This window comes from Coregonus clupeaformis, chromosome 27 (assembly GCF_020615455.1).
Source record: "Coregonus clupeaformis isolate EN_2021a chromosome 27, ASM2061545v1, whole genome shotgun sequence".
Taxonomy (NCBI): domain Eukaryota; kingdom Metazoa; phylum Chordata; class Actinopteri; order Salmoniformes; family Salmonidae; genus Coregonus; species Coregonus clupeaformis.
Genome location: NC_059218.1, coordinates 32,299,993 through 32,425,944, shown reverse-complemented (window position 1 = coordinate 32,425,944; position 125,952 = coordinate 32,299,993). Strand labels below are relative to the sequence as shown.

At 42.4% G+C, this 125,952-nt stretch overlaps 8 protein-coding genes and 10 non-coding genes across 23 annotated transcripts; 7 read left to right on the top strand and 11 right to left on the bottom strand.

The window, feature by feature from the left end:
* Nucleotides 1-5,536: 5,536 nt before the first annotated feature.
* LOC121541204 (V-set and immunoglobulin domain-containing protein 1-like) lies at nucleotides 5,537-10,307 on the top strand. Its single transcript, XM_041850176.2, has 7 exons — nucleotides 5,537-5,768; nucleotides 5,990-6,153; nucleotides 7,846-8,053; nucleotides 9,037-9,195; nucleotides 9,296-9,412; nucleotides 9,524-9,659; nucleotides 9,760-10,307. Exons 1-7 carry the CDS (start codon nucleotides 5,726-5,728, stop codon nucleotides 9,908-9,910), a joined length of 978 nt encoding a protein of 325 aa, XP_041706110.1. The 5' UTR covers nucleotides 5,537-5,725; the 3' UTR covers nucleotides 9,911-10,307.
* Nucleotides 10,308-13,925: 3,618 nt separating this feature from the next.
* LOC121541203 (probable G-protein coupled receptor 34) lies at nucleotides 13,926-16,126 on the bottom strand. Its single transcript, XM_041850175.2, has 2 exons — nucleotides 16,087-16,126; nucleotides 13,926-15,830 (listed from the first exon to the last, which is right to left on the bottom strand). Exon 2 carries the CDS (start codon nucleotides 15,741-15,743, stop codon nucleotides 14,745-14,747), a length of 999 nt encoding a protein of 332 aa, XP_041706109.1. The 5' UTR covers nucleotides 15,744-15,830; nucleotides 16,087-16,126; the 3' UTR covers nucleotides 13,926-14,744.
* A 16,322-nt stretch (nucleotides 16,127-32,448) lies between these two features.
* LOC121541807 (55 kDa erythrocyte membrane protein-like) lies at nucleotides 32,449-49,723 on the top strand. Of its 2 annotated transcripts, none has more exons than XM_041851113.2 (12): nucleotides 32,449-33,269; nucleotides 43,948-44,076; nucleotides 44,250-44,328; nucleotides 44,530-44,615; nucleotides 44,762-44,830; nucleotides 46,261-46,457; nucleotides 47,589-47,692; nucleotides 47,831-47,911; nucleotides 48,037-48,117; nucleotides 48,215-48,417; nucleotides 48,541-48,615; nucleotides 48,795-49,723. In XM_041851113.2, the coding sequence occupies exons 1-12, from the start codon at nucleotides 33,147-33,149 to the stop codon at nucleotides 48,969-48,971; spliced, it is 1,404 nt and encodes a 467-aa protein (XP_041707047.2). In that variant the 5' UTR covers nucleotides 32,449-33,146; the 3' UTR covers nucleotides 48,972-49,723. The 2 variants fall into 2 exon arrangements, with proteins under 2 accessions (XP_041707047.2, XP_041707048.2); XM_041851114.2 differs by lacking the exon at nucleotides 32,449-33,269 and adding an exon at nucleotides 36,378-36,727.
* Nucleotides 49,724-52,518: 2,795 nt separating this feature from the next.
* LOC121541806 (H/ACA ribonucleoprotein complex subunit DKC1) lies at nucleotides 52,519-58,690 on the bottom strand. Its single transcript, XM_041851111.2, has 15 exons — nucleotides 58,588-58,690; nucleotides 57,423-57,484; nucleotides 57,256-57,342; nucleotides 56,805-56,896; nucleotides 56,408-56,592; nucleotides 56,230-56,294; nucleotides 55,686-55,812; nucleotides 55,409-55,539; nucleotides 54,988-55,131; nucleotides 54,752-54,872; nucleotides 54,434-54,552; nucleotides 54,118-54,221; nucleotides 53,723-53,768; nucleotides 53,428-53,577; nucleotides 52,519-52,996 (listed from the first exon to the last, which is right to left on the bottom strand). Exons 1-15 carry the CDS (start codon nucleotides 58,601-58,603, stop codon nucleotides 52,931-52,933), a joined length of 1,515 nt encoding a protein of 504 aa, XP_041707045.2. The 5' UTR covers nucleotides 58,604-58,690; the 3' UTR covers nucleotides 52,519-52,930.
* On the bottom strand, nucleotides 54,625-54,702 carry LOC121542244. The gene has a single exon (XR_005995853.1). It is a non-coding gene; the product is annotated as a small nucleolar RNA SNORD83 (small nucleolar RNA).
* Nucleotides 55,219-55,351, bottom strand: LOC121542256. The gene has a single exon (XR_005995863.1). It is a non-coding gene; the product is annotated as a small nucleolar RNA SNORA36 family (small nucleolar RNA).
* Nucleotides 55,893-56,103, bottom strand: LOC121542260. The gene has a single exon (XR_005995867.1). It is a non-coding gene; the product is annotated as a small nucleolar RNA SNORD17 (small nucleolar RNA).
* Nucleotides 56,680-56,759, bottom strand: LOC121542245. The gene has a single exon (XR_005995854.1). It is a non-coding gene; the product is annotated as a small nucleolar RNA SNORD83 (small nucleolar RNA).
* On the bottom strand, nucleotides 56,989-57,201 carry LOC121542259. Its single transcript, XR_005995866.1, has one exon. It is a non-coding gene; the product is annotated as a small nucleolar RNA SNORD17 (small nucleolar RNA).
* A 532-nt stretch (nucleotides 58,691-59,222) lies between the features above and the next one.
* On the bottom strand, nucleotides 59,223-76,199 carry LOC121541803 (trimethyllysine dioxygenase, mitochondrial). 2 transcript variants are annotated; one of them, XM_041851107.1, is made up of 10 exons: nucleotides 76,110-76,199; nucleotides 68,299-68,467; nucleotides 68,097-68,195; nucleotides 67,737-67,911; nucleotides 63,729-63,905; nucleotides 62,753-63,032; nucleotides 61,845-61,964; nucleotides 60,726-60,962; nucleotides 60,188-60,326; nucleotides 59,223-59,988 (listed from the first exon to the last, which is right to left on the bottom strand). In XM_041851107.1, exons 4-10 carry the CDS (start codon nucleotides 67,906-67,908, stop codon nucleotides 59,857-59,859), a joined length of 1,257 nt encoding a protein of 418 aa, XP_041707041.1. In that variant the 5' UTR covers nucleotides 67,909-67,911; nucleotides 68,097-68,195; nucleotides 68,299-68,467; nucleotides 76,110-76,199; the 3' UTR covers nucleotides 59,223-59,856. The 2 variants fall into 2 exon arrangements, with proteins under 2 accessions (XP_041707041.1, XP_045064078.1); XM_045208143.1 differs by lacking the exon at nucleotides 76,110-76,199 and having other exon boundaries at nucleotides 68,299-68,470.
* Nucleotides 70,163-86,782, top strand: LOC121541804 (proline-rich receptor-like protein kinase PERK9). 3 transcript variants are annotated; one of them, XM_041851108.2, is made up of 5 exons: nucleotides 70,163-70,310; nucleotides 84,105-84,162; nucleotides 84,415-84,447; nucleotides 85,416-85,567; nucleotides 85,763-86,782. In XM_041851108.2, exons 1-5 carry the CDS (start codon nucleotides 70,242-70,244, stop codon nucleotides 86,504-86,506), a joined length of 1,056 nt encoding a protein of 351 aa, XP_041707042.1. In that variant the 5' UTR covers nucleotides 70,163-70,241; the 3' UTR covers nucleotides 86,507-86,782. The 3 variants fall into 3 exon arrangements, with proteins under 3 accessions (XP_041707042.1, XP_041707044.1, XP_041707043.1); XM_041851110.2 differs by lacking the exon at nucleotides 70,163-70,310 and adding an exon at nucleotides 70,363-70,510; XM_041851109.2 differs by lacking the exon at nucleotides 70,163-70,310 and adding an exon at nucleotides 83,486-83,537.
* Nucleotides 86,783-87,117: 335 nt separating this feature from the next.
* Nucleotides 87,118-87,199, top strand: trnal-uag. The gene has a single exon. It is a non-coding gene; the product is annotated as a tRNA-Leu (tRNA).
* Nucleotides 87,200-87,508: 309 nt separating this feature from the next.
* Nucleotides 87,509-87,582, bottom strand: trnat-agu. The gene has a single exon. It is a non-coding gene; the product is annotated as a tRNA-Thr (tRNA).
* A 416-nt stretch (nucleotides 87,583-87,998) lies between these two features.
* On the bottom strand, nucleotides 87,999-88,080 carry trnas-gcu. The gene has a single exon. It is a non-coding gene; the product is annotated as a tRNA-Ser (tRNA).
* A 388-nt stretch (nucleotides 88,081-88,468) lies between these two features.
* Nucleotides 88,469-88,602, bottom strand: LOC121542243. The gene has a single exon (XR_005995852.2). It is a non-coding gene; the product is annotated as a U8 small nucleolar RNA (small nucleolar RNA).
* Nucleotides 88,603-101,915: 13,313 nt separating this feature from the next.
* Nucleotides 101,916-101,997, top strand: trnal-aag. Its single transcript has one exon. It is a non-coding gene; the product is annotated as a tRNA-Leu (tRNA).
* Nucleotides 101,998-102,566: 569 nt separating this feature from the next.
* LOC121541802 (vesicle-associated membrane protein 2) lies at nucleotides 102,567-110,180 on the top strand. Its single transcript, XM_041851106.2, has 5 exons — nucleotides 102,567-102,884; nucleotides 108,143-108,248; nucleotides 108,494-108,652; nucleotides 108,802-108,853; nucleotides 109,018-110,180. Coding segments are annotated over exons 1-5 (336 nt in total). The 5' UTR covers nucleotides 102,567-102,882; the 3' UTR covers nucleotides 109,035-110,180.
* A 5,743-nt stretch (nucleotides 110,181-115,923) lies between these two features.
* On the top strand, nucleotides 115,924-124,225 carry LOC121541801 (period circadian protein homolog 1). Of its 2 annotated transcripts, none has more exons than XM_041851105.2 (17): nucleotides 115,924-116,074; nucleotides 117,176-117,817; nucleotides 117,960-118,213; nucleotides 118,336-118,457; nucleotides 118,602-118,803; nucleotides 118,928-119,308; nucleotides 119,433-119,586; nucleotides 119,740-119,983; nucleotides 120,157-120,271; nucleotides 120,422-120,691; nucleotides 120,806-120,955; nucleotides 121,047-121,367; nucleotides 121,502-122,553; nucleotides 122,662-122,833; nucleotides 122,950-123,127; nucleotides 123,432-123,582; nucleotides 123,731-124,225. In XM_041851105.2, exons 2-17 carry the CDS (start codon nucleotides 117,489-117,491, stop codon nucleotides 124,052-124,054), a joined length of 4,419 nt encoding a protein of 1,472 aa, XP_041707039.2. In that variant the 5' UTR covers nucleotides 115,924-116,074; nucleotides 117,176-117,488; the 3' UTR covers nucleotides 124,055-124,225. The 2 variants fall into 2 exon arrangements, with proteins under 2 accessions (XP_041707039.2, XP_041707038.2); XM_041851104.2 differs by having other exon boundaries at nucleotides 117,173-117,817.
* The last annotated feature ends 1,727 nt before the right edge of the window (nucleotides 124,226-125,952 follow it).

Below are 125,952 nucleotides of genomic sequence, written 5' to 3'. Positions count from 1 at the left end.
CAAAGGACATTCAGTCAACTTGAAACTACTGTGGGAAGCATTGGAGTCAACATGCGCCAGCATCCCTGTGGAACGCTTTCAACACCTTATAAAGTCCATGCCCCGACGAATGCAACTCAATATTAGGAAGGTGTTCCTAATGTTTGGTATACTCAGTGTATAGTTGTATACATGATGATGATATTATGACAATGGATTAAAAACTGTGGTCATCATTGGCCTGACAGTATCATGCCATCATATGTGATGAATGGAGCTGTTTACTTAAAATGCCAGATGGGCTGGTCCATTTTTAGCCAAGTGGGCCTGTAAAACATAGTTTTATTCCCGCAAAATGATCATTATCTGGCTAATGATGTGGGCTTTGAGGAGTGGGGGCCTCAAGAAAAATAAATAGGTCGGTGTCAGGGCCTGTGTGTTAGAAATGCCAGTGCCGAGTTTTGGTCCCAGTCCACCCCTGATGTTAAGCACACCTGCATTGTTGTAAAGCATGAAGCACAAGGCAAGTAGTCCTCACAATTGTGCTTGAGAAAAGCCACCAAGCATAATCTATTCAAATATCTCATGGAGACAGATCTTTGGTGTCCTTTTGAGTTGACTTATAAATAGACTTGGAAAACTGCTCCAGGGAATGACATGTCTTGTTAGAGGCCAGAAATATTCAAGACTTCCAAAGGACTAATCATGCTTCTCTGGAATGTGCTTTAGTAGTGGGAGATAAATGTACAACTTCATATCTACAGTCGTATCCCCAACTCCCATTTATTGATAACACACGTTGGTAACTATGGTCTTTTAAATAACTTTGGTATCAAATTAGAGATCAAAATGTTCTCAGTAAAAACCTTTTTTCTAACTTGTGACTTTATGAATACATGTCCTTGTTGCTTTTTCCTTTAGAGAATCCATGTTTTGATTTTGGCCATGGTGTATCTTGTCTCTGAGGGAGAGGTCACTTCACTCTGGGATGTCCATCCATTTTGAGATGTTTTGCCTTTGGAGTTCCTGTTTTGGGGTTGAGCAGAGAGAGTGGAGAGATGAGGGGGAGTGGAGACAGAATGCGTCTAATAAAATATTAAGACACAGCTCTTTTATCCAATACAATGTGACCATCGCTGCACTGCTGGATCTACGTCTTTCTCTCCACCATGTCCCTAGCTCTCTCTCTTCCTCTCTCTCTCTCTCTCTCTTTCTCTCTCTCTCTCTCTTTCTCTCTCTGAATGTTTATTTTTAACAATCTAGTGAGAGTTTGTACATGGTTGTGTGTGGTTGTGTGTTGTCACGAATGTGTCGATGGTATTTTCAGTGGCTGTGGGGACAGTGTGAAGTCATGCTAAATGTCTGGCCTGTTTTCCCCAGGCTGCTGGGAAGATGGGAGGAGGGGCAACGAGTGAGCCATGTTGAGGACAGAGAAGCGCTCTTGTCTCTGTTGTCATCGCTCGCCTCAAGCTCCCCGCACCTCCATCTCCCAAATGGCCTTCCCTCCCGCTCATCATTCAGCAGCTAACACTGCTCTCTGCTGGCAGATGATCTAACTACACCGCTGCTAAATCAAATCTCTTATGAGCCGCTCTGGTTGAACAACAACAGCAGCCAAAACCAACGTCTTTGTTACCTAATCAAATCTAATATGAGATGATTGTAAGTAATTACGGGCAGACCTGCACACTGTGTCCTCCAGGCTACTATTCTCATCAAAGCACAGTAAGAGTGAGGCCCTTCTGCTCTCTGCGTTTCAGGGATCCAGCATAATTTATCATATCACTAAACATTGACACTTAGTTGATTGGGATAATTTTAAGACAGCAGAAAAATGATTGAGTGCAAGAGAGCGGTTTAAAATATGAACAAGGGCCACGTTGGAATTTAAGACCATTTCACGACTCCTGAAAGAGTTAACGGCCTATTTTTATGGCGTGATGAATGGACAGAGAAAGAGAGGAGAGGTCATAAGCAGAGTTTTAATAGATAGCTTTATTAAACTAGGTAAATATGCTGCACCAGCCAGACAGGGCCTCTCTCCAACGTTTCTTGGGGGGCAGGACCAGTGTGCAGTCTTCCTCTGGATCCACATTGGCTGGTACCACTGGTAAGGACATCTTCACAACCAGGCTCAGCACGACAGTAGGACTGCCGCTGTAACCACTCAGATTGGTTACCAAGTCATAAATATTACCACAGTCTTTCTCCGCTTCCATCACTGATTGGGCAAGGCCACGGGCTCTCTTCAGGATTCGGTGACTGCTTGGTACTAATCTTGGCGTCTTTTGATTGATGACCTGTCAATCACCTTACATTTACATTTAAGTCATTTAGCAGACGCTCTTATCCAGAGCCACTTACAGATTGGTGCATTCAACTTAGGATAGCCAGTGGGACAACCACATCTTGATCACAGTAAGTACACTTCTTCAAACAAGCAGCTGTGAGCAAAGTCAGTGCAATCAGGGACAACTACATCTCGATCACAATAAGTACATTTCTTTAAACAAGTCAGTGCTAGCAGGTGAAATAAGTCAGGTGTTAGTTTAGACAAAAGACAGTGGTAGTAAAGGGGGGGTAGAACGATTACTATTATACTATTCCAGGTATTCCTTAAAGAGGTAGGGTTTCAAGTGTCTCCGGAAGGTGGTCAGTGACTCCGCTGTCCTGGCGTCGTGGGGGAGCTTGTTCCACCATTGGGGTGCCAGAGCAGCGAATAGCTTTGACTGGGCTGAGCGGGAACTGCGCTTCCGTAGAGGTATGGGGGCTAGCAGGCCAGAGGTGGATGAACGTAGTGCCCTCGTTTGGGTGTAGGGTCTGATCAGAGCCTGAAGGTAAGGAGGTGCCGTTCCCCTCACAGCTCCATAGGCAAGCACCATGGTTTTGTAGTAGATGCGAGCTTCAACCGGAAGCCAGTGGAGTGTGCGGAGGAGCGGGGTGACGTGAGAGAACTTGGGAAGGTTGAACACCAGACGGGCTGCAGCGTTCTGGATAAGTTGCAGGGGTTTAATGGCACAGGCAGGGAGCCCAGCCAACAGCGAGTTTCAGTAATCCAGATGGGAGATGACAAGTGCCTGGATTAGGACCTGTGCCGCTTTCAGCACCTTATACCCAGGCACGAAGGCATAGGAGAGGTTCTGGATTCGCTGGATGGGCTGGGAGGCCTCTGGCTGGGAGGGCCCTGCAGTCTCTAGCTGGGAGGGCCCAGCAGTCTCTGGCTGGTAAGCGCCAGAAGTTTCTGGCTGGGAGGGCCCAGCAGTTTCTGGCTGGGAGGCCCCAGCAGTCTCTGGCTGGGAGGGCCCTGCAGTCTCTAGCTGGGAAGGCCCTGTAACCTCTGTGGAGAAATTGTGAATACCATCTCGGAGTATGAGAATTACTTGCATTCTAGAATTTGGGATTCTCACAGGTTCCATTAGATTCCTGACTATGGTCTAAAAAGAAAAAGAAAGATGATAAGAATAGAGAAGTCAGACAACAGATGGGGCGATAATGTTTGGAAGGATGAAGTTCCGAGTTCTTTGATTTAATTGGTGACAAAATGTTATTGTAATCCTAACAGGGATCCATTTTTTGTTGGGCATTAAAATGTAACTTCCTGGCCTCCCGAATGGCGCAACGATCTAAGGCACTGCATCGCAGTGCTTGAGGCGTCACTACAGACCCGGGTTCGATCACAGGCTGTGTCACAGCCGGCCGTGACCGGGAGACCAATGAGGCGGCGCACAATTGGCACAGCATCATCAGGGTTAGGGGAGGGTTTGGCCGGCCATGATGTCCTTGTCCCATCGCGCTCTAGCGACTCCTTGTGGCGGGCCGGGCGCCTGCAAGCTGACTTCGGTCGCCAGTTGTACAGTGTTTTCTCCGACACATTGGTGCGGCTGGTTTCCAGGTTAAGCAAGCAGTGCGGCTTGGCAGGGTCATGTTTCGGAGGACGCATGGCTCTCGACCTTCGGCTCTCCCGAGTCCGTATGGGAGTTGTGGTGATGGGACAAGACCATAACTACCAATTAGATATCATGAAATTGGGGCGAAAAAGGGGTACAAGTGTTTACACAAACAAAACAAAAAATGTAAAATTATTTTACCTCCAACAAGAACATAAAAACAACATTGTCTTCATTCCTCACTCTCTCCATGCCTTTGCAGGTAATCATACTGTATGGCACATTCAGTGCAAAACACCGTGTATGCATACTCCTGAGTTTCGGTTTGCATAGACTAGAGGAGGAGCTAGCAGGGCCACACCAGTAAGGCTCTTGAGATGTCAATGATTAACCTTTTTGTTTTCTTTTCGTTCAGCGTACCTACTGTGTGTGTGTACCTACTGTGTGTAAGGGTTTATTCACGATGGTCACATTCCGTTTTCATACAATCCAGCAGAACTGTAACATGGTAACATGGTAGCATGGTAACTGTAACATGGTAACATGGTAACTGTAACATGGTAACATGGTAACTGTAACATGGTAACATGGTAACTGTAACATGGACACCCTTTGCTCTGACATTTCTGGTGCTTTTTCTGATTATCCTTTTCATACATCCTGATGATGGTCATGGTATGACACCTTGGCAGACGTATATGAGCTCTGTGCCTAATGAGATGATTCCCTCCCACTCCCTCCACCTCGCCTCAACACCACCTCCATCCTCCACATCTCCCTCTACATCCTCCTTCCCCTTTTTCACTGCTGATCAACATTTTCCACATTGTTAATTTCTTATGTCACTTTATTGTAATTATGCACAATTAATCATACATGATTCATTGTCCCCCCTACACTCATAGAAAAAGGGGTTCCAAAAGGGTTCATCTGCTGTCCCCATAGGAGAACCCTTTGGGGTTCCATGTTGAACCCTCTGTAGAAAGGGTTCTTCATGGATCCAAATAACCCTTTTAGGTTCTAGATAGCACCTTTTTTTCTAAGAGTGTACCGCCGTGTCGAGCTCTTAGCATGAGCAGAGTGACGGGCGAAACTGCCATTAATAACTCAGCGCCAGTGGCAGGGAGTAAACTCCCCAGAGATAAGCAGAGTATTGTAGTGCTCTGGCTCACTCCTCCTCAGGGCAGGAGATAAAGGCCAGGTGGAGATTACATTACATTAATTACTTTGTCAGAAGCCCTGACCCAGAATGACTTACAAGGTACATTTAGAGCATATAAGAGGGAGAGATGAGCATCAGCCCAAGTACTGAATAATGAAATACTGGAACAGTCACTCACTGTCAATACCTAGTGGGCCACTGCAATAAGGTTAACAGACTGAAAGGAGAAAAATGAAAAAATGATATACTGTACTGTACTGTGTAGAGTACAACTGATAGTGTAAAGTGCAAAAACATACATTTAAGTGTGTCCTATATTCTTTAGCACAGACATCATGGTTTCCCCGTAAGTCTAAAGATTGAAGTAGGAACAAATGGTGCTAATTTGGAAATGCAAATCAACATTTTGAAAAATAACAGTCTGAGATTATTCCCGCCCAGTCTAGGTGATATGGCAAACAAGGCTGTGCACACAACTTGAACACCCCCATGATATGTACAGGCACAAAATCAGCCTGTACACTACCACAGAGTCCCCACAGGCTTATACAGTATGCTCTACCTAGGCGTTGCCCATTACAACTTAGTTGATAGGTAAGAACTGAGAAAGGTGAGGGATTTTGAGGTGGTGCGAGCAATACCACTCTTGACTGGCTTATTGAAGGAGACAGAAATAAGCTGCAACATTTCCTTTAAAATGTCCTCTACACTGAGAATGGTGCTGCTGTTCGGCATGATGGGTGAGTTACATGTTCATGTATTATGAAATAAATAATAATAATGATATTTCAGTAATGTGAAAGGATTTGGTACCCATATCTCTTGCTCTTACAAATGGGACTCTGGGCAAGTTTTAGAACGTTTGGGGTCTGATATTAAAGAATAATATTCAATCCGAATGAAATAAACATAAAAGTACACAAGTACAGTATATTTATTAACCCTGCCTTTTTTTTTTTAGGTTGTGGGCATTTCATCACAGTGACGGTTCCCCAGAAGTTTTTGAACGTGACAAATGGTGAAAGTGCTCTTCTCCAGTGCACGTTTGTTACCACTGAGCAGAAAACCAGTGACCTCATCATCCAGTGGAATTTTGTTGCCAAATATTCCATGGTGCCACAGCAGGTATGTAGACCAACGTTACTCTGTGGCTTTCTTCACTCTGTCTCATGTTGCCACATTGTCACACTCCCTGTGTGTCCTCAAAGTCACCTGGACCATTCTCAACACCCAGAGTGCTCCAAAAGATATGTCTCTGTTCAAGGACAAAAGTACTAAATGCCTTGTTACTGTAGTTACAGAGATTTACAAAGATGTCTGAATTTGAAAATCTCTGATCAAACTGCTTTCAGGTTTACATGGAAATTCAGGAGAGTTATTGCAGTTGTACATGCTATTGTATTATATGAGGTCTCACAACCCTCTTAGTATTAAGGGTTCCAAAAGGGTTCTTCGGCTGTCCCCATAGGAGAACCCTTTTTGGTTCCAGGTAGAACCCTTTTTGGTTCCAGGTAGAATCCCCAAAGGGTTCTACATGGAATCCAAAGGGTTCTACCTGGATACAAAAAGGGTTCTTCAAAGGGTTATCCTATCGGGACAGCCAAATAACCCTTTAAGGTTCTAGATAGCCCCTTTTCTTCTAAGAGTGAAGGATTGGTGCGTCTGTATTTTAATAAAAGCAGAGGCAGGTAGGCTACTAGTTCAATATGGTGGTTGCTCTTGAGTGCCCATTTTGTGACACACCCTGGCAAGACAACAAAGAGCCCAGTCACCAGAGCACCAGTGGCTCCCTGCCCTCCAAACACACACTAAAAACAAATTATTTGATGTAGTGCCAAATAAGGGTTCTTTGGCTTGTAACCATAGCGGAACCCTTTTTGGTGCTATATGGAACCTTTTTTAGAAGGTTCTATAAAGAACCATGCTCATAAGGTTCTAAATGGAACCTGTATGGTAATATAAATAACTATTTCCTAAGGGTTCCACTATGGTTACAACCCTTTTTGGGGCTATATAGAACCCTTTTTATGGTTCATTATAGAACCTTTATGGAGAATGGTCCTATAAAGAACCTTTCTCAATCTCAAAAGTTATTTGTAGAACCACACAGGGTTTTTTATTCTGGTTTAATAGCCATATTATATTGTATAAATGTCATAGGTTTTATTATTGTGTTTATTGACTAGTTGAATCAGTTGTGCTAGTTCTGGAACAGCCGGGTGGTCCCTGAGGAGAGAATTTAGAACTACTGTCTTAATCAACCATTCTCTATTGACACAAGGCCATACATGAGTCTTTCAAAGGATACTGACACTGGCCATAGTCATATTTAATATGTAATAGTGTAACACTGCAGATTAGATCAACTAGAATGACACCCTCAGTCACAGTTGCACAAAAAGAGATGTGCACAAACCACGTCCCAAAATATTCTAATGAATTCCGCCCCTACATTTTAATTATCACTAAAAGAGGAAATAACCATTTTTGGAACTGCAAAGAACCATTGAAGGGCTCAAATGATGGTCAGTATGGTTCCACATAGAACCATCACCCTTCCCAAAGAACCATTGAGGAACCGTCATTTGTTTGTGTGCAGAAGCAGTGTTACAGTAGAGCAGAACGTCAGAAGTCTCACTAACATGGGTTTTCTCCATATTTTCTGGCAAATTGGAACCTTCTTTTGTAGAATGAGCAATCACTGAAATATCAACACGAAATCTGTCAGTCAGTGCATAAATTGTTGTGTTTTTGGTAAGAAATGGTTTTCCAGTGGTTTTATGTAGGCTCGAAGACATTCTTGCTGTTACTTTCTAGGTGTATTACTCTCAGTCAGGAGAGGACGTGATTTCCAAACCATATGAAGGCAGGTTGAAGCCTTCCAGCTCTCCAGCTACTACCAACAATGCCTCAATAACAATAAGCAACATGAAAGTGTCCGATGCAGGGGCTTACACATGTGAAGTCCGCAACTTCCCTGATGTCAATGGGAAGACTGAGGCCACCATCATTGTCAACATTCTTGGTAAATTCTGTTTTTACATTTGGTCAAATGCTTTGAAATAAGTCATGGTTTACTTCACCAATGAATATAGGGAAGTCACATATAATAATAAATAGTAACGTACAGTATATCCTTCTTCCTATGCTAGTGTCAACAAAACACACAACCAGATCTTTGAAGTTTTTTCCCTAATCTGAGTTTTGTGATCATTGAATTACATGCCGTCTGTGATTCCATTCATTCACAGAGTTACCAGGACAACCTTGCTGGCCTCAGTATCCACAGTAGTTTCCATGGGAACTGGAGCAGACTAGTATCTTCATTGTCAGTGTCAGAAATTAGAACAGGAACACAGGAGTACAAGACCGCCTCCCGACATGTCTCGTACTCTTTAGGAATAGAATGGAGAAACACATGACTCTATTTTAGATTGAATTAATGATTCCCAGTTCGATAGAGCAGAGAGGTTGTATTGAAGCATTATGGTGAAGGCAATACACTGTATTCAGTCCTAACATGGACATGCTGTTGGTCTTTTATTTTTTATCCTGTTTATACATTTGATTGTACCAATCCACAATGGCTGCTCATCTTACAAATAATATACTTGCGTATGATTGGTCATGTCTGTTGTATAAATGTGTCATTTTAGTCACCGTAAACACTGCAAGTACCATGATGTACAACGTCACCATTGTCACCATAGCAACGCATAAGAGACACTCAGGGGGATGACATCATCTTTGCTAGACTGCTCATGTTTGATTGAATATATCACTGTAATGACTGGTATCAAGCACTGGCATTCAGTGTTCTGCATTCCAACTGTCAAACGTACCTACTACTAGACAAAATAGCTAGCTACTGGTCCAGGGCAAGTGTTGACTTTCATGTCTAACTTTGGACATTTTCTCTGATTACCAGTAGTTTGATCAACTGGGTCCAGATTGCAGCATATTACGTAAAGTTAACACATGCTCTCTCTCTATCACATGGTCTGTAAGAGAGGCCCTCTGTGCCATTCTGTGCTGTCCATGGTGATGTGGAGTCTGGTCACCTGGTTACCCTCACCTGCCACAGTGAGCAGGGAAGCCCCACCCCCTCCTATACCTGGACACGACTGGACCAGGACAAGACCAAGAAACCTGTGCTTGGGAACACCGGTGGGTTGCCATACTGTTCCTCCGTCCCCCATCACTCTGTTGTGCTCTGATTCATTAGAATGCTTTTTGCTAGACTTTTATTCTCTCTTGTTCTTTTCAGATCCGAAAACAGGATCGTTGTACATCAGAAACATATCCCAGTTTGAGTTTGGAGAGTACCAGTGCAGTGCCTCTAACGTTGTGGGATCTGCCACTTGCACTGTGGAGCTCAACCATGGTATGGGTAACATATATGATGTTGTTTTGATTGAATGTGGCTATGTAATCTGCACACTGCTATAGACACACTGCTGTAACTAATCTTACCAATAACCCGCCTATTTAACAGAGCTAGGTGACGGGGCCATTGCTGGTGCAGTCATTGGAGCACTTCTTGGAGCTGTCCTAATCATTCTTATCGTCTTGTACATGACACACTCCATGAAGAAGCAGAAATACAAGGATACCAAGGAAACAGAGATGCAGTGAGTGGTTATGATTTGTGCTGCACTATGAAGTCATTGACATTAATACAATTTAAATGTGAGGTGCTGTGTTTCACCTACAGTTCCTCTCCCCCTCCAGGGCCAAACCTAAGAGTTCGGCCACGGTGGCGTATGAAGGCGTCCCTACCATGGGGAGTGGCCACCAGGCCTCTGTGACCTCCGGAGGGGTTCCCATGGCAACACACAGCCACATCTATGCTGACGCTGATGGAGAGGAGGCCGAGGCTTAGGAGAGGCCTGACACACACGTCTGGGGTGACATCACTGTCTGGGATGATATCACTGTCTGGGGTGATATCACTGCTCTGAAAAACAATGCTCCACTGGAGGTTACCAATGCCCGTGTGACATGTTTGGAGAGAGTATCCATAGCATTTTTACTTTTGTTTCTGAGTTTGTGTTTTTGTATAGTGTGTGTTTTATTGACAATTTAAATAATGCTTCATATTTGTTTTGTCATTTAAGAAACGTAAAGTTATTGTATTCCGAATATCTTTATTTCACGCGCAAAAAAATATGAATCACTCTACAGCCTGATTAATTCTAATATGTGGTAATCCATCCATTCCCTGACTAGATATCATGATATAATGCCAATTGCATATTCATTGTGACATTCTAACCAATGATGACTCATCCATGTTTTCTGGAAAAAATAAAGAAACATTTAATTTTGCATAAACTGTTTCAATACTAATGTGGATATACACATGCTTTGGAATGACATGGGGTAAATCCTGAGCCTGAGGAGAGCTCAATACTGTATGTTTGGGATGTAAGGAATGTGATGACTCCCTGAGTCCCAATGGACTTTCCAGGCCCCCCGAGGAGAGCGACATGAGATAAGCACAGCCAATCAGAGGTGGACTCGGCCATTTTACCTTAACGCCTCGCTGCTGTCTCCAATAAATACATTTCTAAGAAATAGAAGGGAATAAAATACTAGAATAGTGCTCTTTGTTAATGTTGGGTTAACCCCTCGTCTTTTTCCATTATAGGGAGACGGAGAGAGCTGTGTGAGTGCAGAGTCCATCTGATCCCGAAGTCACGATTCAGATAAGCATGAAAACAGAAAATGAGCGTGGACCTATGTCTCTTGTGTGGACAGATGGATACTCCAGACAATTGGCCCAAACAGTAATGAAAAAAATGGTGGTAAAATATTATGCCACATGCTGATTCAAAGACAATATGAATGACCAGTAGGGGGAGCTGAAAGTCCAGAACTGGTGTTACTGTTAACAAAAACACAGGAAACAACTGAGATCAGTGCTCTGTAGGATTAAATAAAAGATAAGAATAGGTTTGAAATGTAAGAAAAATTATAATTATAATTTACAGGTTGTATGATATACAAATGACAGAAAATAAGGTTGTCAACAGGTATTTTACTGCAAGATCAACTCATACGAAATGCAAATATCCTAAATATGCACCAATCAGTATTTATCCAAGATAAGGACTTGAAATGGCTTTGTTCTCTGTAATGAAAAGCTGCTGATCATCTGCTAGAGATATCATCAATGTGAACGTCTGGCTTTGAACAGCGGGTATATCACTCTTTCCTCTGCTCCTCCATTTCAACTGATAATTCTCTGTGATCAATCTATGCTGTCAGTCGAAGCCGAGCCTGTTTTTGAGCAGTAGGTGATAAAACAAACTAATTCAACCCATAATTCACCTGACAAATCAGAGAAAAACTGAGTGAATCCTAACAGTGATTGGATTAGACTATTTAAAAAGTAGATAATGTATTGCCTCTACTATACAGACTACTCACCTACAGTTGAAGTCGGAAGTTTACATACACTTAGGTTGGAGTCATTAAAACTTGTTTTTCAACCACTCCACACATTTCTTGTTAACAAACTATAGTTTTGGCAAGTCGGTTAGGACATCTACTTTGTGCATGACACAAGTAATTTTTCCAACAATTGTTTACAGATTATTTCACTTATAATTCACTGTATCGGGGTGGCAGATAGCTTAGTGGTTAAGAGCGTTGTGCCAGTAACCGAAAGGACGCTGGTTCTAATCCCCGAGCCGACTAGGTGAAAAATCTGTCAATGTGCCCTTGAGCAAGGCACTTAACCCTAATTGCTCCTGTAAGTCGCTCTGGATAAGAACGTCCGCTAAATGAATAAAATGTAAATGTAATGTATCACAATTCCAGTGGGTCAGAAGTTTACATATACTAAGTTGACTGTGCCTTTAAACAGCTTGGAAAATTCAGGAAAATTATGTCATGGCTTTAGAAGCTTCTGATAGGCTAATTGACATCATTTGAGTCAATTGGAGGTATACCTGTGGATGTATTTCGAGGCCTGCCTTCAAACTCAGTGCCTCTTTGCTTGACATCATGGAAAAATCAAAAGAAATCAGCCAAGACCTCAGAAAAAAATTGTAGACCTCCACAAGTCTGGTTCATCCTTGGGAGCAATTTCCAAACGCCTGAAGGTACCACGTTCATCTGTACAAACAATAGTACGCAAGTATAAACACCATGGGACCACGCAGCCGTCATACCGCTCAGGAAGGAGACGCTTTCTGTCTCCTAGAGATGAACGTACTTTGGTGCGAAAAGTGCAAATCAATCCCAGAACAACAGCAAAGGACCTTGTGAAGATGCTGGAGGAAACAGGTACAAAAGTATCTATATCCACAGTAAAATGAGTCCTATATCGACATAACCTGAAAGGCCGCTCAGCAAGGAAGAAGCCACTGCTCCAAAACCGCCATAAAAAAGCCAGACCATGGTTTGCAACTGCACATGGGGACAAAGATCTTACTTTTTGGAGAAATGTCCTCTGGTCTGATGAAACAAAAATAGAACTGTTTGGCCATAATGACCATCATTATGTTTGGAGGAAAAAGGGGTCACTTGCAAGCCGAAGAACACCATCCCAACCGTGAAGCACAGGGGGTGGCAGCATCATGCTGTGGGGGTGCTTTGCTGCAGGAGGGACTGGTGCACTTCACAAAATAGATGGCATCATGAGGAAGGAAAATTATGTGGATATATTGAAGCAACATCTCAAGACATCAGTCAGGAAGTTAAAGCTTGGTCGCAAATGGGTCTTCCAAATGGACAATGACCCCAAGCATACTTCCAAAGTTGTGGCAAAATTGCTTAAGAACAACAAAGTCAAAGTATTGGAGTGGCCATCACAAAGACCTCACCTCAATCCTACAGAAAATGTGTGGGCAGAACTGAAAAAGCGTGTGCGAGCAAGAAGGCCTATAAACCTGAATCAGTTACACCAGCTCTGTCAGGAGGAATGGGCCAAAATTCACCCAACTTATTGTGGGAAGCTTGTGGAAGGCTACCCAAAATGTTTGACCCAACAATTTAAACAATTTAAAGGCAATGCTACCAAATACTAATTGAGTGTATGCAAACTTCTGACCCACTGGGAATGTGATGAAAGAAATAAAAGCTGAAAGAAATAATTCTCTCTACTATTATTCTGACATTTCACATTCTTAAAATAAAGTGGTGATCCTAACTGACCTATAACAGGGAATATTTACTAGGATTAAATGTCAGGAATTGTGGAAAACTGAGTTTAAATGTATTTGGCTAAGGTGTATGCAAACTTCAGACTTCAACTGTACTTACTTAAATTGATCAGTACTCTGTTATCGTTTAATATCAATGTACTTTAATATAAATATTTTGAAAGCAAGTAAACAATGATTCCATAATAATTAGAGAATCTCAAAGTGTTTTCTGAGGAGATAATCCATTATGAACATCACATTTAATTGAATTCCAAAACACTATATATCCATTTTCAGGATTGTTGGTAAATAAGCTTTTATTGTTTAAAGAAATTATGAAAGCGATTAGATAGTGAAAAACACACCAATCATTGCATGGGGTTGTTCAATGACAGATATGTATTTGTTTTAATTCTGTCACTTGATGGTTCCATTTTCAGAAAGACAAATAATCATAATAGCAAAATGCTATATGTCCAGCTAACTGTCAGATAAATAAGTAGTACTGCTAGGTTTTACTAAGTAAATGTAACAAATAACTACATTCTTAATAAAGAAATATACAAATAATACATTTGTGACATCAACATTAAAATGATTAAAAACAGTAATATGAGATCTCTTTTCCCACTAGCACTGACTTTGCTGATAAATACTTTGTTGAGGGAAAATGTACTTGATACGATTGTGATGTGTTGTTGTCTCACCAAGCTATCTTAAGATGAATGCACTAATTGTGTCGCTCTGGATAAGAGCATCTGCTAAATGACTAAAATGTAAATGTCATTTTAGTCATTTAGCAGATGATCTCATCCAGAGTGACACAAATGTGAAAATTGGTGGATATAGCATTTTGGAAATAAACTCTTCAAATGAAAGTAACTTTGATGAACTTAACTAATGCAATTGTAAAAGGCAAATACCTCCACAAATAAACGTAATGGTTCTCTATTGTGTGAAAATATAAATGTATTGATCCCATGGCAGAAAAAACATTATTTTTAAAAGTGCACAAGACTGTCACAACATGGTCATAGCAGCCTTTGTCAGTGTACTTAATTTAATGAATACATTTTCTGCCAACATAGACGTTTTGCGACTACACGTATCTTGTGGCCTTCAGGTGAGTATGTAGGTCATTGAAATGAAATGAAACAGCATACTCATCTTGGGGAATTCCTTGTGTGTAAGACATTTAAAGGGTAATGTTGTATATTGCCCTTTTACCCATGAGAACCTAAGGCCACCCTCCATAAGTGTGAGTAACATACTCAAACAAAAAAGAATGCACAAATTCTAATAAATAAATAAAAAACATTCTTACTGGACCAACAATTATACAAAGTCCAGTAAGAAATTGATAACAAGAGTTCATATTTATATATATCTTTCGTAAAGGACATTCAATAATATCCTATACTTTATTTTATAGAGTCAATAGTATCAACAGTATTAACACATATTATACATTATCTTTTTCAGTTAATCCAACTTTGTTTAATGTCCATTATCCAAATTAATTTGTGCAAAATGTTAAAATTGCCTGCCTTAGATACTGTAGCTCTATATCTCTGTAATAGATCGGTTAATACTGATGCGTCTGCTGTTAACAGCGTACATGGTCTTGAACTGCCCCTGCAGGGCACACAGGATGGTCCTCCTATAGGTGCAAGACAGGAAGTAGTAGATGATGGGGTCCAGACAGCTGTTGAGGGCAGACAGCATCAGAGTGAGCTCATTGAGGATGTGGAGAATCTGCTTACTGCCCAGGGCCTGGATCACATCCATCTGGGCCAGCACGTATGGCACTCGCACCAGGTGGTACGGCAGGAAGCAGAGCGTGAAGATCACCGGCACCACAAAAGTCTTCAGGATCACCCTGCTCTTCCTCCGCTGGGCCTTGGGGTCCTGGTTGCCTAAGGACATGTTCCTCAGCTTGGTGGTTATCCTGGCGTAGAAGCAGATGAAGAGGAGGAAGATAGAATAGAAGAAGGTCACCACGGTGAGGTTGGCCACGCCCCCCAGAAGACCTTTGTGGTGGAAGTGGAAGCAGATCCTGTCACAGGGGTGCTGCCTGTTGTTGCTGAGGAAAAAAAGAGGCATGACCAGGACCAGACCTGCCCACACAGAGAAGGACGCCCGGTGGCTCCACCTCACCCTGTGGATTCTCAGGACCCACACAGGCTTGATGATCTTCAGGTAGCGATCCAGGCTGATCAGGCTGAGGAACAGGATGCTGGCGTACATGTTAATGTAGAAGAAGACGCCCAGTACCTTGCAGAGGTAGAAGGGGCCCGGGCTGTTGTGGTAGTAGACCCGCAGGGGAAGACACAACACCAGCAGGAAGTCAGACATAGCCAGGTGGTTCATGTACACAGCCATGGACGAGTCGGAGTGCTTCCTCAGGAAGAACACAAATATGGTCATGGTGTTGCTGACCAGGCCGAAGAAGCAGATTATTGAGTAGAGAATTTGTAAGGCAGGAGAGAGGATGCTGTCATGGATCTCACAGGAGGTGCCGTTCACATCAAGCCCACTGGAGTTGTCTCCTAGTTGCCTCATCGTCCCACTAACAGGGTGGTATTCAATCTAGTCCCACTGGCCGATACACAAGCTGAATCACAAGGACGACGCACTCTGATCAATCACCTAAAGAAAGGCAAAAGTGTAATTAAAACCCATTCATTTCAAGGACAGCATTTTATAAACACCATGCATACATGGATTTTCTTTCAATGGAAGGAAACAAATGTTGATCAAATAATTCGATCAAATCAAATAAACAAAATTGATAAAAGTGATGAAAATTGCAATCTTTTTTTAATATATGCTGTGTTGATTGAAGTCTGAAATAAACTATTATCAAGCCATGCTATTACAAAAGGAAACATAAGCGAGAACTTACCTGGGTAGCTGCTCTGCCCTCCGCTCCACTCCACTCTCAGTCTCAGACTGAAATGAATGAGTTCCTGTTCATGAGTAGTGCTTTTGACAGAACCAAGTCCCATCAAGGAAATACTGAAGTGTGACGTGAGTCAGCCATCAAATATCCCGTAACGGCACCTTCTGTGGCTTCCTCTATCCCACAGCTTTCAGCAAAGGGAAAATGACACTGAGACGTTTCAGAGCGCCCTGTCATGACGTTGACATAGCTAGATGTGGAGGAGTAATACTTGAAGAAAACACAACATTGTCTTGACTTCATTGTTTTGGGGACTATAAGAGGTTATGATATACTGCTTCTGGGTCTATGGAGAACAAGCATTTTGAAGCAGATTCCTTTGCTTGTCATATGTGAATATGATTATTAAATAATATGACACTTGCTAACACATTATTGGAATGCAGGTTATGTTTCTCCAAGGGAAATACTACATTTACAGAAGTATGACCAGGTACAGCGATTTACCATAATCACTATCCCTCTGCTGAGAACAGCAAGGTTCATATTCAATCACCAAAACGACCTCTTCTTATGTAAGAAGTAACTCATTAATAAAGATCAATGGTTTTGTATGTTGTTGAGGAACACAAGAAGGGCACACTGGAAGTTCTCACTTCTGCTCAAGAAATGAATGGACTATCATCTGTCAGATTTAAATATCCACAGGACTGGCCACCCCTCAGAGCCTGTTTCCTCTCTAGGTTTCTTCCTAGTTTCCTGCCTTCTAAAACAGTCTCAATAGTAAATCTGATAATGTAAGGGGAAGTTGGAGATTTGTGTGGATATTTGGATGCTTCAAGTAACTTCCTACGTCATGAACATTTTATCAAGATATCATGAGAGACTAAACTATGACTCTTCAGTGTCTTGTTACAGGATATAGCAGCATGTTGTGTTCTAGATACAGTTTCACTTCCCGTCAAGACAAAACCTCAGACCCTTCACCACACTAACCTGATAGAAGATATATCTGGTCAGGAAGAACTCCTGGACCTACAGTGACCATCCCCTATAGCAGGCTTTTGTCAAATTAACGTCAAAATCTGATTATGTTTTTGCATTTTAGCTAACCCTAACCCTTTTCCTAACCTTAACATAATTATCCTAACCTGCTATGTTAATTATCCTAACCTGCTGCGTAAGTTCTCCTAACCTGATGTGAAAAGTCAAATCTGACAAAAGCTGTATCCCATCTAGTCAAAACCTTTGGCAGTGTTTCCCAACTCTGATCCTTGAGTACCCCCAACAGTACATATTTTTATTGTGGCCTTGAACAAGCACACCTGATTCTACTTGTTGACAACTAATCATCAAGCCCTTGACATGTTGAATCAGGTGTTGTTGTCCGGGGCTACAACAAAAATGTGTGCTGTTGGGTGTACTGAAGGACTGGAGTTGGGAAATACTGCCTTATAGGATCCAAGGTGATGTCCACATGCTGTCATGGAATCCCTCCAGTGTAGTCTGATTAATCAGGCTGTAATACACAATTAATTGGTATATACAGCCTGAAACTAATGCCTGCAAAATCGTGTAAATGTTCCTTAAAAGCCAGAATGTTGAATAAAATGACATTTAAACTTACTCTACCGCTTGTCTGTGCGGTTTGACCTTCAGCTTATTAGTCAGACTACCTCCAGTGTAACTACTGACACAAGGCAGAGAGCCAACAACCTTTGTGGTAGGCTTGATTCTGCTGATGGTGCATCACTTTATGAGCTGGTTAATGACATACAGATTTCCTGTTCAAGAGGATGTTAAATGGAGGTCTTCAGGGTTTTTGCTTTTGTGGTATCGCAGCTTGAACCTTATACTGGATTAGCAAACCACATATTGAAAAGAAAAACATGTAGAACAGGAAAGTACATGCCCTAGCAGTCTGCAAAAGCACAGAAAAGTAATACATTCACAACAGAGTCTGGTTTCAACAACCTCACCACCCACATGCTAAAACTCCCCAAGTCACCTACCGCCAAATTAAGTCATCAGATAAGTCTATGTTATCTATGGTGCTTGCAACTTTCTTTCTCAGTGCATTCAAGGTGAAGCTACCTCATACACCAGTATGTTTTAAGGAGTGTTTCTCTTCTCATTGGTCTTCTGGAATTCCGGAAGCATTCTTTAAGCATCTGGAAGCATTTATAATTTGTCATCTGATACAATGGACTGTGGCCATGGCCGTAGCTACATATTATGAGGACGCAGAGGTCAGGGGAAAAAAATGGGGAGGGTGTGGGCCTCAGTTGGGGACGCAACAACTGTTGAGAGCTAGAATAGTAGAATACACAAGGTGCAATTTTCGAACTTGGTTGTGCATCAGCAGTTTTCCTCTTGTTATATGTCACTCACTGACAGTCATTCAATTAGCCCTTCAGTTAAAGGTAGAGTCAGCGATATTACGTAGATGCAGAAAGTAAACAGTATAGTGGGTAAAGCGTGAGGATCAACTTCTCCACTGTTTTGGTCCCATGGCTACCAAGCTGTGAACAGCGTGACGCGAACCGCTGCTCATGCACAGATACTGTGTGTGACTGTGTGAGAGTGAAGTCTTGCATCTCGCTCATCCCAATATCTGCTGTGCTGCTCGTTGCAATGTCCTTTCTCTGAGTCTACATTTAAACATTTTTAGATTGGTAAATTAGCCTAGTTAGTCTAGCCAGCTATCTAAACTTGTAGTAATCATGGTCGAACTACTAACTGGACACGCAGGGCACGTGCCCAGCGGGCCCCCATTGATTTTGTTAGTCACTCTCAGATATCATATTAACATGGCATATGTGATGGCAAAATACGTAGAATTGCAGGGAATTAGCTGTAAAACAGCAACAAAAAAACGCATGCAAAGGAAACGTACCTCACTAAAACTCAGACCCTGGCTACAGCCCTATGACTGTGGCTGGGGATTCAACCTGACACACCCACAGCGGATGGCATTGGGATTGTTAGAGTGATACCAAATAAATACACCACCCCTCTATCATTATTACCATTCTCCCCTGTGTCACTCTGTGGTACCTGTAGTGTTTTTTTCTGGTCAGGTCATTCCCCCTCCTTCATAGTTCTTTCCATAGTATAAAACAGACATGCGTCAGAATCATCTGCAACACTTTTGAGTTTCACATACATAAAAAGGAACAGTAAATGTCTAAGCTGGGTCTGGTTTCATGTAGCAGTGCATGCCACTGTGCAAAACAAAAACATCCTGAGACAACACAGAACTTCATAAGGTTATTGCTGTGGCCACAGAGTGAGCACAGCTGCATCAGTCAGGCTGAGTCACACAGGTAGCCCAATTCTGATATTTATGGTCTTTTGACCAATCACATCAGATCTTTTCAAATCAGATATTTTTCAGAGCTGATCTGATTGGTCAAAAGACCAATTATTGAAAAAAAAAGATCAGAATTGGGCTGCCTGTGTAAATGCAGCCACAGTATCGCTTTATCTCATTTGGTTGACAAAGGTTGTCAAACTGCTTCCTCAAACATGAAGCAGAATACATCCACTGAAGTTAATGCATAAAGAAGTGCTGGACATGTTTGAACTGGTAATCAGAGCAGACGTTTTAGGAAAAGGGAAGAAACTAGAGCTATATACCACTAAAAGAGAACTTAAGAAAACAAATGGTTAAAATCAAATCAACTCGCATTTTATTTGTCACATGCGCCGAATACAACAGGTCTAGACCGTACCGTGAAATGCTTACTACTGTTTTAGATACACCTACCCGAGGTAGAACAAAACACAACCATGTTTTCTTCACATCTCTAATGTCTCCCATTAATGAAATAGATGGTTGTGTAAAAATATTTTACTGCAAAAGTGGTTAAATTGATAGATATTGTGACACACCCGCTAAACTCAAAAAATTCGGAATAATGCAAACAGCATTAGGATATCTTAATGCATCTTGGAATTACAGATATAGAATAGGCGGACATTTCAACCATTAATATTTATGATGAATGTAAGCTTTACTTTTTGGTAGCTGATTAATAGGCAAGTCAAATTTGCTATCTTTCAGTGCTGTTTGGTCCTGCCTGACAAAAATACACTGTATTTTGATGTTGTGGCTATTGTAATCGGCTCTCAGGAAAACAACTGGGCTCAGACATCGAAATTACCTTTTTGGGGTTCCAAGGTTCCTTGAAGGATTTTCTATCTTTAGCCCTTACTCCTGTAATTTAGTCAGGGGGCCAGCAAAGATTATCTTTGGGGCCACCCTGCCTCAAATCCAATATGCCATCCAAAATTCAATATGGCTGCCATAATACCATTTGATGGAGGTCAAATCACATGTAAATATGAATTTTATAGATGAATTGTGTACAACACTCATGCCCATAAAGACTGTTTTGGTGTAAATCAATTTGATTATGAAACAATGTGGCCAACATCATTACGCTCAGACACCTTCGCCTGCATATAAATTGCCCTGGTTTATTTCGTATTGTGTTATTCTGTCTTTAAAAGGGTTTCCTACGGCTCTTGGTATAACAAGAACTATGAGTGGCACTGCCATGCCTCTGTTTTGTTTGAATAGCTGAAGCCAACTGGCTGTTCAATGTGTGTTCATGTTTTTTACAACACAGGCACATAGTAGTGTAACTAAGTTACAGGAAAGCAACCTGTAATACAACAGTCAGCTACTCTAGTAGAGTATATGTACAGCTCTAACATTTCCCCTCTTTTCCTCACTGAAAGTGTGCAAGGTTGATTCAGTCTTGACCAGGTGACCAGGACATGAGTGTGTCCTAACAGGGTGAGGAGACAAAGTAGCCAGTAATGGTTGTAGTTCTGGGGCCTGACCAACTTGCACAGCTAACTGGTCATTCTGGGCAAGCTGCAACGACAAGGCTAGTATCCTTCCTGTATGACTGGAAGGGTATGCAGGGCTTTGTGATCAGTTTCCATTTCCACAACAGTTGGGTGCAGGCACTCAGATGCAGCTTGTATGCCAACGAGACCCACTAACTAACTGGAATGTTATCTCAGCCTGAATGATGCAGGGGATACTCCAGTAGTGGAATGGTTAGTTGTCTGGTTGTGAAGGATAGTCTGTAAAAGGGTTGTCACAAACAGACCGGCCCTTAGATCCTTCCAACACCTAATTGACCTGTGGTTGGAGTTTTTAATGTTGAATGTGGCAAAAAGTCCTGCCCGTCATTCACGTCCTACATATTCCTTTATATTCCTTTGGAAGTCGGGTAGAATGATTATATGGCCGATATTTACTGCCGACCTTGTGTAGGTCTACAATCTTGTCCCTGACATCCTTGGAGAGCTCTTTGGTCTTGGCCATGGTGTTGCTGTAGGTGGGTGTGGTGGTGGAATCAGGCGCAGGACGCAGAAAGTAAGTCCAAAAGACTTTAGTGGATGCACAAACACAAGCACGAATAAATGCCCTGAGGCGAGAACTCCGCACGCAGGCGAAAACAAAATGGGCGCACAAAACAGGTGCGACAAAACACTCCAACACAATGGAGAACAGCTCAACCGAGCAAACATGTATACGTACTAGCAAAAGCATACGACAGTGAAAACAATCACACACAACACTTGACAAACACAACGAGAACTTATAGGACACTAATGACACTAAACGATAACAGGTGTACAATACCAGACCAGACCAAACGAACATAGAAACATACAACGGTGGCAGCTAGTATTCCGGAGACGACGAACGCCGAAGCCTGCCCGAGCAAGGAAGAGAGGCAGCCTCGGCCGAAACCGTGACAGTACCCCCCTTGACGCGCGGCTCCAGACGTGCGCCGACTCGGCCTCGGGGACGAACCAGGAGGACGCGGAGCAGGGTGCGTCGGGTGACCACGATGGAATTCCGTCAGGAGAGCGGGTCCAAAATGTCTCTCCTCGGCACCCAGCACCGTTCCTCCGGGCCGCACCCTCCCACTCCACTAGATATTGGAGACCCCCCATCCGACGTCTCGAATCCAAGATGGACCGCACGGAGTACGCCGGTGCCCCTCGATGTCCAATGGGGGCGGAGGAGTCTCCCTGATCTCATTTTCTTGGAGTGGGCCAGCTACCACCGGCCTGAGAAGAGACACATGGAACGAGGGGTTAATACTTTTATACTCAACAGGTAGTTGTAATCTGTAACACACCTCGTTCAATCTTCTCAGGACTTTAAATGGCCCTACAAACCGCCGACCCAGTTTCCGACAGGGCAGGCGGAGGGGCAGGTTTCTGTAGAGAGCCAGACTCGATCACCAGGTGCGTGCACGGTCCCTCACTGCGGTGGAGATCGGCGCTCGCCTTTGACGACGGGAGGGCCCGCTGCAGGTGGACGTGTGCAGCGTTCCATGTCTCCTCCGAGCGCCGCACCCACTCATCCACCGCAGGAGCCTCGATCTGGCTCTGCTGCCAAGGTGCCAGAACCGGCTGGTAACCTAACACACATTGGAAAGGGGTTAGGTTAGTGGAGGAATGGCGTGAGGGAATTCTGGGCCATTTCGGCCCAGGGAACGTGACTCTGCCCACTCCTCCGGCCGGTCCTGGCAGTATGTTCTAAGAAACCTACCCACATCCTGGTTCACACGTTCCACCTGCCCATTACTCTCCGGGTGGTAACCCGAGGTGAGGCTCACCGAGACCCCCAACCGCTCCATAAAAGCTCTCCAGACTCTGGAGGTAAATTGGGGACCTCGATCAGACACAATATCCTCGGGTACCCCGTAGTGCCGGAACACATGGGTGAATAGCGCTCGGCGGTCTGCAGGGCAGTAGGAAGGCCCGGCATAGGGAGCAAACGACAGGCCTTAGAGAACCGGTCCACAACGACCAGTATAGTGGTATTCCCCTGTGAAGGAGGAAGGTCAGTGATGAAATCCACCGAGAGGTGAGACCATGGTCGTTGTGGAACGGGCAGGGGTAGTAACCACCCCTAGGCAGATGTCTAGGCGCCTTACACTGGGCGCACACCGAGCAGGAGGAAACATAAACCCTCACATCCCTCGCCAACGTGGCCACCAGTACTTAGCACTAAGACAGTGCACTGTCCGGCCGATACCAGGGTGTCCAGAGGAGGGTGACGTGTGAGCCCAATAGATCAATCGATCCCGAACCTCGAACGGAACGTACTTCCGACCCTCCGGGCATTGAGGTGGACTAGGGTCGGTGCGTAACGCCCGCTCGAGTTCAGCATCGACCTCCCACACTACCGGTAGTAATTCGCAAACCCCAAAAACTGCTGCACCTCCTTCACAGTGGTTGGCGTTTGCCAATTACGCACGGCTGACACCCGGTCTACCTCCATCTTCACCCCTGACGCAGACAACTGATAACCCAAAAAGGAGACCGACTCCTGGAAAAACAGACACTTCTCTGCCTTGACATACAGGTCGTGCTCCAACAGCCTCCGCAACACTCGGCGCACCAGGGCCACATGCTCGACTCGGGTAGACGAGTACACGAGAATGTCATCTATGTACACGACCACCCCCTGCCCCTGCATGTCCCTGAAGATCTCATCCACGAATGATTGGAAAACTGAAGGAGCGTTCATCAACCCGTATGGCATGACAAGATACTCGTAATGGCCCGAGGTGGTACTAAAGGCTGTCTTACATTCATCGCCCCCCTAATGCGCACCAAGTTGTACAGCGCTCCTGAGATCTAATTTAGTGAAGAAACGCGCCCCGTGCAATGACTCCGTCATGGTCGCAATCAGCGGGAGTGGATAACTGTACTTCACCGTGATCTGATTGAGACCACGGTAATCAATGCACGGGCGTAACCCACCATCCTTTTTCTTCACAAAAAAGAAACTCGAGGACGCAGGGGAAGTGGAGGGCCGTAGGTATCCTTGTCTCAGAGATTCGTCTATGTAAGTCTCCATAGCTCTCTTCTCCTCCTGAGACAGAGGATACACATGGCTCCGTGGGAGCGCAGCTCCTGCCTGGAGGTCTATCGCACAATCTCCCTGCCTATGGGGAGGCAACTGCGTCGCCCTCGACTTACTGAACACAATAGCCAAATCCCCATACTCAGGGGGAACGTGCAATGCGGGCACCTGGTTTGGACTCTCCACCGAGGTAGCCCCTACGGAAACGCCTAAACATCGACCCACACACTGAGCAGACCACTCCATCAGAGCCCTCTCCTGCCACGAAATAGACGGGTTATGGGTACTCAACCAGGGCATGCCCAGCACCACCGGATACGCAGGCGAGTCGATCAGAAATAGCTGGATCATTTCCTGATGAACCCCCTGCGCACACATCCTAAGTGGCGCCGTGACCTCCCTGATCAAGCCCGCACCCAACGGACGGCTATCTAGGGCATGAACGGGGAAGGGGACGTCAACAGGGAGAAGGGGAATCCCTAAGGCTAAACAAAATCTCTTATCAACAACATTCCCAGCCGCGCCTGAATCTACCAGCGCCTTATGCTGGGAATGAGGTGCGGCCTGTGGAAAACGCACAGGTATACAGAAGTGCGCAACAGAGAGCTCTGGGTGAGTGGGGCGCCTACTCACCTGGAAGGGCTCCCCAGTGCGGGGCCTGTCGTCTTCTCCCCTAGGAGGCCATCCCCAGCACCTAGCCGCGGTGTGTCCTCCCCGACCACAGTTGGTGCAGGAGATGGACCCCCTCGTACTCCGACCCCTCCTCTCTCTAGCGCCAGCGCCCCGAGCTCCATGGGGCACGGCTCGGAGGCGCTGGAGGGTGAAATGGACGGACCCCCTCGGGACGTCCGCGGGTAGCTAGCAGGGTATCCAGCCTGATGGACATGTCGACTAACTGGTCGAACGAGAGGCTGGTGTCCCGACAGGCCAGCTCCCTACGGACGTCCTCACGGAGACTACAGCGGTAGTGATCAATGAGGGCCCGCTCATTCCACCCTGCATCCGCCCGCTAGAGTCCGGAATTCCAACGCGAACTCCTGGGCACTCCTCTTCCCCTGCCGGAGGGCAGAACAGACGCTCCCCCGCCGCTTTCCCTCCGGGATGGTCAAACACCGCCCTGAAGCGGCGGGAGAACTCCGGCGTACGTGATGGTGGTAGCGTCTATTCTCCTCCACTCGGCGTTGGCCCATTCTAACGCTTTGCCGGAAAGGCAGGAGATCAGGGCGGACACGCTCTCGTGTCCCGAGGGCGCCAGGTGCACGGTGGCCAGGTAAAGCTCCACCTGGAGAAGGAAGCCCTGACACCCGGCAGCGGTCCCATCGTAGGCCCTCGGGAGCGAGAGTCAAACTCCTCTGGGTTCCGGAGCGGGAATGGGCTGACCTGCCGATGGTGAGGGCAGGGAAGATGGCGTTGGGGGGTGTCCCCTCGGGTCTCCCAGCGTTGGAGGGTGGTGATCACCTCCTGCAGGGCGGACCCCATCCGCAGGATCTGGTCATTCTGCTCCCGGACCCTGTCCTCCAACGTCTCCTGTGCTGCTGCGGCTCCTGCTGATTCCATTCGAGCAGGTGTGTGATTCTGTCAGTGTTGCTGTAGGTGGGTGTGGTGGTGGAATCAGGCGCAGGGACGTAGAAAGTAAGTCCAAAAGACTTTAGTGGATGCACAAACACAAGCACGAATAAATGCCCTGAGGCGAGAACTCCGCACGCAGGCGAAAACAAAACGGGCGCACAAAACAGGTGCGACAAAACACTCCAACACAATGGAGAACAGCTCAACCGAGCAAACATGTATACGTACTAGCAAAACGCACGACAGTGAAAACAATCACACACAACACTTGACAAACACAACGAGAACTTATAGGACACTAATGACACTAAACGATAACAGGTGTACAATACCAGACCAGACCAAACGAACATAGAAACATACAACGGTGGCAGCTAGTATTCCGGAGACGACGAACGCCGAAGCCTGCCCGAGCAAGGAAGAGAGGCAGCCTCGGCCGAAACCGTGACAATGGTGGAGAGTTTGGAATCTGATTGATTGATTGGTTCTGTGGACAGGTGTCTTTTATACAGGTAACAACCTGAGATTAGGAGCACTCCCTTTAAGAGTGTGCTCCTAATCACAGCTCGTTACTTGTATAAAAGACACCTGGGAGCCAGAAATCTTTCTGATTGAGAGGGAGTCAAATACTTATTTCCCTCATTAAAATGGAAATCAATTTATAACATTTTTTACATGTGTTTTTCTGGATTTTTTTGTTGTTATTCTGTCTCTCACTGTTCAAATAGACCTACCATTAAAATTATAGACGGATCATGTCTTTGTCAGTGGGCAAACGTACAAAATCAGCAGGGGATCAAATACTTTTTTCCCTCACTGTACATGATGACATACAGCATCTTTGTTTAAGTTTGACCATCCTAAGGGGCCTCTTGCTTGCCATATGTCCTTAAAGGGATGTGGTGATTCCTGAACAGTTTCCCAGACCAATGCATGAGTCACCACAGCCATGTGAATCCAGTTCAGGTGTCACATGGGCTGGCCAGCCATGGGTGGTAGCATATAAGGGCAATACACATTCCAGACTGCATTTTGGTCAGTTGAATGGCCTCCTGATGGTCCAGTTCCATGGTGTCTCTTTCTGTATTAACTGCCAGAGGGGAGGACTGATGGTGGAGTGGGGCTTTCGATGACAGTTCTGGGAGATTCAGGATGGCATTGACATTGGAGAGGTGTGTTGGTTCACTATGATGAACACCGGCCTTATGAGCTTGTCATCAAGTGGTTGCATTCTCCCCATACACCATAACGTCACCAAGTCAACATGTACGGCAATGCCAAGGCAGACTGGGAGATTCAGGTTGGCATTGACATTGGAGAGGCGCAATTCCTATGACATGTGAAGGCCCAGTAAGTTGATGGCATTTCTTGTCAATGAGTGTCAGATTGTGTTGGTTCATTGTAGTGAACACCTACCTGCCTTTTGCGCTTGTAATCATGTATGGTTGCATCCTACCCATACGCCATAATACCACCAAGTCAACATATCCAGGCTCTGTCATAGCCGGCCGCGACCGGGAGACCCACGGGGCGGCGCACAATTGGCCCAGCGTCGTCCAGGGTAGGGGAGGGAATGGCCGGCAGGGATGTAGCTCTGTTGGTAGAGCATGGCGTTTGCAACGCCAGGGTTGTGGGTTTGATTCCCACGGGGGGCCAGTATGAAAAATAAAAAAAGAATGTATGCACTCACTAACTGTAAGTCGCTCTGGATAAGAGTGTCTGCTAAATGACTAAAATGTAAATGTAACTCCAGGACAGACAGCCAGGATGGTGGACATTATTTTTTGAAAAAATAAATGTGCCTGCTCAACCCAAACAGCAGTAGAGTGCACAAATGCAGTGAGCCAGCGGAAGGTCATGTTGGATTCAGGAAGCCATTTTGGACTAGCAATGAGTCAAAGCTTAAGGATGTGACTTAAGAGCCTAATCCTGGAGGCACAAGTTATACCACAGTTGGTATACCGCAAGTTGTAGAGCTAGGGAGAGGGTGTCCAGAGTTCTATTTCCTTTTGTTGGAGCCTCCGATTTGCCTCACTGATCCTCAAAGAGGCTTGTGACTTTGAATATTTGGTGTTTAAATGCCAAGCAGTCTGCTGCATTTTCTATATGCAGACAATCTCAGCTAACAACAAATGTTCCCGCAACTTTAAAGAACGTTCCCTTAAGAATGTTCCTGTGATGTACAAGGAATGTTTCCAAGAGACCATTCCCTTAATGTCAAATAGAACTTACCCAGAACGGGGTAACCATGTTCTCAGAATTTAAGATATTTATGTTCTAGACACATTTCATGGGAACATTGCAAGAACATTCATGTGTCCAGTTTTCTGTGGGTTAGAATACTCCATCAACTTCGCACCAAACATACACAGAAAATGGTTGCATTCCCTTAATGTCAAATAGAACTTACCCAGAACGGGGTAACCATGTTCTCAGAATGTAAGATATTAATGTTCTAGACACATTTCATGGGAACATTGCAAGAACATTCATGTGTCCAGTTTTCTGTGGGTTAGAATAATATTCCATCAACGTCACACCAAACATACACGGAACATAGTTGCCATGTTCTCAGAATATAAGATATTCTAGACATGTTTTATGGGAACATTTCTGTCTATCAGTTGTCAGCACATTGGCTAATGGTCCCAAAGAAACAGCCCCCCAAGTAACCTCGTTACTGAGCCAATGAAGGCCCTGATTGGTGAACCACTGGTCCAGTCATAGCTCTTTGTCTGCTGGCAAGGTCAAACACATTGCTTTTAACATTCATTGTTTTCAACATGTTTGACAGTTACATTGTACATGTTCATTTATACAGTAATTATTATTCAACATGTCCTCACATGGGATTTGAACTCACAACCTCTTAGTTCACAGCACTCAATCTTCCCATAACGCCACCATGTCTATGTGAGGTATCAGTTAATCGGACAATTCTCAACACTGAATTAATATACTTTTTCCAGCAATTTAAGGGCTTTCTGTATGTTGTCTAATGTTGGTGGGGCATGTTAACCTGTTTTAATGACAGTCCTGAATCACTATGATCAATAAAATAGTTTTTCTTGAGTGTACTCTTAACAGAGCTGAGATTTACTTAAAAGTGCATTCACCCTTTTGGTTCAAGACCCAATAGGGTAGTCACCCTACTCTCACATTGTTAGCAATATATAGTAATGTCATTATTTGGCAACAGTTACAACTTTAAAAACAACAGCAAATCAGCTCCAAGTGATTTTAATTTGAGAAATCTGTTCCAAAGTATTGTGTTTTGCTCTAACTCGCGTAGGGGTATTTCAAAAACAAAAGGCCTTTTTTAGGATTGGCAACTAGCCTATTTTATGTGGTGGTGACCGTGGCAAGAGCTGGCCGTGGGTGCAGTAACGTAATTAAACCACCGGATGACAGACAAGCGTTAATTACCAAGAGCACTCGGATATGAAATATTGTGTTTGACAGGGCTTTTCTCAAATCAAAATGAAATCCAATTTTATTTGTCATTCGTAAACAACGGGTGTAGACTAACAGTGAAATGCTTACTTACGGGCCCTTCCCAACAATGCAGAGAGAAAAAATGAGAAATAATATTATTATAATAACACTAGGAATGAGTAACAATGAGTAACGATAACTTGGCTATATACACGCGGTACCAGTACCGAGTCGATGTGCAGGGGTATGAGGTAATTGAGGTAGATATGTACATATAGGTAGGGATAAAGTGACGGCAACAGGAAAGATAATTAGCAGTAGCATATGTGATGAGTCAAAAGAGTTAATGCAAAAAGGGTCCGTGCAGATAGTCCAGGTAGCTATTGGTTAACTATTTAACTATTTAGTAGTGTTATGGCTTGGAGGTAGAAAGTGTTCAGGGTTCTGTTTGTTCCAGACATGGTGCATCGGTACCGCTCGACGTGTGGTAACAGAGAGAACAGTCTATTACTTAGGTGGCTGGAGTCTGGTACAGCTGTAGAACATTTTGAGGTTCTGAGGCCCCATGATAATTCCTTAGTGACGTGGACACTGAGGAGCTTGAAGCTCTCGACCCGCTGCACTACAGCCCCGTCAATGTGGATGGGGGCGTGCTCGGCCCTCTGTTTCCTGTATTCCATGATCAGATCCTTTGTCTTGCTGAAATTGAGGGTGAGGTTGTTGTTCTGGCATCACACTGCCAGGTCACTGACCTCCTCCCTATAGGTTCTCAAATAGGCTTACTTTGGTAAACTCGTGAAAATCCTGCGTAATGTTTCATTACACACTTACTGAGTTATTTATCATAGGATCTATTTATCACACTATTTATTAGCATAGGCAGCCGATAGTGGGCGCTAGATCTACACTATCGTCTTCGATTGATGTGCCAAGCCAGTAATACACTCATGTACCCCGTGGACCGGCTCGTACATAAAGCTTCCTCCATTCAGGCTGCAAAGGCATCATTTCCCTCCCTAACTAGTTTTAATGGCGGGCCGTTGGTATAAAAATAGAAAAAATATGTGTACCATCTTAATAAACCACATAAAACACCATGTTCAGCCAAGGGTGTGCAACATTCTAAGTTGTCCGAAAATCCGAAAATGGTGGTGGAAATGTGTGTTTTATTAAGATGGCCCGCCATTTAAACTAGTTAAGAAGGAAAAATATGCCTTTGCATTCTAAATGGAGGATGCTGTACGAGCCGTCCACTGGGGACATGAGTGTGTTACAGGCTGGGCACATCAATCATAGAGGATAGTGCAGATCTAGCGCCAACTATCGGCTACCCCTAACTATTTATTCGTGTGGGGCACATTTGTATTGGCTAACCTACTCTTTTTCATATCCTAGGCCTATTTATTATTTTCTAAACTCAAATAACATAACCAGCTGCTTCAAGTTGGCTGTTTGCACCAGTAGCATATACCATGGTTATTAGGCCAAGGCTATATGATGTACGTTTTTTTTAAAGTTCCCGAACAGTCATTCTGAATCCCATGTAAAATACTATTTAGAGTGACTAAAATGTCACTCATAATATTTTTGGGGGATAGAAATGCACAACATCATTGAAAAAGTACTCTTTCATTGCTAACTACCAGGAAGTTTGAAAAGACTGTCTGAGTGGGGTGCTTAAATTCATGAGCTTGCCTTGACTGACAGTTCTTTGAAACGCCTACAGTACCTTCAGAAAGTATTCATACACCTTGACTTATTCCACATTTTGTTGTGTTACAGCCTGAATTCAAAATGGATTAAATTGATTTTTTTCTTACCCATCTACACACAATACCCCATAATGACAAAGTGAAAACATGTTTTTAGACATTTTAGCAAATGTATTGAAAATGAAATATCTTTACATAATAATTCACACATCACTTTGCAGTATCACCTTTGGCTGTGTTTACAGCTGTGAGTCTTTCTGGGTAAGTCTCTAATAGCGTTCCCCACCTGGATTGTGCAACTTTTGTCCATTATTCTTTTCAAAATTCTTCAAGATCTGTCAAATTGGTTGTTGATCATTGCTAGACAACCATTTTCAGGTCTTGCCATAGATTTTCAAGTAGATTTAAGTCAAAACTTTAACTTGGGCACTCAGGAACATTCAATGTCTTCTTGGTAAGCAACTCCAGTGTAGATTTGGCCTTGTGTTTTATGTTATTGTCCTGCTGAAAGATGAATTCATTTCCTAGTGTCTTGTGGAAAGCAGACTGAAGCAGGTTTTCCTCTAGGATTTTGCCTGTGCTTAGCTCCATTCTGTTTCCTTTTTATCCTGAAAAACTCCCCAGTCCATAACGATTACAAGCATACCCATAACATGATGCAGTCACCACTATGCTTAAAAATATGAAGAGTGGTACTCAGTAATGTGTTGTATTGGATTTGCCCCAACCATAACACTTTGTACTCTAGACAAAAAAGTTAATTGCTTTGCCACATTTTTTGCAGTATTACTTTAGTGCCTTGTTGCAAACAGGATACATGTTTTGGAATGTTTGTATTCTGTACAAGCTTCCTTCTTTTCACTCTGTCAATTAGGTTAGTATTGTGGAGTGACTACAATGTTGTTGATCCATCCTCAGTTTTCTCTTATCACAGCCATTAAACTCTGTTTAACTGTTTTAAAGGCACCATTGGCCTCATGGTGAAATCCCTGAGCGGTTTCCTTCCTCTCCGGCAACTGAGTTAGGAAGGACGCCTGTATCTTTGTAGTGACTGGGTTTATTGATACACCATCCAAAGTGTAATTAATAACTTCACCATGCTCAAAGGGATATTCAATGTCTGCTTTTTTTACCCATCTACCAATAGGTGCCCTACTTTGCGAGGCATTGGCAAACCTCCCTGGTCTTTGTAGTTGAATCTGTGTTTGACTGAGGGACCTTACAGATAATTGTATGTGTTGGGTACAGAGATGAGGTAGTCATAAAAAAAATATGCTTGCCATAAGAAAGATGTTGAATAATTTCGATAAACATAATTCCACTTTCAAATTATGGGGTATTGTGTGTAGGCCAGTGACAAAAATTACAAAAACATTCAATTTAAGCCATTTAAAATTCAGGCTGTAACACAATAAAATGAGGAAAAAGTCAAGGGTTGTGAATACTTTCTGAAGGCATTGTATCAAGAAATGTGGATGCAGTGAGCAGTGTTGCAGTAAAATCACCTCAAGCAAATTTGGTGATACACAAAGCAACTCAAACAACATTGAAATTGCATCAATTATGTATATTTTTTTTTTACAATGATGTCACCCTATTCCCTTAATAATCCCGCCTCCTGAATCCAAGTGTTTGGCATTTGGGAGGGGACCAGTAACTTTATGATCAAACTTTATCAATGTAGCAGCAACAGTCATTTTATCCTACTTTGGTCATCATACTTTGATCTGGTTTAATCAAAATATCATCTAATTTCATGAAAAACATGATTTTGACTGTTCATTACCTTCAACTTTCTTTCATGAGCATAATTGGTTTCAGTCTTTTGCCTTGGAATGCAATATTTCTACAACATTGGCGCATTTATACAGTTTTTCAGTGTAAATCGCTTCATAGATATGTGTCTGGCTGTATGCTATGGTGTCTGTAGACACTGCGTCGAGATTAGAGGAAAACACCATTTCTGAGGGGTATCCTCTCGGCTGTAGTGCTCTTTAATGGTGTGCGGATTTTCCCAGGTGTTTCATATAGCAGTCAGATGTAAAAAACCAGTGATGCTGTAATACCGCCTTAATTCATGAGGGTAGCCTCTCGTAGCGTATTTCTCCGGCGCGCGGTCCCCACTTTTGGTATGTCCCCCCTCTGCCCTCAGCAGCACGTAAGAGCTCTACCGTTGAGGAAACTGCATTGAGCCAGCCTCGTTTAGCACTGGAATGTTTTCTTGCTTTGTCAGCTGTGTCCTTGCAGCCTATCATACAATATAGCTACCTCCGAATTGATCAGAACCTCGGACTTTAACCTAGAACAGCAATTTATTAGACCGCCAGGGTTCCTTATCACTCCTTTTCCCTTCCCCTGCTACACCTAGGACCAGCCTATTGCGGACCTTGAACAAGGGCACATCACGTTCACTTTTCATTTTTTGCTAACCAGTAAAGATGACATTAAAATCCAATAAAAACGAACCCGCTGTCATACTTGAGCGGGTCAACAGCGCTCGAACAGCCCTCTCCGACCTGTACCTGGAGCAGCTGCTCCAAAATAAACCAAAGGCGGAAAAGGTAAGAGGTTTACACTACAATACATTCATACGATTGCCATAATAGTATAATTATAGAAAATATGTCTTAATCAGATAAGCAGTAGGCCTATACGCCTGGAAGGCTGTAGCCTACTTACATTCCTTGGTGATGTTGTAAAACAATACAGATGTGTCCATCAACTTCATTGCATCAGTTCAGGACGCAGGGCTGATACAACCCGGTTTAAGATTATCATCTTGGTGTTCATGTGCTTTTTGTATTTTTCATATACATTATTAAATGTACGTTTTTCCTATTAGTAAATATTTTAATATGACGTCCACACAGGCCTATGTTATATATCAAGGGGGGGGGATACTATGATTTTAATTTTTTTACATTTTAAAACACATTTCCTGCAATTCTACACAGTTTGATATGATTTATTATGCCTCTCTTGAGGGGTAAATTGTGGGGTATATGGAGGGTATAAGTGGAAGGGAAAACATATTTTTCTATAGGAAAACAGCTAACTTCCTGCATTTCAACACATTTTGCCATGGGGCAGAGAGAAAAATGTGCTGTTTTAAGCTAATCTCATGCTAGTCTTCACATTTTGCCATGAGGATGAGAGAACATTTAGCAGTTTGTATCGCAAGCAGACCATTTAAGAAATGCTTGTTCTTTCCTCATAGAGGATGATGTCATCCTCCTGAGGAGCTTGAGCTGGCCAATCAGCGGTCTACTCGCATGAATATTTTTAATGACCGGTATAAGCCCACACCATTCTGTTGTTGGAGTACGCCCACACCATTCCATAACAGAAAATCTGCTTTTTAACATACTTAATTACCATTTTTTGGAAGGAAAACTTTTTCACTCATATTGTAATTAATTATAGCCATATTTCGTAGAAATCTGGAAACACTGGACAATTACTTTAAAGGTCGACTTTGGGCAAAAATGCACGAGTAATGGCTTTAAACTATATAACTGACCAATGCACCATCATACCAGGTCATTTAATGAAAAAACAAAACAAGATGAATAAGATATTTGGCTACAGAAGTGCCATTTCTTACCGATCTCTACAGCTTCAATCCAAAAACAAATACTGTGAAATTACGTCAACACATACTGGAGCAGTTACTGGCTAGCTACAAGTGGCTAGCTTAGCTAACAAACTCTTGTTCTGGGGGGGGGGGTGGCATGTGGTAATTTCACCTATGTCATGCACATGTGTAGAGTTTCAGTCTAGGTCTCTCCCAAGCCATTACTGCATCATGAAAAGTTCAGTGCTTGTCAAATCCCGTCTTAATTTGTTCCAGACAAGTCATAATAAGCAAGATTCAGTTCTGCTATTTCTCTAACAAGGAACAGAAACCACATACCAGGCACATAGAGGAATCAGGTTAACTGTTTCACAGCAATAGGGAAAATACATGTGATGTCCACATAATGGATAGTTGTATTCTTTAGAAGAGGGGACTGACATTGGTACTCATAGCCAGTATAGGCCTACTACTGTTTTTAACACTACTTTCAACTTGTTTAGATATGTACATATGTTGACCATGTACAGCATCTCAATTCTACAATGTGTTACGCTCCTATAATAAGCTTCAATTACATCAAGGGATGTTTTCCAAACTGAGACACCTGCGCTGGATCTTTTAATATGGATTTTCATCTGTCTTCTTAATTATTTGTGAAATAATTCGACTTGTCTAGTAAGGGTCTTACAGCAGTAGTATGATCCCATTCCAACCACACAATTCATGGACCTTTGACCCCAAAGGTGAGGACTTAATGTTATCAGCCTCTTGATGAGGCACTACTGTAGTAGATTAGCCTAGGCCGGGCAGATCGTTAATCCCCTCAATCCCCTAGATCAGGTTGACATTCTCAGGTCCTTGTCTTTGTTTGCTTGCATGGGGAAATGCAGAGCCAGGTGTACCTAATAGACACAGGCAGGAGGTTAAGAACAAGCCCCTATTCTCCTTTGTCTGTCTCAAGGGGGGATTTCTTGGCATGTGATGATTGGACAATAGGCCCGGCCAGGGTCAGAGGATTAGGGCTAGGGTGCACAGTAAGGCCCCTACTGCCTGGTCAGGGTCAGAGGATTAGGGTTAGGGTGCACAGTAGGGCCCCTACTGCCTGGTCAGAGGATTAGGGTTAGGGTGCACAGTAGGGCCCCTACTGCCTGGTCAGGGTCAGAGGATTAGGGGTAGGGTGCCTTAGTAGGGCCCCTACTGCCATGTCATGGTCAGAGGATTAGGGTTAGGTTGCATAGTAGAGCTGGACTATAGGGACAAAAATCAAAATCGCGATAAATTGACTGAATTGATGCGATACCGATCAATATAAGGATACGTTTATTACATTAATGTGCACCCCAGTTTTTTTTTTTTTAAGTATCCTTTAAACTGCTACTACTAGTTTGATGGTTGTAGCCATCAACTGTCCTATTAACAATCACCCATATTCGCAAACTAATTTCATTTCGAATTTCACATTTCTCGAGTAGAGGCTACTTATCATAATGAACGATATCAGCAAAATGCCTGCGATAAGTGATCGGTATGGTCGGTGTCGATCATTTTCAGTTGATCGTCCCAGCTCTAGTGCCCAGTAGGGCCCCCTTTTTTAATTATTATTATTTCACCTTGATGGGATTTACTTGAGGGTTCTATTGACGTTTATTGGCCGCGTGTACAGTTTAGCAGGTGTTTTAGCGGGTGCAGCGAAATGCTTATGTTACTAGCTCCTAACAATGCAGTAACATGTCAAACAATGAAAATGTAAGGGACAGAAAAAAAAAAAAAATCAAGAACGGCGGGATGAATCTGATTAACAACCCAAATAGCACTGTAGGAGTAATAAAAAAAATTATATACGTATGTATACCAGGAGAATTGACACAAGATCAACTAATAATTATATGTACAGCAGTATATATATTAGAGTAAGCAATTTCAAGAATACAGTGTATAAATAAATATGCGGTGTGTATAAACAGTGTAACTAAAATACATTGTACAGTAGTAGAAATATTATGATGAGCTACGTCGGGGATACAGTATTTAAATACGCAGTGTGAAACGGGAAGTGACCCGTGGTTCAATGTCTGTATAGCATGGGTTCCAGTGATTCACTCTGCTTGATCAGTGAAGGAGGCGCTAATGAGTGAGGGAGCAAGTCAGGCAATCAAGTTCGAAAGAAGTCATGATACTTCCAACAAGGAAAACATGTCCCCTGATTGATACGTAAAACAAAGTATGTCTGAAAGTGACATTGAAGTAGCAACTTTGACATGGTTAAACGTTGAGTGCTGAGAAGGGAAGCCTTGCATGGAGACTTTCCCTGACATTATGTGTAATAACCTTGTGCAGAGGCTCATGTTAAAGTGTACCTCATCGAGAAGCTGAAATGTGAAATCTGCATCTATTGTGAAATCTGGACCGTCGCCAAGTCAGGATCACATCTGCTTTGAGGAGGTAAACAAATATCTTATTTTAGGAATATCGTAGAGATGAGTGCTGGTGTCTCGTTGTTTGCGTGTGTGTGTGTCCAACATTGACTTTACTTTTCCATCTTTGTGATGCTTGCCTCGGACTGCAAGTGTATATTTTGCGTCTGTAGCTGAACTGAAAAACGACTCTAGCCAGATCGATTAGAGTGCAGTATGTTTTTTTATTTGCTTGTGTGTGAATAAGGCTTCCTGTGTGTGCTAGCCACCTGACGTGTGCAGACTCAGCCTGCTCCTGCCTGCCACACACTGAGTCATGTTTCACTGGAGACTAGCCTAATCATCCAGGCTAAAGAACTGCAGCTTTCTATAAATAGACACACAGCCATGTCTGCCTAATGCACAATGTCTCCCATCCTAAACCACTGTGTCATTGGTGTAGTTTAACCTTATCAGTCCCGAGACCCCAGCAGAAATCGTTTTTTCATTTATCTGCATGTCCAGCCCTTATATTTAATAATAATTTTGGAGGTGCTTATATTTGTCCTGTTACACACAAGTGTGTAATGGAAATGTTTTTTCCCCCCCATATCCCCGGGACCACCCATACGTAAAAATGTATGCATACATGGCTGTAAGTCGCTTTGGATAAAAGCGTCTGCTAAATGGCATATTATTATTTATTATTATATCCTAACTCCCCCTGAGGCACCCGCAGGGAGTGGGGTCATGGTCAGGTTCGCCATTGTACAGCGCCCATGGAGCAATTAGGATTAAGTGCCTTGCTCAAGGGCACAGCAACAGATTTTTCACCTTGTTGGCTCCGGTATTCAAATCAGCAACCTTTCAGTTACTAGCCCAATGCTCTAACCTCGAGGCTACATGCCAATTAAGTCATTTTCAGGACAACCAGGGTTGCAAGTAGAACACAAAACAATTTGGCATAAACAGTTGCATTCATGAGTTTTATTGACAAATGTAAATAAATAAAAAATAGGTTAGCCAAAGCAAAAACCTGATAAAAATGAATGTATATGAATGCTGTAAGTACATAAATTGTTTGCTCACTGGGAAATGAATATCCAACTAGTTGGTGACAACTGTTTGTGGAGTTTGTGACAGCAACTATGTGAGCTTATTGCAAAATTAGAGACACTATTTCCTGGGATTTCCTATGATCTTCTATAGAAGAACCCCTTACCTTCTAATGAATCTTGAGTAGCTTGTGAGCATCCTAGAGCAAAACATGTGCGTGTTCGTGAGACTCAGCTTTTCATAGTTAGCTTTTAATAGTTTGTAGCTCAAACCATTTGGGACTCTACAGACTTTTTGTACAAAGACCGGGCCCCGGGATCCGTCCTTGTCTCACAAACACCGCTCTAGCTCAGCCCCCGTAATCACACTCACTAATGGTTGGTATGTACGGATACAGAAGAAATTGACAAATCCAATGGTACAACCCAGTTAGAAGTCCAAAACTTGCAGGCGTTACAGTGGGACTCATTGGGTTAAACAGGGACAGACTGACACTAGAACATTGCGGATGTGCTTGTGTTACATTCCATGCTCCCATCCCCTCATTGAACCAAAAAAACATGACCTCATGAACAATGTTGCTCTCTGATTTCATATCAAATTTAGCTGGTCTTGACATCCCTCAAATATTGCATTTGAATTATTAAGGTATTATAAGCATTACATTGGTTAAAGGCCCTGTGCAGTCAAAATTAAATGTTTCCTGTGTTTTGTATAATATTGTAGAACAGCTGATGAAACTAACACTGTAAAAGTGTGAAGACATTTTATCAGTGTTATTCCTGATAGTTGCTCGTTAAATATACAATTTACACAGGACCTTCTAATCAGCAGGTTTGCATGGGCGGGAGTTTCAGCATTCCATGGTGACATCACCATGTGGTAAATTGGTTAATAGACCAATGACAAAGAGAGTTCCAAACTCTCATGGCCCTGTTGTTTTTTACACCCCTCCCCCACTTAAATAACCAAGCTTCCGTCAGAGATGGAAGAGGAAGCGAGAAACCCCACTCACTGTTTTATTTTCTCAGTTTTTTTTCTGGTTCAATTAAAGTCAATGAACTAAGTAGACCAGACCCAGCTGCTATTGCATGTGTGTCTATGGGAGACACACCCAGTTAAGTAGACCGGAACTGACCATTTTCTTCTATGGTAAATGGCCTGAGTGACCTATGTTTACTTATCCCCATCATAGCTTCGGTCACTGGTGCATGACTACAACTCCCAGAGGCCTGCTGTTCACACAATGAGGTCAGGGGTCAGCACCAATGACTCACATGTACAAAAGACCCCAAGGATTCAAGACAGCTTGTTTTTCTTTGACTCTGAGATCACGTGACCCCCCCACCCCCCTCCCCTCTGACACTGCTCAGTGGAAGTAGGAAGCCACAGAAGAACAGAGTGTTTTGCTTCTGGGAGACTGGGAGTGCCAAGGAACTCCACAGTTGAATCTACCGTGGCACGTTGAAGCCTGTAGCTGTTTTTTCAGATAGCGTATCATACTATGTTGCATTCCTGACAACTGAGTTGACTAGTTCAGCATTATGAGATAAAGAGGGTTATTGACAAAACTTAGACTCCGACATTGAGAGGGATTATACAATGAGTAGCTGTAATCTTTTAATAATGCTATATTTAAACTGTGATACCTGTTGAGGAAGACTACACAATTTGTTTACTGTTAAACTGATAATACCTACAGGGGGTGCCTGCCTAATTTCACTGTAACAGCATAACGAATTCCATATTTCACATGACATAGTAACAGGACTCTTTCGGCATAAGGCACTGTTTGGCATTGTCGCCGGGATATGGTGCCAGTAATTTGTTATGTTAAAATAAAATAAGATACTTTAGCTCTAACTGGAATGATTTGATAGCTCACTTGATAAACTCGTTTTCAAACTTTATTGGGTATTGAAAGGCTGTAAGCTCTCTTTTTATGTCTCACTTTAGACACACACCTCTTTGATTCTGGTTTGTAACTATGGAAATGGGATATTGTAAAAATAAACTTCAGAAGTTCCAAAAAAAGCTTAAGAAAAACTGGAGCTCATCAATTATACAAAGGTGACCTTAAAATGACAGCCCAGTCGACAGACAGTTCATCAAGGACGGGTGGTAAAAGTGGGAACCAAGTGTGCCCTGGTCATCATTAACACAAAAATTGAAAGTTAACGTTTTTGCAACTTTGTAAGTTCAGCTTATTCAATAAATGCCAGTGCTGTGTGTTCTTCAGCTGACCTCAGCTGTTTTCTGCTATTACATATATTAATTATCCAGATGATACCAGTTGACCTTTAGACCAGTCTGACGGTTTCCTTTGGACATGTGACTTCCCTCTCAGTCCAACCAGTGTCAGCACTTCGCAGGAGGATTTATTGAAGGCTGAGTGATCCCTCCCTGTCTCTTTATGACTCAGTTCTGTGTGCTGAACAATATGAGTAATGAACGTTCAAGGCTTCAGCCTGTTTGTACAGTGAGGGAAAAAAGTATTTGATCCCCTGTTGATTTTGTACGTTTGCCCACTGACAAAGAAATGATCAGTCTATAATTTTTTATGGTAGGTTTATTTGAACAGTGAGAGACAGAATAACAACAAAAAAATCCTGAAAAACGCATGTCAAAAATGTTATAAATTGATTTGCATTTTAATGAGGGAAATAAGTATTTGACCCCCTTCTCAATCAGTAAGATTTCTTGCTCCCAGGTGTCTTTTATACAGGTAACGAGCTGAGATTAGGAGCACACTCTTAAAGGGAGTGCTCCTAATCTCAGCTTGTTACCTGTATAAAAGACACCTGTCCACAGAAGCAATCAATCAATCAGATTCCAAACTCTCCACCATGGCCAAGACCAAAGAGCTCTCCAAGGATGTCAGGGACAAGATTGTAGACCTACACAAGGCTGGAATGGGCTACAAGACCATCGCCAAGCAGCTTGGTGAGAAGGTGACAACAGTTGGTGCGATTATTCGTAAATGGAAGAAACACAAAATAACTGTCAAGCTCCATGCAAGATCTCACCTCGTGGAGTTGCAATAATCATGAGAACGGTGAGGAATCTGCCCAGAACTACACGGGAGGATCTTGTCAATGATCTCAAGGCAGCTGGGACCATAGTCACCAAGAAAACAATTGGTAACACACTACGCCGTGAAGGACTGAAATCCTGCAGCGCCCGCAAGGTCCCCCTGCTCAAGAAAGCACATATACATGCCCGTCTGAAGTTTGCCAATTAATATCTTAATGATTCAGAGGAGAACTGGGTGAAAGTGTTGTGGTCAGATGAGACCAAAATGGAGCTCTTTGGCATCAACTCAACTCGGCATGTTTGGAGGAGGAGGAATGCTCCCTATGACCCCAAGAACACCATCCCCACCGTCAAACATGGAGGTGGAAACATTATGCTTTGGGGGTGTTTTTCTGCTAAGTGGACAGGACAACTTCACCACATCAAAGGGACGATGGACGGGGCCATGTACCGTCAAATCTTGGGTGAGAACCTACTTCCCTCAGCCAGGGCATTGAAAATGGGTCGTGGATGGGTATTCCAGCATGACAATGACCCAAAACACACGGCCAAGGCAACAAAGGAGTGGCTCAAGAAGAAGCACATTAAGGTCCTGGAGTGGCCTAGCCAGTCTCCAGACCTTAATCCCATAGAACATCTGTGGAGGGAACTGAAGGTTTGAGTTGCCAAATGTCAGCCTCAAAACCTTAATGACTTGGAGAAGATCTGCAAAGAGGAGTGGGACAAAATCCCTCCTGAGATGTGTGCAAACCTGGTGGCCAACTACAAGAAACGTCTGACCTCTGTGATTGCCAACAAGGGTTTTGCCACCAAGGACTAAGTCATGTTTTGCAGAGGGGTCAAATACTAATTTCCCTCATTAAAACGCAAATCAATTTATAACATTTTTGACATGCGTTTTTCTGGATTTATTTGTTATAGACTGATCATTTCTTTGTCAGTGGGCAAACGTACAAAATCAGCAGGGGATCAAATACTTTTTTCCCTCACTGTATGATGGTGAAACTGTTAAGCACCAGGTGTCTCCTACAGGTTTCTTTTTAAAAAAAGGCCAGGACTGGTCCATCTTAGTGGACAAGCAGCATACTGCACTCTATGTGTTCTTTACTGCATTCTATGCCCCTGTGTGGGATGTCATTTCATCAGTGTTTACCGTGGGATCCAGTCTAAAGACTGCTCTACTACATTGATGTGTTATGACAGGGACTATTTCTACTCTCCTAGTACTGGTATCCTGTAAATATCTGTATTATGTTGCAAAGTAAACAACATGTTTACTTACATTGACCATAAGACACCTCTAGGCTTTCCTAGAACACTGCAGGATAGTCCATATGGTGTTAAAGTGTAGTGTGTGTGTGTGTGTGTGTGACCTTGTTCTGTTCCGTCTCAGACACACAGGAGGGGGAATCCTGCACTCTGCATGATTAGGTTTCCCCAGACTGGGCCTGCTACATATCCATTCTACCTCTAACCCATAGAAATGGGCAGGATAGACCTACAGTTGTCGTAAAACTTCCACTCGATTTTTCTATAATATAATTTGCCATTGTTGCACATAGATCACACACTCTAACGATAATCCACTCAGTTACAAGGAACAAGGAGAGACTAAAACCTATAAGATAAAGGAAATAGCTTTGTGAAAATATGATGATGGAAGGACCAGCTCATTGCCATTGGAGTTGTTAATCATTTTTATGGCCTTGTTGTTTTCTCTCAAAGACATCACTGCCACCTCCTGTTACTTTAGCCAGTGGATCTGACTAGACTAGACAAGACTACTGGCATATTGATTTCCATTCATATAAAGAACTATGACAGATTACCCCCTTCTTATAGGCCTAATTACTTTTCTGTGAGCGGATAACTGTGAAAACAAAGCTGTCAGTGTCATTGCGAATTAATGTGTGTCAGCATGGTGTGGTCATACACATTGAACACATTCTTAACTTATCTAAAAATAAAAGTTGTTTCTGTTTGCGTGGTTGACAAAGTCACCTTGTGATTTCTCTGAACTAATGTTATCACTTTCCATGTCCCTATACAGCCTGAGATCGCTAACAGTAAAGGGACACTTGCAGTTATCTGTTAAAAGATAATAAAACGTATCTATGTTAGATAACAAACATTTGCCGCTGTAGCTGGCAGCATGTTCCATCAGGGAGTACAGGAGGCTTCATTCCATTATTGCACAATAAGGGTGGTAAGTAACCTTTGTCACCCTGGGGTCCATGTACAGAACAGTCAAGGGCTAGATTAGTATGATGGCCATCCACGTGAGTGGTTTTACTAATCCCTGGCAGGGCTAGCAATGTGATAATGCCCATGGGGCCGGGGGCAGTAAAAGTGATTTAGTTAATGTGATAAAAGCGTGTGTAATGGAGGGACATCCACACAGCAGAGCAGGCCAAATCCCACAGGAGGACCCACTTCTATTATCCGCTCTCTGTGTGGAATTAAGGAAAGGAAAGGCACCAGTGTCTCCAATCTGTTTAAAAGAATCTCATGGTGTACATTTGGATCCATGATTTGAATTTGCTGCTTTGGTATTTCAAGTTCATAAAAAGGTCATTAACATAGTGTACTTTTGGTGTACTTAAGCATTTTGCATTTGTACTTGTATTCAATCAAACCTGGTTTGCACATTGCTGAAATGAAACGGATGGAGTGGAGGGATCACCATTAAAGGCCACATTCCTTTGAGTGACATTACACACAGTTCAGTTCTCACAGCCAGACAGTGGTCAAGTAGTCAGGGTTGATATTTGTTGATGTAATGGATGTCTTAATCTTTACGAGGGATTTGTTTGTTCATATCAATACTTTTCTTCTAAACGCGATCTCACTCAGGCGTAGCCATGACAACCTTTTGTGTACCAGAGCAGCGTACATGGGTTGTCCCTGCCTAATGAGCTGGTGAAAATGTGGAGTTAATTTTCAACCCCAAACAGATGCTGAAACTGCAAATTAAACATGGCTGTTGGGACGCAGCCGAAAAAAGCTTTTAATAACGCCACTGGAAATACCAGTGTTCCAATAATCAGATGGTCAGGATGTTTAGCTCATTGTAACAATCTATTTATTTATTTTCACCCCAGTATCCTGTTGTACCTAGCCATGTCAATGAATCCATCTCCTGTGCCTATTGATGTTAAGTGTTGACATGTTTTTCCATAGGGGCTTATGCCAGCCTATGAGACAAAGGGAGCAGAAGTATACACCAACGGCAGTGCTGGTCACATGAACGGAACTGAGCTAACCAGGATGCGTGAGGTGGCGTTTGAAAAAAATCCCTCAGAGCCCATGGTAAACCTTTCAGATGCCAATTCCTCTTTTTTTCTGTCTCTCTCAGTCCCTTTCTGTCTTTCTCACTCCTTTCCTTTCCCCGTCCCTCCTCTCTATCTCTCAGTGACTCGCTCTGTCATTTTGAGGAAAGATTGTCGTGTGCTGTTTTCATGCCTCATGTTCTTTGCCTTTAGGGGGTGACTCTGAAATTGAATGGAAAACAGAAGTGCACTGTGGCCAGAATATTACATGGGGGCATGATACACAGACAAGGTACAAAACTCAACCACACCGACTAACATACTGAAGTGATTGTAATGCATTTGTATTAGAACAGCAACAGTATTCCCATACTTGTATGGCAAATAGACATTAGTTTATTATTATATATATATATTATATTATTTGCCTGATAACACTCTTTGGTCATACTGATCCTCAGTACTGTGCTGATAATTTGTTGTCCGTCTCCAGGTTCCCTAAATGAAGGGGATGAAATAGCAGAGATCAATGGAACGAGTGTGGCCAACCAATCTGTCGACCAGCTACAAAAGATCCTGGCAAGTCCCTACCATCTCTGTTTTAACAAAGAAAATATACTGAAGAGCATTCTGCCCCTGAGAGAATGGGTGATATGTTGCAATCTCACAATCATAGTTTTGATAGTGTGGAGTGTAAGTAAAATGGTTGTCATCCTCCATTACAGAAAGATACCAACGGAGTAGTCACAATGAAAATCATCCCCAACCAACCAAGGTGCTCTCCTGTGTGTGAGGTAAGCCAATAAATGACCCATTGGATTTGCACATTTTCCCCTTTATGAATGGACTTGGCTATGATCACTATCTGGACTGATTTTGTATTTATTTTTTCGCACCCTGAAATCAAATTTCAACCGCATGCATGATCAAATGAATGGTTACTATTCAAGCGGGGTTACGCTCTTTGTTGTACTAGTTCTGCCATGATATCCCAAATGATTTAATCAGAAAAATACAGCAGGTAGATGATATTGTGTAATAGTACACCCTTCAGTTAACAAGGGGTTGACAGTCATTACAGAGGGCATCAGTCACTATATTTAGTCATCTAGTGGTGCCATTTTGACTCATAACCTACTCTAGTCACGTGCTATATCGTCATCTAAATACTGTTCCTATTATATTTTGACCATATCAGCAAATTGGTGGATTATTCACTACCACTATTGTAATAAGACAAATAAACAAGGTTCCACAGTGTTAAGGTTATTTTTCTATGATACCGTGCTAGAAGCGTAACCACGTCTTTGATACGGTACCGTCCTGTACCTCCAATCATGTCTTCTCCCAAATCCTCTTTATTAAATTGAGTTTGTTCTTTGTCAGGCGAATCCTACCCTTAAGCCAATTAAAGACACAGGTGACTATACAACCATTAGATTCCACTACTATACAGATCATCACTCATGTTAGACTGGCGAACTGAACTGAAACACATTGGTAGTGCTCAGCGTTTCACTCTGACATCTGCTGGTCACATTATGCAATCAAATCTCCCCCAACGTGCGGCAGTTGATAGTGATTGTTCTGCCTCTCAATCTAGAATAATTCAACATTTCGAGATATGAGTTTCATTTTTAAATGTGAACTAATTGGAAAACAGTGTTATACAACGTAATGACAAACACTTCAACCAAAGTCATGTTTGTCAATACCAGAATAGTAGAAGCATGTCCATTGTCCAGGCATTATGATAACTGCACGAATTGTGTGGTCAGTGATGACAGTCTAATTTTTCTGCCAATTGATCGATTAGTAGCATATCCTAAACTATACGGTAATTATATACAAAACAATAACCTTTTAGAGACCAAATCCCTCCTGTGGATGCTGCTAGGTCCTCTGTGTGTTGCGTCAGAGAGCATATTACCACAGGAAGGATCTGTGACCCATTAACTGATAGATTACTAACTAACACTAACATCTAGGATGCTGTTTAGACAGGTAAATGTAATCTGAGCCACAGCACTATCTCCTGATTTAATTCAAAATAACATACGATTTCGCACCATATGCTGGAAACTGCAGTGCTACACGTCATTGCAACAACCATATCAACCACAATACACATATGGCGAACGTTATTGCCCAGTTCCCGGAAAGGGGATCATGTCCTCTCAGCCATCTCTGTGTGTGCAGCAGTTCTGTGTTACTTCCTCCACAGATGTACATGAGGGCTCAGGTTGACTACGACCCTGCCAAAGATGATCTCATCCCATGCAAAGAGGCAGGGCTGAAGTTCAAAACGGGCGACATCATTCAGATCATTAACAAGCAGGATCCAAACTGGTGGCAAGGCAGGGTAGACAACTCTACCGCCGACTTCGCTGGACTCATCCCATCCCCAGAACTTCAAGAATGGTAATAGTACACAAAGTAGAAGACCCACTTCTGATTACCTGTAAAAAACCTTTTGCCTCAAAGTTGCTTGAAGCACTGAGATTGACATGCATATTATTAATGTTAGCTCTCTGTGTACATCCTAGGGCCAGCCGTGCTGCCCTGTTCTGAGCCAATTGCAATTTTCCTAAGTCCCTCTTTGTGGCATGTAACTACACGACTGAACAGTAGTCCAGGTGCGACAAAACTAGGGCCTGTAGGACCTGCCTTGTTGATAGTGCTGTTAAGAAGGGAGAGCAGTGCTTTATTATGGACAGACTTCTCCCCATTTTAGCTACTGTTGTATCAATATGTTTAAGCACTGAAATCCCTAGGATCAGCTGGCCTTTTCCTAATCCTAACAAAAACATTAAATGCTGAAAAACACACTTTACTGTAAACCAGGGATGGGCAACTTTGATGGGGCTGGGGGCTACAAAAATCTGAACTCATCATGAGGAGCCGCGGCTGCATATACACATCCATACCCACACATGCAGTCAGAGCCGGCCCTAGCCTTTTAGGGGCCCTAAGTGACATTTAGTTGCGGGGACCCCCCACCTTGCGAGCAAAATATTTTAGCGGACCCCCTCTTGACAGCTGAATTTTTGAGTTAATTGCCTGCAATTCTACACATTTTGCCATGGGGTGTAGATAAAATGTTGCCATATTAAAGCAAGTTTGCGGCAATTCTACACATTTTGCCATGGGGCAGAGAGAAAAATTAGCAGCTTTAAAGCTATTTTTCTGCAATTCTTCTAATTTTGCCATAGGGTGTAGAGAGATGTTTGCAGTTTTTTATATATCTGAGTGAAAGTGTCTAACAAAATCAATGCCCCCCCCGCTCCCGGTCGGTAGTTTGACCATGATTACAACAAGTTTAGATAGCTGGTAAGACTAACTTACCAATCTTAAAAATGTTAGCTGACATGGGCTAATTGAGTGACAGTCAGTGACTGACATAACAAGAGAAAAACTGCTGATGCACAACCAAATTTCAAAAATGCACCTTGTGTATTCTACTATTCTAACTCTCAACATTAAGTTGAGACCCGCTCTAAAATATAGGTTTTCAGTGTGTGAATAACCCCCAGTCTCTCCTCTCTGCTCCAGGCGTGTGGCAAGTAAAAGCAAGGCCACAGAGGGCACCCAATCCTGCAGCCCCTTTGGAAAGAAGAAAAAGTGCAAAGACAAGTATCTGGCCAAGCACAGCTCTAGTAAGACTTGCCATTTGTTTATACCCAATACAATCTTGAGAACTACCTATACTAACTAGATGTATAATGTATTTTACATTGCATGGCATTGTTTTAGATCCCTAAACCACCCATGTATATTCTCTTCTCCCTTGTTAGTCTTTGACCAATTGGACGTGATTTCCTATGAAGAGGTTGTTCGGCTCCCTGCCTTCAGCAGAAAAACCTTGGTGCTTATTGGTAAGCTCCCTATATGATCGTCATAAGCGAGACCTGCCTGCCTTAAACCTAATTTAAACCCGATATTTGAGATTGCGACACTAAAAGTGAGTAGATGAACCTCTCTTTGCCTTCTATATGTGTAGGTGCACCGGGTGTAGGAAGGAGCCATATCAAAAGCTCGCTGCTGACCAAATACCCCGAGAGGTTTGCCTACCCTGCACCACGTAAGTAGGGCTTTTACTTCTAATGGTCTTCTATCTGGTTTGAGAGCAATTAGTTTTCCCAAACCCACCATTAACTGGGGCTCGATCCAAACAACAGACACCACCAGACCCCCACGTAAGGACGAGGAGAACGGGCAGGAGTACTACTTCATCTCCAACGACGCCATGACCAAGTGCATCACTGGGAATGAGCTGCTGGAGTATGGCAGCTTCCAGGGATTCATGTTTGGAACCAAAATAGAGACTATCCAGAAGATCCATGAGCAAGGCAAAATCGCCCTGCTGGATGTTGAACCACAGGTAGGCATAGAACTTGATAAAAAATTAACTATTTAAAAACACACACACTCAAGGTTAGCAGAACAAGATATTTGTTTCAGATGAATAACAAGATGATTTGGCTTACTTTTTCTTGTTATGCAGACATTGAAACTCTTGCGGACGGCAGACTTTGCGCCTCTCGTGGTGTTCATTGCACCCACCAACTCAGCTACCCAGGTACGCTACTGCTCATTCCTTATATCCAGGAATTAAGGTTATTTCAGTTGAGGACCATTCAAAGTATGGCTCTCTCCAACCATTTACACTACGATATCGTTTCCAGTCTGTAATGAGATGCTGAACCCCTCAGGAGTTTGACTTCGTAGTCTGATAACTTGTTGTACCTTCCCTTCTAGTCAGAAGCGGTGCAGTTGATCCAGAAGGAGTCGGATGCCATCCTCTCCAGCTACAGCCACTTCTTTGATGTGCAGCTAGTTAACAATGATGTTGATGAGAGTGTGAAAGGAGTGGAGGAAGCCATGGAGCAAGCCACCTCCACCCCACAATGGGTACCTGTTTCCTGGGTCTACTGACCTGTGTACCCCTGAAAAACCATTGTATGTTTAACAAAAACTGGTGCAATATCACACCCCCACAAGACCTGGGCCGATATCCACAAAGCGTCTCAGAGTGAGTGTGCTGATCTAGGATAAGTTTAGCCTTTTAGATCATAATGCAAAAGATTATTGTCAGATCCTAGATCAGCACTCCTACTCCGAGGGGCTTTGTGAATACAGGCCCTGGCCACGCGTTACTTATACGCCATTCTTTGTGTAGCAGCTAATCACTATGGTTATTGTAATTTTCATTCAGTTTCACACAGGAGCATTAAAAAAAAGAGCAATAGATGAAGATATTTTATTTCAGAGAAAGTATAATGAACCCAACCAAAGGGATAATTTACGTTTGTAAAACCTTTGTGAATCAGGCTTTTTAGGTGCAGAGTGATTGGTACCGTCCGGCTGCAGATAGGATTGTTGGTATGTTAACAATTAAAGTGGACCACTACTGTGAACGCAACGCCACTACCTGACAGGGTTTCATCAGTATCCTTAACTCGGGTTTAATTTTTAAAGTGTCATGAAATTTTGCATAGCTATATTATCAATATACGTGGTAATGTGTTAAAATACAGGGAAACGTGTCCTACATGAAATTGTCAAGTCTGTCATCTTAAGTGAATCATTTTGTTGACAACCTCAGTACTGGTCTCAACTCATCAGAAATGTATACCTCATGTTATGATGTAAGGCACTTTCAAACAATTAAACCCCCCCACTCCATATTGCTGATTGAGTTTCATACTCATTTGGTGTGAAAGGTAGGTCTGAATAAGAAAATCAATTATTCTCACTCCGTCCTTCAAGTCATTACACTGTAGACCAGGCCTTTTGGCTCAAGGGCCACATTGAGTTTTGGAAACCAAGTGAAGGGCCACATACTATATGCGTGACAAAACATGTGAAGCCTTTATTCATTTTCACATTGACACGCAACTACTAGTGTACTGTAGGTGTACATATGCTTGCAGAACAATTCTACCCTTGTACCATCTCTACCCTTCTTTTTTGTGAACAAAATTTTCACAAAATTGATATAATTTATAACATCACAGACACAGTCAAACACACACACAGATCCTGCATCTCTACCCTTGTAAAGTACAATCAAACTTAGTCACAATATGCAAACTTAAAAAAATATATATATATATTATATGACTGGAGACATGCAAAATGTAACAGCAGATTTGTAAAAAAAAAAAAAAAAAAATTCAAAAATTTGAGTGAAACATATGGGAAGAGCATCAGTTTCATTTGGAATGGTCTGTTTCTGAAAGCATATTAATGAACAATTCTCATTTCCATTGTGAGACATATTTACAATTATCCAATCACCTCAGGCCAAATCTGACTGATTAGTTATAGTTATTACCTGTATCCAAGTGCATTGCTGGTCAATTCTCACTGCATAACCATCACCATGACAAAGCATAATCCTTGCCTACCCCAGTCAAGGTTATTAGTCTTAATGTGAACAATGGGTCTGGTCACCTCTCTTGGCAAGGGCATCAAAGTCTGGTGTCATCTTTGATGTAGAGATTCTCAGAACAGCTGACAAGTAGTCATTTGTTAAATTTGACCTGTGACGGTATTTGTTGTAATTCATGACAGAACGTTTGTTCACACACGTGGATCCGAATAAAACAAACATCCTTTGGGCGTGCTTTTTAATGTTTGTAAACTTTGTTTCATTCAGTGAGCCATAGAACTGGTCTATCGCTGCTGTTTTGTACTTCTCCTTCAAAGCACTGTCACATTGGATGTCGATGAGCTCCAATTGTGTGTCTGGTGGTGCTTTCTCACTGTCGAAAGACAGGGGGCATGATACAAGCTCCAGCTCAGTCTTGGTGAAGTCTGAGAAGCGGCGGGAAAACTCAGCATGCAGGTCGATCAAAGAGCTACTGTATGTCTCAGTGCGGCACTGCGATGTGAGTGCGGCCAGTGTCCCTCCACTGATTTTCTATGGGATTAAGGTCTGGAGACTGGTTAGGCCACTCCAGGACCTTAATGTGCTTCTTCTTGAGCCACTCCTTTGTTGCCTTGGCCGTGTGTTTTGGGTCATTGTCATGCTGGAATACCCATCCACTACCCATTTTCAATGCCCTGGCTGAGGGAAGGAGGTTCTCACCCAAGATTTGACGGTACATGGCCCCGTCCATCGTCCCTTTGATGCAGTGAAGTTGTCCTGTCCCCTTAGCAGAAAAACACCCCCAAAGCATAATGTTTCCACCTCCATGTTTGACGGTAGGGATGGTGTTCTTGGGGTCATAGGCAGCATTCCTCCTCCTCCAAACACGGCAAGTTGAGTTGATGCCAAAGAGCTCGATTATGGTCTCATCTGACCACAACACTTTCACCCAGTTCTCCTCTGAATCATTCAGATGTTCATTGGCAAACTTCAGACGGGCCTGTATATGTGCTTTCTTGAGCAGGGGGACCTTGCGGGCGCTGCAGGATTTCAGTCCTTCACGGCGTAGTGTGTTACCAATTGTTTTCTTGGTTACTATGGTCCCAGCTGCCTTGAGATCATGGACAAGATCCTCCCGTGTAGTTCTGGGCTGATTCTTCACCGTTCTCATGATCATTGCAACTCCACGAGGTGAGATCTTGCATGGAGCCCCAGGCCGAGGGAGATTGACAGTTATTTTGTGTTTCTTCCATTTGCGAATAATCGCACCAACTGTTGTCACCTTCTCACCAAGCTGCTTGGCGATGGTCTTGTAGCCCATTCCAGCCTTATGTAGGTCTACAATCTTGTCCCTGACATCCTTGGAGAGCTCTTTGGTCTTGGTGGAGAGTTTGGAATCTGATTGATTGATTGCTTCTGTGGACAGGTGTCTTTTATACAGGTAACACACTGAGATTAGGAGCACTCCCTTTAAGAGTGTGCTCCTAATCTCAGTTTGTTACCTGTATAAAAGACACCTGGGAGCCAGAAATCTTTCTGATTGAGAGGGGGTCAAATACTTATTTCCCTCATTAAAATGCAAATCAATTTATAACATTTGACATGCATTTTTTTGTTATTGTCTCTCACTGTTCAAATAAACCTACCATTAAAATTATAGACTGATCTTTTCTTTGTCAGTGGGCAAAAGTACAAAATCAGCAGGGGATCAAATACTTTTTTCCTTCACTGTATAAGTCAGAGCCCCTGGTTGTTCCCATCATTGATTCCATCGCAAGTTCCTCTTATTTCAAAGCTCTCATTTATTCCTCTGACAAAAAGTAGAGCAGCATTCAGAGTCCACTTCTCTTTTTCACGTCAAAAGTCATCAAGCAATGAAGTGGCGATGACTGGGCGCATTCTGAACCTGACTGTAGGCCCAAATACAGAGTGTGCTGCCAGGCTACAGCGCCATCTATTGGAGGTTGTTTGTATATCATGGAATGAGTAATTTTAAGCCAAAAATCGTAACTCAAATATAATATTTAAATACATTTTTTAAAATGTCCCGCTTGCTGTAGACAGCCTCAGATCCTAGCAACTAGGCAGAAAAAAGACACCAAGGCAGAGTTAGAAAAAAACATTCATTTCAAATTACAATTTATGGTTTCTGTATTTACAGTACAATATAAAAGAAAAACTCTGATCACATTTCACATAGAGGTACACCCAGAGAAAACTGATGTCAACACAGGGAGAGTACATAAAACATGTAAAAACTAAATGTCACTGTCATGAGTAGAAAAACAAGGTCATACCGTGGTGGTTGAGATGGCAACCATTAACCGCATGATCACAAGCCTAACCTAGTCCAAGCCCCTTATGATTATCCATGTGCGGCCATTCTGGACAAAGACTTGATTAACAAAAAAGGATTAAAACTCTGGGTTCTGCCTACTCAGCGCCCGTTGCATCTGTAAGGTAAATAGCGGCAGGCACTCGTTCTATGGTCCTTTCATTGTCCATGTTTTTCATAAGCTTATCACTCTGCTTCTGCCTCCGCTTCCTTCTTCTTCTTCTTCTTCTTCTTCTTGGCACTCTCGCCCACCTGTGCATAAGGAGATTTGTTATTCCTTTGGCAAATGTTTAAAGCAATTCAAAGTCCTAAGTGAAAATGCCCTCTGCAGTTTAAAAGGCATGTTAGGTGTAGCTGTAGTGACTTTGCTAACAAAATAGGTGTAGAAGATGTAAGGAACCAACATGACCAAATGCTCATGCTTGAAAGACACCCACAATAATGTAGCAGACTGACTCCCTCTGCAGCCACAGGCAGGTTGGAAAGGGATAACTTTCTGCACGGGATAAATGCAAATTATATTGCACCAGTGATAGGCATGGCACTTCATTAACTGGCTGTATATTTACAGAGAAACTACTGCTGAAAACCATAACTTCAACATGTCCCTCCCTGTGACCAGAGCATATTCTAGAGCCACAAGGTCATACTGCTGTCCATTCAGAACAGAAGCAGAAACCCACCTCTCCGTCTGTCTCTGCTGCTGGCTCCACCTCCTCTAGTTTCTGCTTCTTTTCCTTCTTCTTTTTCTTCTTCTCCTTCTTCTCTTCTGCCGACGGAGTGGAAGGTGCAGAGGGTGCTGCTGCATCACTGTCACTGTCTTCACGCTTCCTCTGAAAGACGGAGACATTGTTTAGTCCATCTCATTATGCACATAACTTCATACATGGAATGAACTACAGCTTCTTTGGCATGCGTGCCAAATACTGATCCAATTCAAATCAATCAATACCAGAGTATCAACTTATGTACACATACCTTTGCTTCACCATTGCCGTTTCCTTCAGCCTTGGGCTTGGACGCACTGAAAATGAGAAGGCCACATGTCAGCCTTTGTATCAGACTCATTCCTTAAGAACGATTAACAAATGCACCTACAGATCAACTGTTGACTGAAAAGGTTTGGGTTGCAAGTTACCCCACATGGGTGGGAAATAGTAGCTATGAATGTTCACACAGCTCAGCTGCCAGCCAGGCAGAATGCACTACCAGATCTCTGCTGAGCTACGAGAGTTGATGTTGCAGACTGACTCCCTCAGAGACCACGGGGCAGACCAGAAAGGGATAACTGTCTGCTGACTAGAATCATAAGATGCATGTAGGTTGCTATACCAAACTGCTCCATCTAGCCCCCTCCCAGACTGGTTTCACACCTGTAATCTACGTAGCCCTCCTTCCAGTCTGATGGAGTGCTGCCGTTGGCTTTGCCATGTTTGTCCAACAGGCCCTTCTGGATCATCATCTTCTTCTGGCTGGCCTGTTCATTAGAAATCATAGTTAGAATCTTCCTAATACAGCACTAAAAGCATAAACTGTTGTAGTCCAGTGTGCCTCACACACGCCAGGGATGCGAGATTCCCACGGGGGACCAGTATAAAAAACGTATGCACTCACTACTGTAAGTCGCTATGGATAAGAATGACTAAAATGTAAATGGAGACTACCAATAGCTTGCACAAGAGGCGTTACCTTTGGGCCCAGGCCCCACTTGCGGGGGTAGGTGTCTCGTTCCATGATGACCCTCTTGATCTTGGCCACCACCCCGTGGTCACATGTGGAGATCACTGCAGTCGTCATGAGGGCAGTAGCTGGAAAATTGTAAGAAAACAAAGTTGAGATAAGAGCATAAACATTTATATGGAGAAAATCTAGTTTTTCAAAGCCATCAGTCAAGGGTGATAGATAATAGGTCATCTTTGCACAAAGTGCTAATGCAGTCTATGAGATCATCATGTGGCCTTTTGAAAAACCAATCGCTTTGCAGAACAGCATATTTCTATTGCGCACCTATACAAATGGCCTCTCCTTTGGTTGTTATAACCACAATATCTTGGTTGATCTCGATGCCATCCTCATATCGTAGTACACCAGGCAGCATGATCTTTGCTCCATAGCAGATTGCATTCACCTGGGGAGAACATAAATCAGAATTAATTCAAAGACTTGTTTAGTCCTCTAAACAAGGGCACATTTGGAAAACAACACCCAGACTATCAATTTAGAGTCAGAAAACAAGAACTCACTGCACTGTCTTTCATGACCAGACGTTTGTGAGATATTAGAAGCTTCTCCAGTGGGTAGATGACTCTGCGAAGGTATGTCTCATCCTTGTTGTGGTCATACTGCCACTGAGCATCCAGCACATCGTGCATGGTCACCAAATTGTCCTGCAGAGAACATGTTCCAACATTGAATGAGTCCTAAATACATTACACATTAAACAGACCATAGGCCTAAGTATCAACATTCGCATAACATGTTGGCTAGAGTGGAATCAAGTGGCTGGCATGTCCACTTTCTATTCAGAGCCACTCTATGCCATTTCTGTGCCAAAGAATAATTACCAGGACTGGGGAGAGGCCCAGAACCGAACTCAACACTTTGGACCTCAAAGTAACCAGACAAAACACAGTCAAAGGATTATGAAAGAGGTAAGAGACTCACCCTCTCTCCCAGAACACCAGAGCGAACTCTCCTCAGCTCCTGCATCTGACCACCAACACCCAGGAGGAGCCCCAGGTGGACACACAGGGTTCTGATGTAGGTCCCAGCCTCGCAGCTCACCCAGAAAATACCTGCAACAAACAATACGGTTAGATTATCATCTCTAAAATAGCATCAACAACTTCCAGTTTATAAAGAGTATCGTAATTTCATGTATTCAAGTACTGACAAACATTTCTAACCGGAGCATAAGGAAATAAAGCATTCGATTCCTTACCCAATCTCCTCTCTGGGTCGTACTCAATGAGTTTGCTTTCATAAATGGTCCTAACTCTCAATTGGCGCTTAACGGCTGCGATGAGAGGTGGTCGCTGGAACAAAGCTCCTGTAAGGGTTTCAATACCCTAAAAAAAAAAAAAGAGACAAGTGTTGGATTAACCATGACGTCCCACAACACCGGTATAACACCCATGTCCTTACTAGTGTGATCAGGCGTGTCAACTCGTCTTTGTTATCGCAGGGCCCTACAGTCCTGCCCCTGTCTCCACCACAAGCTGCCCCAGTAGAACACTGAAGTGGCAGAGTGGCGCCAGGGGCACAGCAGACACTCATGGCTAAAACAGACATGAGCACCACAGAGAAAGCAGGACCCTAGCAAGCACTCAGAGAATGGATAAACACAATCATCATCTCACATACATGTCAAGAGGCAGTAACTTAATATTACAAAAGCAGACAAATTTATTGGCATACTTTTAAAGTTAAATTACAAACTCTGAACCATGCTAAGAGTAAAAAACTGCATTAACAAGATAACTTACCCTAGCAAGCGTGTGCTCATTCTCAATAGCATTGTGCAGCCGAACAATTCCCACATACTCTTTGCCTGAAACAGACGGCAGAAGAGTAGTAAGGAGAGGCTAATCTTAATGTGTTTACATAACCATCAGGAGGTAAACATTCAGAGCAGGAAGGAGTTGGGTTTACAAGGTGACTCACCTGCACTCTGCTGGGACTTGACCAGTCGTGTGGCTCTGTCCACACACACAATGAGGCAGCCTGTCACCTTGGGGTCCAGGGTGCCACTGTGGCCAGTCTTCTCCACTCGCAGGATACGTCTGATCCAGGCCACCACCTCGTGAGAGGAGGGATTGGCAGGCTTGTCCAAGTTGATGAAGCCTGTCCTGCACATCACATGGATTGAGTTAGAGGAGTGGAGCAAAATGAAAATCACAGACAACACTTCAATATTTTAAAAGGCATCCGTGTAGAGCCATCAGACAAGGGTGATAGATAAGGAGTCATCTTTGCACATAGTGCTAGTGCAATCTATTTACATTCATCATGTGGCTTCATAAAAAATTCACGCGACTGAGCAAAAAGGACCAAAAGTTACCTGACATAGTCCTGAATGTTCCTCTTCAGAGGGTTTGAGCCATTTGGCAAGGGTGTGTAGTGAGCTGTCCTGATGTTGAGTTTGTCAAAATTCTGCATGACAAAATGAGTCAACAGGGGAGAAGTTAGAATTAAGAATTTCCCTTACAAATAACCAAATGTAATTGCATGGAAGGGATGTGCATGTGATCAGGAGTTTACGCTCGTCTTAGTTGTAGCCGGGCCCTTAACCATAGCACCAGCACACCTGCCCCCAACACAGTTTACCCCAGTAGAACACTGGGGCAAAAGCATAGAGTCAAGCCGCTGATCCCCCTGAGTCAAGAACAGACACAGGGGGCTGCAGGGCCAGGGCCCAGCAGCACTCAGCGAATGGATAAACAAGTTCATCATTTCAGATACAGCATCCTGCTTCTACAGATGGATGACAGGACAAGAGTAGCCAAACTCACTTTCAGCAGCAAAGGCCATTGAGATGTGTCCAGACTAGCAACTTTGGACTCCGGTTTGATGAGGAAATCTCCACTCTCCTGAATATCCTGTACCAAAAAATGAGGAATATAGGGAAAATGTTCGTACCATTTGAATCTAACAGTGAAAAAAGCTTGTAATGACTTACCCCAACGTCATCAACAGCAACTGTCTTTTCCTTCTTCTTCTTCTGCTTTTTAGCAGAGTTCACTTGAAAGGAAAAATAAAGGGATCATGTTACTAGCTAGCAACAAACATGTGTTCCATGACGTTTCCCTACTGGAGGATTGTCGAGAAGAAACCTGTAGGTACTGTAAGCACTTAGTTGGAAGATGTATACCATGCATATCCCGTACATACGACTAATAAAAATTTTAACTTAAATGGTGGTGGTCCATCGTAAATCGTTTAATCAGCTAATTGAGAGATAGCTAATAGTTATTGCTCATCAGCATACCACATTCGATTTGGCAAAGCGCTCCCACGTGGCCGACACGACTGGCACGTGGTACTTTTGGTGGCATAAGAAAATTAGCCTTTACGGGCAATTTTACCCAACTATGTACGGTGTCCGCAGTCACAGAAACGTGCATAACGACACATATACAACTCAGATATTGCAAGTAAGCTAGTTAACTGAAAATAGTTCATATTCATGAATTCGCAGTACCGTTTCACAGACAGCGTGACCACCACCGGAACGTGGCAACCATTCTGTGTCTGGATGAAACCCCTCTAGTTGAGTGTGATTATTAACAAAATGGCGTAACGTTAGCTAGCTAAGATAAAGTTCTGAGGCTGCCATTGGGCACTACTGTTACCCAAAAGTATGTACTTTGTTAGCTAGCGCTAAGTACATAGTTACAGTTAGACAACTACGTCGTTAGTTACTTGCTATCTAGTTATGTAACGTTACAGTAGCCATCTAACGTTACCTAGCTACGTAAGTTAACTACGTGACCTATGACGACTTAGTTGTTAAAGTTAGCTAGCCATCTTACCAACAAAAGTCAGCACGATTGCAATACCATGATCTGGGAGTATACGCAAGTAACTATATAAATCAATGAATATACTGCTATAGGTGTAGCTAGTTGGATACCCACATGGTTTACGCTGGGTCATGCAAAGTTATTGGGAACGTGGCCGCTTGTTTGATCATGCCTCAATGTTGGGTGCAGTGCTGCTAGTAATATTTCACAATTTCCTAGTAAATAAACATACACAACAACAAACACCTAAAATGTCACAGCAGTTGTAGCTAGCTACTTTGAAATAAGATAGTTCTGTTAGACTGTGCAAGGACTACTTACTTTCTACATCCGCCATCTTCGGTCTGCTGCGCGACTGACCTGACGACAACACGTGTGTGCTCAATGGGATCCCGGATAGCACGAAGCGTGCTCAGTGTGCATGAATTTTCAAGAAAAAACACTACCTCCTCACTAAGCCACGCGATGGTTCATTTCAAGCTCAACCAAACGAGAAAAAGTAGTCCGAACAGAAGGTGTCGCTCGAGCAGAGTTTTAACAAAGATGGTTTAGTATGTGTAATTATATGCGCTCGAGAGACAACATAAAACAAATGTTCTGTTAACATGCTACCTTTATATATACGGTCTATGCATGACACCCAGACCAAATACCTCAAATCTGGGTCGCGTTCAGCAGGATTTAACGTTTTAGAACGTTCAACTTCAGATATAATTAGGCTATGTAGATCAAACATGCCTCTCTGACATGTAGACTAAGGAATCACATCGGCTCTATTCATGGCATTAATATCTGCAACATTCGAGAACATTTTGCCACCTTAACATGGCCCTGTACTTTCCTTTTCATGCTGGATATGGTTTCATCAAATATATTTATAACTAACTCCTTCTTCTGTCTGTGGTTTCATGTCAGTCTTTCTGGGCATGACAAAAAACACAGCCACCCAATAGAAATCAGGAAAAAAGGTGTTGAGAAATCACCCAATTTATTTCATAATGTAAACAAGGCAACATTTTCTAATACATTCATAAACAATTAAATGACTAGTAAAAGTGCTATTTAGTACTTATGACATACTAGAAACGAATCCCTAAAACAAAGCCAAAAATATGTAGTTAAACACCTCAATATGTTAAGTTCCAGTTCAAAAGATGATTGTTGTTGTGACAAGAGCATAGTGCATACATAATGTATGTCTACAGATCTTCTATCCCAAACAACTCAGTCCATTTTCTGGACTTCAACAAATCTAATAATATTATCTTCTCATGTAAAATATTTCTGGGTAGAGAATATTTCTGAAGTACAGTACAATTATTTTATGCCCATATTAGGAATGGCATTTAGTTCTGCATTAACAATATATAACTGCATTCATGCAGTGGAAATACTTGATTTCACTCAGTAAATGCTCATAATACAAAAACGATTTGATTCTATAAGACTTTTCGGTCTCCTTAAACATTTATTTATGACTGACTGGGTGATGGTGCTTTTCTGATGGTACCGGGCTGAAGTCCTGCTTTATCTCTAAAGGACTTTGGTGTTGGCTGGAAGGGTTGGAGACTCAGGGTGGCTCTTCTTCACTCAGGCCTGCAGACCCAAGGAGCGGGCAGTGTTCAGGACGTCGTCTCTGGTCAGGTAGCAGCCACACAGTTGCCGCAGGCCTGTGAAGGACTCCCGGCCATGCATGACACGCCAGTTATCGATGAAGAGAACCTTACAGAAAAAGAGGGAACATATTTTTTGTGTAAGATTTTGTAAGACTTCACCCGTCACCTGCAGTTCAATCCTGGTTTTCAGTTAAGTGGGGGATGTTTCCCCCCCCCCCCTTTTATATCAATATCTAGCTCAACTGGTCATGTAGTGCTAAATCCTTTCGGGCTAGATCAATGAAAAGGCAACTATTTTTCCTTACCTTTCCAGGCTTCAGTTTGACCCACAACTCATTCTCCGGCTTCCTCAGCTCTGTGGTCAACTCTCTGTGAGCCACATACCATCGCTTGACAATGTCATGGGGGATAGTGTTTATGACTGCACGGTCATAGTTATTGTATCTGTAAGACAGGCAACCAAACAGAAGGTGATACCATATTAATACTCAATATCAGATCATATATTCATTACATTGATCTCAAAGGAGCTGGAATAACAAACGTTTTGCTGCATATGAGCACCAGATCCTGAGCCTTCTACTAAGAACCTTCCAAAGTGAGTTAATTTGTATCGATGGGTGTCAAATTTTTCAAATGCATACAACATTGTGAGTTAATAGGTAACCAAGACTGGTTAATGTAAGGTTGTATGGCCAATGACGTTGGAAGATACGTTTAAAGCAAGACATTCAGGGAGACATACACATCTCAAATTAGAACAGACTGGTCATACCGGATCATCTCAAATTACAACAGACTGGTCATACCGGATCATCTCAAATTACAACAGACTGGTCATACCGGATCATGTACACCTCATTGTTCCAGGGATACACGTTGAGCACAGGGCCAATGCCGATCATGTGGTTGTGGTGGTCGCTGACATTTTCAATGTACTCATGCTTGATAGGAACCCGTGCTAGCAGCTCAAAGTTTTCAGGCGTCTTCTGGAGCACTTTGTCTGCAGAATAGAATCCATCTACAAGTAGTGTTCTTCCTCCCGTTCCCTCATGTCTAAGGCAATGGAACACTTGGATCCTGCAAGTCACAGTCAATGGCATCAAAGTAAGTCACGTTATTATGAAATGCCCAGTAGATGGCGTATTGCCCTGTAATTTCATGGGAGGCCAAGGTAGAGCTTAGTTTCATGTTGTACTATATCTTATTTTATCAAGATTCAAGAAGTCTGTGGCATAGCAATGTGCATCTGGCTTGTGTCTTATCAGTTAAAGAGATTCTCCGGTACTTTTGTATACTTTTTAGCCAGTAGTTCAGAAAGTAGCGCTCACAAGCCAAAAGTGTTCCCCGAAAATTGCATTCTATATCACATATGTGCACCACGTCATTGCTCTCTCTCACTCGCTCTGCTGTGTGTGCGTCTTGCTAGCTGTCACTCAAATGGCGAAAGGCTAAAGCTCATTGGCTAGAACTCAAATCGCCAGGAGCTGGCCCACGTGGGGGAAATTGTAGGGAAAATGGCGCTGCACAACCTCCAGAAAACGGTCGCTTCAAACTAGGGATTTTGTGGCTAATTGAGGTAAGACAGTAATTCTGCATGTATGAACTACACATTCAGTCCACAGCAGGAGGTTTAAAAAGTACTTACTAGTTGCCAAAGTTCCGGAGCATGTCTTTAAAAGGCCATAAGCAGGTGATTAAACAGTGTCCAACTGCAGCTTGCAAAAGGAATGGCCTGTTTCACAATGCTGGATCTGTTGTTACAACTGTTACAGTTTTTGTAACATCACTGTAATAGCCTAACACAATAACCTAAGATGTCTAAAGTGTGTCTTCATCTGAGGAATCTCAACCTAACCAAGATACAGATCAACAGGTGTGCTGCCTTGATACTTTGACCTGACATGATCACTCCAATACAGTTCAAATAATCCATGTGTGAACATCGATCTAAATACATACCCACATGGCTCCTGGAAGTATGAGGTGTCTGTATGACGGTCCAGTGCCAGTTTGGTGTAGGCAGTGTCTCCTCGGGAGAAATCGGATGTGAAGTTCCACATCTTGCCATACATAGTCTCCCTAGTAAGAAACAAGAATGAAAACACAAAGTAGAGTCAACTGTTTCAAAAGTGATACCTAAAACATTATATAGTACAAGAACAATTCAAAAAAGTTTATAATGGCAACTGTGATCCAAATAGTGAGTGATATTTTGTTTCTTTGGGGTGTCAGGAGGAGGGCAATTACTTCTGATGACCAAATATCCTCACTGGACTACAATACGAAAATGTCCTTATCTGGCAACCATGTGCAATGAATTTCTAATACACGCTGCTTCCTCCCTCCCTCCCTCCCTTCCCTCCTCTTCACCCCAAAGTAGAGTCCAGTACAAAGAGGGATTAGTGCGCTTGCTCAGGCGTTTGAAACTTCAAAACCACACCACCTGCAGAGTCATTAATGAACAGACCTGGTGGATTAATGAGAACAAAGTACCTCTCCTCTCTCAGTACACTGGCAGAGGAGACACAATGCCCATTCTTTTGACAAATCCACCCTCCATTCCAAGTGCCGAGTTTGACAAAAGTATCAAACTTGTTGTTAAAGAAACCAAAACCTTCTCTGTAGCACTGTTACTTTGCAATACAAAGAGTGTAAACAAGCCAACCCTGATAAATATCAAGCTTATTTAATGGCCCCCAAAAATAGATATCTGGGGTGTTTGTTCTCATTCCTTATTAAATAATCCCTACTCTAAAACCATGCATGTTTCGTATGCATTGTGGTGGGTGGTATGCCGTTACTTTTAAGCCCCCTCAACCCCCCTTCTCATTCCCTACCCCAGGCAATCACAGAGGGGCTTACTATACCTGATGAGGCTGACCCTCTGGGTAAGAGTCTCTGTGGCCTCAACAGTCGGCGGGACGCCCTCCACAAAAGCAATGCCATACAGCAGAAAGCTCCTAAGGAACTTTTTCAGTTCATCATCACAGCTCATAAACTTGTCCCAGTTGGCAGAGGGCACCTTGGCACTGGTATAGATGTCTGAGTTCCAGATGATGCGTGGCTGCATGGCACTCTGCTTCTGTCCCTCATAGCTGTTCTGAGCCAGCCAACTCAGGTTGTACCTTGTCACGTGACCATCAGGCCCTGGGGTAGACAAATCAAAGACAATTCCTTCTAATATACATTCAATAACTGTTAAAAAGAATGATGAGTAACAATAGGCGCATAGATCACAGTTCTGCCATAGAGAAAATGGGATTGCGGTTCTCCATTGAAAATTATCAAATGATAGGCTTAACTACTGGCATGGATTTAGAGTTCTTGACGACATCAAACTGACCTAGATACAGTACCTCACTGAAATGTTCAACCGATTGCACCCTGAGTAAGTGAACGGTTACAGTTTAACCAATGCCTTGTGAAAAGATGTACCATTGTACAAACATGTAATTCAAATAAAGCATATGGCAGCAATATCTGCAGTACATTACAAGCTTTTTCAAGAGTCAAAGATCTCCCCAAAAGATGCTTGTTTTTAAGAAGATATAACTATCTCAGGTTTGGCAGTGGAGAAGATAATTTTAGGCTAGGCTCCTCCATAATATGGGCTTCCAATAGAGTCCAAAGGAAAGAAACAAAATCAATTTTTCACTTTGGTTCCAAAGAAAACTGTGTTTCATGCCAAAACCAACTGTAGCTATTCATAAGGAGAAAAAATTAAAATCTACAACAAATCAAAACAAAGAAAGCCACCTACTGTATGTGATGTGCGACGAACTGGGTAGAGAATATTTTCCCTCCCTCTTAGTTGGGAAAATCAATCTTCAAACCAAGACTTACATGTGAGGAAGATATTCTCATCATCCACCCTGGTGTTGGTGGGACGTATGTTTAGCTCCACATTTGCTGTATCCAGGTTCCTCTGGTTGGTCTTGCTGTTGAAGCAGGAGGCAGAGCGGCAATGATCCCGTAGCCACACATAGGCAAAGTGCATCACAAGCCCTCCATAGCTGAGCTCTGCCGATTCAAATGTCAGATTTACAAGTACATATTAGTCTATCATGTGGAAACTGGCCTATTCAAGTGTGAAGTGCCAGGTCCAGACTAGGGTTTAATATGTAAAATATATATACACAAACACACAATAAATCAAATCAAATCAATTTGATACATTATGATGTCATCGCCTATAGGAGGGTATATTAAAAACAAGAAAAGGAACATTCCTTATTGAGACCTGCTGGGGCAAGAGTTTGGTCTTTCTTACCCACATAATAAAATTCAAAGGAACACTTAAGGAGATATACAACATATTTTGCTTTACAGGTTATTCTACCAAATCTTTATCCTCTCACCCGTGTGGGGATGGATAAGAGAGTTCCCGCTGATCATGGCATAACAGTGAATGCAGTTGTGACAAGGGAAATTGCCATTAGGAATGATAGACAAGAAATGCAATGCTTTTTTCTTAGGCCAATCATTCTGACCTTATCTTCATCATTGTAATGACATTAATAATATAGGACTAGAATAAGATGCAGATGGCTTTTTCTTCTCTTCACGAAGATTGAATGGTTATGGGTCTGTAAATAACTGCTATAGTCTATCGCCATCGCGCACTCTCTCCCCACTGGGCAAAAACTGGTTGAATCAACATTGTTTCCATGTAATTTCAATCAAAAAAATCTATGGGATGACATTGAATCAACATGGAAAACTGATTGGATTTGCAAAAAGTAATCAACGTAACAGCATAATTTTTTTTTTTACCCAACTTTTAACCAGAATCCAATGTCATGGTGACATTTTTTGTTGATTTCACGTTAGTTGACTACTCAACCAAATGTAAATCAAAACTAGACGTTGAACTGACGTCTGTGCCCAGTGGGTCTCTTCTTTCAAACTCTGTGAGTTCCTTTGGCTGCTGTATTTAACATTCAGCAAACAAGAGCAAGCTTGCATCCGTCTTCGAATGGTCTATTACAGGGTTCCCCAACTGGCGCGGACCAAGTGGTTTTATTTGGCCTCCAAGTTCTGAGATTTTTTTTTAATATATAAAAAACATTTGGGACATAAAAGACTGTAAAAACACATGGAAATCAGCTATAGGTTATTTTAATTTTGGAAATCTGTTCCCAAGTATTCCCACGCATAATAGAGAGACGTGATCGTATACAAATGTAAGCAAGGTTTGAGAAATGATTATGTTTTAGTAAAATATTATATCTGTTTGGCCTTCTTGCGGTCAATTTATAGTCTACAAATTATTTGTAATTATGTTCCGGCCCCCGACCATCCCGCTCAAGAAATTAAAAAAAATCGGCCCAAGGCTGAATCCAGTTGCTAATCCCTGGTCTATTAGTATAAGAAATGCAACAACAAAAAAATCCAGCAATCTATTCTAGTCTAGCTTTTCCTGGGACTCCACAAGCGCTAAGGAGAGAGGCCAGCGGAGAGCCAGTGTGTAATGCGCAAAAGTGAAGACAGACGCTAAATTAGAAGCTTAACATTTATATTTTAATCATTTAGCAGACGCTCTTACCCAGAGCAATTTACAGGAGCAATTAGGGTTAAGTGCCTTGCTCAAGGGCACATCAACAGATTGTTCACCTAGGGGATTCGAACCAGCAACCTTTTGGTTACTGGCTCAATGCTCTTAACCACTTGGCTACCTGCCGCCCATCATTCATAGTCTAATACTGCATTGAATGTATTACTTAAAAAAGGGGTAGTCTAGGACATATGCAATTACTATTTGTGCCTTGTAGAAATATTCAGACCCATCAGATTTTTCCACATTTTATTGTTACAAAATGGGATTAAAACAGATTTAAATTTACAAAATACTCTAATGTCAAAGTGGAAGAACAATTATATATACAGTGAGGGAAAAAAGTATTTGATCCCCTGCTGATTTTGTACGTTTGCCCACTGACAAAGACATGATCAGTCTATACTTTTAATGGTAGGTTTATTTGAACAGTAAGAGACAGAATAACAACAAAATAATCCAGAAAAACACATGTCAAAAATGTTATAAATTGATTTACATTTTAATGAGGGAAATAAGTATTTGACCCCTCTGCAAAACATGACTTAGTACTTGGTGGCAAAACCCTTGTTAGCAATCACAGAGGTCAGACGTTTCTTGTAGTTGGCCACCAGGTTTGCACACATCTCAGGAGGGATTTTGTCCCACTCCTCTTTGCAGATCTTCTCCAAGTCATTAAGGTTTCAAGGCTGACGTTTGGCAACTCGAACCTTCAGCTCCCTCCACAGATTTTTTATGGGATTAAGGTCTGGAGACTGGCTAGGCCACTCCAGGACCTTAATGTGCTTCTTCTTGAGCCACTCCTTTGTTGCCTTGGCCGTGTGTTTTGGGTCATTGTCATGCTGGAATACCCATCCACGACCCATTTTCAATGCCCTGGCTGAGGGAAGGAGGTTCTCACCCAAGATTTGACGGTACATGGCCCCGTCCATCGTCCCTTTGATGCGGTGAAGTTGTCCTGTCCCCTTAGCAGAAAAACACCCCCAAAGCATAATGTTTCCACCTCCATGTTTGACGGTAGGGATGGTGTTCTTGGGGTCATAGGCAGCATTCCTCCTCCTCCAAACACGGCAAGTTGAGTTGATGCCAAAGAGCTCGATTTTGGTCTCATCTGACCACAACACTTTCACCCAGTTCTCCTCTGAATCATTCAGATGTTCATTGGCAAACTTCAGACGGGCCTGTATATGTGCTTTCTTGCGCAGGGGGACCTTGCGGGCGCTGCAGGATTTCAGTCCTTCACGGCGTAGTGTGTTACCAATTGTTTTCTTGGTGACTATGGTCCCAGCTGCCTTGAGATCATTGACAAGATCCTCCCGTGTAGTTCTGGGCTGATTCCTCACCATTCTCATGATCATTGCAACTCCACGAGGTGAGATCTTGCATGGAGCCCCAGGCTGAGGGAGATTGACAGTTATTTTGTGTTTCTTCCATTTGCGAATAATTGCGCCAACTGTTGTCACCTTCTCACCAAGCTGCTTGGCGATGGTCTTGTAGCCCATTCCAGCCTTGTGTAGGTATACAATCTTGTCCCAGAGCTCTTTGGTCTTGGCCATGGTGGAGAGTTTGGAATATGATTGATTGATTGCTTCTGTGGACAGTTGTCTTTTATACAGTTAACAAGCTAAGATTAGGAGCACTCCATTTGAGAGTGTGCTCCTAATCTCAGCTCGTTAGCTGTATAAAAGACACCTGGGAGCCAGAAATCTTTCTGATTGAGAGGGGGTCAAATACTTATTTCCCTCATTAAAATGCAAATCAATTTATAACATTTTTGACATGCGTTTTTCTGGATTTTTTTGTTGTTATTCTGTCTCTCACTGTTCAAATAAACCTACCATTAAAATTATAGACTGATCATTTCTTTGTCAGTGGGCAAACGTACAAAATCAGCAGGGGATCAAATACTTTTTTCCCTCACTGTATAACTAAAATAGTAATTGCATAAGTATTCAGTCCCTTTGTTTAGGCAAGCCTAAATTAATTCAGCAGTAAAATGTGGCTTAACAAATCACCTAAGTTACATGGACTCACTCCGTGTGAAATAATAGGGGTTGACTTTTTTTTTTTTAAATGACTACCCCTTCCTCTGTCCCCCATACATACAACATATGTAAGGTCCCTCAGTCAAGTATTGAACTTCAAGTACAGATTCAACTACAAAGAGCAGGGAGTGTTTCGAAAGCCTCATAAAGAAGGGCAGACACATATGTAGCTGTATTCAAAAACAGACTGTCTAGAGCAAATCAAATGTTCATATAGAGTTTGGTAAAGGGCTGACAAATAGTCATACTTACCAAGGCATTCTTCCTGAAGCTGCCAGTGACAACTCGTCGATTGTGGAGCAGTATGCTGCCAATGTCTCACTTCATTCTGGGTTCGTATGAATCCAGAGACCAACGGAGCCTGTGCTTTCGATATTGGTTGCAAATAGCCATTTAAACGGCAAAACATCCGAGCCAAAGACATTGTCTGGTAATGGAAAATAAGTTCAGATGGAACACTGTTCATGGACAGATTCAGAACACAACTATACGAATTATTTGATTGAATCTGACATTGACTCCCGCACAATCATTTCCCCCCATCTTAATTGCTGTGAATAATAACAAATCAGCTGCTGTTGAGGTCTGTTGATCTGATAATGCAATACTCACATAACGGAGCTCGTGTGGATTCCAGTCAGTTGTGTTTATGTAGCTAGCAGCACTAGCTACTGTGACCTGGAATTCAGACTTCTTGGATCTTCGATTAAGCTACATTGACAATCGCAGAGATTATTAAGCAAGTTAGTTTTTTCCAAGTCATTTATATACTTTGCTGGCTAGCATTGCAGTATAGTAAACTTTGGCCACGTACCTTGCTAACGTTGACGCTGAGAACTGCTAGCTGGCAGCTACCGAAGATGTAGCTATCAGCAGACAGGAAGAGACGAAGCGAGAGGGTCCACACCAGTCAAAATCGGTCCACGTGGGAATATACAGCGATAAGCAGACGACCTGCCTTCCCGCCTTTGAGACAACGACTCCTATTTTTAGGGAGGAGACCATCTCGTCATTATATACAGTATCTCTGCTATCAGTCAAAACATTCCCTAGTCCTCTGGCTTTCTTCTGCCTCCCTCTGGTATACTACACTGGCATAATGCAGATTTGGTCCGCGTTCTGAAATGTTGAAACTAAAATGTATTTGAGGCAGGGCTGATATTACAAGGAAAATGAAAAACTATTCTTGAATATTTCAGAACTGCGCCTATAGGTTTTCACTAGTTACCACAGCCACAAAGTCAACATTGGAAATATTGTAAAAATGCATCAAAACACAAATTAGATTTTTGGTCTTAATTTAAGGTTAGGTTTAGGTATAAGGTTAGCAGTGTGTTTAAGGTTAGGTTTAAAATCACATTTTTAAAAGATAAATTGTAGAAATGGGCGGGGTTTAGGACTTTCTGGCTGTGATAACTATGGACCACCCCTCTAATTAGATTAGCGTTACCTGTCGAATACATTGCACATTTTCACTCTACTATAGGCCTAATGCTAAAGAAATGATCCCTGAAAGTAGTCTTAATTGAATAGAGGGCGAGTGAGGGTAGCCTATGTTGGAGCATTCATTCTCATTGACGGTTTCCAACGGTATGAAGCACCATAGAACACGAGGCCACAATCATGCTTATTGAGCCACTGTTCATCAATATGTAACATATGGAAACCGTTATTGTCCTATATCCTATTGTCTCACACAACAAACACTTTGGTATGCCCAAGAAAGATTCACAATATAAATGTTTAAGTGCCCCACAATAGCAATTGCAAATGAGGGAGGTGCCAGAGGTACTCAGTATTTTAGGGGACTGCAATTGTCTGAAAAAGCCAAACCTTATTCTTTCCCCATAGGAATGGCTGAACTAACTGTTTTTTAGGACTACTAAGCTGGCGAGCTGTATAGAGAGGATACAATATTGGGCTTGTTTTGAGTGGTAAGGCTGAAGCACCCGACTTCAGACAAATGTCGAAGAGTGAAGTCGGTGAAGGTGCATCTGCTACAGCCGAAGTCGGACACTGATGTGGTTTTCCAACTGTTGAGCGTGAATGCACCAGCAATATGAGTGAAATAGTTTTCCTTCCAAAGTTTTTTTATTAAGCATGTTAAATAGCAGCTTTTCTGTTTTTGGAATGGTGGGGCATACTCCAACAACAGAATGCCGGTCATTAAAAATATTATTTGATTGATACTCTATGAGGAAATAGCAAGCATTTTTTAAAGGTTTGTTTGAGGTAGGCCTACAAGTTTGAGGTTGGGCTTTTGAAGTGTTTTTTCTCCAATGTATGTATTGGCCACGAATAAGTATAGGACGAGTCAATAACATTATTTGGGTATGAGTTATTATTATTTGGGGATGACCCGCGGACACCCTGCTAATTGTGTGAGGGATAAAAGTTTACCTAATATTATAAATACCGTAGAGTAAAATCGAAGTGTTGTATGTAGTGACTGACCCTATGCGTCACAATTAGGAAGCTTGATTAAGTGCACCGCGGCATTAATCGAATCCCCTCAAGATCCACCCATCCTGTGTGCGCGGGCAGGGATCTCAGCGGACGACTCGCGGATCGCCCTGTGGTGTATTCATCACGCTAATTCTGTTGCAAAACGTTTTGTCTGTTGGTTTTACAACGGAAACCATTTACTCTAGGACCAAACGGGGAGGGATTTACCTACACCGTTTTGCAACATGGAAGCGGCATTTTGAAGACGTTCATATTTTTGCAAGTTAAAATGTATTGTTTCGTTGATACAGGATGGAAGTTTCACTAAAGCAACATGTTTTGAGATGTCTGAAAAGCCAAAACATTATAAATGGAGTGCAGGTACTAACTATTTGATGAGCGGAAGAAAATAAAGAATATAGCTATGGCTGTGAAACCATGTGCTTCTTTGTTTACAAAAACAGCGGCTGTTGGAGAGATTGTTGAGTGTGAATGGTTCTGTAGAGAACCTGCAATTTGGGCTTGTAAGACGTGAGCCACACAACCGGTGAGAAAGTCTGCGTTTTTAAGTCAAGTTAAAGGTTAGTAACGAATTGTTTTTATTTTGGTTTGGCGTGAGGCATGCACGCCTATTTAGTTTTTTTTTTTTTTTCATCGATGTTGCTTTGGTCATCAAACTATAAATTGTTTGAATGCTCAAGTCTTTTGGCAATTTGAGCTATGGAGCTTGTCCACAACTTGGTTGTATCAGGCGTGTAAACCTAAACGCGTCACTATCCAGCTTGCTAACGTTAGCTAGCTAGCTACACAACAAAGGGATTTCTGAGTAGGAGGGTAAATAGCTACCACTGAAGAAAGTGGCACAAATGTTAGCTACCTCTCATTAGCTGAATTTGTAAGGACGAAAATCTCAACGAGGTCAAAGTTGGTTTAGGTCTGAAAGTGCATCACCAGATTGATTTTCTATCTAGCAAGGATTACCTAACGTTAGCTATATTTCTTTGATTTGTCATAATGTGTCATGCACATTACCTAATTTTGGAAGTCGACTTTCACAATCAGTGTGTGGGCTACGAATTGACTACCCACTGAAACCTATTTCCTCAAAACCAGCTAGCTGGCTATTCTGAAATATATTGGCGCTCTAATAAGGTTGCATAGCGCGTACATTTACTACTACATGACTGTCTTGTAGATTTAGGAGGGGGAGGGAAAGGTCACGTGGGTGAAACGTTTGTTTACAATCAACCTCTAAACCCTCCCCCTTCCCACATTTTGTTGTTACAAAGTGGGATTAAAATACATTTGATAGGCGATATGCACAGGCGATCATGACGTATTTCCGGTTAAATCTCAGGATGGATGTAAACTTCCGGTTATCGTAGAATGCTGTGCTACCGTATGCTAGCATTGAATGCTTGTCGTCAAAAACATCTGAAACGGTTAATTTTCGTCGTTGTTGTTGTTTCTTCATGTTTATGTTAATGTTTTACTTGTAATACTTCGTCTTGACTTATAACACGATGACGTGTAAACGTACGAAAGTGTCCTTTCAAAAACGGGATGACAGCTCTTCCAGCCATCAGTGTCTGCCAGAGGCAATTCTTCTGTTAGTTTTTTTTACTTTTCCCAAAGACAGTGAATTACATAAATGGTGGGTGATTAACATTAGACGAGTCAACTTTCTTACAACAAAACAACACAGACAACAAAATCACACCATTCCATGCCTGTGATGAGTAACTGTCCCTGGACTTGCCAATAATAACAATGGCTTTCCTTCAATTTGTGTAGGCCATGGTCAAATCTCAGGAACTTGCAGTCTATGTAGCTGGCTACATTTGGGCATTTCATTTCAACTAGACCAAATGATGGTCGCTCAAGTGGGTCATATACCAGCCCATCAGGCGATGCACCCAGCCAAGGTGCGTCCGGATGCACGACTAGCCCACACTTTGTCAGATTAAGATTTTTTTGAACTGCATAGTCCTTCAATGCACCTGCTTCCAATCCAGCCCCCTTTTCATTAGTGGTGTTTGTCTTGTCCCTCTGATAATTCTTTCTGCCAGTTTTTCTGCTGTGCTTGTACCTCTAACATGGCTTACCTCCCTGAAATGTGAAGCAGTCACTCTCTCCTTCCTCAGTGAATGCCACTCGGGTGTTTCACTTTGGCATCTGGTTGCTTCCTCAATCAGGTGTGACTGTGACAAAGTCACAGACAGAGAACTGAGGTGAAGCTTTTCTTGATCCGTCATGATCTCGTATGAACAGTCTGTTGGTTGTAAATGGTAACCGTCCAGTGGCACTTTTGGGAACGGTGGTGCATCCTCATGGATGACAACACTGTCAGGTGGAGGTGGTGGGTGTTGATATGACAGGATACTGCCAGTTGGTACCTTGCCAAAAATGGAGTCCACGAGTGGTTTGTCAGATGTGATGTTCATTCTGCAGATAAGGGGAAGAGAGTCTGGTTCCATGTCAGCATAGGCAGGTAGTGGGTTGATGGGTCTGGTAGCTCACCGCTCACTGCTTTCCGTACTGGATGTCCGGACGACCCTCCGTATATCATTAACAGATACTTTAGGCAACTCCAGCAAACACCTTGTAAACTTCATCTCTGCCATCATAACGGTCTACTGTCACTGGCTAATGTTTTTTTTTCCGGTAACCGGAAATGCCCAAGCATCCTTACGCCAATGCGGAAGTGATGCGTGCATAGAGCCTATTGTCATTTGTCAACGATCTACACAAAATACTCTAATGTCAAAATGTAAAAAAATAAATAATAATCATGAAATATAAAACGCATATATCTTGACTAGATGGGTTTTCACACCTCTGAGTCAATACATGTTATAATCACCATTGGCAGTGATTACAGCTGTGAGTCTTTCTGGGTGTGTCTCTAAGAGCTTTGCACACCTGGATTGCGCAACATTGGCCCGTTTATTATTTTAAAAATTATTAAATTTTTGTTGATCATTGCTAAACAACCATTTTCAGGTCTTGCCATAGATTTTCAAGCAGATTTAAGTCAACATTGTAACTCGGCCACTCAGGAACATTCACTGTCTTCTTGGTAAGCGACTCCAGTGTAGATTTGGCTTTGTGTTTTATGTTATTGTCCTGCTGAAAGGTGAATTCATCTCCCAGTGTCTGGTGGAAAGCAGACTGAACCAGGTTTTCCTCTAGGAGTTTGCCTGTGCTTAGCTCAATACAGTGTATTTTTTATCCTGAAAAACTCCCCAGTCCTTAATGATTACAAGCATACCCATAACATGATGCAGCCACCAAATATGGAGAGTGGTACTCAGTAATGTGTTGTATTGGATTTGCCCCAAACATAACACTTTGTATTCAGGACAAAACGTTAATTGCTTTGCCACATTCTTTGCAGTATTACTTTAGTGCCTTGTTGTAAACAGGATTCATGTTTTGGCATATTTGTATTATGTACAGGCTTCCTTCTTTTCACTCTGTCAGTTAAGTTAGTATTGTGGAGTAACTACAATGTTGTGGATCCATCCTCAGTTTTCTCCTATCACAGCCATTAAACTCTAACTATTTTAAAGTGGAACTGACAGCATTTTAACAACATGAAATCTTATTAAAATCTGTTTATATACACCCCCAGGAAGAATATGACAGCTTAAAAAATAAACTGAGAAGTGAGCACTTAGATATGGTCAGTGGTGTAGTGGAGGGTATATGCAGGTGTGTCCAATTATTTTTCAGTGGGCATTGCATATACTCACTTCTTAATCCCCACTGATACGTATCAAAGTAGTGTAGTGGAGGTATAAGCCGTGTCAATTAAAAGGTTTGATGGAACAGATCGGAATGTTTAGCTTAAAATGTTGATAAACTATTATTTCTTCACATTTTAGGCGCAGCAATGTTCACACGACAGTACGCCTACACGTGAATGTTCCAAAATGTAATTTGCGGGAAAACACCGTTCTAAATGCGCACTGAATATGCAAGCGGTTTCATGGACAGAGATGGAAATATCTGTTAGAAAGAGGGGGGATTTAAAGATGAAACAACTATCATGGGTTGCTAATATGATTAGGATAATGCCTTTTGGCTGCTAGACAATGAAAGAAAGTAAAAAAAAAAAAAAAAAAGATAGAACAGGAGAACGCATATGAGTAAGTCTATAAAAATAATTGCCTCCACGTTTCTATGGTGGGATTTTGGCTATAGGCTACTTTGAAGCAAGGTAAGACATGCCTCATAATATGAAGTAACATGTCCAGGTTTCAAACAATTAAGGAACAGGACACATATAATGACGCTAATGATAGGCCTAACCGTCTTCTGGTAGATGGAAAGGCTTTCCCAAAAACGTTCTCTATTAAATGTTAACTAGCTACAATGTAGCCCATGCCTACCTGTCAGAATAATATCATGATGATTATTTGCGTCAATCCAGTGGCCATTTATTTTGTCAACTCCATCGCATGTGCTACAGAAACACCACTAACCAAACAACAGTGCTAGGTGCCTGCACACTTTAATTAACAGGAATTTCTTAGATTTTTCCCAGACTTCAAAAGTGGTCTCCTGATGTGGTTTAAGCATTGTTATGGACTTAGAACATACAATTGTGTTGTTTTTCTGTAAAAAAAAAAAAAAAAGTCTGACTCTGAGAACGAAAACCTGAATAAATCTGAAACCTGTGAATTTCTGACTGAGTGTCACATCTCATCCCGTTGCACCACCTCGGCAAACACAGGAATGGAAACCCAACGCACCTTAATCACCTCCAGCGCACCTGCACCTCATCATCACCACTATTTAGCCCTGGACTGTTCGTTCATTGTTGTGTGTAATTGTTAGCTGATCAGGAGGTTTATGGCTTCGGGTTAGAAGCTACTGTGCAGTAGCAGAGGGAACAGTCCATGACTAGGGTGGCTGGAGTCTTTGGCAATTTTTAGGGCCTTCCTCTGACACCGCCTCGTATAGAGGTCCTGGATGGCAGGAAGCTTGGCCCTAGTAATGTAATGGGCCGTACGCACTACCCTCTGTAGTGCCTTGGGGTCGGAGGCCGAACATTTGCCATACCAGGCGATGATGCAACCAGTCAGGATGCTCTCGATGGTGCAGCTGTAGAACTTTGAGGCTCTGCGGACCCATGGCAAATCTTTTCAGTCTCCTGAGGGGGAATAGGCTTTGTCGTGCCCTCTTCACGACTGTCTTGGTGTGTTTGGACCATGATAGTTTGTTGGTGATATGGACACCAAGGTACTTGAAGCTCTCAACCTGCTCCACTACAGCCCTGTCGATGAGAATGGGGGCGTGCTCGGTCCTCCTTTTCCTGTAATCCACAATCATCTCCTTTGTTTTGGTCACGTTAAATAAATAGAGCTACAGTAGGCCTTTGCAGATAAGCCACACGTGCCTGCCATCATTCACTTTGAACTGGACTGTGTGTTTACAGGCAGTTGCAACAGCGCGACAGAAGATCATTAGAACGCATTCGCCAAAAGCCACAAAATACACCTGAATAGATTTCTGTAAATACCATGGGACTCCTGAAAAGTCCAACCACGAAAAGGTAGGCTCTCTCCCTCAGTTATTGCTCATCAACAACAAGATCAACGATTAAAGCTAGCCAGTGCAAGATGAGCTCAAATCTAACGACGGAACATTACATAAACCCCCTCAAACATCTCAGCTAGTTGGCTGTCAAAATTGCACTGATAAACGATGGGGAATAGTAACCTGCTCCTCCTTCTGCAGCTTGCCTGCCAATGCATGCTTGTCAAAACCCATATTTTGACAACGGAATGGAAACTTGCCTGTCCGCCCATTTCATCAATACCAAATACATTTGATTGACAACTAAGGGTGCGTTCATAAATTCACTTCAGTGTGTCAGTGCGCTCTGGGTTGTTCGTAAATTCAGAGCGTTGTCATATTGTCTATTTGTAAATTGAGTGTTTTGTTCAGAGCGCACACTGCACGATTGACACTGGACGCTCTGGCGGAGGAGTAAGGTTGATCAGAGCGTTCCTTACAATGGCAGTCAAGCACCCAAGCTAACTGCCTAAAGTTGGCTAGCTTGCTAGCTACTTCCAGACACAAATGAGAGAACACCTCACTATGACCACTTTACTTGCCCTAGCAGTCTGGTTAGGCTGTTTACATGTTATCTAGAGCGTTCGTGACTGTTACCTTTTTTGCCTTTAGTTTGCTGACACGGGTCATATTCAGTGGGCGTTGCGCGTTCGTAAATTCATCAGTTATTCTGCGCTCTGGCATTCTCAGACGACAGTGCTCTGAAATCGAAGTAGATAGGTAGAGTGAATTTATGAACGCAAGAGATATGCTAACAGGATAACAGTTGTTCAAGTTCAGCATAGCAAGCTAGCTAACAAAGTGATTCACATGTTTTGCTAGCCAACCAAATGACACCTGCATCTCTAGTTAGCAGTAGCCACCGAAAAAACGATATGATGGGAAAAAGTCGGTCACTCACCCACTCTTCCAATGACATGACATCCTCCCAGCAGCTAGCTAGCTAGCTAACGTTAGGCTCTGTGTTTTTAGCTTGCTAAATAAATAGCTACATAAATAGATATGCTAGCCTATTAGCCACTTTATGACTGCCTTTTCTAGTTTGATTGTATTGACATTCCCAGCCTTAGTTACATTTGTCCGTTTTTGTCCAAAATATTGAGCCATTGAAACTGAACCAGCGCATCCCAAATAGGTGAAGGCAGCAAACAATGTATCAGGCCAGCTGTGATTTACAACCTGATAGCAATATTTTTTGGCCTACCAAGAAATGTATTGGTGAATTATATGAATCATGCATTAAACTGCATCCATCTATTCTGCCAACAATGCCTTAGTGTACATCATGGAGTTTTGAGTCAAATATAATGTAATTTTAAAACCTCTTATAAAGTTGGTTTTGTAGCATAAACTGGGACTTTGATATTTTTGACTGGAATTATGATTGTCTGTTTGTTTTATATCTGAAATGTAGTTAAAACACTTTCAATTCCACTTTAAAGTCACCGTTCGACTCATGGTGAAATCCCTGAGCAGCTTCCTTCCTCTCTGGCAACTGAAGGAAGGACGCCTGTATCTTTGTAGTGACTGGGTGTATTGATACACCATCCAAAGTGTAATTAATAATTTCACAATGCTCAAAGGGACATTCAATGTCTGCTTTTTTCAATTTTTTACCCATCTACCAATCAGTGCCCTTCTTTGCGAGGCATTGGAACCGACTGAGGGACCTTACAGATAATTGTATGTGTGGGGTACAGAGATGAGGTAGTCATTCAAAAATCATGTTAAACACTATTATTGTACACAGAGTGAGTTCATGCAACTTATTATGTGACTTGTTAACCACATTTCTACTCCTGAACTTATTTAGGCTTGCCATAACAAAGGGGTTGACTACTTATTCACTCAAGACATTTCAGCTTTTCAATTTTAATTAATTTGTAAACATTTCGAAAAACATAATTACACTTTGACATTATGGGGTATTGTGTGTAGGCCAGTGACCAAAAAATCTCAATTTAATCCATATTAAATTTAGGCTGTAAATCAAGGGGTGTGAGTGAATACTTTCTGAAGGCACTGTATCTGCCAACTCGATGCCTGGTTTCAGATCCCTGGGATTGGTTCAAATTGACCATCAGTAAGGCCAAAGGGTGAGTTTTGTGGACTGTGGGAACTTGGAAGAGTCTATACATCTTTTTAACACTTCACCCCCTAATTACATGCCATTGCATTTCATTAAATTAATGTGTGGAGACCCCTGATGCTTCACAAGGTTTACTGAGAATGTCCTGTGCTGGTGCTTTGTGGGGAGCTTGTCTGCTATGTAATAAAGTGCTTACAGTGCAGGTAATGGTTATGCCCTATACCTACCGCAATGTGAGCACGTCTGTCACAAAGCAGACGTCCTATCTGCTAAACTCTGACGTGGTCATCCAACAAGAAGTCTACTTCATTCTATTTGCCCAATTACATATTTGCTGTAATTGGTGGCATCCACTGAACTAGTTCGTTATGCCCCTTGGTGTCCAAAGTGCTGTTTGTGCAGGTAGATAAACTCATCAGACCTACTGCAAAACCAGCACTTCCTGACTCATGATGTGCACCACTCAGCCAGTTCCACCAGAGGGTAGGAATTCCTTGGTCACAGTTGCCGCAAATAACATTGCCAGGGATCTCTAGTGTGGGTTTTAAAGGTAGACTCAGCGATATGATGTAGATGCAGATAGTAAACCGCATAGTAGGTACATTTCCACAACAACTAAGAGCGTTTAAGCGCGAGGCTCAACTTCTCCACTGTTTTGGTCCCATGGCTATCACGCTCTAACAGTGTGAAGCGAACCCGTGCGCATGTGCAGATACAGTGTGTGTCTGTGTGAGAGCGAGTTTTGCATCTCGCTCATCTCAATATCTGCAGTGCTGCTTGTGGCAACGTCATTTAACTGAGTCTATCTTTAAGCTATAAGCAAAGGCGAGTCCAGCTGCTGTGCAAATGTGATGTGAATTCACAAAGGTTTAGATCCCTTGAAAACGATGTTGCTGCTAGTTCTGGTCAGCTTTGCTAGGTGAACAGTCAGCCTGTGTGCATCTCAGAGTCACTGTGCAAACCCATGCAAAACTGACTATGACTGGAACTGATCTCCCTCCTGACTCACTACCCCTGGTCAACACAAATTAACCTATTATCTTGCACCTTTGCTGTCTCCTCTGTGACCCATATAGGGCCTGGGACCTCTAGCTGCTCAGATAGGCTATGTGACTCGAGTCAGACAGCTGACTCTCCCTGAACATCCCAGCAGTCATTTCCGTTTTATCAAATTTGTTGGAATTTAGTGCAACTGGTTGCGGATCATGTGCTATGCTTCTAACTATGCTTCTATGTGGTTTTACATTCTAAATGGGGCCACTAAGACTAGCTTGTGTTGAGAGGCGGAGTCTTGGGCAATTGCTGGCAATCTTAAGAGGCATTGCACTTTTCTCGGTCTGACAGCACTGGCCGAGTGCGACCACTGAAGCGGATCTACAGCTGTTGTTTACAAAGCATGTGATAAACATGGGAAGGGACTGCACAAACAGGCCTGTTAACTCATACAGATAGACCTGGCAGGGCAAGAATGTCAAGCATATTTCTGTAAAGGATTTTAGTGGAAGATAGTAAGATCACATGACCAACACTACACAAGAGGTATTTGGAATGTGACGTGAAGTGTATGTTTGGATGAACAAGTAACAAATAAAGTGTTTGTTTAGACCCTATCTTGCATTGGTTGTAGTATACCATCCCAGGTGTTGTCAAAGTATGAAGTGAACTCTACTGTAGCTTGAAGGTATTTTGTAGTCATGCAATAGTAATAATACAGCTTTGAATGTCGACTCGTAAATCAAAGTAGCACTTGTTATTACGTTGACAACTAACCAAAGATTCGTGATGACAATCTATCCCCTTGGTCTTGAGGGGATAGCAGTCTCCTAGCTACAACATCCCAACTTGTAAGGCCAGTGACAAATAACACATTTTGAACTTCATTCCATATTGATGTTTATATCAATCAATCAAATTTTATAAAGCCCCTTTTACATCAGCAGTCACAGTGCTTTACAGATACCCAGCCTAAAACCCCAAATACTATTGACCACTGTGTTTTATCCCTAATGTGAAGCATTGTAGAGGTTTCAAAGACACACGACTGGGAAAGACTACCTTTAACAGTATTATCACGAAGCGCTCCAAAAGGATATCATATTAGTCATCTCCACTGTCTGCTATATAATGGTAATATGTTCTTTTAATGTGTGCCCCAAACACAACAGCTCATTTTCCTTGGAATGTTTGTTGTTGAAGGGGGTGGAGGATAGACTGGTAAGGACAGGTTGGCCATGAAAGTGGTTTATAATCCTCTGCTGTATCATTACAGGATAGTATATATGATTATTATGTTGAGAATGTTTCTGTCAGGGTCTCCCCACTGTTTCAGCGCATATCTCAGATTCCTACCCCATCCCCCTCACACCTGTTTAAGCACCTCTCTGAGACACCTCTCCGCCTCCTTAAAGTGCGGCTCTTGCCCGTTCAGGGGGCCTCTGCCACGACTACAACCCAGATTACGTCCCTTACTGCCATATTGCCACCCCTCAGTCCCGCTTTTCCATTCATGTCAAAAAACATTTAAAGAATAATTTCTATAGGTTTACAAATAGGTCTAATGCTCCTCTTAGGTGTTTTAGATTGTAGTGACTGAGTTATCAAAGTAAACAAGGAGGCCCCTTGCCACAGCGCCTGTCTGGTTCATCAAGGGTAGTGATTCACTGTGCTTTCTCAATTCCCTGTGGAGAACATGGTTTTCCTTAAATATCACAGTGGTACAATGTTTTTCTGTGATATTTGTCTCCCTCAGGGTAAGTGACCTAGAGCCATAGAATTTGAATGTCTGACAGTGCAAACTGTTACTGATTACCTATTTGGGTGCGATGTGGTTACGTTCGGTGTACCTTTAGTGAGGCCTGTCTTAAATAAATAATTTACTTGACCCTCAAAGAAACGTAGGTGTTTTCATTTGTTAGTAACCTGTGACAACAAGGTGGTAAAGACCGCTTTTGATATCCCTTTTAAGCAGTATTTACTGAAACAGAAGTCAACCCTACACCCCCAACCACATTTTTGACTTGCCAAGTAACAGAAGTTAAAACGGAAAACCCCAGCTGTTTTGTGAGAAGGGGTTACTTTTGCCGTTCAAGCAGGTTTCGTCAGGAAAATAGCTGTTTTGCTAATATTACCCCCTTGGAGTCCAACACACATCTGAACAGAGTTTAAAGGCCAAGTGCAGTCAAAAACGTGATTTTCCTCTGTGTTATATATATTTCCACACTGAGGTTGCAATAATACTGTGCAATTGTGAATATGATGATAAACTCCTTTTAGTGTAAGAGCTGTTTGAAAAGACTGCCTGAAATTTCATGGTGGAATGGAGTTTTGGCCTTCCATGGTGACATCACCATGTGGCAAATTAGTTAATAGACCAATAAGAAAGATAGTTCCAAACCTCTCTGCCAATAACAGCTAATTTTCAGTTTCCCCTCCCCACTCAGACCACTCCCAGACAGTCCTGGTAAAATTATTGTTGTTAAATTGCTTGCTAATAAGCTGTTTTTGTTTATTTTTGACCATTTTAATAGAAAACAATCACAGTAAGATACTTAATTGTAAACCCAGAAATGATTTGATATTGAGATAAATATGCCTTCATTGGACCTTTTAAAAAAGTTGGAAAAGTATTCTGTATTGGGATTTTTTAAAACTAATTTGGCCTACATGCATGCGTCAGGTGATGAGGTTCATGCCATACCATACTGGTAGTGATATGACAAAGAGATGGCCTACAATGTATTTGTGAGTTTAGGTCTTCTTCTGAGTATTTATTTAGTATTTAATTAGTTTTAAAATGTAGGGGGTAGATCAGCTTTAATATTGCAGATAGATTGTAACTTCCATCAATGTAATTGTCTGCATCACTTCCAATCCCCCATATGTTTTTTTACGGCAAATATATATATACTTTAAAAAAAAGTATTTTCCTTTATTACTTTCCAACCCCACCACCCCTCCCCTAATTGGAGTAAACAACAACGCTTAGGCCTCTACATTTTAGTGATCCAATTGACATTTTAGTCATTTAGCAGACGCTCTTATCCAGAGCAACTTACAATTAGTGAGTGCATACATTTTTCATACTGGCCCCCCGTGGGAAACGAACCCACAACCCTTGCGTTGCAAGCGCCATGCTCTACCAACTGAGCTACAGGAGGGCCAGCTACTTCCAGCTTATACATACTATATACATTTTATGGACACAGTCAATTTTACAATAATTATATTTTGTTTGTTTTTACTCCTAAACTTCCTCTACCCTCAACCTCTCTGATCATTTTCATGATGTCCATCTGGTTTGCCTCTACATGCCATATCCCCCAAACTGTGCTCTTTTTCACAAAAGTTCTCAACCTATATACTTATTATGGACACAGTATGTTTTACATTAGTTATTTTGTTGTTTATTAGTTGTTATTAGTCCCAACCTTCAGCTCCATTCAACCCCTCCCATCTATCTCTTAACACCATCCATATTGGATTTCTACTTGCCGTATGTTTCTCAACTGTACTGTGATGTTTCACAAAAGTTCTGAACCCTTCTATTCTCATTGTTTCTACAGATTCAAAACTGAAAATATTTTTTTTTGCTAAAAGTATTATTATATTATTGATCGATTGACTATGACTTTTCAGATCACCCAGTAATGCTATCTGCAGGGTTAGCTCCAGGTAAATATTGCAATCCTTCAGCCATTCCTGGACCTGTTACCAAAAACAAGCTACAAATGGACAGTACCAAAACAAATAATCTAATGATTCTGTCTCTTCGCAGCAAAATCTGCAGAGCTGGGAAGATTGTATCCCCCATATAAATAACATTATTTTGGTTGCAAGAATTTTGTATAATAATTTAAATAAAAAATTCTAAGTTTTGAATCCGGCGTCGTTTTGCGTATCAGTTCATAAACCATTTGCCATGGAATCGGTACGTCAAAAATCTCTTCCCAACTATTTTGCAATCTATATGGGACGGCTGTCAATCCTTTGGTCCTTAAATGAAACTGGTATACTTTTTTATTTATCACAATTTTCTTTAACCGATTTATGGTCTTTAATGCAGGGCCAACAGACAAGTTCCTTACTTTTTCCCCCTTCCACTTTCCTCTTCCATTTTTGTGGTAATGCTGCAATTATTTGGTTGTAATTTTGGGTAGAGCAGACATTTCCATATGTTTTTGTTAGCTGCATGTGCGACATAACTCCACCAGTTCAACCTATGATATCATTTACGAAGATTTTAATCAATTAGTATATTTGAGTTTAACCACAATATTTGTTGCATTATTTGTTCTGTCGTTTCTGGAGGATTAAATTGAAATTGCAACTAACTTTCTATGGCTTGTTTTAGAAATAGTGATATTTGGGAGATGATTTCCTTTTCAAATAACTGAAAGTGAGAGGTTGTAATCTGAATAAAGGGAAAAAGGCCATTCTTGAACATGGGGTGAGACAATCTAATTTAGCCTACATGCATGCGTCAGGTAATGAGGTTCATGCCATACCATACTGGTAGTGATATGACATAAAGAGATGGCCTACAATATATTTGTGAGTTTAGGTCTTCTTCTGAGTATATCTAACAGGACCATATGCAGCTGGAGTGGGGCCATAACATCAAGGGACCCTGTCTCCCCATGCACCGTTTCAGCCCTCAGCGGGTGCCTGGCTGTCACCATTTTACAGCGAGTTGGATTTCATTTGAAGTTTGACTTTTATAGTTATTCCCTCGGGTACACACTTATAATAGCGCTTAATGAGCGCTTTAACCATTTCCATATTTCAAGAAGAAAAGGATGGTAGAGGTGCAAGGGGTGGAGTTACTTGGGGTCAATAGCCAATGGAAAGCACCCAAATTATGAGTTGTGTTGAGTTCAGTATTTATGAACTGTAATGTTATCTGACTGACACTGGACTGTGAAGAGATACAAGTACAGGTAAGTAAGAATATGATTTGCAGATGATGTACTTAATATAATATGTGCTGTGATCATAAGGGTGGTCAAGAGGCCTGACTAGGTTAATTCAATTCATATTTATCATTATTAGGAAAGGTTGATTGCGTGCCTAAAACAGTAGTTGGTGCACCAGAGCCTTTTCTGGAGTGACGTGGGAACATCTTTATATTCTAGATCAATATCACTGCTGTCAAGGCGTAATGTGCCAGTTTAGGGTCCTGTGTAATGTAATGAATCTGTTATAAGGACGACTGATGATTGAAGTGATTCATGGGGTAAATTAAAATCTTGTTGTGAAGTCATCTAGATGACCTATTATTTTATGCAGAAAGTACAGGCTAATGTTGACGTAGTTTCAAATGTGAGAGGAAACTGGAGCATTGTGAATAGTCAGTTTATCTCTGATCATCCTGGTATATGCAGCTGGTCTGCATGCCAATACAACTCTACTGGGTGAGCGGCGAGTTATGTTAGTCTGTTTTATGATCAAAACAGAATTCAAGCTGTATTTTACACCAGTCATGCATCTTTTTGTGTGTTATCCAGGTGGCAAGGATGATTTTTCAGGTTCTCCTGACGGGGACACTATACTGCCTACTGCCAGGTCTGTTTCCACATTAAACCAACATTTCTGCCTAGATGGCAACTAAATATAGCCTATAGAACGGGGGCATAGCTTTCAATTGCAAAAGTAAGAGATGATTTAGGTAGATGCAAGTGATAACGCAAACAGATTTTATGAAATAGAAAATTATAGAGTTTTCATAAACTTCTGAGTGCAGATATTTCTGCAGCAAGAGACTCCTCTCCACCTCTGACCCTGATTGTATTCTCTACCCCTTATCCCTCTCTGCAGGTTTGCTGGATGCTACACCTCTGAAGACTAGAGGTAATGGGTCGTTCCACCAATTTGGTGCCTTTTGAGAAGTGTAACTTTGTAAAAAAAAAGTTTGATTTCACCATTGTAACATTCTGTCATAAAGAGCACATGTTCAACTTAATAAAAAAACACATTTTCCCATCTCAAAAGGTTAAAAGACTAGTAAGTGCCAAATAAAGTAACAGTTGACTGCAAGCTTCACAAAAAAAGTGAAATTGTTAAAACATTTCTGGCCTGTCTATCTATGGGTAACAGGGTTGAAGTGTTATCCTTGACACCCTCAGTTTTCCACCACAAAACACCAGAAAATGGCCAAAAAGAGTAGAACCAGCTCACCTGTTTTTACTCTATGATTTGACTATTAGATGTTCAATGTTTCTTTTGTAAAAAAAATAAAATAATGTTTCACCATATTAAAACGAGAGTTCAGTTCACATAACAGGGTTGACCTTAAAATGAGGGAAAAACGTAAATGATCACTAATCACATGAAATAAATAATAATCTTCAGAAAAAACTTTGTCAAAGCAATAAAATAACTAGGGCTTTACAATGATGGTGAAACTTGGAGACATTTTGGGATTAAGTGGGTTAAAATCTTCCTAGAAGTTACACAGGGTTGGTGGAGGGACATGTCAAAATGCTAAATTCTTTTTTTCATTTTCAAAATCAGATTTATTGAATTCTCCATGTGGTCTATATTAAAGGGCACTTCATTTAATATAACATAAGGCACTCATTTCGCCCTAATATTAAAAAATACAACATCAGCACATGCTTGTTTTACTGTGCAGCCTACTCTTTGATTTATGTTTGACGTGTGTGTGTGTGTGTGTGTGTGTGTGTGTGTGTGTGAGAGAGAGAGAGAGAGAGTGTGTTCACGCGTGCGAGAAAGAAAGATGTTTTCTAATTATTTTGCTTAAATGTGTTGTCTCCAACCCCCCTCTCTCCCACCATGATTCCTGTCATTAAATGCAGCTGTAGGGGAGGTCAGCATCGACTCTGCCCAGGCTCATGGCTTCCTGTCTCAGTCACGCCCCAAACGGAACGTCGACCCTAAGTGGCACCGCAGCATGCCTGATTTCCAGTCCTACTACAAATTCTACAACAGCATCGGCCATATTGAAGGAGTGAGTAAAGGGATCACATCATGAGAGAGATTTGTATTTTTTTATTGTGGTATTATAATGAATCTTAAACCAGATTTTATTTAGGTTATTGTCATCTGCCTATCCCTCAACCAATCTGATCACTTATTTTCTCTTTCCCTCCCTCTCTCATTCTCAAATCCTGTGTGGATCTTTCTCTCTCTCCATTTCTCCCAGCTGTATGAGATTGACAAGATCAGGATACTGTATCAGCAGATGCGTCACCTAGAGCAGGTCTATGGCCCAGACGCCTCCAGCTACCAGAATGCCCTGGGTGTGGTAACCCCACCACCTACCACCGCAGCTCCTACTACCACCACACTGCCTCCTACCACTCAGCCCCCTCCTACCACACCAGCCCCACTTTCTCTTATTGAGGCTGATGTCCTGTATCTGTGTAACCCCAAAGACCCCCTCTGTAAAGCTCACATCGTTTACCTGCCTGCAGGGGCCATCCCAGTCCTCTGTGACCCACGCTACAACCCTACCTGCAAACCCCAAACCGGCAAGGTGGTCATAGCTGCCGCCGCACCTGCAGAACCAGCTGTTGAAGCACCTCCCCCACCTCCACTCCCTCCTAAGAAGTCTCTCCCACCTCCTTCTCCTGCTCCCATTGTCATTAAAGGGATGGAGTATGACTGCGACCCTTACTGGGACCCTGACTGCTTGATCGATCACCCACCTCGCCCTGTCCAGGCGACTGAGCCACCACCACCCCCTACTCTCCCCCCTGTTGTGGTGGCCCCTGTTGAGGAGGAGGAGGAAGAGGAGGAAGAGGAGGAGGAGGAAGAGGAGGAAGAGGAGGAGGTGAAAGAAGAAATGGCCACCGAGGAGACCGTAGCGCCTTCTGACCCTTATGATTGGGGCCGTGACCTCTTTGACCCTTACCGCTATTCCGACCCAGCACTTGACCCCCAGTAGACAGTTTTTTGTTTTGTTTATCTAAGTACAAACACAACACAGTAGTGCTGCAGTACAGTAGAAGGTCATTGACCAAATACAGGTAGGACTTTGAGCAAAACCATAACAAACACAATTATACACAAACACAACAATTTCCCCCCATGTATTACATTTCTCAGTTCCATCAGATAATATTGATTCAGTTTTAGAGACAACGGACTTATAATATATTGTGTTCAACGTGTGTGTGTCTGTTATCAATTAATATAAAAAAATTAAAATGTGTCACTTGTCCCATTTGAAATTGTTTGTGGTAAAAGTTCGCTCTACAGCAGTGATAACTGAAAATAAAAATGAAACGAGCTCTCCAGACGGTCTGTTTTGTAGATGTAACATTTGTAGGACTAGTACTACTTTGGTGCATTTTGTAAGGTTTGGATGCTGTTACTACACACTAATGCTAGCTAGAGTAATTGGCAGGACGACATACAGTGTGCGTGCCAGTGAGTATGTAATAAGGGACAATGAAGCAACACAAAAAGTATTACGTTATCATATAGCTTATTACGTTATCATATAGTTGGCCGTGACTTGTGTTTTGAAAAACATTTCCTGAAGTTATAACGTAAGGTAGCGTGGCCGAGCGGTCTAAGGCGCTGGATTTAGGCTCCAGTCTCTCAGGAGGCGTGGGTTCGAATCCCACCGCTGCCAATTGAGTTTTGAGGCCAGACGTTCCATTCATTAACCATTCATAGTTAACACCTAAATTTAACCCTAACCTTAAAAATTCGGAGTTAGTGCCAAACTTAACCTTAAATACCTTTGAGAAACATAGATGAACATCTCATTCTTATGTGAGACAGAGCTTGTTGAGTCTAGTAAAATGGTGGTATACATATAACAGCGACTGTAGAAATATAGCTAGAGTATTTTACAGTTGAATTTCAAAGCTCTTAAAAATGAAGAACTGCCCATGGTTTGCATTTCTGTTCAATTAAGTGATAGCTGAGAGATTGCAAAAGGCACCGCTGAGATTCGAACTCAGGATCTCCTGTTTACTAGACAGGCGCTTTAACCAACTAAGCCACGGCACCACTGGCAACACAACGAGCGCAATGTTCTTTGTATGCTGTCCATGTATTTACTTAACAACGAAAATGTATCCTAATTTAGACTACATTTAATAAAATTACATAATTCAAGGTGACGAAATAAAGTAGCCGTCTGCATTTCAAATGTATTGCTATGATCCAGTCCTGTAACTGCCGTAGTCAAATATAGAAAATGTACCTGATTTATAAAGGACTTGCGACCTTGGTGGTATCTAAATATTTTGTTAGGCATACATTGAATTACAGTTAATGTCGATACAGATAACCACCGCATTGTTTGCAACATCACCATCAATTTAATATCCATAAATACTCGTGTAGAAATCGAGCTGTACACAATGTCAAACGAAAACATATTACAATTACAAATCTCCCATCGAGGACAAAATCTCTTCCAACGACGAGGATGGGATTCGAACCCACGCGTGCAGAGCACAATGGATTAGCAGTCCATCGCCTTAACCACTCGGCCACCTCGTCGTTAGCAAATAGCTGTTACATATTATTTAAGAATATTTCATTAACTACATTATTTCTAAATCGCTGACAAATCTGAGACCTCAACACTATTTCTATAACTTAATTCTCCAAACCTGCTGCATATACTCTAACCTGTCACAAAAAGGTCACTAGCTGTTCCGAAATAGCGTGTTTTTAGGGAATCTCATCTGTGTGCGTGGGCGGAAGGGGGCTGCAGATAGGGTCTAAATAAATACAACAACTAATCAAGTTTTCAAATCAGTTCGCTAGAATTGGATAGATGTACTGGGCACTGCATTTGTATTTCTTTATTTGAAACTACTGAAAAAGATGATATACGTGTAGAATTTTGACTTTCTTTTAACATGCTTTCTCACGTCGTCAGTTTATCAGAATAGGATCCTCGGAGTGTTGCGTTTCTCCGAAGACTAGGTGAGAATAATCATTTCTCATCAATCTCCATTCATCATGTTCTGATACTCCATTTCTGAAGTAACAGGTAAGGATGTACCTCACTGACGATACTTTTAGAATATGGCAGCGATGATCAAGTATGTGTGGCAAGTCATTTTAGGTCATGGTTACAAGATGACATTTTAGCCGATGCTGATATATTTCTAATTTTAAGTTCATGTCAGCCCTATCCAAAAGTCGATATTTTGTATGCCTATCATTATATTTACGCACATGTCATGAAACATCAGGAGCCTCTGCTTATTTGATGAGAATGCTTTGCGGCGAATATTAGCATAATCTCAGCACCACCAGCCTTCCTATTGGTGCTTACTCCAGTTCGTTTATTTGATTTTAAAATGTAACATTTGTACTATCACCTAAACCACAATAACTTATTTCTACAAGCAAACCTTTTGCGGTGAACTTTGTCCTAATTACTGTGTTATTTCGCTGAATAAATACAAAAGATAACAGACAGAAATAAACTAGCTCTCGCGAGACTGCTACTCCACTACTGATCCAGTGCTACTGGTGATGGCAAAGGTTCTCTGATGCTCCAGGCGGCAGAAATGTAGAAACACAACATAAAACTCACAAGACTGTACTCTTACCTTTGCACTTGCTTATCGTGACCATGACAGAAAGGAACACACTTCGAAAACAGATTCAACAGTAGGACTCAGAAAACTGTTTTAGCAGCAGGGTACAGCACCATAGAGCTGACCCAGTTGATTTCAATATTAATTTACTGATTAATTAAAGTTACAGATAATGTTTTCCTCCATATTTCAATTCCTAGCCTATATCACTCTCTGTCACCATGCCACATTATTTACTACATTACACTACACAGTCTTGGGGAGTAGCTCCACTATTCAACTAGTAATGTAGCTACATTTTGCAGTAGCTGGATGGTAGTTTAACTAAATTCAAATCTTTGTTGTGTTTTCAGTAGTTAATTACACTGAACAAAAATATACACACAACATGCAACAATTTCAAAGATTTCACTGAGTTACAGTTCATATAAGGAAATCAGTCAATTTAAATTGTGGATTTCATATGACTGGGAACAGATATGCATCTGTTGATCACAGATACCTTTTTTTAAAAAGGTAGGGGCGTGGATCAGAAAACCAGTCAGTATCTGGTGTGACCACCATTTGCCTCATGCAGTGCGACACATCTCCTTCGCATAGAGTTGATCAGGCTGTTGATTGTGGCCTGTGGAAAGTTGTCCCACTCCTGTTCAGTGGCTGTACAAAGTTGCTGGATATTGGCGGGAACTGGAACACGCTGACGTCCACGTCGATCCAGAGCATCCCAAACATGCTAAACTGGTGACATGTCTGGTGAGTATGCAGGCCATGGAAGAACTGGGACATTTTCAGCTTCCAGGAATGTTGTACACATCCTTGCGACATGGGGCTGTGCATTATCATGCTGAAACATGAGGTGAAGGCGGCAGATGAATGGCACAACAATGGGCCTCAGGATCTCGTCACGGTATCTCTGTGCATTCAAATTGCCATCGATAAAATGCAATTGTGTTTGTTATCCCTAGCTTATGCCTGCCCATACCATAACCCCACTAATTAAAAGGAGCTTAATGTCAAATTGAATGTCCATTAGTCTTATGTGGAATTCTCATCTCTTTTAGTCAACAAAAATGAAAAGTAATTTGTTATTGTTATCGTTTCTTTCAGGGCATCTTGTCTCGTTATTGTCATTAGTTTTCGTCAGGAAAAATAGGTTGTTGACGAATATATTTCATCATAGTTATTGTTTGACAAAATTAACACTGCTACTGGAACTACCCACTACAATTTTCGCAAAAATATATGATTTTTTGCAAAAAAAAGAAACCACTAATAGCACACTCTGCACATGAACATTTATATTTTAAAGGGTTATGCAGGTTGATAACGATATCAACCAAATTATATTTTTTCAGACATTCCAAACAACATTCCCAGCGAATGAGAAAACAGTCATGGTATTTAGTTTAAGAGAATGGTACGAGATTTAAAAAGACAACCTTGGGGCTAATTTGAATGGGAGCCAACTAGAGAATGACGGATAATCTGTCGGGCCGATATTCTTGGTAGCCCTATGCTAGTCTATCGGCTATCTTGACTATCGGTGCAGCCGATGTCCCCTTTACAGCTCGAGAGCACCGTGCCTCTTGTGTCAAATTGCTGCAAGCTACAGCTGGTGCCACTCATTGCTAGCTAGCCTGTCCTGAGGAACCTTTGGGTTGCAACTGCTAGCTCCTCACTCATGCTGCACATAATTTAACACAGTTGAATAATGTTACACACATGTAGACATTTTGAAACTGTTAATTAATTTACTGTTCGGCAAGCAGTGTTGGGGAAGCTACTCTGAAATTATAGTTACCAAGCTACCAATTACTTAACACTGGAAGAAGTCAAACTAAACTAAAGCTACCATTAAGAAAAATATAGTTTACTTAACTAAAGTTACTTTGTAAAAGTAGTTCACTACATCCAAACTACTTAGTGAAAAATTGTCATATGTAAATCTCAAATGTCAATGACTACAAATTGTAAGAACATATCACTTCGTATGTTGGGTCGTATGGGTAAGATGTTAACAGAAAGTGTAATTTTGCCTATTAAACACAAAAACGATGTTTCAAGTGAGATTTAGGCAGGTCTGATGCTGAAAGGGAAAGGAAATTCTTGCCTACTTCACCCATATTTCTTTGTCTTTTTGTAAAAAAAGTAGTGTGTAGTTCCAGTAGTTAGTTACACCGCTACATGGCAAAAAAAGTCATTAACTACTGAAAAAACTACCAAGATATCAATTTAGTTTACTACCACCAAGCTACTGCAAAATGTAGTTAAATTATTTGTTGAACTACATGTACTGTAGTTCACTACTCCCCAACACTGCCGGCAAAACAATTTCCATACAGGCCACAACACTTTACAAAGCAAGAAGATACCAGGAGATTCCTAGCCTACTAGCGTTTCTTCTCCATGATGAATGTATGGAGCGATTGATAGAGCAGCGGAAATAAGTTCAAGATGAGTCGTCAGGAAACCCCATCACTGTGTTTAATGTACTGTATCTAGCCAGAGTTAAGTCATTGCATTTACAGTTGAAGTCGGAAGTTTACATACACTTAGGTTGGAGTCATTAAAACTTGTTTTTCAACCACCACACATTTCTTGTTAACAAACTATAGTTTTGGCAACTCGGTTAGGACATGTACTTTGTGCATGACACAAGTAATTTTTCCAACAATTGTTTACAGACAGATTATTTCACTTATAATTCACTGTATCACAATTCCAGTGGGTCAGAAGTTGACTAAGTTGACTGTGCCTTTAAACAGCTTGGAAAATTCCAGAAAATGATGTCATGGCTTTAGAAGCTTCTGATAGGCTAATTGACATAATTTGAGTCAATTGGAGGTGTACCTGTGGATGTATTTCAAGGCCTACCTTCAAACTCAGTGCCTCTTTGCTTGACATCATGGGAAAATCAAAAGAAATCAGCCAAGACCTCAGCAAAAAAATTGTAGAGCTCCACAAGTCTGGTCCATCCTTGGGAGCTATTTCCAAACGCCTGAAGGTACCACATTCATCTGTACAAACAATAGTACGCAAGTATAAACACCATGGGACCACGCAGCCGTCATACCGCTCAGGAAGGAGACACGTTCTGTCTCCTAGAGATTAACGTACTGCTCCAAAACCACCATAAAAAAGCCAGACTACGGTTTGCAACTGTACATGGGGACAAAGATCGTACTTTTTGGAGAAATGTCCTCTGGTCTGGTGAAACAAAAATAGAACTGTTTGGCCATAATGACCATTGTTATGTTTGGAGGAAAAAGGGGTCGCTTGCAAGCCGAAGAACATTTTTACATTTACATTTTAGTCATTTAGCAGACGCTCTTATCCAGAGCGACTTACAGTTAGTGAATACATTTTTTTTTTTTTATACTGGCCCCCCGTGGGAATCGAACCCACAACCCTGGCATTGCAGATGCCATGCTCTATCAACTGAGCTACATCCCTGCCGGCCATTCCCTCCCCTACCCTGGACGACGCTGGGCCAATTGTGCGCCGCCCATGAGTCTCCCGGTCACGGCCGGCTGCGACAGAGCCTGGATTCGAACCAGGATCTCTAGTGGCACAGTTAGCACTGCGATGCAGTGCCTTAGACCACTGCGCCACTCAGGAGACATAAGAAGAACACCATCCCAATCGTGAAGCACGGGGTGGCAGCATCATGCTGTGGGGGTGCTTTGCTGCACGAGGGACTGGTGCACTTCACAAAGTAGATGGCATCATGAGGAAGGAAAATTATGTGGATATATTGAAGCAACATCTCAAGACCAGTTAGGAAGTTAAAGCTTGGTCGCAAATGGGTCTTCCAAATGGACAATGACCCCAAGCATACTTCCAAAGTTGTGGCAAAATGGCTTAAGGACAACAAAGTCAAGGTATTGTAGTGGCCATCACAAAGCCCTGACCTCAATCCTATAGAAAATGTGTGGGCAGAACTGAAAAAGCGTGTGCGAGCAAGGAGGCCTATAAACCTGACTCAGTTACACCAGCTCTGTCAGGAGGAATGGGCCAAAATTCACCCAACTTATTGTGGGAAGCTTGTGGAAGGCTGCCCTAAACGTTTGACCCAAGTTAAACAATTTAAAGGCAATGCTACCAAATACTAATTGAGTGTATGTAAACTTCTGACCCACTGGGAATGTGATGAAATAAATAAAAGCTGAAATAAATCATTCTCTCTACTATTATTCTGACATTTCACATTCTTAAAATAAAGTGGTGATCCTAACTGAGCTAAGACAGGGAACTTTTACTAGGATTAAATGTCAGGAATTGTGAAAATCTGAGTTTAAATGTATTTGACTAAGGTGTATGTAAACTTCCGACTTCAACTGTACCTTTTCAACTAAGTTGCTGTCTGATGAAAACTAGAGTTAGAGCAATATGAACCATGAAAAACAGCCCCAGACCATTATTCCTCCTCCACCAAACTATACAGTTGGCACTATGCATTTGGGCAGGTAGCGTTCTCCTGGCATCCGCCAAACCCAGATTCGTCTGTCGGACTGCCAGATGATGAAGCGTGACTCATCACTCCTGAGAATGCGTTTCCAGTGCTCCAGAGTCCAATGGCGGCGAGCTTTACACCACGCCAGCAGACACTTGGCATTGCGCATGGTGATCTTAGGCTTGTGTGTGGCTGCTCGGCCATGAAAACCCATTTCATGAAGCTCCAGACGAACAGTGCTTGTGCTGACATTGCTTCCAGAGGCAGTTTGAACTTGGTAGTGAGTGTTGCAACCGAGGACAGACGATTTTTTCCCGAAATATGCGCTTCAGCACTCGGCGGTCCCGTTCTATGAGCATGTGTGGCCTACCACTTCGCAGCTGAGCCGTTGTTGCTCCTAGAGGTTTCCACTTGACGGGGCAGCTCTAGCAGGGCAGAAGTTTCACAAACTGACTTGTTGGAAAGGTGGCATCCTATGACGGTGCCACGTTGAAAGTCACTGAGCTCTTCAGTAAGGCCATTCTACAGCCAGTGTTTGTCTATGGAGATTGTATGGCTGTTTGCTCGATTTTATACACCTGTCAGCAACGGGTGTGGCTGAAATAGCCGAATCCACTAATTTGAAGGGGTGGCCACATACAGTGAGGGAAAAAAGTATTTGATCCCCTGCTGATTTTGTATGTTTGCCCACTGACAAAGAAATTATCAGTCTATAATTTTAATGGTACGTTTATTTGAACAGTGAGAGACAGAATAACAACAAAAAAATCCAGAAAAAACGCATGTCAAAAATGTTATAAATTGATTAGCATTTTAATGAGGGAAATAAGTATTTGACCCCCTCTCAATCAGAAAGATTTCTGGCTCCCAGGTGTCTTTTATACAGGTAACGAGCTGAGATTAGGAGCACACTCTTAAAGGGAGTGCTCCTAATCTCAGCTTGTTACCTGTATAAAAGACACCTGTCCACAGAAGCAATCAATCAATCAGATTCCAAACTCTCCACCATGACCAAGACCAAAGAGCTCTCCAAGGATGTCAGTGACAAGATTGTAGACCTACACAAGGCTGGAATGGGCTACAAGACCATCGCCAAGCAGCTTGGTGAGAAGGTGACAACAGTTGGTGCGATTATTCGCAAATGGAAGAAACACAAAAGAACTGTCAATCTCCCTCGGCCTGGGGCTCCATGGAAGATCTCACCTCGTGGAGTTGCAATGATCATGAGAACGGTGAGGAATCAGCCCAGAACTACACGGGAGGATCTTGTCAATGATCTCAAAGCAGCTGGGACCATAGTCACCAAGAAAACAATTGGTAACACACTACGCCGTGAAGGACTGAAATCCTGCAGCGCCCGCAAGGTCCCCCTGCTCAAGAAAGCACATATACAGGCCCGTCTGAAGTTTGCCAATGAAGATCTGAATGATTCAGAGGAGAACTGGGTGAATGTGTTGTGGTCAGATGAGACCAAAATCGAGCTCTTTGGCATCAACTCAACTCGCCGTGTTTGGAGGAGGAATGCTGCCTATGACCCTAAGAACACCATCACCACCGTCAAACATGGAGGTGGAAACATTATGCTTTGGGGGTGTTTTTCTGCTAAGGGGACAGGACAACTTCACCGCATCAAAGGGACGATGGACGGGGCCATGTACCGTCAAATCTTGGGTGAGAACCACCTTCCCTCAGCCAGGGCATTGAAAATGGGTCGTGGATGGGTATTCCAGCATGACAATGACCCAAAACACACGGCCAAGGCAACAAAGGAGTGGCTCAAGAAGAAGCACATTAAGGTCCTGGAGTTGCCTAGCCAGTCTCCAGACCTTAATCCCATAGAAAATCTATGGAGGGAGCTGAAGGTTCGAGTTGCCAAACGTCACGCTCGAAACCTTAATGACTTGGAGAACACCTCCCTCTGCAACTGGATCCTGGACTTGCTGACGGGCCGCCCCCAGGTGATAAGGGTAGGTAACAACACATCTGCCACACTGATCCTCAACACAGGGGCCCCTCAGGCGTGCGTGCTCAGTCCCCTCCTGTACTCCCTGTTCACCCATGACTGCATGGCCAGGCACGACTCCAACACCATCATTAAGTTTGCCGACGACACAACCGTGGTAGGTCTGATCACCGACAACGATGAGACAGCCTATAGGGAGGAGGTCAGAGACCTGGCCGTGTGGTGCCAGGACAACAACCTCTCCCTCAACGTGACCAAGACAAAGGAAATTATTGTGGACTACAGGAACAAAAAGAGGACTGAGCACGCCCCCATACTCATCGACGGGGCTGTAGTGGAACAGGTTGAGAGCTTCAAGTTCCTTGGTGTCCACATCACCAACGAACTATCATGGTCCAAACACACCAAGACAGTCGTGAAGAGGGCACGACAAAGCCTATTCCCCCTCAGGAGACTGAAAAGATTTGGCATGGGTCCTCAGATCCTCAAAAAATTATACAGCTGCACCTTCGAGAGCATCCTGACTGGTTGCATCACTGCCTGGTATTGCAACTGCTTGGCCTCCGACCGCAAGGCACTACAGAGGGTAGTGTGTACGGCCTAGTACATCACTGGGGCCAAGCTTCCTGCCATCCAGGACCTCTATACCAGGCGGTGTCAGAGGAAGGCCTTAGAAATTGTCAAAGACTCCAGCCACCCTAGTCATAGACTGTTCTCTCTGCTACCGCACGGCAAGCGGTACCGGAGTGCCAAGTCTAGGTCCAAAAGACTTCTCAACAGCTTCTACCCCCAAGCCATAAGACTCCTGAACAGCTAATCATGGCTACCCAGACTATTTGCACTGCCCCCCACCCCCACACCCCACCCCATCTTTTTACGCTGTTGCTACTCTGTTAATTATTTATGCATAGTCACTTTAACTCTACCCACATGTACATATTACTTAAACTACCTCAACTAGCCGGTGCCCCCGCACATTGACTCTGCACCGGTACCCCCCTGTATATATAGCCTCCCTACTGTTATTTTATTTTACTTCTATTTTACTTCTGCAATTTTTTTCTTAACAATTTTTTGTTGTTGTTTTATTTTACTTATTTATTAAAAGTAAATGCACTGTTGGTTAAGGGCTGTAAGTAAGCATTTCACTGTAATGTCTGCACCTGTTGTATTCGGCGCATGTGGCCAATAAAACTTGATTTGATTTGATTTGAAGATCTGTGAAGAGGAGTGGGACAAAATCCCTCCTGAGATGTGTGCAAACCTGGTGGCCAAGTACAAGAAACGTCTGACCTCTGTGATTGCCAACAAGGGTTTTGCCACCAAGTACTAAGTCATGTTTTGCAGAGGGCTCAAATACTTATTTCCCTCATTAAAATGCAAATCAATTTATAACATTTTTGACATGCGTTTTTCTGGATTTTTTTGTTGTTATTCTGTTTCTCACTGTTCAAATAAACCTACCATTAAAATTATAGACTGATCATGACTTTGTCAGTGGGCAAACATACAAAATCAGCAGGGGATCAAATACTTTTTTCCCTCACTGTACTTTTGTAAATATTGTGTAGGCTGGTATAGGAGGATAAGGTGATAAAAAAGCCACTGACTGATATATGGAGTGAGATAGTTGCCAAAAGGTTGAACGTATGTATTGTTAGGATCGTAGGAAAATCCATACGTAAATTGTTATGATCGTAAGAAAGCCATGCTTGAAACATGAAACATAAATGTGAAATTTCACCTGTGAACATACAAACACCATGTTACGATTACGGACTAACATTTTAGGCTTGAACAAATCTTGTTTTGCAATTCCGACGTACAATAATACCAGAGTTTTGGCAGTTTCATCTCACCAACAAAAAAAAAGGTTCACCAAACGGCCTGTGAGGAGTGCTACGCGAACAAGCATAACAAGGGTATAAAAAAAACGGAAGTCAGTGAAACCGGAAAGAGGTATCCTGCACGTTTTCAAGTAAAAAGTCTCCATTCTCTATTACTCCTCAGTTGAGTTTACTTCACATTTAGGTAGCTAATGTAATGGATTTGTTTGCCAGCACAAGTCTAGATAGCACTAGCTGTATTATGCCTACAACAATGAAGTTTCAGTCCGCTAGTTGCATCTCTACAGCATGGGCATATCTCCGGGTAACGTAGACATCCCCATGCATGCACCTTATCAAAATATGACAGATTCAATATTGCACCATCCCATTCTCTGGGCTCCGTCTGCAATTATAACCATTAGTATCTGCCAGGAATAATGAAACATAGAATAATAATAGATGTTTGGTGAATCTATGAATGATGCATGACCACTGGAGTCTTTGCCACTCAAAATAGTTTTGTTATAGAATATTTTGTTATTTATTTAATCACTCAAAATCTTGCCAAAGCATATTAATGTTTTATAATTGTACATGATTTATATGAATTGGGTCATGTACATATGGACGTTGAAATGAACAAGGGAGAGGTTAAACGTAGGCTATGTCTGGATTAAGCTTATTCCCACACTTTACAGTAACTCTGTTGCAGTGGTCTTAGGTAGTCTCCGTATAGGCTATTCCCTCCATCGCGACACTGCTGCCCAGTTGAAGAGCTTGTGATCTCCATGCAGCACCACAGCACCATGTGCCTTCGGAAAAACACCCCCCATGCCCTTCTGGAGGCATGCAGCCATAGAGTCATTATACCCTAATGTAGGCCCATTTGCCTACTAGCCAAATAAAGTGCACAGCATGCATGATGCGTACAACTCCTCATTCCAACATATTTGAACATTTAATGAATCCTTCGTTCAGTTCAGTCAGTCAGTATGTCGTCCATTCAGTCATTTGTCTGAGTTGCAATAGGAACTAAATCAAAGAGAATAAATTCCATTTGTCTATTGAAATCCATGTGTAAATTCAAAATTATCGAAGTTCGATAGGCCTTCAACTTGTAGGCATTGCAAGTTAGGCTATCATTTTGGGTACTGGTGTCTTGCGGAATAATTTTAGAACTCTTTTTGTGTTTTATTAAAAAGAGACCCTAGCTCACAGGCCTCTAAATATAGCCTCTAAATAAATGTTAAACAAAATAGTTGAAGAAGCACATGCAGTGGCAGATAGGGAAAACAGATCTGGCAATAAGAATAGCCTATAGATAGTCTTGATCATTTGGGACCCCTTGGCTATCAATATTTAGTTTTGTCTCATTTATTGATATGGATATAGCCTCTGCGTGATGGGGTTGTGCAACGCAAATGGCTATAACAAGCCTACATACAGAGTGGAATTCACTAATACAACAGTCAAAATGCCTAATATAAGGCCAACAGTATGTGCTCCCAAATACTGGAAAAGGTGTGATTCATTAGGTTAAATGATCACCACAGTAGCCCCACACAGCTATAAAAAAAATGTATGCAATTATATGGTCATTAAATAACACACAACAGCATGGCATATCGGAATAGGCCTAGCCTAAATCATATTTACTTTCTATTTTGCAGCTCAGGCAGTTATTCTAGACAAGGCTCTTCTGTGTCTTTATCATTCTCACACAAATCATTTGCTGAAGGCCCAAGCCTATACTACGCCATCTACTGGTGTAAAGTCGTTTTTGAATGCTGTTCTAAAACAAGCTCTAGACTTTTATTTTGGAAATGAAACTGGAAGCTGCAAAGCAACTCTAACATCTGGCCTAAAGTTGCTTGATTGACTAGCTAACTTCGACTAGCTATGTTCGGTTCATGTCCTTTGCAGATGCCACATTACTGACAAAAGTTTGTACGTATAAAAAAGGTCTGTAACCGAGTAAAGGGAGGCGTAAAGTAAGAATTGTGTAAATGTTCATTCATAGTCGTAACATAGGGTTTGTACGTTTACAGATCTAATTTAATGTTTAAGTTTCTTGTTTCACGCATGGCTTTTCTTACAATCCTAATAATATACGTATGGATTTTCTTACGATCCTAATGATACGTATGTTCAACCTTTTGGCAGCTAACTCCATACTCCATACTGGTAACCTGTCAAAATTCTTGACTGTCAGCAGCAGGCCTCATCTGCCTGGATCAATCCACATCTGCATCCGTCAATCTGGAGTCTTCATTAGTCACTCAAACACAATATAGCAGTGTATGTTAAATGTACTGCCAATCTATTAAGATGTAGTTAGTATTAGCGTCTAACAATAAATGTTTGTGTGATCTGGCCACACTTTTTTCCAGCTAGCTAACTTGGCCCATAAATAAAAAAGTTGTTGTTAACTTCGTCAAAAGGGCATCATTAATGTCATGTTTGTGCTCAAAGGAAGTGTGGCTCAGTTATTAGAGCATGCTGCTTGCAACATCAGGATTGTCATGCCAGGGTTGTGCGTTCAATTCCAGTAGTGAGTGCATACATTTTTTGTACTTGTCCCCCATGGGAATCGAACCCAATTGAAAAATGTAACCACTCACTACTGTAAATCACTCTGGATAAGTAGGACAGTAGTGAGTGTATACACTACCGTTCAAAAGTTTGGGGTCACTTAGAAATGTACTTGTTTTCTAAAGAAAAGCCATTTTTTGTCCATTAAAATAACATCAAATTGATTAGAAATACAGTGTAGACATTGTTAATGTTGTAAATGGCTATTGTAGTTAGAAACGGCTGATTTTTTATGGAATATCTACATAGGCGTACAGAGGCCCATTATCAGCAACCATCAGTCCTGTGTTCCAATGGCACGTTGAGTTTGCTAATCCAAGTTTATCATTTTAAAAGGTTAATTGATCATTAGAAAACCCTTTTGCAATTATGTTAGCAAAGCTGAAAACTGCTGTGCTGATTAAAGAAGCAATAAAACTGGCCTTCTTGAGACTAGTTGAGTATCTGGAGCATCAGCAATTGTGGGTTCGATTACAGACTCAAAATGGCCAGAAACAAATAACTTTCTTCTGAAACTCGTCAGTCTATTCTTGTTCTGAGAAATGAAGGCTATTCCATGCGAGAAATTGCCAAGAAACGGAAGATCTCGTACAACGCTGTGTACTACTCCCTTCACAGAACAGAGCAAACTGGCTCTAACCAGAATAGAAAGAGGAGTGGGAGGCCCCGGTGCACAACTGAGCAAGAGGACAAATACATTAGAGTGTCTAGTTTGAGAAACAGGTGCCTCACAGGTCCTCAACTGGCAGCTTCATTAAATAGTACCCGCAAAACACCAGCGTCAACAGTGAAGAGGCAACTCCGGGATGCTGACCTTCTAGGCAGAGTTGCAAAGAAAAAGCCATATCTCAGACTGGCCATCTTAATCTTTTATTTTTATTGGCCAGTCTGAGATATAGCATCCCGGAGTTGCCTCTTATTTCTGATCAATTTGATGTTATTTTAATGGACCAAAAATGTGCTTTTCTTTCGAAAACAAGGACATTACTAAGTGCCCCCAAACTTTTGAACGGTAGTTATTCGTACTTGTCCCCCATGGGAATCGAACCCACAACCCTGGCGTATACCCCCCCCCCACCTTGTCACAACACAACTGATTGGCTCAAACGCATTAAGAAGGAAAGAAATTCCACAAATTAACTTTTAAGAAGGCACACCTGTTAATTGAAATGCATTCCAGGTGACTACCTCATGAAGCTGGTTGAGAGTGTGCAAAGCTGTCATCAAGGCAAAGGGTGGCTATTTGAAGAATCTCAAATATAAAATATATTTTGATTTGTTTAACACTTGTTGGGTTACTACGTGATTCCATATGTGTTATTTCATAGTTTTAATATATTTACTATTATTCTACAATGTAAAAAATAGTAAAGAATAAAGAAGAACCCTTGAATGAGTAGGTGTGTCCAAACTTGTTTTGCTATCCATTTGAGGAAACTGGGGTCGTCACTAGTTATTACAGCCACAAAGTCATAACTCCCGCCTATTTCTACAATTTCTCTTCTTAAAATCTGATTTTAAACCTAACCCAAACCCTAACCTCAACCCTAACCTTAACCACACTGCTAACCTTATGTCTAATCCTAACCTTAAAATCAGACCAAAAAGTAACAACAAAAAACATTCATGAATTTTTACAATATGGGCCTAGACAATCTTGTCTTTGTGGCTGTGGTAACTAGTGGGACCGGAAACTTGAGTGGGCGAGTCATGTGCGGGTACGACAACGTAATTGACCTAATATGGATAGAGATTCCGCCTGTTAATATCTTTCATTCAAAAGAGGATCACATCTATCACAGACTATTAGGCTCGCTTCAGCGTGATGGTTTATAGATTTGGGACACTTCCCTCAATCATCAATATAATTTACATTGTATATACCAGTCTGGAGTTGGGTTTTGTCTTTTATATCACTCTGACATTGCTCTTATAGTTAATGAGATAGTGTGGCCGAGCGGTCTAAGGCGCTGGATTAAGGCTCCAGTCTCTTCGGGGGCGTGGGTTCGAATCCCACCGCTGTCAGATATTTTTCTTGAACGGTGCTCTCAATTGCTTTTATTGAACTGTGCAATAGAATAAATCAGTTTAACTTGTCTGGATGTATACTTTTTACATGTATGCTTTTTCTTTACCAGGAGTTTTTCTTGCACGACTAATACTAGTGTTACCATGTTGGGTTGGTAGGCTATGCAAGTGTTGCCGGGCATTGGAAGGTTCATATCCGACCTGTAGACGCCACGGTAGTTACATCTCAATTCTCGGGATCAACCTGCTGGTTTCAATGTGAGGCTGGAGTTTCACCCCACCCCCTTACAAGGAACGCCATTTTGTTGACGTTCCATCCACCTTTAATGAGTCTCCACCCTCAATATGACAATAGGCTACTCTGCCTTTTCAACTAATAGCATATGGTTTTCAATGACATAGCTTACTCCCCATTATGATTTTTATGGATTTTAAAACTGATCAACCCCTGGTAAGGCTTGACCGTATATGGGCACACTGCCATATGTCTTTCATTCTTTTGGCTGACCACCCCTTTAAACCTGCGGCTCCCAGGATGACGAATGACGTCATCAAGCCATCTTCGTTCCCCTCCAAGTGTCTGTTTATTACATGTTCATTACAGTAGTGGCACAGAGGAGTCTAGCGGTAGCTCAGTTATAATATAACGATATTGGCGAAGCACACGAACGGAGAAAAGGGGAACATTTACAAGGGGGGAATAAACACATATTGGTGGTAAACATTATCACTCCCTCCTATAGAAAACGCCAAAAGAGTGAATCGACTGAGAGGGAGCGAGAGGAAAAAGAACGCTGAAGGCAACCCACTCAATAGCCACTTATTAGGCGAATAGCCTACATTCCAGTCGGACTTGCGTACATTAATAAACCATCATAGGAAATGTGAGTATCACCCTGTTGCCTAGCCTACTTGTGACATTTATTTTCTTTGTTTGCCTGTTGTCTAATGTGAATGTATCTTTCCGTGGTCGGTGGGTAGCAGGGTGTAAGTCTATTTGTTGTTCAGAAATGTTTTTAGAAAGCCAATTAAATTAACAATTGTCTCCAAGGCATATATGGCATTTGAATCGTGCGTCAGGCTTAAATAACACTATAATTCCATGATCATTGTGTTTATTTACTATTTGATGTTTATTTATCGACATTTACTGACAATACATTATAACACACATAGGTTAAATAGCATATCCAACATTAGCCTATAGGCTATTCCATAGGCGTTGAATAACGGTTACTCATTGGCCCCTGTTGTCAGCCATATTTCTTTACAACGTATTTCAGTCACGTTGGCTATTTATAATTAGTTATATTTATTCACATTTAAAATATAAATTTTTTTATAATTGGAATTGGACATGCACGCGTTTTCTCCGGGTTGGACTGGTTTGATTTGAATGGGTTGACGTCCGTGTATTCGTCTGTAGGCTATCTCCATATCCATTTGTAAAATGAAATTGGAATTGAAAGTAGAAAACCTTCACATTTCTAATTTGGTTATTTGGATTTGGATTTCTGCCATTCCTCTCTAGACAAATGAATGGATACTGCTCAAAATACATTTATTATGAGCAACTTTGACCTAATAACATATTTTCTTTCATTCAACACGTTGAACATCTTATTAGAGAACCAATACATCCATATTATCTTGGATGTAATTATGGACTTGGACTATTATTAACTATTATTAGCCATTTTGTGGGCTTATCCTTTTATATTGCTAACCAACGGTGGGGGTCGGGGTAACTGACGTTCATATCTGTCGATTGTCACGCGAGGACGGGCAATTTTTAAAGTATTTTATTTGATCAGTCAAGGGTACACTGGCGATGTGGGCGTTTTCCACTCCTTTCCTTGACAAGCTATAGGCCTACTATGTTCAGTCGTGTTTTTTTGTGTGTGTTTTTTTGCGACTGCTAGGCTATAGGACGCAGGTGTTTCACTGCCAGGGAAGATGGCCGTGTTAGTCTTTTCTCTGTCGATTCGTGCATACAAACAAGCTGTTGAAACAGACCACATCTCGTTGAAGCCAGGCAACAAATGTTAGTGTTACATCTTCAACATGCTGTTGATAAACACATGTAGCCATACCATTGGTTATGCATTTATCCTATTGCCTCACTGTAACGCCCGCGATAAATTGGTGGTGACATCGCTTTCAGACGAAACTCAGGACCATCCTCAACTTTTCTACAAATATGAAACCACCTCTCCTTATGCTAACTGCAATGGGAGAAATGTTGGGGAACCATGCAACGCCCGTGCCAATCCTCATTTTCAGAACTGGACAGCGCTGCCTGTCGCTGTTTTTTCCAACAGTGCTGAAACAGACTTGCAGGCTAGAGTCCACTGTTTTTGTGGCTATGGTGTGTGTGAGCGCTGTCTCGTAATGGATGAGAGACGATTTGTAAATGCTTCATCAGAATGTTTATGTCAATCGGTCATATGAAGCCCATAAAGCAGTGAAGAAATACGGGTAGTTAGGCCTACTAGTTAATGTAGTTGCCTATTAATAGCAAAAGGCTAATTGTCATGTGTGTGTCTGTATTATGATCAAGCAGAGCATGACAGCTGTTTTTCAAAGGGAATATGAAAATGTTACTGGCTGATAGGCTGATTATCTTGACAAGGGACGTTTCTTTCGCCCTGTTGGTTGAGGACGTTGCCAATGTGAGTTAGGCCTGCACTGTAAACGAAAAACTGTAATTTATATGGTAATTTTAGGTATTATCAGTAAAATAACTCTGAAACCTTTTACTGCAGCATATTGGAAATTATGGTGCCTTGTGGGAAAATGGCTCTATTTCGATTGGTACTGTGCACACCACAGAATACAGTACTGTACTGTATCTTTAGACTGCTAAAAACCTTTGATTCTGGCTCATTAACATATTTGGAGGCATATTTGTTGCATCCGCGAGTGAGAATGCCGTACCAATTTAATTTCTATTTGGTTATAGAGTCCCATCAATTTAAACAGAATAGTGGACAGATTGAAGTGGCAGCAAGTCTTGAACCTTAAATGGTTGAGCATTTTGCCAGGTCCTTTTGGTCTGTTTTGCCCTGTAGTCGCTGCCAGTTTGGAAGCCTTTGTTAAGGCCTCTAGAGGCCAAGTGACATAAAACACAAAATATTCATGAATATGCTGTAATGTGTAAACCCTTTACCTAGCAGCAAACCTGCTTGCACCAATCCCTTGTAATTACAGTAAAATACTGTGAAATACAAACCCCTCCCCTCAATGAATTAATAAATTCATTCATTCCAATCACGGTAGCATTTACTTTTTTTACAGCATAATACAGTCAAATGTACGGTATTGTACTGTGTGTCATTACACAGTACTTGCTTTGATACTGTATTTATATTACAGTAGGTGTACTCTAATATGAAATACATAATTTTAATTGCCACCTAGCTGCCTGTAAGCTACTGTCAAATTCATGGTAACCCCTTTACAGTGTGGTCTTGCCCTGGGTTCCCCCCAAGGCTGCTGTCGACACTCCATTACTCTTATTTCCGAGGATAGCTTACACAATCCATTTCGTCGTGCACTTTCAATATGTTCCCCGTCACTGTGCACACAATCCACCCTCTCCTTTTATCTTGAGGCCCTGAGAAAACAATGGTTGTTGTAGGCAATGTGGGGAATGATGTACAAAACATACAGGGTGAGTTGCCAATAACCGTCCTCGTCCATCGTTCATCTTACTTTTCCTCGCGGCGCAATGACGATGGCCTCTTCCGCGGGGAAGGTGAAAGAGCCTGGGCAGGATTTGGCCTCTAAAAATATAATTGTTGTAAACGAGATGAGAAAGAACACGAGCGACCTCACTAATGACATCACTAACATAATGGAGGCTCCCAGTAAAACACATAAGATTTGGGTAGCATAATGATTAATGTGGCAAAATGACACAAGTGTTTCCAGACAGGGCTTGCTTTGGACTGATAAGCCAGGCAAACGAAAACATCGAGAGTGTACAGAAGGATTTGTAGCCACATTATTAGCTGTGTGTGACGGCCTTAAAGGTTACCTTTATACTGAGTTTTGTCTCACTCTGGTGGAGAAAGTGGGTCACTACAGACAGGAAGCAGCCTCCAGATGTAGTTGAGAAACAAGATTGAAAGTGGTTCATACTCAATGCTGTGCATTAATTACTACCCACTTATCCCTATGATACCCCTATGATACCCCTATGATGATACAATAATGAAAAGGCTACAGAGACTTCAAATTAAATAACAATTTCAGTTTGATACTCACTCTCACATACAGGTAGAGTTATTATGAACACTAGTACTTTCCTAAAGCCATTTATAGTACAGTGTTTGACCCCTGATTGAGGGTGCAGTTACAGTTACACAACTATTGCTCTATGTGGGTGCTGGAAATACTGGCGAGACTCAATAAACGCTGAGTTACTAACACAGCTCAGCTCCATGGTCACATAGTGAGTTACTAACACAGCTCAGCTCCATGGTCACATAGTGAGTTACTAACACAGCTCAGCTCCATGGTCCACATAGTGAGTTACTAACACAGCTCAGCTCCATGGTCCACATAGTGAGTTACTAACACAGCTCAGCTCCATGGTCCACATAGTGAGTTACTAACACAGTTCAGCTCCATGGTCCACATAGTGTGTTACTAACACAGCTCAGCTCCATGGTCCACATAGTGAGTTACTAACACAGTTCAGCTCCATGGTCACACAGTGAGTTACTAACACAGCTCAGCTCCATGGTCCACATAGTGAGTTACTAACACAGCTCAGCTCCATGGTCCACATAGTGAGTTACTAACACAGCTCAGCTCCATGGTCCACATAGTGAGTTACTAACACAGCTCAGCTCCATGGTCCACATAGTGAGTTACTAACACAGCTCAGCTCCATGGTCACATAGTGAGTTACTAACACAGCTCAGCTCCATGGTCCACATAGTGAGTTACTAACACAGCTCAGCTCCATGGTCACATAGTGAGTTACTAACACAGCTCAGCTCCATGGTCACATAGTGAGTTACTAACACAGCTTTAGCAGGACTGAAACAGAGCAAAGGGAGCACACAGAGGAAGGACTACCTGGCATTCTCATAATATTTTGGGCCTTTCCAGTGCCATTCCATTTTTTCAAAGACTTTAATCTAGCCTACATTTGGAACTATATGATCAAATAGTCAAGGTTTTGAAAAAAGAACAACTGCAGTGAGCTCATAATGAAAATAAAGAATGCCACATTCATATCATTTGGTGAGAAGTAATGAGTTATTGTACACAGTTGTAGATGGTCAGAATACATGGGCAGAATAGATTGATAGGACCAGACTTGTGGTAATTGCTTCAGGATGTATGATTGTCGTCCATTCGTTTCCCCTTAGAACAGCCCTAAAAATGCCCAGCTGAGGCTTGTAGGTCAGGTTGGTATGTCTGCTGGACATGACAGGCAGAATATATGGGTCATCTTCATGTTTCCTTTAGGAAGATGCCGTTAGGACAGATAGTATGCCAGCCAGTCATTATGATTAGCTTTCTTTCTATTTTTCTATCGTCTTGGTTGTAAAAACATTTGATTCCTGTCTGTAATTAGAGAGAGAGAGCATCATTTATCAATTTATTCAGCTTTTTATTCAGCTTTCAGATGTAGATGCCTTCTTAGGACAGAGAATGCGATGGTTTGGATTCATTAATTCAGAACCTCACTGAATGTATTTCAGTAGTTGGTGTTATGAATGCAGTGGAAAGGTCCGTAAGCACAGCTGATTCGTATCATTGTATTTCATGCTTAGTGGATCATTTTATCTAGGCCCTTGGATCCTGGTGTTTGGTGTTACTGTTCAGTAGTTGTAAACCATTCAGCCTGTTGCTGAGGCTCATTAAAGAGAGGTATTCTGCCTCTTTTTCCCATCATCCAGTCAAGCTGTTGACTTGATACAAACCTATAACGTTGAGATTCTGCCTCAGTGAGTACTGTGATGGTGGATAATTCCAAGCAGCCATGATTTGATAGTAACTTATTTTACTTCTATGTACCAAAGGGATTGGTTTGACTATTTAGTAGATGCATGCATTACTACATGACCATTCTTACATCATTGAAGGTGAATAGACTGACTGACGAGTTGTGTTTGATTGGCAGGTCTGCCCCAGCAGCTGCCGGCGCCCCCCCCGCAGATGGAGCGGCGCCCCCTCCCAACCTCACTAGCAACCGCCGCCTGCAGCAGACACAGGCTCAGGTGGATGAGGTGAGTAACATGCAGACACACTCACCTTGTATTACGCACATACTGACCCACAGAAATATCATAACGTTGCTCACATGTTGTGAATAGTCACAAGCTGACATGGACTGGATGAATGCGTGTCCAACACACTAATGTAAACAATACATTACTGTATGTAACACTGTGGAGCACACACAGCCACTCAGTCTGAGATGATTGAGTGATTCACCCTGTATGTTTTCGGCCCATGTGTCTGCCCTCCCCAGGTGGTGGATATCATGCGTGTAAACGTGGATAAGGTTCTGGAGCGTGATCAGAAGCTGTCAGAGCTGGATGATCGGGCTGATGCCCTGCAGGCTGGAGCCTCACAGTTTGAGACCAGCGCTGCAAAACTCAAGAACAAGTACTGGTGGAAGAATGCCAAGGTAATAGACTGTGATAGATTGTCCTTTGGTCAACATTTATTTATGATAATAGTAGTTCCCTTTGAGGCTTGAAGTATACCTCGTGATTGACCTCATGTTCCATCACCCCTGATTTACTGCCTCTCCATGTCCAACTCTGCTTCCTTCAGATGATGATTATCCTGGGACTGATATGTGCGATTGTCCTCATTGTCATCATCGGTAAGGGTCACACCCACACTCTCCCTGCCATGGCAGTTTGAATGAAGATATACTCTCTGCTTCAATAGTATATTTTTTCTCACCCCCTCTCTCTCTCGCTCTCTCTCTCTCTCTCTCTCTCTCTCTCTTTTGCTCTCTGTCTCTCTAATTCTCTCTCTCGCCAGTCTACTTCAGCACCTAAGATGAGTGGCTCCTACCCCAGTCTGCAGTCAAGACTGCCCGCTCCCTTGCAACAGAAAATCCTTTAAATTGATGAGAAAATTATCCACTGACGATTAATTTATTAAATTGCTCCCAAATAGTCTCAATATGACCCTGCCCTGAACCCCCTGACCCCCTCAGCCCCTGCTTCCACCGCCTCACCTCTGGACTCCTGTCAATCTTCGTCCTGTAAATCTGTGGCCCCGCCTCCATTGTAAATACTTACCTGCTTTTCTAATCTGTCGTTCATACTCAGAACCCAATACTTGTTGTGATTGTTACCGATGACAACAGAAAGGAAAATGATGACCCTGGTGATAATTGTTATATTCCAGAAATATGTAGAGTTCTTTGTAGAGTTTTATTCTGATATAATGTTTTTGTAGGTTGTGTGTGGGTGTGCGTTTTGTATTTTTGTATTTTTTTTTATTAATTTGACTTATGCTTCAGATTTGAACTACTGCCTATTAATCAGAGTGTGTATATTTTGCACGTTCTCTCTTACTGTTCTCTGCCTGTCTCTGGATTTCTCTGTCTTGCTCTGGCTCACACAGAGTATAGGTGCATCTTTGCACAGTGACATAGTCTCCTTTAACTGAGGTACTTCATCAATATTCCCATCCTCTTCTCCCATCTTTTCCTTCTCTCTCTCTCTCTCTTTCTCTCTCTCTCCTATACCATTTAGCCGTACTGTCTCTTTAGAATCCTTTCACCATTTCTGTTTTTTTTCTGTTCATGTTTCCCTGTCTATCTTTTCCCAGTCATATACCTTCTCTTTTTAAACTGCCATTAGAATTGTACCAATGTCTGGAGATGTTTATTTTTATTTTACTTAGTGTCTTATTTCGAGAACATTCCTTCATGGCAGTCTAGTACAAATGCTGTCAGTGTAGCACATGTATGTGTAAGTATCTTTCAAAAACTGAAAATAGATAACCTGTATAAAGTTATCGTAAATATTATCGCAGATATCAATCTAACAAGCCAGAGTGGGGAAAAGAACAATATTGATAGAAAGGAGGGCATAATAGTTTTTGTTTGGTGGATCATCATTTTAACCTGTTTAATTTGTTCATTTCAGCAACATAAAATTACATAAAGTTGCTGTGACAATGCACCAATCCTACAGAGGTGTCATGACTAACACACACTAAGTAATCACAATGACACAGTGAAGCCTTAGTCTCTGATCAAAATATATCACATTAATGGTCAAAACATTCCCATACACTCTTTATTTTGTGTAGGGGGTGGCTGACTGAAAAGAGGTAGGCGGTGTGAAATGCACAAAGAACTTTGTTTTTGATGGCGCTGTCTGACTGGTCAACAGAATGACCGGCCGAGATAGAACCTCATGCAGCAAAACCTCACCTATTGATGTGCACATACACAGACAACTCAGCCTTATTTGAAAGTGAAGTTACAATTATTAAGATGGATGAAGCAATTGGCATGGACACACAGTAGTAGAAAAAAGATGATCTAGAGAACGGGACTAACTTGGCCCATGGGTGCCAGCTTCATAGACAGATTCAGAGTTGCTGTAAAACTGAAGTGAACATTCCTAGAAATGTAATGAAAAACCATCTTAACATTCCCAACACACAAGATAGAGTGAGCGTTTAGCTAGTGCTGTGGTTCTCTCTCTTTCTTACATTTCCTCCCTAGTTACTGCCTTTTTCTTTTTTAAACATAGTAATAAAGTCTATTTTATATAGTATATTTTTGTGTTTGTGTGAAGCTGAGAGGTAAAGAGGAGACTGAACTCAATCAGGGCTTCACTAACTGATACGAGCAGTGAGCTCCTCTCTACCTCTGCGTTGTGTGTGTACGTGTCTTTTTTCGGTTCAGCTCTGTAAGATTAACACTGCCAAGTAACTAGGGAGAGGCTTTTATTTTCTGTTATTTTCTCATTGGTGCCCTTAATGGTATGGTCTAAGTGGATTGCTCTTGCATGGTCACCTCTTGTCCCATGCCCCTGTATATGCCTACCTGTTGCTAGTGCTATCTATCTGCCAGCTCTGTTAGTCTACTTTATGAGTAGTAACAGAAAGACCCCTGGAACTGTGGGATACACAGTTGTTCCCATAGGTTGTGCCACTTCAACATGACCTCTTGCCCTCTGTTCCACCGGATCTGCATACTTCCTACATCCTCCTGTTTCTCCTCCGTTCCCAGCTCCCCCCACACTGATTCAGGATCCTACACTGTGAGTGTGTGTGTGAGTGTGTGTTGGTAAAACTCTTGACAGATTAGGCCGCTTAGACCTCACAGATGTGGACCAGCTGTTTCCATGACAACTAAATTAGATGAGCAGAGTGGGGAGGTAACAGATTAGCCCACTGACTGTCTTTCAGACGGGTCAGGTTTGCCATTTTGCCAGGTATGCTCAAGGAATATTCCTATGCTACATGTACACTGACAGAGCCCCCCCAACCACCCATCACATTATGAATAAACAACAAATATTATCTTGCTCTCTCTTGCCCCCCTCTCCCCCCTTCTCATTCATTCTCTCTCTCTCTCTCTCTCTCTCTCTCTCTCTCTCTCTCTCTCTCTCTCTCTCTCTCTCTCTCTCTCTCTCTCTCTCTCCCTCTCTCTCTCTCTCTCTCTCTCTCTCTCTCTCTCTCTCTCTCTCTCTCTCTCTCTCTCTCTCGCTCTCTCTCTCTCTCTCTCTCTCTCTCTCTCTCTCTCTCTCTCTCTCTCTCTCTCTCTCTCTCTCTCTCTCTCTCTCTCTCTCTCTCTCTCTCTCTCTCTCTCTCTCTCTCTCTATCACACACAAGTTAAAGGAAATGGCCTTATCCATTATATCCCTGTAAAGCATATTCTCCACCCTACCCCTTTATTCCATTTAAGTAGAGCAAACTAATTCAGAGGAAAATTACCAAAGACCAGATTTTCTTGCTTGGGCTGCCAACTGCCATCAAAAACAAGTAGAGTAACACAACATATTTTACCCGTGTCACTTTAAAAGCAATGGTACTGGTACCTGTTTTTGAAAGCTTACCCTTAACCCAAAATACCTAGTCAAATGACCTTTTAACCCTTTCAGATCTTAGTTAGTATGTCATACCGGCAAATAGATGGTGACATTATGTGCTATTTGAAGATATGCAAGAGAAACCAAATCTAAGTAAAACGTGCTTCAGCCCCCTTCCCCCACCATAAAACTACTTTAATCTATACCAAGTCTTTAGACACATGCTCCTATAACTAATAATAGCACAACTCCTCTTTTTTGTGTCTCTGTCGTTCTGACAACAATTTAAAGATAAAAAATATGAACTTTATCTAAAGCTGTTAAACAAAACAAACAAAACATGTATAAAAAAAAGTCTGTATTGTCTGGTGTTGTATTGTGGGGGTGTATTTGGGGGAAGGGGGTTCCTATTTCCTCAGGTCGGAGATTATAACAGTTAATCAAAATCTACAAGGTGAGGACAAAAAACTACATGAAAGCTATATAAACATTTGAATAGCAAATAATTACAATTTCGAGTTATTATTGTCTCAGTGGATTGGAGTGACATGACACTATGGGTCGGGGTAGGACTGCTGTGTTGTTCACAAATCCAAGGGTTGTCCTAAGAGTGCTCAGTAAATTTGGATACAAAGATAGACAAATTGATGTTATGTGAGTGCTCATTTTCTGTTGCTTTTTTTCTCCGTGAGGAAGGGTCTGCACAACTTTTAATGTCCTGGCACTTTTTTTCTGTTGTATTCTGGGTGTATTTTGCAGGGCTAGGATATGATGTGGATGAGAATATTGTGTTATTGCCAACCCTAAGAGGTGTTCAGTGACTTCAACATAGGAGGGAACCTTTTGAGGCACTGGACCTTCACAGGTTGGCTATAAAATCACAATGCTCTCACCAATACAAAATGTCGGACCCTATGTTTTCTTTGTAATTTGCATAAAGTTAGTAATAACTTTGGTGTGATGTCATTGGCTTAGGTTGTGTGTACATTGGAAGAGGGGGGAAAGATGAACTATGTTTATTTTTGTTTGAACTGTTCATTTTGGGGAGGGAATATTATTTTGTTATTTGGGGACTGGGGTTGGGGAAGTGACAGTCAACATTACCTCTGTTTGCCTGGCCTTTCAGGAGGGAATAGACTGGGGGATCATGGGTAATGTGTTCTGTTCAGTCTGTTTTATTTAATTTATTGTGTTTTAGTTTTGAATGGGATTGGATATTAAACAAGGTGGATTACAATGTACAGAGGAAACCAATTGAAAACCAGAAGTACATAAAACACAATTGTAGTGTAAATCTATCAATATCTTATTATATTGATGAACATCATGGAAATATATATATATATATATATATATATATATTGGAAAACCAATCATTCTGATGACCTGTGTTTATTGTTCAGAGTTAGCAATTCCCAGCGTGTGTGTGCGTGTGTTTGAAAATAATGAGGAAATTAAATAAAATCTATGATAAAATGGGTCCAAATACAATTGATAATTGTACAACTGTGTTGCAAACCAGATATATTCATTGACTACATATGTCACCAAGACAGGATGGTATATATCACTTGAATTTGAGCTAGAAAGAGATGAATCACACACCAAAAACATGAACCTAAAATAACTATAAGTTGTCTTCACAAAATATTTTTGCAGACAGCCATCACGTAGCTTTCATGGAATGTATGGATCAAACACATAATCTCGCACCTATTTAGGGTTTCATCATCCTGGAGAGAAGATGTGGATTTTACAATTATATTTAGGCTAGCTAGGGTTACTATGGGAAAGTGCCCATCCATGTTAGTCAAGAAAACATTTGTTGAGTGTTCAGATCACCAACATTGTGAATTCACTCCAAAAAGAAGGAACCAAGGGCCAAGTTAGAAGAACACTGTGTGGACTGTACACTCATATGAAGTTGTATGTAATTGAAATGGGCACAGCACATTCATAGAATTATTATAACACAGATTTCTACACTTTTGCCATAGGAATTATAGGTTTGAGTCAACATTTCATTGGTTTGACATTAGTGTTTAGGTATGTCCCCTCACAATGCCTAGAGAGGGAAAATGTAGTCTTGTCAGGCGAAGGCCTCAGCAGGGGTGTATTCATTACGGAAACCGTTTACCGTTTAAGAACGAAATGGTCCATCCCTGTTTCATTTCCATTTGCTTCTGTTTAAAGGTGCAATATGCAGAAATCGGTACACCATTTCCTGGTTGCTAAAATTCTAAAAGTTCCCTTAATTTCAGTTTATGTGACAAAACAAGCAAATGTAGATAATCATTGTACCATCTAAACCACTGTGAAATATATTTTCAATAACCATAAATATTGCATTTCAGCTGTTTGAAGCTGGTGTACAAAAGCCAAAGGAAAAGATGCAAAAACGAAACTTAACAACGGGAAGCATAGAAATAGTGCACATAGAACAGATCTACCGTTTCTTAGACATGGTTTCAATGAGAATGACAGATCTATAACTCACATTTCTATGTGAATTTGATAGGGTCGCCGCAAAAGTTACATATTGCAGCCTTAAGAATCTTTTTGCAACAGAATCGGCTGAATGAATACACCCCAGGTAGGCAGGTCCAAACAGTCAGTAGCACCACCCAGTGGATGTTTACTTTTACAATTACTTCACTGATTTGTGAATGCATGTCACCCCATGTGTCACCCCCCATAGCTGCACCACATGACACATGTTGATGGTGTTACTGCCTTAGAGAGGTGAGATGAAATGAGATTACATTTTAATGCCCAAAGGGAAATTTTAACAATATAAAGAATTAAGATACCATAAGGATCTAGAAACAATTAGAATCTGAAAACAATTCAAGGGGATGGACTGACTGACACTGTATTTCATTTAATAATGGCTCTTAAAGCTAGAATCCTTAGTTGCTACATCCATTTTTGGACTTATAAATTAATGTTACCCATTGATTCTTGAAGAAAATAATGTATAAATGCGTCATGAGCTTAGTTCAACTTTCATACCCCATCAGAACCCAAAATATAAGCTTGTTTTACTCCAATGTTTATAAACAATGTAAATGTAAACAAACACTGTATAACCTCAAAACATGGTTAAACATGGCTTTTTTTTTTTTCTTCATAGATGGTCAGTCCTTGCATCCATAGCTCTGTCTATGAATTTGAGAGTGGTTACATTTCTCCAGGCCCATCCCGCAGCTTTTTACCAAAACAGAGGCAGGGTTTAATAGTGCTTTGTTATTGTTTCAATTAAGGACATAACTTTAATAGTAGGCTAGTGTTATCAGTGGGGTGGGGGTTCCTCCTCTGGCAGTAGTGTAGACTTTTGGAGAAGAAAGGATTTATGTTTGTGAAAAGGCTAGTCACACTGCTGCAGTAGCATTTGTATGCTCATTTAGTCGGCCTATGGATAACATACAGTATGTCTGGAATTGAGTTAAAATGTGTCCTATCAACTTAGTCCCAATTTCCATGCATCTTTTCCTTTATTATTACCTGTAGAAACAATTTGATATAAAGAAACCCTTAAAATTATTCACATGCATGTGTTGTGGTTAAGTAAAGTACACAAGGAAAGGATGAGGTGAGGAAATGACGCCAAATCAGAGTATTGACAGAGGCACGTTGCCAACAAATGTTCTAGCATGCTTTTGGAACTGACAGGGCACCGCTGGGGCAACGTGATAGAAAAGCAGAGCCCCGTGTAGTCAAGACACCGCCATACTCAACCAATGAATGCATTCGCCGGGCCTTGGGACACAGCACTAGGGCGGAGTCGGTGTCAGTTGAGGACCAATCACTGCAACACATGGGAGCAAACAAGGGGCGTAAGCACGTGTTCTTTTGCGTGTTCCCTCCCAGTCATATAAAGGGAATGTGCTGTTCTGTACACATTTTGTGTAGTTACAGGTGATCAACATTGAGATGTTTCACAATTTTCAATCATTTTAAACCTAACTTTACTGAATACATTTGTTGAAGACAAAAATATATATAATCCCACGGAACGTACTTTTTCTTCATGGAAAAAGGTGAGAATGTCAACTTTGATCAAGACCTAGCCAGCTAACTGGTAAAAAGTAACGTTACCGTGCTAGCTAGGTTACTAGCTAACTATTTAACTTTACTTGCCAGCTAGCAAACTAGCTAGTAGTACAAGCAATAGTTGCTACATAGCTAATTTAGCTAGCTATTTTGGTTATGTTTATGTTTTTTTATGATCAAGCTATCAGCAACAGCACTGACATTGGCAAGTGTAGCTAGCATTGTTGTGGCATGCATGGCAAGAGTGTACTGTAACGTTAAAGGGATTGATGTTGTGTACCAATACACATTTACATATACGGTCAGATACCAAGGTACAGTTTAATGTTGTTTTGGTTCAGTTCGCGTTTCCTACAAGTGAGACTCATCTTTTGCCAGACTTGTGTCAGGTAGAATAAATGCATGAGCGCATGCGGGTTGTCTAGTTGAGGCATGTTACCTTCACTGTCATCAACACAAACACCCCCCACCGGTGTCTTCCTTCCCACGTTGTCTTCTGTCGTCAACAATAATATCCCACAACGGTGTCTTCCTGCTACTTACAGTAAATCCTCAAGACATGCCAGATAGTGAAATGGACTATAAAGTTAGTTTATTTAGCCTATATGTTACCTGTTATCGTCGGTTAACTGTTCTTCAAAGTGATGAAATTATTTATTATGGTCAATGGAATATATGGAGAGCAAGTTTTGAGCCCCCACAAAATGAATGTGAGGTTGGTGGAAAAAGGATAGTTCCCCCTAGCTAGCTATATTATTTGAATGTCTTCTTAGATTGAAATTAGGCTATGGACACCTTTTTGAGTTTGTTTGGAGCATTCCCACCAACTGCTAACATTATTATTTTTGCAATTAGTTAAATCCTTACTTAAAAAGTCCTTACTTGGATGCTCATATGACCTTAGATTACTTCAAATCCAGCCATTTAGTTATGTACATTTGTAGTTTGGGTGAACAATTACTTTCACAGTAGTGTGATTTTATTGATGTTTAATTGCAGATGAGATGTGCTACTGTCTTTACACAGAGGTATGACTCATGATGTCTTGTTACTCACCACTCATGATTGTGAATTGTTTCTTCCAGCAGGTATTTTGTCAAAACCATTTCGCACACTGACTGTGTGCACATGAGGAAGAGCAAACTGATAAAGGTCTCACACATATTCTCTTCAATTGGCTTATCAGATTCATAAACTTTGAATTTTTTTTGGTCAATTCTATCTCAAGATCAATGAGACACAGTCCAAACTTTTTATCTTCTGGCTAATTTTTACTTTACCAAACCATGACTCTATCTAAGTCTAGTAGCCCCACCTAGTAGCAGTATTACTATCACAGTTTTTTGTTTTGACAGATAATTTTTGTCAAACAGCAATAGTAAATCACTCATACTGGTTATTATGAGTGATGAGAATGCATACACCACTTCTGGAAATGACACTAGTGGAGTAGGTGTAGCAGAAGATGTGGTGGGACTCAAGGCGGGCTGCCAGTCCCCTGAGTCTGGACTGAGTCAGACTGGCAGCTCTGGTAGCTCCAATGGAAAGAGAACTCGGTCTGGGGGCAAGTCCTCCCCCAAGTCCTCAAACTCTGATGACACCGATGCCCACTCGAGCGGGAACGACTCAGCCGAGAGAGAGGTGGAAGGTCACATGGGGCGCGAGGCATCAACCTGCAGCAGCGCCCATAACGGGCAGGACTCTGCCATAGAGACAAAAGAGAGCAAAAGGTAACACATTTAACAGAATACATATTTGAAACACCACTCCATTTTCAGATGGTAGCCAGGAGAATCAATGGGTATCATTTTTATACTATGAAAATGTCTGCTCAGCAGTGATAATAACTTCATGTTATTTTGCCCCTGTCAGCTCCAACTCCCACAGCCCTTCCCCTCCCAACAGCTCTATGGTCTACAGCCTGCTGAGTGGCAGCTCGGAGCAGGACCACCCGTCCACCAGCGGCTGCAGCAGTGACCAGCCGGCCCGGCTGCAGACCCAGAGAGAGCTGCTCAAGGCCCTGAAGGAGCTAAAGATCCGCATGCCTGCAGACCACCGGGTGAAAGGCCGCTCCAGTACCCTGGCCTCCCTGCAGTATGCACTCAACTGTGTCAAACAAGTCCGAGGTAAGATGCAGCCTTTTGATCCTGCCTTTTGCTAGATGTACTGTATACTGTAAGGCTTTAGCATGAAATAGCAAGCTTACTATCCATCTATACTATTTATACTAATGTGTGTGTGTGTTTAGCGAATCAGGAGTATTATCACCAGTGGAGTGTGGAGGAGAGCCACGGTTGCAGTCTGGACCTCTCAGTCTTCACCACAGAGGAACTGGACAACATCACCTCTGAATACACACTCCAGAATACGGTAGGAACTAGAGCACAATCTTAATCTACTAGAACCAGACCCACAGCTCTCAAACAGACCAACGGCTCTCAAACAGACTAAAAGCTTTTAAACCCAACTGAACATTGTTCTGACCTCCCTTGTTTCTTCTCTCTCCTGTAATAGGACACGTTCTCTGTGGGAGTGTCGTTCCTCTCTGGGAAGGTGGTGTACATCTCCCCCCAGGCCTCTCCCATGCTGCGCACTAAGCCTAATCGACTCCAGGGGGCACTCTTCTCTGAGCTGTTGGCCCCCCAGGACGTCAGCACTTTCTACAGCAGCACCGCTCCCTGTCGCCTGCCCCCCTGGGCCTCCTGTACTGGCTCCAGTAAGACTCCTACAGAAGTCCTTTAATTTAGCTCTGAATTCACATGGAAATGGATGATCAAATTTTTACATGTGATATAAATATTGCTGTGGTGTTAATGTCCCCCCCTCTATATCTCCCTCAGTGACCTCCCCTGTGGACTGCACCCAGGAGAAATCCATGTTCTGCCGTATCAGTGGTGGGAGGGACAGCGAGGGGGAGGTGCGGTACTACCCCTTCCGTATGACCCCCTACCAGCTAACCCTACGTGACTCCGACATGACCCAGGCACAGCCCTGCTGCCTGCTCATTGCTGAGAAGGTGCACTCAGGATACGAAGCTCCACGTATCCCAGCGGACAAGAGGATTTTTAACACTAGCCACACCCCCAGCTGTCTCTTTCAGGAAGTGGATGAAAGAGCTGTGCCGTTGCTAGGCTACCTGCCCCAGGACCTGGTTGGGACTCCTGTCCTCATGTACCTCCACCCTGATGACAGGCCTGTCATGGTGGCCATACACAAGAAGAGTGAGTACTTCTGTCCAACAGTCATGCCTTATACATTCTGTAAGGATTTAGAAACTGGCAAATGGATGATTGGTTATGTACTTATACTCTATCATAGTTTTAACATCTTTGGTTCTCCCCTCAGTTCTCCAGTCGGCGGGGCAGCCCTTTGAACACTCGCCCCTGCGTATGTGTGCCCGGAACGGGGAGTATCTCACCATAGATACCAGCTGGTCCTCCTTCGTCAACCCCTGGAGCCGCAAAGTGGCCTTCATCGTGGGTCGACACAAAGTCAGAACGTGAGTAGTTAACCTCTCTGCTACGTCGATGACCTTCACAAGCTTGCAAAAGCCACATTTGAACTGATCTGTAACCTATTTGTGTAGCTATCAAGTAGTACAAATTGCCTTGTTCTAAACCCCATTCCCTTGTCCTTCTCCCCTCATCTACAGGAGTCCCCTGAACGAGGATGTGTTCACTCCTAGTATGGAGGTGGAGGCGCGGGCCATGTCTCCAGAGATCCCCAGGCTCAGTGAGCAAATCCACCGTGTGCTGGTGCAGCCCGTCCACAGTGGTGGCTCCCAGGGCTACTGCAGCTCCCACGGATCCCAGCCACACAGGCCTAGCCCGGGCTCCTCCTCAGGCAGCAGCAGCCCCTCCACCAAGGGGATCATCCAGATGACCATCCAGAGACCAGTGAGTACTAACACAATTACAGATGTTTTACACATATAAGGTACTTTATAGTTCGTAAACAAGGTAACTTGTAGTTTGTTACTATAACCACAGTATTTGAATTAGTGGAATTGACTCAGAAGAAAGTTGAAGGGTCATCATCTAACTCTTTACCCTCTCTTACCTGTCCACAGCAGCAGATGACATTCCAGCAGATGTGTAAGGACGTCCACATGGTGAAGACCAATGGTCAGCAGGTCTTCATCGAGTCCCGCAACCGCCCACCGCTCCGCAAACACGCCAGCACTGGTAAACACTTGACATTTCACTACAAATATGATAAGATTCTTGTCACGGTGTGCTAAAAAACGTCTGAAACGTCTTCATTACAAAAGTATAACCACATAAGTGTCGAGATGATAATGCAATTCTAATGGTACTTCCTTTTCCTCTTCTCAGGAGCCTTGGTGATGCCAGAGCATTTAAACAAAGACTTGGGACCTATTGGAGCTCTGGGGCCAATTAAAACCTTGGCCTCAGTGCAGTCAAGGAAAGACCCGTCAGCCAACTACTCCTACCAGCAGATCAACTGTCTGGACAGCATCGTACGCTACTTGGAGAGCTGCAACGTCCCCAACACAGTGAAGAGGAAATGTGGCTCCTCCTCCTGCACCACATCATCAACGTCCGACGATGACAAGCAGAGGGAGTTGTCTGGAACAGCTAAAGGTACACAATACAGATCCTATTGAAACACATTAAATTATGTATTTTTGATGCCTTTTAATGTCTGCAGGTATTTTGGACTAAATGTTTAACTGTGTTTCCCTACCGATCTCGAAGGGCCCCAGGGTAAGGAAGGGTCTAAAGGGGGGCCACAGATGAGCCCTCTGGCACTGCACTGCAAGGCTGAGAGTGTGGTCTCTCTCACGTCCCAATGCAGCTTCAGCAGCACCATCGTCCATGTAGGGGACAAGAAGCCCCCAGAGTCAGGTAGGACACATCCCTGTGTTGTCTGACTGACTGTTCCTTTACCTCCCTCTGTCTCTTCTCTCTAATATATCGTCAACCTTATTCCCTGCAGATATTATCATGATGGAGGAGACACCAGCCAACCCCACTCCCACCGCTCCAGCCCCAGCCATTAACAACACCATCACCACGGCAGTGACCCCCCGTCCCTCGACCTTTCCCAGCCCAGCAACACCCAGCCCCGCCCAGCCCAAGAGGGATGGCTGCAGGTCGGCTGGATGCTCAGGCCGCCTGGGTCTGACCAAGGAGGTGCTGTCTGCCCACACCCAGCAGGAGGAACAGGTGTTCCTGAGCCGCTTCAGGGACCTGGGACAGCTACGCATGCTGGACACTGTTCCTCCTTCTCTGAGAGGACACACCACCACACCCAAAGGTAAGATGGACACTTCAAGTGGAGATTTAGCTTCTATTATGACTGAAAGATGTTGTGGATGAGAATCCATCGTTTTTCCATGCAGCTCACCCGTGTTGTCTCTCTGTCTGTGTGTGTGTGTGTGTGTGTGTCAGGAGTGCGCAGCTCGCAGGACTATCCAGCAGGCGGTAACAGACGGAGGAGGGGCCGGGGGGCCAAGAGGCTGAAGCACCAGCAGGAGGGCTCCCACGGGGGCCGCCCCCAGATGAGCTCAGGGATGAACAGTAGTTCCAGAAGGGAAGGGCAGGGGCACCAAGGCCAAATGTTCCCCATGGGTCAACCGCTAATGATGCAGGGACCCCTGACCTCGTCCTCTTCCTGGCCCACCTCTGTGGCCTCTCAGGCCAGCCTCCCTCCTGCCGTGGCCCAGTACCCTCCAGGAGTCCTGCCCTTCTTCCCCCTCTACCCCAACGCCATACAGATGGGTTACCCCAGCCCCCAGCCAGGCTTCCAGTACCCCCTGCATGCCAATCAGATCCCCATGCCAATGGCTCCCCCGATGATGGTTGTTCTGCCCAACTACATGTTCCCTCAACTCAATGGAGGTGTACCACAGCTCAACCAGCTCAATCCAGCCATGCCTCACCTTAACCCCAGTATCCCTGGTATGGCACAACTTAACCAGGCACTACCGCAGTTCAACCAGGCTATTCCACTACCACAACTCAATCCTGTCTTGGCTCAGTTCAACCCCGCTGTGACGCAGATGAATGGCATGCCTCATGTGAATCCCGCCCTAGCTCAACTCAACTCGTCACAGGTCAATCCTGCTTTGTCGATGATCCCACAACATTTCCATAATCCCAACCCAACATTACCTTTCCCAAATCCGGTTCCCGGGCTTCCTGGCTTTGCCTTACCTGGGATTGATCCCACGTTTGTCCAAAGCGGCAACTCCCGCTCCCACACCCCTCAGTCCGCGTACCAAGCCCCACTGGAGGGGACCAACTCGCCCCTCTTCCAATCACGATGCTCCTCCCCCCTCAACCTGCTGCAGCTGGAGGAGTTGCCAGGCAACAGGCAGGAGGGCATGTCGACAGGGGCGCAGCAGACCCCGCCCCCACCTGGCTCGTCGTCTCAGGTTGGAGGTCAAGGCTCTGTTTACCGCAACAGCAACATGAAGGGTGACGCCAAAGAGGACGATAATGTGAGTTTTAAACTATGCAATCCATTTTTTAAATGTAATTCAGAAAATATTTTGAGTCTAGTGAGTTCTTGTCATTAACTGCTGTCCTGTGTTGTACCCTTCCGCCAGGCTGATGTTGATGACCAGGACGCCATGTCCACCTCCAGTGACCTGCTGGATCTGCTGCTGCAAGAGGACGCCTGCTCAGGCACCGGCTCGGCTGCCTCTGGCTCCGGGTCCTCTGGTTCCGGGTCCTCAGGTTCTGGCTCTAATGGATGCAGCACCTCAGGGAGTGGCACAAGTGAGTTTGTAACACCGCCAGATACTTTTTCTTAGCACTGTGATGGTAAAGGATGTTTGTGTATAGTGACTGATATGTTATGAAACTAACTGAACATGTTCCTTTTTCAACCACAGGAAGCAGCAACACCAGCAAGTACTTTGGCAGCATTGACTCATCGGAGAACGACCATAAGCAGGCAACAGGCGGGGCTGAAGAGGCCCAGCTCATGAAGTATGTCCTTCAGGACCCTATCTGGCTCCTTATGGCCAACACAGACGACAAGGTTATGATGACGTACCAAATGCCCACCAGGTAAGAAATCGTCATGGTCACTGCACTTCACTCTTGTCATTGAAATTGTAGTCATAGTTACATTTACCAGTCATGATTAGTAATAAATGCTACAGCTATTTAATTGTATTTATGATTGATGATGTGCATGGAATGCAAGTAGTATATTTGAATATTATTTATCAATGCAGACTATGAAAAGGACAAAAATGTGACTATGAAAAATAGAAACGCTCCACACACCATTATGCTCCTAATACCACATTTTAGTCTATGGCATATCTATGGACATGTGAAAGAGTATTGGTGTGTGTGATTTTTAAAGGGACAGGGAGACTGTTCTAAGGGAGGATCGTATGGTACTGAGGGCGGTGCAGAAACAGCAGCCGTGCTTCACTGAGGAGCAGAAGAAAGAGCTGATCCAGGTCCAGCCCTGGATGGGCACCGGACGCCTGCCACAGGCCATCAACACCCCTGTAAGTCAGCACACAGACACATGCTGTAGCTAGTAGCTATACCCCGCCTCTCTCAGTCCCCAAAGATTCACAGGAATCAGTATAGATGACAGTGGAGAGTAATAAAATAAAATGTTTATTAATCTCTTGTCCCTCTGCTTGTGTTTAGACTTGTACCGGGTGCGGTGCTCCTCCAGTTACCTCCGCCCCCCGGCCCTTTGATGTGGAGCTGCAGGACATGGATCTGACTGGGGTCCTCCAGCTACAGGAAGAGGCTACCGTACACGCAGAGACACATGTTACCATGGCAACAGACGCAGGACATACTTCCAGCTCACCACCACAAGCCCCCCAGACAGAGACTAAGGGGGGTGAGGGTGAGAGGCAAGGGGAACAGGAAGGAGATTGTAGGGACACCAGAGTGAAGGAGTTGGAGGTGACATCATCATCTGTAACAGAGAAATGGGACTCTGTGTTTCTAAACAGCAACTGAGGACTTCTATATGGCCAATGACTCTAAACCACAATGCATTGGGACAAATGGGTGGCCAAGCTCACGTCAATGTGTTGTTTGAACAAAGACGTGAACATAAGGCCCAGCGTCGTCCAGGGTAGGGGAGGGTTTGGCCGGCAGGGATGTAGCTCAGTTGATAGAGCATGGCGTTTGCAACGCCAGGGTTGTGGGTTCGATTCCCACGGGGGGCCAGTATAAAAAAAGATGTATTCACTAACTGTAAGTCGCTCTGGATAAGAGCGTCTGCTAAATGACAAAAATGTAAATGTAAATAAGGAGTCAAAGAATACCTGATCCTGTTTAAACACATGGATTGTGTAGCTCAATGTATATGGAATCTAAGAAGGTGTAAATATTGTATGTATTTCAAATGTAAGCTGGAAAGAGAAGCCCTTGGTAAATGTTTTATTGGCATGTTTGGTGCCTGGTCCGCTGGACTGAAGACATGTTCCATTTGTAATTCACTGCTTTGGGGTTTTCCTCCCCTGTAGTGACAATTTGATAGTTTACAAGTTATTGCGTGTATCAACGCAATATAATTTAATTGTCCAATGTCCATATTGGAAAATGATGTCAAATCTATCGTAGAAAAACAATGAAAAAAACGAAATTCATGTTGAAAAATATATTTGGTAGAATACGAGCTATTGTACAGTGTGTTTATTTCTGTATACCAACCAAGAGCAGGCATACTACTGTTTTTTGTGGGCTGTTCTGTCATGTAATGTTCTGAATGGTTCATTTTTGGGGGGTTATATAATTGTACACTGCAATGCTTGTAAAAATATGTAAGGTTTTAAGCATTATTGGGCAAACGTCCTGACTATTTTATCTCCTCCAGAGAATTACACATTTTCGAAAGACCATGTTAAAAGAAATACCTTGTTATTTATTTGCATCGCTCTGGGTATTTCTGTACAAAAAGTATCTTCGATTTGTCAGGAGCAGAGATGTGCGTTTCCATGGTAACAGAACAGATGGAGCCAGTCTTGTTGATTGGACCATACAATGAGAGTGGGAAGGAGAGGAGAGAGGAGTAGGGCTGACTGAGCTTTACAAGAGCAGGCCTTGATCATGCAGAGTTGGTCAAGGCCAATATGTTCTATCATGTCTGCTGCCCCTTATTCCCTCTCCTTTTCTCCATTTCATTAATGTAAATAAAAGGATTTGATAGACACTATTATTACATTTCTTTGGGGGATTTTGGTATGTAATTAATATAAAAAAAGAAATATAATTTGGTTCTGGTTTCTTTTTGTCTATGTATTTTGTGGTGTGTAGGATGTGAGCGTAGCTAAAACCTAGTCATGTATTCTGCTTTTACCTTCTATGCCACTAGAGGGTGTTGTGACAGATTGTCTTAGGCTCATTTCAAGGGCAGCAGCCTGATGGGTGATGCAAAATGGAGTTTCTGAAGTTGGCTACGGTGGTTGAACTAGGTATTTGAACACATTGAAGTAATTTTAAGATGCCACAAATACATCCCTTTTCCCTAAGAGTTTTTTTTGTGTCCACCTCCCAGGTCCTCCACAGCTTGTTAGAGGGAGCATCCCTGACCCTTTCAGCAGGCCACACTCCAATGTGCCAGTCCTCAGTAGTATTGACATGGGTCAAAATAATTCCTGGAATCTTCCAATCTCCAAATCCACAGGTTAGGTTCAACAGGAAGTGTGACCTCGAGCAGCTTGGGTCTTAGGTCATATAAACCCAGTGTGGTGGCTGTGAGGGGTTCCGCTAGACCTCACCTCTTCAATCAAATTGTCTGCATTCTCCCTTTCTGGAGTTGCAAAACAGAGTTCAAAGTGTTTCTGAACATTCCACTGTCTTTTCCATGTGCAGGGAGGGACTGAGCACTGCTGGACACCGGCCCAGTGAGG

Excerpts from the sequence above, each read along its gene's own strand:
- LOC121541204 (XM_041850176.2), top strand. The coding sequence starts at position 5,726 with ATGTCCTCTACACTGAGAATGGTGCTGCTGTTCGGCATGATGG. Across the intron at positions 6,154-7,845 it reads ATTCCATGGTGCCACAGCAG|GTGTATTACTCTCAGTCAGG; the intron begins GTATGTAGACCA and ends GTTACTTTCTAG. Across the intron at positions 9,660-9,759 it reads ACCAAGGAAACAGAGATGCA|GGCCAAACCTAAGAGTTCGG; the intron begins GTGAGTGGTTAT and ends CTCCCCCTCCAG.
- LOC121541801 (XM_041851105.2), top strand. The coding sequence starts at position 117,489 with ATGAGTGATGAGAATGCATACACCACTTCTGGAAATGACACTAGTGGA. Across the intron at positions 117,818-117,959 it reads GAGACAAAAGAGAGCAAAAG|CTCCAACTCCCACAGCCCTT; the intron begins GTAACACATTTA and ends TGCCCCTGTCAG. Across the intron at positions 122,834-122,949 it reads CACCTCAGGGAGTGGCACAA|GAAGCAGCAACACCAGCAAG; the intron begins GTGAGTTTGTAA and ends TTTCAACCACAG.
- LOC121541804 (XM_041851108.2), top strand. The coding sequence starts at position 70,242 with ATGGAAGTTTCACTAAAGCAACATGTTTTGAGATGTCTGAAAAGCCAA. Across the intron at positions 70,311-84,104 it reads ACATTATAAATGGAGTGCAG|GTGGCAAGGATGATTTTTCA; the intron begins GTACTAACTATT and ends TGTGTTATCCAG. Across the intron at positions 84,448-85,415 it reads TACACCTCTGAAGACTAGAG|CTGTAGGGGAGGTCAGCATC; the intron begins GTAATGGGTCGT and ends CATTAAATGCAG.
- LOC121541203 (XM_041850175.2), bottom strand. The coding sequence starts at position 15,743 with ATGAGGCAACTAGGAGACAACTCCAGTGGGCTTGATGTGAACGGCACC.
- LOC121541803 (XM_041851107.1), bottom strand. The coding sequence starts at position 67,908 with ATGTCTTTGGCTCGGATGTTTTGCCGTTTAAATGGCTATTTGCAACCA. Across the intron at positions 63,033-63,728 it reads TGAGAATATCTTCCTCACAT|GGCCTGATGGTCACGTGACA; the intron begins GTAAGTCTTGGT and ends TGTCTACCCCAG. Across the intron at positions 59,989-60,187 it reads TCAAACTGAAGCCTGGAAAG|GTTCTCTTCATCGATAACTG; the intron begins GTAAGGAAAAAT and ends TTTTTCTGTAAG.
- LOC121541807 (XM_041851113.2), top strand. The coding sequence starts at position 33,147 with ATGACATTAAAATCCAATAAAAACGAACCCGCTGTCATACTTGAGCGG. Across the intron at positions 44,329-44,529 it reads GGGCATGATACACAGACAAG|GTTCCCTAAATGAAGGGGAT; the intron begins GTACAAAACTCA and ends GTCCGTCTCCAG. Across the intron at positions 44,616-44,761 it reads ACCAGCTACAAAAGATCCTG|AAAGATACCAACGGAGTAGT; the intron begins GCAAGTCCCTAC and ends CCTCCATTACAG.
- LOC121541806 (XM_041851111.2), bottom strand. Across the intron at positions 54,873-54,987 it reads TGGTCATGAAAGACAGTGCA|GTGAATGCAATCTGCTATGG; the intron begins GTGAGTTCTTGT and ends TGTTCTCCCCAG. Across the intron at positions 53,578-53,722 it reads ACGGCAATGGTGAAGCAAAG|AGGAAGCGTGAAGACAGTGA; the intron begins GTATGTGTACAT and ends TCCGTCTTTCAG.
- LOC121541802 (XM_041851106.2), top strand. Across the intron at positions 108,249-108,493 it reads CACAGGCTCAGGTGGATGAG|GTGGTGGATATCATGCGTGT; the intron begins GTGAGTAACATG and ends TGCCCTCCCCAG. Across the intron at positions 108,653-108,801 it reads ACTGGTGGAAGAATGCCAAG|ATGATGATTATCCTGGGACT; the intron begins GTAATAGACTGT and ends TGCTTCCTTCAG.